Source organism: Nipponia nippon, unplaced genomic scaffold (assembly GCF_047370975.1).
Source record: "Nipponia nippon isolate SJK-2023a ecotype South Korea unplaced genomic scaffold, ASM4737097v1 scaffold_34, whole genome shotgun sequence".
Lineage (NCBI taxonomy): Eukaryota > Metazoa > Chordata > Aves > Pelecaniformes > Threskiornithidae > Nipponia > Nipponia nippon.
Genome location: NW_028262352.1, coordinates 3,975,409 through 4,119,587, shown reverse-complemented (window position 1 = coordinate 4,119,587; position 144,179 = coordinate 3,975,409). Strand labels below are relative to the sequence as shown.

Genomic DNA, 144,179 nt, shown 5'->3' with positions numbered 1-144,179 from the left:
TGCCTGATAGCCCTGCCCAGATCCAGGGCCGCCTACTCGCTGGCTAGTCCAGCTTGAAGTTTGCTAGAAAATTACACATGCACACCCCCACACTCACCAGGTTTGGGGAAGATACAGACACTCCCCAGAAGCCAGCACCAGGCACACGGGCTGTGACCTGCAGTTCTGCTCCAGTGGCTGGCGCTGAGCCCCTCACTTGTCTTACTCATGACAGTCCCTCACAGTAGCTGCTTGTTGGGACACACACTGTTCCCACCCCAGTAGCTGGCAGCTAAGACCCTCACCCATTCCAATAACTAGCACTGAGACTCCCACTCGCTCTAGTAGCTGACACCGCAGGCCACAGTGCATCACTGGGGCTCAGACAATTGTTAGAAGTTTATGTGAGGGATAGGTCCAGACTGTAGTGAACAGATACAGCAGTTTTTTGTAAAGCAGCAGCCAGTAACTTTGCTCATACCAGCATACACATTCTCAGCTATGGTGGTGATGTGCCACAGGGCATGGTCCTCAGCAGCTACTGGAGCACGTCCCTGCAGCACTGTAGGTTTTGACACAGCCAGAGCTTCAGAAGGAGAACACAATTCTGCAAGTCACAGGCTGCAGGGAGTGCCTAGGGTCTCTCACTGAGGCTGGAGCACATGGTCTTCCAGCCTGCAAGAGGTGTGTAGTTGCTGAGGAGCTGTGCTGCTAGGTAAAGGAGCTGTGGGATGAGGTCAGCAGACTATGCAGCATCAAAGAGGATGAAAAAGATCTTCTCTGAGACACTCTAGCTTCAAGAGTCTGAATCTCTAACTGTAGCAGAGGGACAGATAGAGTCTGTGCCTATCGGGTTGGAAAGTGGAAACTCCCATGATGGTTAAGGCTGGAAGCTGGTGACTTCTGGCACCAGAAGGAAGGCTCTTCCACCTGAAGACTTGCAACTACAGAATAGGTTCACCACATTGGTAGTGGATGAGAAGCTGGGAGCACTGTCAAATGGAGCACCTATGCCAGCTGAGTCTGAGCCACACAGGGTAAGTGGCAAGTGACAGTAGCAGAAGACTCCCTGCTGCTGGGGCAGAGGTCCCTATCTGCTGACCCAACCTGTCATCTAGGGAGGTTTGCTGCTTGCTGGGGACTTGCATTTGGGATATTGCGTAGAGGCTGCCAAGGCTTGTCTAGCCATATTACCTCCTGCTGCTCTTCCACATAGGCCCCAATGATACTGCCAGGGATGACCTGGAAAGCATCAAATGTGACTACATGGCTCTAGAGGCAATTATTAAGAACTTGGGCACAGCAGTCTCTGGGTTCTGCTTTGGGAGCTTCTGAACCTTCTGGGGAAAGGGTCCAGGATCATTGGGGAATGCCTGGGAACCCTCTGAGAAACTTGAGGGGCCTACTGCTGCCAGGTAAGGGAAGCCACAGGTGTGTGAGCTTGAGGAAACTCTAACAGCTTCTAATGAGCATGATCAGCTGCACTTGACCCAGGGTGTCTGCTGCCTGCTGGGGCCAGGATCCAGGATGTTGTGGAGAAACTGCCAAAGCTTGTTTGACCTTCTGACTGTTACACCTTGCTGTTCTTCCCTGTGGGCACTGATGATACTGCCAGGAGAAACCTGGAGAGTATTAAAAAATACTACAGAGTTCTGGGGGCAATAGTCAGGAGTACAGGGGCCCAGGTGGTGTTCTCCTCAAACCTCCTGGCAAGGGGAAAGGGTGTGAGGAGGAGGGCACTGATACTGCATGTCAAAAATTAGTTGCACAGCTAACATTGGCAGTGGGGTTTTGGTTTCTATGACCATGGTGTTACCTCAAACTGTTCCAAAAACTTTCTAACACCAATTTGGCATTTAGAAAGTATTCTTTATTGCAGTGCTGGATGCACGGGGGATATCTTCATCTAGCGTGCATGCCATAGGTCACGCCAGCAAGGTATTTATCAAACTTAAACATACATATTCATTAATTTTCCGAGAAAATTTTTCCTGAGGAACCTGAACATACATAAGTCTATGGGACTTGATGAGATGCATCCCAGAGTCCTGAGGGAATTGGCTGATGTAGTTGCCAAGCCACTCTCCATGATATTTGAAAAGTCATGGCAGTCAGGTGAAGTCCCTGGGGACTGGAAAAAGGGAAACATCACACCCATTTTTAGAAAGGGTAAAAAGGAGGACCCTGGGAACTACCGACCAGTCAGCCTCACCTCTGTGCCTGGGAAGATCATGGAACAGATCCTCCTAGAAGCTATGCTAAGGCACATGGAGGACAGGGAGGTGATTCGAGACAACCAGCATGCCTTCACCAAGGGCAAGTCCTGCCTGACCAACCTAGCAGCCTTCTATGATGGAGTAACTACATCAGTGGATGAGGGAAGAGCTATGGATGTCATCTGTCTGGACTTCTGTAAGGCCTTTGACATGGTCCCCCACAGTATCCTCCACTCTAAATAGGAAGGATATGGATTTGATGGGTGGACTGGTCGGTGCATAAGGAATTGGCTGGATGGTCGCATCCAGAGGGTAGTGGTCAATGGCTCGATGTCCAGATGGAGAACAATGACGAGTGGTGTCCCTCAAGGGTCCGTTCTGGGGCCAGTGCTGTTTAATATCTTCATCAATGACAGACAAATCTCCAATGATTGACAAGCCTCACTCCAAAGATAATCTTTTTATCAGGGTTAGACAACATTGTACAGAACACTGTATAGTTACATATATACAGACAAAAGCTAACAAAATGATGACCAATAACAGCAACAATTTTCTTAACCACGAGCTCAAATTGGGGAACCAGGAAGTCAGCCAATTCCATGTCTCCTCGAACCTAAATGAGGTTTTTCTTTTGAATTAGCCACCTTCATAGTTTTCTCAACCATTTCCAAATGGAGATTATAGTTCCACAAATTAAGTGACCCTTCTTGGTTCCCCTGGCTCAACAGAGTCCGTGAGCTTATAATACCACACCACAAATGAAAAAATTATACATCTCAGATACATATTTCAACAAAGGAAAATAAGGAAAAAGAAACAAAGTTAGTCCGCCCTGAGGGCAATCTACTTCTGCAAAGGCTATAACCTCAGTCCAGAAACAATTCATTGAGTTCTTCTGAGTTTTAATTTCAAAGGTCCTGCCTCCTGCACAGTCCAATTTGGAGACGGTGCACTTTTGATCCTTGAATAATGTATCCAAGGCTCCTTTTCTGCAATCTTAACAGCTGTGTAAGTTGTTAACAATACCTGATAAGGTCCTTCCCATCGCTCAGTCAGAGGCTGGGAATCCCAGTTCTTTACATAGATCCAGTCACCTGGTTGAATGGAGTGTACCAGAGCATCCAGTCTGAGAGGTCGTGACATCACAATATATTTCTGCAATGCATTAATAGTTTTTCCTAAAGAAATTACATATTGATTTAAATCAATTTTCCCTCGTATATGTAGGGTTTTTGGAAATTTAGGACTCTGATATGGTCTACCGAACAAAATTTCATATGGACTTAAATGATCCGTTGACCTAGGCTGGACTCGAATGCAAAGTAAAGTTATAGGTAATGCTTGAGGCCATTTCAACGAAGTTTCCTGACAGATTTTGCTAAGTTGTGTTTTCAATGTCTGATTCATCCTTTCTACTTTACCACTAGATTGAGGCCTCCAAGGTATATGGTAATCCCATTTAATGTCTAATACCTTACTTAATTGCTTAACAACTTCCACTGTAAAAGTTTGGGCCTCTATCTGATGACATTCCTAAAGGAACCCCAAACCTTGTAATTATTTCTTTTAACAGAGTTTTTTGTCACTTCTTTAGCTTGGTTGGTGTGACAGGGAAACACTTCGGGCCACCCAGAAAAAGTATCAACCATTACTAATAGATATCGCTAGCCTGCTTGTTTTGGCAACTCTGAGAAATCAATTTGCCAGTAATCTCCTGGTGTATTTCCCTGGGGTAAAGATCCCAGGAGAGGTTTTCTAATAATGCTAGGGTTATTTCTTTGACAAATCGAACACTTTTATCAACAATTGATTTAGCTATTTTTATCATTCCAACACTTACAGCAACTTTCTGTAATCCTTGTACTAGGGACTCTATTCCCCAGTGGGTCTGCTGATGCTCCCTTTTCATTATTTCAGTCATTATGTCTGGAGTTACTACAACCTGATAATTTGGGGTTATCATCCACCCTTTTTCATTAGGAACAGCTTTTAAAAGATCAGCTAACTGCTTGTCTGCTGATCCATATTTAGGTCCTTCATCCGGTAGTGATATTTTCTTTTTGGGCATTACTACAAAGATGCCTTGTTCCACAGCCTCCTTGGCTGCTTTATCTGCTAATCTATTACCATCAATAACAGGGGATCGTCCACTTTGGTGAGCTTTACAATGCATTACTGCTACTTCAGCTGGTTTCTGAACACTCTTTAAAAGTTGTAAGATCTCTTCTGAGTGTTTAATAGGCATACCTTGTGCGGATAATAATTCTCTTTCTTTCCAAATTGCTCCGTGAGCATGGATCACTCCAAAAGCATATTTAGAGTCTGTCCAGATATTTACCTTCTTCCCTTGAGACAAATCCAGGGCTCGTGTCAGGGCTATCAATTCTCCCTTCTGAGCAGATGTACTCACAGGTAAAGCCTTGGCCTCCAATACCTGAGTAGGTGTCACTACTGTGTATCCGGCTTTTCGCTGTCCGTCTATAACGTAACTGCTTCCGTCTGTAAACACTTCTAAATCTGGGTTAATCAAGGGTTCACTTTTAAGGTCAGGTTGGCTAGAGTATACTTACTCTATTGTTTGTATACAATCATGTACCAGTGATTCTTCTGGATTTTCAGCATTCAAAAAGGTAGCCAGATTCACTGCCATGGTAGTCTTCAATTCTATGTCATCTTGTTCTAAAAGAACCACCTGGTACTTAAGCATTCTGCTGGGGGAGAGCCAATGTCCCCCCTTTTGTTCTAATACGGCAATAACCATATGAGGCACATAAACAGTTATTCATTGCCCCAGGGTTAATTTCCTTGCTTCTTGAATCAATAAAACGGTTGCAGCCACAGCTCTCAAGCATCCTGGCCAGCCTTGGCTTACGTTATCCAGTTGCTTAGAAAAATATCCCACTGGCTGTTTCCAGTTCCCTAATTGTTGAGCCAGTACCCCCAAGGCCAGGTGTTGCTTTTCATGTACAAATAACTCAAAAGGTTTCATTAAATCTGGCAGTCCCAAAGCAGGAGTGGACATAAGGGCCTTTTTCAAATTCCTGAAGGCAGTTTGACACTCGGGGGTCCATTCAAGAAATTGTCCTCCAGATAATTTTAAAGCTTCATATAGAGATCCTACCAGTATTCCATAGTTGGCAATCCACAAGTGACACCATCCGGCCATTCCCAGAAATGTTCGTAATTCCCGCACGGTTCGTGGCTCTGGTGTCTGGCATATAGCTTCTTTTTGATGATTTCCCAGTTGTCTCTGTCCCTGTGAAATCTCAAATCCAAGATAAAATACAGTTTTCTTAACGATTTGTACTTTATCCCTCGAAACCCGGTATCCATTAAGGCCTAAGAAGTTCAATATGCTGATTGTTAATTGAATACATTCTTCTTCAGTCTCTGTGGCTAAAAGATCATCCACATATTGGAGTAGGGCTCCTTCCATATTTTCTTTTCTCCATTGTTCCAATTCTTTAGCTAATTGGTTTCCAAAAATAGTAGGACTGTTTTTGAAACCCTGAGGTAATACAGTCCAAGTTAATTGTGTTTTTTGTCTGTAGTTGGATTCTCCTATTCAAATGCAAAAATGGTTTAACTATCAGCCTCCACAGGTATGCAGAAAAAGGCATCTTTCAAATCTGTCACAGTAAACCATTTATATTTTTCTCTAAGTGTTGTCAATAAAGTTTAAGGGTTAGCCACTACAGGATGGATATCTTGCACAATTTGATTAATAGCCTGCAAGTCCTGAACTAATCTATATTCTTTGCCATTAGGTTTCTTTACTGGTAGTATTGGAGTATTATATTCTGATTCACACTCCGCTAGCAATCTGTAATTTAAAAATTTTTGTATTAAAGGTTCTAATCCTTGTCTGGCTTCAAGTTTGAGTGGATACTGTTTTAATCTTACCAGCCTGGCCCCTGGTTTTAAAGTGATTTTTACTGGTTCTGCTGATTTGGATCTTCCTGGAACATCTGCCGCCCACACCATAGGAATTACCGCATTCTCTATCTCCGTTGAAATTTACCCCTCATTGGATGCAGGATCCTGTAACATAAAAATTCTTGCCTCTATGGCTTTAGATTCTGGAACTGAGAATTTAATTTCTCCATACTGGAAAGAGATTTGTGCTTCCAATTTGCTTAACAAGTCTCTTCCCATGAGGGGTCTTGGACATTCTGGCATATATAAAAACTGATGTATCATCAATCTTTTTCCCAATTTAAAAGTCAAAGATGATTGAAAGAAAAGCTGAGTTTCCTGTTTCCCAGTTGCACCAACAACAGTTACAGCATCCGGGCTTAAATTTCCCAGAGGTGTATTTAACACTGAATAAGTTACTCCCGTATCTACCAGAAATTCTATTTCTTCATTCCCCAGCTCAGCTTTAATCAGGGGTTCTGCTGGGAAGGAATCCCCCGGTCTCCTTCATTCCTGATCCAAATTCATCACATTCACTGCTTTGGTCAGCACTTCCCGACCTGATTTCTGCAGACACTCCTTTTTCCAATGCCCAAACTGTTTACATATGGCACATTGGTTTTCTGCTAACCTTGTTCCATGGCAGGCAAGATAGGCTCCTCTTCCTCTGCCCCTGCATCCGATTCGACCTTCTCCCGACTGAGGAAGCCTGGTCAAAGCAGCTAGCAACTTGAGCATACCTCTTTTCCCGTCTGATCTTCTCTTTTTCTCTGTTATTATATACTGTCCAAGCCACATCAAGTAACTTTTCCAAATCTCTAGCCTCCCCTTGTCCTCCCTGCTATCGGACTAAATCCTTCATTTCCCTTACTCCTTTGTACCATACCTACACCCACTCCAGCCCCTTCTCGGTTTTCATTCTCCCTCAACAATTCTTCCCTCTGTTCCACTCTCCTCCGCGGCGCCACTAATAAATCCAAATCTTCCTCCTTTTCCTCTTCATATTTCAAACATCTCTGCCCAATACTACATGATGAACAACACCTTCTCAACCCCTTTCCAACTTTCTTATTCTCCTTCTCCAAAGTCAGTACCATAGGATCCCCCGGAACTATTCCGCAATCCTTCTGCCACTCAGGATGATCATGCAAAGTTAAAAACATATCAGCATATAACACTTCATCCCATTTTCCTTCCCTCCAAAGAAACAACATCAATTGCAACAAGGTGTTATAACTTAAAGTTCCATTTTTCGGCCACTTTTCTCCATCATCCAGCTTACATAGTGGCTACCATTGATTACAATACTTAATTAAATCCCTCTTGGTAGCTGTACCCCCCCCCCCCCCCCCGGCTGCCACCTACATCCTTCCAATGTTTCAATATACATCCCAGGGGAGATTTTTTCAGAATCCCCCCTTCTGCTGAGGGTTTATTACCCATCACAAAACCACAAGGGAGTGACACAAAAGCACAAAACAATAACTTAACACAGAGACACAAGGGCAATGACTTAATCCAAAATTTAGTGAGATTAAACCAAACTTTTCACAAAATATTAATTCATTAATTCAGTCTTACCACAGCCAATTAAAACCCAAATTTAATCCTGGGCATCCCCAGAGTTCTCAATCTGTGTTTGTGCACAAAATATCATCTACCTGAAACTCAGGTGCCCCACAGACTTTTGTCGTCTAGCAGGATTTTCCTCCACCTGCAGGTCCCTCCTTGGCCCGACCCTGTGAGGCTTTCACCCCGTCTGACAGGCAGGCAATCTCCTTTACTCGGTTGCAACCTCCAAAATTAAAGGAAGCCTTTTACCTTCCCAAGGATCCTTCTTAGAGCTCTTTGGTCCAGGGACTGGAGGTTCTCCCCGAGAATCTCTCGGTGCTGGCTAGAGGTCCTGCGATCCCGTGGATCCGTCGAGGTTCAGAAGCACAGTCCCACCTGGGTCACCAAAACTGTTACTGCAAACTGGCCCAAAAACTTTCTAACGCCAATTTGGCGTTTAGAAAGTAGGCATTCTTTATTGCAGCGCTGGATGCACGGGGGATAGCTCCACCTAGCGTGCATGCCATAGGTCACGCCAGCAAGGTATTTATCAAACTTAAACATACATATTCATTAATTTTCTGAGAAAAGTCATTAATATTACAATTATTTCCCAGAAATCATTAACATATTTCCCCTCCCACCAGAGCATGCGCTGTTTAATTCTGGGAATTCTTTTGGGGGGTTCTCGGTGGTAGTTATCCTCAAATTCGAGCTGTCCGCTTGTTGACCTCGTTGATTTTTTCCACCCAATCATGCTGATTTGGCTGTTTTCTTTTGTTAAGAACACAGCTGACACTCCTCAATGTCCAGGGATGTTCTTGCTTTATGTTCAGACTCCCCATTATCTTTGTTCTGAGCTCCCTATTTCATTCAGGCATTCCTTCTTATCTTACAGGCCTCTCCTCTGTCCTTGGTTTCTGCCAGTTGTTGGTGATTAACTTTCTTCCTAGCTCTACTCTGTCCTTGGTAGCTGTCTTCTTGAAGCAGTCCTTGGTGATTAACATTTTTCTGAATCCCACATGTAACAATGGGACCCTGTCTGAGGATCAAGGTATGCTTGGGAGAGATAGGATGCAACCTCACTGAGCGGAGCAAAGGATGCCAGCAGGATGGCTGACTTGGTAAGGAGGGCTTTAAAATATGAATGACAAGGGAGGGAAAGAGTAACCACCAGTCCTGTGAGGGAGTGACAGACAGGATTACTGAGCAAAGGGCTGGGATGATGTGAATGAAAGGAAACACAAAATCAGCAAAACAGAGCTTAAGCTTGCATGTAAGCAAGGAAGTGCCTATAGTAGCACCATTATGGAGAAATCCCCCAAACACTCTCCAGGAACTCAACATGCTGGGGTGCCTCTCTGAAGTGCCTGTACACTAATGCACACAGCATGGGGAATAAACATGAGGAGTTAGAGAACTGTGTGCAGCTGCAGGGCTACAGTCTTGTTGGGATCATGGAGACATGGTGAGATGGCTCCTGTGACTGGAGTGTTGCAATGGAGGGATACAGGCTCTTCAGGAAGGACAGGCTGGGAAGATGAGGAGGGTGAGTTGCCCTTTATGTGAGAGAGCAGCTGGAGTGCTTGGAGCTCTGCCTGGGGATGGATGAGGAGCCAAACGAGAGCTTCTGGGTAAGGATTATAGAGAAGGTGGGTAAGGGTGACACTGTAGTGGGTGTCTGCTATAGGCCACCTGACCAGGAGGAATGAGTGGATGAGGCCCTCTATAGACAGCTAGGGGCAGCCTCACGTTTGCAGGCCCTGGCCCTCATGAGGGACTCGAGCCATGCTGATATCTGCTGGAAGAACAACACAGCAAGGCGGAGGTTCCTGGAGTGTGTTGATGACAATTTCCTGATGCAAGAGATAGGAGAGCCAATGAGGAGAGGTGCTCTGCTGGACCTCATACTCACCAACAAGGAGGGGCTTGTTGGGGATGTGAAGGTGTCATGGTTTAACCCTAGCCGGCAACTAAGCACCACACAGCCACTCGCTCAATCCCCCCTCCCTAGTGGGATGGGGGAGAGAATCAGAAGGGTAAAAGGGAGAAAACTCGTGGGTTGAGATAAGAACAGTTTAATAATTGAAGTCAAATAAAATAGAATAGTAGCAATAATAATAGTAATAATAATAATATAATAATACAATAATAATATACACAGCAAGTGATACACTCTACAATTGCTCACCACCCGCCAACTGATGCCCAGAACGTCTCCCAAGCAGTGATCGCTGCCCCCTGGCCAACTCCCCCAGTTTATATACTGAGCATGACATCATATGGTATGGAATAGCCCTTTGGCCAGTTTGGGTCAGCTGTCCTGGCTGTGCCCCCTCCCAGCTTCTTGTGCACCTGGCAGAACATGGGAAGCTGAAAAGTCCTTGACTACTGTAAGCACTGCTTAGCAACAACTAAAACATCGTTGTGTTATCATCATTATTCTCATCCTAAATCCAAAACACAGCACTATACCAGCTACTAGGAAGAAAATTAACTCTAACCCAGCTGAAACCAGGACAGGTCAAAGGCAGCCTTGGCTGCAGTGAACATGAGATGGAGTTCAGGATCCTGAGGGCAGGGAGCAGGGTAAAAAGCAAGCTCACAACCCTGGACTTTAAGAGAGAGAAGACTCTGGCCTTTTCAAAGATCTGCTTGGAAGAGTCCCATGGGATAAGGCCATAGAAGGAAGAGGGGCCCAAGAAAGCTGGTTAATATTAAAGGACCACCTCCTCCAAGCTCAGGAGAGCTCCATCCCAAAGAACAGGAAGTCAGGAAAAAGTGCCAGAAGGCCTGCATGGATGAACAAGGAGCTGCTGGCCAAAGTCAAGCACAAAAAGGAAGCATACAGAGGGTGGAAGCAAGGACAGTGTTGTGATTTAACCCCAGCCAGCAACTAAGCACCACACAGCCACTCACTCACTCCCCCGTGGTAGGATGGAGGAGAGAATCAGAAGAGTAAAAGTGAGAAAACTCATGGGTTGAGATAAAGACAGTTTAATAGGTAAAGCAAAAGCCCCGCACGCAAGCAAAGCAAAACAAGGAATTCATTCACTCCTTCCCATCGGCAGGCAGGTGTTCAGCCATCTCCAGGAAAGCAGGGTTCCATCACATGTAATGGTTCCTTGGGAAGACAAACGCCATAAATCGGAATGTCCCCCCCTTCATTCTTCTTCCCCCAGCTTTCTATTGCTGAGCATGACGTCATATGGTATGGAATATCCCTTTGGTCAGTTGGGGTCAGCTGTCCCGGCTGTGTCCCCTCCCAACTTATTGTGCACCCCCAGCCTACTCGCTGGTGGGGTGGTGCGAGAAGCAGAAAAGGCCTTGACTCTGTATAAGCACTACTCAGCAATAACTGAAACATCCCTGTATTATCAACACTGTTTCCAGCACAAATCCAAAACATAGCCCCATACTACTATGAAGTAGCTAGTGCTGAGAGAGTGCGAGGCCACTCTCAATCTGTGATCGATCATGGTGTTGCAGGAATTACGCAGCCGCCACCTAGTCCATGTTAGGAATTATGTGGATGCCACCTCAACAGGGCTTGGCCCTAGGTTCCTCCTCAAAGAAGATGAGTCACCAATCTGCTTGTCCCAAAAGCGGGGTCGTTCGCCCGGTGTGCAGACACCAATTAACACACAGAGCAGAGGTATTTTATTTCATGTCTGAGCAGAGATGGGTGCTAGGTGGCAGTTCCACAAAGCTAGCACGCCTTCGTACAAAACTACAGAATATTTATTTTACTACATGATTAGTATAATCCTGCCTAATTTTACACTTATTGGTTAGTGATTAAAATTTCGTACACTATTGGTTTACTATATTAAAATTAGCCTCGCTTGCTATGCAAATTAGCACGCATGCTCCTTTCAGGTGGGGGAGGGCAAGTCTTTTCGGACCTGAATTGAGTCGGTGGTCGCGATCTCCCCTCGCCACATTTATCTTTCACCCAGTTACTGCAGTTTTATCAGACTTCATGTTTTTCTGGCCACCATCCAGTCTTTGGTGCCAAGATGTTCCCTTTTATCAGTCCAGGAGCTCTTCTTCAAGAATATAGCTGTTAGTTTTCCATGGTCTGTTAATTAAACAAATACTCTTATATCCTTTAGCTCCCTCCCAAATTCCTTTCCCAGAGCACAGGTGGTTTGTAGTTTTGCTCAGTGGAAAATTTTCACTTTCTGCAGAATATCACGCTGAGTAAACAAGTGGTTTATTTACCTGACATGCAGAACAGTTCAAGCTGAGTGCCTCCCAGGAGGGACCCCTACTGCAGATCGTGCACCCCAATTATACCTGTACCACCCGATCCCCAAGTCCAATCACTTAATTCTGGTAGGTGGTCTCTTGATTTCTTATTGGTTTTCTTGGTTGCTGGGCTGCTTCTGAAGTTACCTTATTCTCTTGGAATTGTTTCCTTGGTCCTTTTCTTCTTCATTCTGCTTGCATCTGCCAGTTTCAGCTATTTTTGTGTTTGCAACATTAGCTTTATCAAAAAGTTTACTCTCAGTCAACTCTTGCGGCCTAAGGCTTCAACTACCTTAGCTTCTAGTGCTAAGCAAGGCTATTAATCCTAACAATTCTCAACACATGGTGACTGTGAGAAGTGCCCAAAGACTGCAGGAAAACAAATGTCACTGCTATCTTCAAGAAGGGCAAGGAGGAGGACCCAGGGAACTACAGGCCTGTCAGATGCACTTCCATCCCTGGGAAGGTGATGGAGCAGCTGATCCTGGAAACCATTTCCAGACACATGGAGGACAAGGAAGTCATCAGGAGTAGTCAGCATGGCTTTACCAAGGGGAAGTCATACTTGACCAACTTGATAACCTTCTGTGATGACATGACTGGCCTGGTAGAAGAGAGGAGAGCAGTGGATATTGTCTACCTTGAATTCATTAAAGCCTTTGACACTGTCTCCCATAAGATCCTCTTAAAGAAGCTGTATGGGCTGGAAAAAGCAGACACTGAGGTGGATTGAAACCTGGCTGAATGGCTGGGCCCAGAGAGTGGTGATCAGTGGCACAAAGTCTAGTCGGACACCAGTGACTAGCAGTGTACCCCAGGGGTCTGTACTGGGTCCAGTCCTGTTCAGCACCTTCATTAATGACCTGAAAATCAGCAAGCTTGCTGATTACACAAAATGGGAGGAGTGGCCGATACGCCAGAGAGTCATACTGTCATCCAGAGGGACCTGGAGAAATGGGCTGACAGGAACCTCATGAAGTTCAACAAGGGGAAAGGCAAAGTCCTGCCCCTGGGGAGGAACAACCCCAGGCACCAGTACATGCTGAGGGCCACCCAGCTGGAAAGCAGCTTGGCAGAAAAGGACCTGGGGGTCCTGGTGGACACCAGGTTGAACATGAGCCAGCAACGTGCCCTTGCCACAGAGAGGGCAAAAGGTATCCTGGGCTGCATTAGACAAAGTATTGCCAGCAGGTGGAGGGAGGTGATCCTTCCCCTCTACTCAGCCCTGGTGAGGCCACACCTGGAGTCCTGTGTCTAGTTCTGGGCTCCTCAGTACAAGAAGAGAGATGTGGACATACTGGAGAGAGTCCAACAAAGGGCCACGAAGGTGATTAAGGGACTGGAGCATCTTTCCTATGAGGAAAGGATTAGAGAGCTAGGATTGTTTAGCTTGGAGAAGAGAAGGCTCGGGGGGATCTCATCAATGTGTACAACTACCTGAAGGGAGGGTCCATAGAAGAGGGAGCCAGGCTCTTTTCAGTGGTGCCCAGTAACAGGAAAAGAGGCAATGGACACAAGCCCACAGGAGGTTCCATCTGAACATGAGGAAACACTTTTTTCACTATGAGGGTGACTGAGCACTGGAACAGGTTGCCCAGTGGGGTTGTGGAGTCTCCCTCCTTGAAGATATTAAAAAGCCATCTGGATGTGATCCTGAGTAACTGGCTCCAGGTGACTGCTGTGGTTTAAGCCCAGTAGGCAGCTAAACACCACACAGTTGCTCGCTCACTCCCTGCCAGGGGGATGGGGGAGAGAACTGGAAGAATAAAAGTGAGAGAACTCATGGGTTGAGAAAAAGTTTAATAGGAGCAAAAGCTGCACGTATAAGCAAAGCAAAATAAGGAATTCTTTCACTAATTCTCATCAGCAGGCAGATGTTTAGGTATTTCCAGGAAAGCAGGGCTTCATCATGCGTAATGGTTACTTGGGAAGACAAATGATATAACTACGAATGTCCCCCCTTCCTCCTTCTTCCTCACAGTTTTTATTGCTGAACACAATGTTATATGGTATGGAACATCCCTTTGGTCAGTTGGAGTCAACTGTCCTGGCTGTGTCTCCTCCCAACTTCTTGTGCACCCCCAGCCTACTCACTGGCGGGGCAGTGTGAGAGGCAGAAATGCCTTGATGCTGTGTAAGCCCTGTTCAGCAGTAACTAAAGTATGGATGCCTTATCAACATTGTTTTGGTCACAAATCCAAAACATAGCACTATATGAACTACTGTGAAGAAAATTAACTGTATGCCAGCCAAAACCAGTACAACATTTAATACTCGGATACAGCTTTCAAGTATTAACAAATAAATAGTTTGAGTGTTAAAAGAATATGAACATAGTTTTAAGTAAAGTCTTATAAGCAAATAGAAGGAACAGCTTTCTAAGGGGAGTTTAGAAAAACATCCAAAATGCCTAAATAGCTTATGTCTAGAAAGCAGGGCAGATGATTAGGATAAGAGTTATTTCAGCAGTTTAGTTTGGTTTTGTTTCTTAAACTCAAAATCGGATAAATGCTTCTAATCAGGCCATTCTTCTACCATTTTTAGGATGATATTGCATTTCAGTCTGCAAGGAGCAAAACTCAGACCTTTGTATATGAACATCTCATACTAAGATCAAGGATTCTCCAGGTATATCACTCTCCCACAACATGACAGCTTTCAGGGAATAACTGGAATACAAAATTTTGATCAGGTCAGAACAGAAGCAGTTTATTTACTATAACTATAGGAGAGAACATAGAGCAGCAGAGAAACAGACTCAACTAATACGAACTCTGTCGCTCTGAAGCGGATACAAGGTTTATTTACACAGTCACCAGTGGGGTTCCCCAGGGCTGTTTTAGGGCCAGTGCTCTTCAATGTTTTTATAAATATCTGGACACAGGAATAGAATGTACATCAAGTAAGTTTGCCAATGATACTAAATTAGGAGGAGCTGTGGACTCCCTCAAGGGTAAAGAGGCCTTACAGAGAGACCTGGATAGACTGGAGAGCTAGGCAATCACCAACCATATGAAGTTTAACAAGAGCAAGTGCCAGATTCTGCACCTGGGACAGGGCAATCCTGGTTATACATACAAATTGGGGGACGAGAGGCTGGAGAGCAGCCCCCCAGAAAGAGATCTGGGGGCTTGGGTTGATGGCAAGTTGAATATGAGTCAACAGTGTGCCCTGGCAGCCAAAAAGGGCCAACCGTGTCCTGGGGTGCATCAAGCACAGCATAGCTAGCTGGTTGAGAAAGGCGATTGTTCCACTCTATGCTGCACTGGTGTGGCCCCACCTCGAGCACTGTGTGCAGTTTTGGGCGCCTCAATATACGAAGGACATCAAACTATTAGAGTGTGTCCAGAGGAGGGCGACCAAGATGGTGAAAGGTCTGGAGGGCAAGACTTAGGAGGAGCGGCTGAGGTGGTCACTTGGCTTGTTCAGCTTGGAGAAGAGAAGGCTGAGGGGTGACCTCATTGCAGTCTACAACTTCCTCAAGAGGAGCAGCGGAGGAGGGAGGTGCTGATCTCCTCTCTCTGATGACCAGCGATAGGACATGAGGAAATGGAATGAAGCTGCACCAGGGGAAGTTCAGATTGGACATTAGGAAAAGGTTCTTCACTGAGAGGGTGGTCGGTCACTGGAACAGGCTCCCCAGGGAAGTGGTCATGGCACCAAGCCTGTCAGAGTTCAAGGAGCGTCTGGACGATGCTCTTAGTCATATGATTTAGTTTTAGGTAGTCCTGCGAGTAGCAGGGAGTTGGACTTGGTGATCCTTATGGGTCCCTTTCAACTTGAGATAGTCTATGAATCTATGCTATGCAAAAGATAGATAACAGGATGTGAGTTATACATCTCTCTTACACGCACAAGGCCACAGAACTGCTCAAGGCTGGTCTGGAGTCTGCTTTCTTTAGCGCAGGAACTAATTTATCATGAAGATTTGTCCTGGTTTTGGCTGGGGTAGAGTTAATGTTCTTCATAGTAGCTAGTATGGGGCTATGTTTTGGATTTGTGCTGGAAACAGTGTTGATAATACAGGGATGTTTTAGGTACTGCTGAGCAGTGCTTAGACAGAGCCAAGGCCTTTTCTGCTTCTCGCACCACCCCACCAGTGAGTAGGCTGGGGGTGCACAAGAAGTCGGGAGGGGACACAGCCAGGACAGCTGACCCCAGCTGACCAAAGGGATATTCCATACCATATGATGTCATGCTCAGCATATAAAGCTGGGGGAAGAAGAAGGAAGGGGGGGGACGTCCAGAGTTATGGCATTTGTCTTCCCAAGTAACCATTATGCGTGATGGAGCCCTGCTTTCCTGGAGATGGCTGCACACCTGCCTGCCGATGGGAAGTAGTGAATGAATTCCTTGTTTTGCTTTGCTTGCGCGCACAGCTTTTGCTTTACTTATTAAACTGTTCTTTTCTTGTCGCGAATGAGCAGTTAGGTCACTTAAATAATCACTGTCAAAGATATTTGCAAATAGTGATTTTAATAGAAATTTATAAAAGGGTGATTTAACAAAGTTCGATGGCAAGGTTCACTCTATTACTTTTTAAATGAATGGAATATATGTATAAAGAGAGAGAAAGAGAGAGCGAGATGGGAAGATTGAGATAGAAGGAAATACAAGGGGGGAGTAAAGGAGGCCCTCCCGTTGAGTTACGAGGTTCGGAATGGACCCCCTTGCTTTCTAAACTCCTTCTCAGAGAGGAGCCTAGGTGCGGCTGGATCCAGTCCTAGTCTCAGACTTGGTCAACGGTTTATGGCTAAGGATTATAAGTATTTAGCAGCAACTTAATGTTTGTTCACAGTAAGGAGAGAATCACAAGAATTTAGAAGCAACTAATCATTGGTTACTCTAGCATCTACAAAGTCATTAAATAAAGTTTACTACGATATTTGAATCGATTCTCACACACACACACAATCACACAATAGGCCTAATAAAGGTACCTCTTAAAATCCCTTGTGAGTTTGATATGCACAGATAAAGATACCCATCAAAAATTCCCCTCGAGTTCAGTGAAATACTCACTTCAAATGATTGTCTCAACGGGTGAAGGGTTGAACCTCAAGGAGCGAAGGGCGCCGGAGATCAGCCCAGGTCCTGTTGCCAGGCCTCCATATGCAAACTTATGAGATTGCAGCTCTGAGAGGCGTCCCACTCAGAGGGAGATACTGGCGCAGCCCGCTGCAGTCCAGGAGAGCTCAAAGGGTCTTCCGTGGTACCGCTGTTTAGAGGGTTGTGAGATGATTGACTTTAGGCATCAGTAAATTTTCATTCTGGCCACAGCTCCGGTCGGTAATTGCTGAGTTCTCATTAATCTCAGCAAGGCAGGTACGATCCTCCCATACTGATCCACCTGAGTTATGATCCACAATGATGTGTTCCCAAGCTGTCAAGGGGTGACTGATTATGCCAGGTGGGATCAAGGCATTCTTGTTCCCCAGCTCAGCCATGCAAAAGTGCCTGGTACGACCAAGGGACGCCTAATCGCCAGACTCATTGCTCAAAGGTCAAGCATTGACAGGAGTCCCTGTGATCATAAAGTGGTCCAGAGGAGGCAGGGGAATGCACCACCACATATCTCAACCCACAGGTTTTCTCGCTTTTGCCCTTCGATTCTCTCCCCCATCCCACTGGTGGGGAGTGAGCGAGTGGCTGCGTGGTGCTTAGTTGCCAGCTGGGGTTAAACCATGACAAGCCTGTGGAGAAGACCTATGCTGGAGCAGGGGAAAAGTGTGAGGAAGGAGCAGCAGAGAGGAACTGTTATGTACTGACTGTTACCACCCCCCATCCCCCTGTGCTGGGGAGTATGTGGAAGAGCTGGTAATGAAGGAGTGAAGTTGAGCCTGAGAAAAAAGGCAGGTGGGGGGAACGTGTTTTTTTAATCTTTGTTTATCACTATGTAAATCTATGTTAATTGGTAATAAATTAAATTAATTTTCTCAAGTCTAGTCTGTTTTGCCTGTGATGGTAATTGACAAGTGACCTCTCTGTCTTTATCTTGAGCCATGAGCCTTTTCATTCAATTTTATCCCACTATCCTGTTGAGGAAGGGGAGTGCGAAAGCAGCTGGATGTGTGCCTAGCAGCTGGTCAAGTTCAACCCACCACAATCGCACACCCTGCTTCCAGCAGGATTTCAATAACAGCTTGACCTTTTTCAAATACTTCTTCATTTGTTTGTCCCCAGAGAATGATGTCAGTGATGTACTGTAGGTGTTCTGAGGCACTGCCCTTCTCTAGGGTCTCTTGAATCAGTCCATGGCAAATGGTGGGACTATGCTTCCATCCCTGGGGTAATTGAATCCAGGTGTACTGGATTCCCTCCCAGGTGGAAACAAACTGTGGTCTACATTCTTCCACTATGGGAATAGAAAAGAAGACATTGGCTATGTCAATGGTGGCTTACCATTTTGCTTGTTTTGTCTCCAGTTCCAACTGCAGCTGGAACACGTCTGGGACAGCAGCAGCCAAATGTGGGGTCACTTCATTTAGGGCTCTATAATCTATCGTTCACTCCCCATTGGCTTTTTTTGCAGGCCATATCAGTCTATTGTAGAGGGAATGAGTTTGTGTTACAACCCCTTGCTTCTCTCAGTGTTCAAACAGGGGTTCCAACATCCCAATTGGTTTGATGCTGGTTTTAGTTGACAACCTCCATTGCTATTGGTATGCATTGTTCGGGGACGTGCAAAAGGCAGAGTTTAGATAAGACAAGGCCTCCCTCTACAGTAGCAATGCCAAAGGCCAATTGATGTCCCTATGAATCTTTGTGGTATCTGCCCCTCAGGTAATCTATTCCTAAAATTCTTGGGACTTCTGGGCCTGCCACAATGGGCACATGTTCCTACCAGTCACCATTAAGACTAATTTGTTCATGCATCACAACTAGTTTGGTCGCATCCCCAGTCAATCCAGCGATGACAACAGACATCCCTTCTATTTGGTTTGAGGGTAATAGGATGTATTGGGCACCGATGTTCATGAGAGCTTCATGCTTGATGGGATTGCATGTACCAGGCCACTATACCCAATCTGTCCAATAAATACCCTGGGTGGAGGTGGGGTACCCTCATTGCAGGGAGTTGATTTCACACATCTCACTAAGCGCTTGTTTGCAAGATTCCCTTCAAGGAGGGGTTGGCCTGTAGCTTGCTTTGCTATCTGCTTCTGTTTTCCGCTGTTCCTTGATCTGTTCATCTAACTCCTTGGCTTGGGATGCTACCTCGGCAGTCAGGCATTTGTGACACTTTTCCATTTCTTCCCTATGATCTTTGAGTCATCTTCAAAATTTCCTTCTGATGAGGTGACACCCTGGCCCCTTGACCAACATTGTCATTGTAAGGCAGGATGCTGCCCACATTCCATGTAAGGTATGATTCTCTCAGATCACACTGCCATTAGTGGAGCCAAGGGGTGGTGTGACTCTTACCCACATTCAGAAGGCTGTTGCTGCCAGATGACCCGCACAGCAAGTGTCCCTGGCAGTCCACCAGAGCCACGACATTGCTTATGATCCTGTATTTGCTATCATCGGTGATTGGGTGAGTCGCCGTATCGGTGCGTCATTGCTCCTCTTCCTTACTGCCTCAATAAAGCTTTGTTTTATAATGTGTTGTCAGACTCCATTACTGTTCAGACCACATTAAGTCAATTTTTTGTCCATCTTTTGTTTCCTTTCCCATCCTTTGTTGGGTTAATGCTGCATTTTTTTTTGATCCTCCCTTTGCCATCAGTTAAGGCTTTGCTCGTGCAGTGGATCACTTGAACAGCTTCTTCTACCCTCGGCCTGGGGACTTGGGCACTGTAAAGAACAACTCCCAACCATGGGGGTCCCTTTTTCACTAATTTCCTCTACATTTCTTCCATAATTTGTTGGTGGTCTGGATTGGGGTCGGGGTTGAGTCCATATACCACTTGCATTACTGCTCTTTCTCTCAATAAGCATATATACCCTCTTCGGGGTTCTGCCATTGGCTCTGGTCCTGCTGTCCTAGCAAATCTTCCTTTTGTGGGTACTGGGCCCCCACTCACAGTATCAGTGCCTCCCACAAGTTTCCTTCACAATGAATTACCCCATCCATAGTGGCATCCCCTGACAGGGCTCTTAACTGATGCCCTTTGCCCCCTGTTAGTTTCACCCCTCTGTCTCTGCTGTCCCAGCACTACAACAACCATGTGACCACTCCTTCATATTTGCTGCCTGTGGTCGCCTGCCCAGATTGCACAATTCTGGTGGGGTGTAGGGATAAGTGGTGATGCATTGCTAGGGCTGCCTGAGCTCTGCAGCAGCAGCCAGATTGCCTTGTCCCACCCTGCCCAGTTGCACACCTTAGTCAACCACTGGTGTGGACCCATGACTCCTCTTCCTTTTGTTCTTCCTTAATAACTGTGATGTGGGCTGTTCCCCTCATCCTCGGAGGGGGAGGAGGAAGACCAGATGTCCCGATCACAGTGCTCTGGCCTTTTGGTGAGCCAGCTCCACCATTACACTCTTTGCATTTTGCTGCACTATATCCTGATCTTGCTGGGCAGTTCTCAGAACTTCTCTTGACAACCCATTACTATGTTCTAACACACTTGCTTTGTTTTCCAAATCATACTTTCTCCAGTTTCCATACTTTTTCCACTAAAATCCAGTATGCAAATGTACAACCCTACATTCAAGCAGTGTGTTTCTCCCTTCTCACATTATATGTGCTCAACCCTTTCTGTAATTGGTCTCCCAATACCCTAGGATTCATTGCCCTCACCATCCCATAATCCCTGCAATAGGAGCATGCATTCAGGTCAAACATCATGCTAAGGGGACCCAACATCATGCTAAGGGGACCCATTCATCCTCCCATCTGGGGACTTGGGGTTCTTCTTTCTCATTCTCTAATAAGAGCTAATGCAACTATTTGATTTAATAGAACGAATTTAAATTTGACAAATTGAGCTATAGTCATATTGATAACTCCTATCAATAATATATTCTCACCTTAAAAGTGCATATACCAGAGCAGCAATGAAAGTGAAACTCAGCACAACTACCATCAACACTTGGTAATTTATTCCTTCTGTAACTGAATCATTATGTAACTTCAAACTGTTAACTTCTGCTTGGTGACTAGCCATTCCACGCCTAAAATGTAATAATATTGTGGTGGGTTGACCTTGGCTAGCCTCCAGGTGCCCACCAAGCTGCTCTATCAATCACTCTCCCTCCATCAACAGGACAGGGGGAAAAAATGCAATGAAAAGCTCATGGGTTGAGATAAGGACAGGGAAATTACTTACCAATTACCATCATGGACAAAACAGACTCAACTTGGGGAAATTAATTTAATTTATTGCCAATTAATAACAGTAGGATAGTGAGAAATAAGAACAAATCTAAAAACACCTCCCCCCACACTCCTCCCTTCTTCCCAGGCTCAACTTCGCTCCCAACTCTTCCCCCGCGTGGCGCAGGGGGATGGGGAATGGGGGTTGCGGTCAGTTCATAACGCTTTGTCTCCGCTGCTCCTTCCTCCTCACACTCTTCCCATGCTCCAGCATGGGGTCCCTCCCATGGGATACAGTCCTCCACGAACTTCTCCAATGTGGGTCCTTCCCACAGGCTGCAGTTCTTCATGAACTGCTCCAGCGCGGGTCCTTTCCACAGGGTACAGTTCTTCAGGAACAGACTGCTTCAGCGTGGGTCCCCCATGGGGTCACAGGTCCTGCCAGGAGCCTGCTCCAGCGTGGGCTCTCCACAGGCTGCAGCTTCCTTCAGGCACATCCACCTGTTCCAGCGTGGGGTCCTCCATGGGCTGCAGGGTGGATATCTGCTCCATCATGGTCCTCCATGGGCTGCAGGGGGACAACCTGCCTCACCATGGTCTTCACCACAGGCTGCAGGGGAATCTCTGCTCTGCTGCCTGGAGCACCTCCTCCCCCTCCTTCTTCACTCACCTTGGTGTCTGCATGGTTGTTTCACATTTTCTCACTCCTCTTTGCTAGCTGTTGTGCAGTCTTTTTTACCCTTTCTTAAATATGTTATCACAGCTACCAATATTGCTGATTGGCTCAGTTTTGGACAGCGGTGTGTCTGTCTTGGAGCCGGCTGGAACTGGCTCTGTTGGAAATGGGGGCAGCTTCTGGTGTCTTCTCACTGAAGCCACCCCTGCAGCCTACCTTGCTACCAAACCCTTGCCACGTAAACCCAATACAGATATGCACAGAAATATATATGCATATTTCATATTTATACACACTAATATTGAGACTACACATTAATCACCACTTGGGGGAAAAGTGGGGGTCAAAGCAAGTGTAATCATCTGAATTTTATTAAATAGGGAGCTTGCTGCAGAGGACTGCACATTATTTTCACACAACAGTAATTCTTTAGATCATAGTCCAGTCATTTAAGACCTTTTAAATCAGTCAGATACCTTAATCTGTGGATTTTAAACATATATCTTACTTGAGCATAAGGGAGCCTTATCAATTTGATGTGTTTTAAGTGCAGTCTGTTTATATGTTGTGTAATAAATCCATTTTATCAGGAATATTAGCTAGTACAGACCCGCTCATTGCAGTTAGGCTGAGAGCATACTTTTGAGAAACCTAATTTACATCAATTACACAGAAAAAAACCCCCACCAATATTTGCATTTCAGTTACGCTTAGAGCAATGATCAGCCATTTGGATAAATAGGAGTCATGTCATACATTTTATCTGCCTGTTCTATACATTTTATATCCTTCAGCTGGAAAAATGGGCAAAGCTTTGAAGGAAGAACACACACCCATGAACACCAGCTTTGGGGAAGATACAGACACTCCAGCCTCCCCCCAGCAGCTGGCACCAGACACATGGGCTTGTGACAGGTGTTGCACAGGCAAGGGCAGGACTCGGAATGGCCTAGCCCATCAAGAAGGAACTACCTTTGGGGTGCTCTTGAAGGGTAGAATTCCTGGGTATGTCACAGCTCGAGTCACTGCACTGCATAGGTTGACCAAAGTCCCACCATGACAGGCTGCAGCCTGGCAGTTCACACATCCCCCTACCCCAATTCTGTTGAGCAAGCTTACACCACAGACTCACACAAACAGGATAACAACTAACAGAATAGCCAAAAAAGGGAAGGACGTTGAATATTCATTTGTAATTGGAACATGAGCTGAGCAGGAGCTCATCAGGAGTACTAGATTCACGCCTGATTGGTTTGAAAGGGCCGAGCATGGGGTGTAAGAAAGGAATAAAGAAAAAAGCTACATACTCTCTGTGTGGACTTGGACTCACTGTCAGCTGGCCTGTGGACCAACAACCCACCCATCAGCAGGGACGCCCCTGATGCCAACTGCCAGGGAAGATGCGATTCGACCTGGCGCAGTTTCCATTCCAGGGGAAAGTAATACCAGAGGGGTGGCTCAGAATAGAATAGAATCATAGATTCGTTTAGGTTGGAAAAGACCTTTAAGATCATCAAGTCCAACTGTTAACCTAACACTGCCAAGTCCACCACTAAACCATGTCCTCAAGCACTACGTCTACACGTCTTTTAAATACCTCCAGGGATGGAGACTCAACCACTTCCCTGGGCAGCCTGTTCCAGTGCCTGACTACCCTTTCAGTGAAGAAGTTTTTCCTAATATCCAATCTAAACCTCCCCTGGCACAACTTGAGGCAGTTTCCTCTTGTCCTATTGCTTGTTACTTGGGAGAGGAGACCGACCCCCACCTCGCTACAACCTCCTTTCAGGTAGTTGTAGAGAGCAATAAGGTCTCCCCTCAGCCTCCTCTTCTCCAGGCTAAACAACCCCAGCTCCCTCAGCAGCTCCTCATAAGACCCTTCCTCTCTAGACCCTTCACCAGCTTCGTTGCCCTTCTTTGGACACACTCCAGCACCTCAATGTCCTTCTTGTAGTGAGAGGCCCAAAAGTGAACACAGTACTCGAGGTGCAACCTCACCAGTGCCGAGTACAGGGGCACCATCACCTCCCTGGTCCTGCTGGCCACACTATTCCTGATACAAACCAGGATGCCATTGGCCCTCTTGGCCACCTGGGCACACTGCTGGCTCATGTTCAGCCAGCTGTCAACCAACACCCCCAGGTCCTTTTCTGCCAGGCAGCTCTCCAGCCACTCCTCCCCCAGCCTGTAGCGTTGCATGGGGTTGTTTTGACCCAGGTGCAGGACCCGGCACTTAGCCTTGTTGAATCTCATACAGTTGGCCCCGGCCCAACGATCCAGCCTGTCCAGATCCCTCTGTAGGGCCTTCCTACCCTCCAGCAGATCAACACTTCCACCCAACTTGGTGTCATCTGCAAACTTTCTGAGGGTGCACTCAATCCCCTCATCCAGATCATCGATATTGAACAGGACCGGCCCCAACACTGAGCCCTGGGGAACACCACTCGTGACCGGCCACCAACTGGATTTGACTCCATTCACCACCACTCTCTGGGCTCGGCCTTTCAGCTAGTTTTTTACCCAGCAGGACATGGGACATGGGCGAGAACGATAATTCGTGCACCTGTGTTATTTGAAATAAGGCCTTAAAGTATTGATCAATTGTAAATATCTATCTAGCTGCAGTAGAGAAGAACTAAATAAACTTTTTACTTTTTTTTACTTTTTCACTTGGCATACATTTCTTCTGAGTGATTGCTTGGTTAGTCCTGGAATCGGAAAGAAATCCCAGACACTCCTCTGTTGGGGCATCACAGCTTGTGACCCACAGCCCCACTCCAGCTGCTGTTACCAAGACCCTCACTTGCTTCACTCACCCTGCCCCCCCAGGAGCTGCGCCTGGGACACACACTGGTCTCGTTCCAGTGGCTGGAGTCAAGACCCTCACCTGCTCCAGTTGCCAGCACCATCACCCCCAGTCTGAGTTCAATTGCTGGCCCTGAATGCACTTGTGCCAGTCCCCCCCCTCCAGTAGCTGGCATCCCAGACACACTCTAAGACCCAAGGACACACACACCTAAGACCCATGGCCCCTCAAATTACTGATGCTGAGACCCCCATCCGCTCCAGTTGCTTGCCCTAGGACTCCCACTCACTCCAGCTACTGACATCACAGGCCACGGGGCGCCTACACCTCCAGTCTGACTCCAGTTGCTGGCACCAAATCCACTCACGCCCATCTCACCAGTAGCTGGCACTTAGTCCTTGCAGCATACATACACATGGGGTAGACAGAGAGATAGCTAAGAAAGGACTTAAGAAAATAGTACAGACTGTGGTGATCAGGCACAGGGCTCATCAGACGAGTACACTGATCAGCCATGGTTTACATGTGACTGGCCCTTTTATATCCCCTCATCTCTATTTCCCCCCTTTGTTCCTCCCCTACCCCCTTCCCCTAAAAATTCCTTAATAAGTTTTGCATAGTCACACAAGACCCCCTTGAATATCCCATCAATCAGTGACTGAAGACTTTTGGTCTTTGGCATTGTCTCTTTTATCCCTCATCTATCAGGTTTGTGTCTCTGTGTGATCTTTATTGCTTCCCCCTTTACTTATTATCTTCTTTTGCATTGAAAAGGTCCTGGTTTGGATAACCTTAATAAAACATATGCTCTCATGTTCTACATACCCTTATACCCCCCCCCATTTTGAAAAGCAAACATGATCTAATGGTGGATAAGCAGGATCTTACTAAGAGAAAGTTAATGTCCTTTTCCAGAGGAGAAAAAAAAAAAATCTCCTTTTAAAGGCTACTCCTTCCACATGTCAAACTATATTACTTACTAGTAAGTGAATTTTTTTGGGTGCAGTATCCTCACAAAACCACATTATTGAAGTTGGAGATTACTGGAAGTTAGATTATAGCACAGATTCCCTCCTAACCCTATGAGCAACCTGTCAGAGACCCACTAAATTAGTTCCTACTTATGCATTCAGACTGTAGGACTACAGCAAAGGAGAGATATAAGGCAAGTGAAGTCAACCTGTGGAGAACTTCTTCAGAGGACTTCTAGCCCTCTTAAGGAACTTACTTTTTAATAAACAAAAATTGCCATTGCAAACTCTATAAAAGTAACCATAGCATCATCTTTGCTAAGGCATGTGCTCCAATATCAGTTAAATATCACTAGTGACTTCCTAAGGTCTCTTATGCAGAATATATGCATGCAATAAGTGTCTCAGCTGAAATGCGCATACAGACACAAGCAACGCACCTTTCACACTTGTCAACACAAGGGTGCCCAGGCCATCCTGGCACAGTGTGGCAAGTAGAGTGCTCTGTGCGATCCACCTTTAGGGGCCTCCCTGAGGAGCCTAGACCCCTTTCATTTCCCCGCAGAGCTGAAGTCCACCAGCACTCAGAGACTGCCTGGGGACAGGATGTTGGTGCTCCGGGACACCAATCCCACAAGGGCCCCTCAGAGCAATGCGAGTGCCCCCACAGTAGCAGGGCTTGCCCGGAACGGCAGACAAACCTACCCCCGAAACCGGAGAAAAAAGAAACGGCGCATGCCCAAGGAAAGGGTTTCCCAGTAAACGGAGAAAAAGACAGATTCACCCTCAGAACGAACGAGCAGACAATACCACATCCCGAGCCACCAACTCCCCTTTCCCTAAGTACCAAAAGGACAGCGATAAGCAACCCTCTCTCTGTGGAGTACTGCAATAACTGAATTGCTAGTTTTAGCCCCGCCCTCGTTAGCGTGACATAGTAGCAGTGACGGAGGCGGAACCAGCGGGCAGATTTTGGTAGGTCGTAGTGACGTATCTGCACTGCAGCCTGGCTTGAGACGGGGTGAAAAGGCGACGAGTACCACTTTGGCTACTGATCTAGCCTATAACAGTTACCTTGGTGGCTGCAGGATCACTGTGCTCCGCTATGTTCAACGTGGACAGCCTAGAACGGGCCGAGCTTGGGGAGAGCCTCCTTACATGGGTGAGTGCCTGGGCCCAGTAGGCCGCCTCGCCTGGAGCAAGGTAGTCTGGCTGGAGTCATCCGTTGCGGTGCGCGTCTGTCCGCCCTCTCCGGTCTTCCTCTCCGCGGCTCTACGGGTGGCTCCGGGGTCTCTGTCACCGCAGTCCCAGCGTCCCAGGACACACCCTCGCTCTCGGATGGGTTTGAGTTCTGGGGTCGGCGGAGCCCCGGTGGACCTGCCCCGCCTGACCAAAGCCCCGGGGCGGGATGGGGAGTCGTAACCTCAGTACGTAGAGGTCTCCATAGCCTTAACTCTGCTTCTGCTGGGAAAAACAAAGGAGCTTGCTCCTCGCGCGCGCCTGCACAGGAGTAAGCAGGTTTCAGTGTGTTGGAGAGTCTGGTGTGTATTTCCTTCCTGTCGTGTGCCTGGACTTGGTGGGCAAGTTGTTATCCATTGCTTTGATTGTGTATCCCCGGCCTCTCATGTCTTGTGCCTGTCCTGTTCATAGCTGCGAAGTTCTTGTGCTGTATTTCCTAACCGTTGCCTGTTTTCGACCTGGACTGCATGCATCAGTAGCTTCATGGTGTGCTTTTACTCACAGGACAGCCAGAACTTACCAGACATTGAACCTGTGTTTGCAGCTACTTTGTATTTTGAGACATGGAACATACCTGTGTAACTGTAACATAATTGTGAAACTGCCATTTCATTAGCAGTCGACTTGCTGGTTTAGCTCTCTAGAATCATTGGCTTCCCAAACACACATTAAGAAAATTGCCAAGTAAATATCTACTATATGAAATTGTGAAATATTTCTGTTTATTTTCAACAATAACTCATTTGGCTTTTAGAAACTTAGCCTGTAAAAGGTGGGAGCTGGAGTAAGCTGTGAAGTTCATGAAAATTATTGGGAGTATAAAAATGATGATTTATGTTTCTCTGTGAAAATCGAAGTGGATAAGGAAGGGACATCCAATACCTGTTAAAAGGGAGTGGGTAGCTTGGAATGTACACAAGACTGAATTTTATGGGAAGAGATGTTTATATTATGCCCTAGCTGCACCAGGGTCTCTCTTTCCTTTGCATTCCTGATAATTCTTGTGTCTTAACCAAGGTTGTTATTTGTCCTCCTTTTTGCTCTCTATGATTTTTTTTCCCTCCCCTCCCCCCCAGATGTTGGAGAAGACATGAGAGTACTGCTGAGCTTCATGAGGAAGCATACGTGTGTATGAACCCTGGGAAAGAAAAGCCAAGTGAGAGGCTTGTTTTAAGACTGGTACAAGGAAGGAAGGTTTACAAGGGGATGATAGAAAGAGACCTGTTGCTATATGTTGCTAGCATCCATGTGCTCCTCCTTTAGTTCTTTTATGTATGCTTCCCACTTCCCCACCCGCCCAGTCCCAAATTGCTTCTTGGCTCTTTAACTTTTCAAATAACCTACAAATTAACTCTTGCTGTGCTTCCCATCATCTGCATGCAACCAATATCCTTGTGAGCTATTGTAATTATTTATTTTTCTCTTGTATCATAGTGGTCTGTTAAGAGTGATCTGATCTGTTGATCCTACTTCATATCCAATTTTAGGTTTGATTAAAATATCTTTGTATTGTTAGAGCAAAGCTGCTATATGAAAGTCTGTGTCAATAATTCTTAAAGAGATTTTAGGACTAGAAATAGTCTGACAATTAATTAAAATATGCTGTTCAAATTTGGTTTTAAACTAATTTAAATAAAATTTCAGAAATGCTAAAAAATATTTCATAACATTAAAGTATTTGCTAGCTAGCTAGAGGACTAACAAAATGCATAGTTAGAGGCAAAGGCTTCTTTGGGGGAGAGGAAGCTTCTCTGTACAGCTAAATATTATATGAAACAATGCTCTATATGTATTCTAAAGGACTGTTGTCTTGCTCAACTTCTGCGTGTGCTCAGGTCCAGTAGAAGTTGGGATAGTGCTGATAAAAAATGAAGTAAAATAAAATAATGGTTCTTGTTTGTGGAGGGGATGAGGACCAATATATCTAGATGAAATCTGCTTGTGAGCTGTTAGGAAATTTTTTTTTTCTTTTTTTTTAACTTGCATGGCACTGAAAAGTATTGGAACCAACTAGTGATTGTCCCTGCCATGTTTCAAATTTGAAGATGAGGCAATCAGTTTGTTCAGTAGTAAACTTTATTGTTACTTTTGAACTTTTTTTACAAATCTGAACCATTAAAAAAATCACCTTGTGACAAGGAACAGGAAAGAATGGGAAAGTTTGAAATGTTAATTCTGCTCTATGGCATTGTCCATCTGTAGGAATTATGTACTTGGACATGTGATCATTCTTAAGCAATAGTAAGTATTTACACTCCTTGATCATGAAATTGCATCTGTGCAGATGGATCCTTGTCCATCTCTGTAGGAGTGGTCCATAGAGATGGACCAAGCAGTATCCCTGAAGTCTAGCATCCCACAGACCATTTATTTATATATTCCAGCTAATCTATACCCTTCAAATTTTTCTTCCCCATTCTTTGCATGCTGACCTAGCTTCTTCTGGTTTTGGTTAGCAGAAATATTTGTAAATAATTCTTAAATGGCATTGGAATTAGTCAACACAGTTGTGTTTCTTAGGTGAATGTGTGGGATTATTTTGCTATTTTACCCATTTCAATATTTTTGTGTGAATGTGGCTTTGAAAATGGCTCAGTTCATATTTAAAAAAAAAATAAAGGTGATTCAGAATTAGCTTTTGTTCTGGCCCTATCTGGATTTAAAAACTGTTTTGGCTGAGCTGGTTTTTCACTTGATTGGCTGGGATGCATCTCCCCTTAAATTGCAAGACATGAAACTTGCAAAAGAGACCTTGAGGTTTTTTTAGTCTCAAGTGAAATGGGTAATATAAATAAATAAAACTTTTCTTTTTCTGGCTCTTCCCTCAAGTCCCCTAATGATTCTTGGGAAACTGCTCATTTAGATGGCAAAAGAGCTGTTCCAACTTAGAAAAGACTGGTCATCTGAGATCTATTGTGCTGGAAAAATTGTTTGTTCTTAAGAACTGGTTTAACCTCCTGTATTGCTTGTAAAAGCAACTCACATCCATAATGAAGTACTTCAACTGGTGTGTCAATGTTTTGAGGAGATAAAGCTTTGCAAAGAGGTCTGAGAAACTATTCAACCTAAACTGTGTTGCTGGCATTGATGTAGGCAACCTGAAATTGCTCCTCTCTGACAACCTGTGCTTTTGATGGATGAGAATATCCCTCAAGTCTCATATATTGCATGCCTGAGATTACTATATTTGATATCTTTAAACCAGAGCAAGCCACTTTACCTATAAATGTTTTGGTTTTATTTTTTAATACTCCCCTCACCATTTTGGGTTATGTTAAAGTTTATTATTTGAGTTCTGTTATAGTCTCAACCATTCTGTGATTCTATTAACATCTTCATTAATAATCTGGATGATGGGGCAGAGTGTGCCCTCAGCAACTTTGCAGATGACACAAAACTGAGAGGAGTGGCCGATATGCCAGAGAGTCATGCTGCCATCCAGAGGGACCTGGAGAAATGGGCTGACAGGAACCTCATGTAGTTCAACAAGGGGAAGGGCAAAGTTCTGCCCCTGGGGAGGAACAACCCCAGGCACCAGTACATGCTGGGGGCCACCCAGCTGGAAAGCAGCTTGGCAGAAAAGGACCTGGGGGTCCTGGTGAACACCAAGTTGGACATGAGCCAGCAATGTGCTCTTGCCACAGAGAGGGCAAAAGGTATCCTGGGCTGCATTAGGAGCATTGCCAGCAGGTGGAGGGAGGTGATCCTTCCCCTCTACTCAGCCCTGGTGAGGCCACAGCTGGAGTCCTGTGTCCAGTTCTGGGCTCCTCAGTACAAGAGAGACATGGGCATACTGGAGAGGGTCCAACGAAGGGCCACGAAGATGATTAAGGGACTGGAGCATCTGTCCTATGAGGAAAGGATGAGAGAGCTGGGACTGTTTAGCCTAGAGAAGAGAAGGCTCGGGGGGGATCTCATCAATGTATATAAATACCTGAAGGGAGGGTGCAAAAAGGACAGAGCCAGGCTCTTTTCATTGGTGCCCAGTGACAAGATAAGAGGCAATGGGCACAGATGGAAAAACAGGAGGTTCCATCGGAACATCAGGAAACACTTTTTTACTCTGGGGATGACCAAGCACTGGAAGGGGTTGCCCAGAGAGGTTGTGGAGTCTCCCTCCTCAGAGATATTCAAAAGCCATCTGGACGTGGTCCTGGGCAAATGGCCCTAGGTGGCCCTGCTTGAGCAGGGGAGTTGGACAAGATGGCCTCCAGAGGTCCTTTCCAACCTCAACCATTCTCTGATTCTATTATGGCATTGCTCGATTTCATTTATCTTTTGGATTTAGAGCATTGTTGTATATGTTCCTGAATAATATTTTTTCAGGGTTTTAAACACCTGAGAAAGCTTTTGTTTCCTGCTGTTTCAGCAGATTGCCATGATGGTTCTTGAGGCAGCCAGGGTAGCAGCAACTGGAGTGAAACTGAGCAAGGGACTGGAGCCCAACTACTAACATATCAGAACTGGTTGTTCTAAGCCTTAGCAGTGTTTGCAGCCCACTGTCATTGCAGAATTAGTATCCTACCAAACAAAATTTCCCAAAAACCTCTTCTGAGACTACTCTAGGCAATACAGTATAGGTACCGAAACAGCATTGCAACCAAAGCAGTCTAGAACAGTGTGGCTGTGGAGTAAACCTGCTGTGTTTTTAAAATTCTTTCAGCATATCTAATAGAGGTACACAGCATCTTTTCTATTTTAAAACTTATGACTGATCAAGGTACAGACACTGAGGTTCTTTGCTGTGGGTGTTGCATCAGGAGTGTTTTGAACTCAATTATATCTTCTGGCCACGTCTGAAGACCTTGGAGAGTTTTCATACATGCATGTGGCAGTTGCACTGTAATATGCCCATATCTGAAATAAGAATGACTGCAGGCTTTTCAATGTGTTGTTTTTAGAGTGTGTTGTTTTTTAGTATTTTTATCAAACATAGAGCTAAGGTCTAATACTGGGGAAGGTTGCTCGGCACTTGCTATTTAACCAGCAGGTTTCCTCAAAGAGGTCAGTGCTGGCTGGTCTTCTGTAGCAGACTGCAATGGAGATGTCAGCAACTGTCCCTCCCCTGTCATGGTAACTGTTGTATGTTATTCTGTTGTATGTTGCCTCCATTGAATTGTACCTTACCTACTTTCCTTTTCTTCTTGTCTTGAAGGCCAAATAAAAATTCTTTCTGCAGGTAGAGGAATTTAGATGATTATTTCCTTGGCAGAGGTGCTGAAACTCTCTATGAAGTGGTCATTTTGTAAATACTGTTCAAGGCCTCTCTTTTGGCTACTTCCATTTTGAAAGTATTTCTAGCTCTTTATGTGGTATCGATCCTTACTATTCTATTTGACTTTCTCCCTTTTGGCTGAAAAACTTCCTCAGTGTGGTGTTTGTGTCTTCTGTGCAGTACCCATTCCAAACTGGAAGGATCTGCCTGCATTAATATGAGATCTAGAGGCCATCTGAGCAACTCCTGATAGAGACTTTGATCCTTCAAGAAGGGTACTTGTGAATTTTTTTTGTAAGGTTGAAAGGGTTAAAGCCAAGATAGACAAAGCCACTGCATCAAAATGCCTCCTGAAAAGCCTAGGGGCAAGGAGGATATTTAAATATCTTAGTCACTTAACTAAACAAAAGAAAGGCCTTTGTGATTTAGGGGTAGATAGAATGGTTGTAAGATAAGGGGGCTCTGGGATAATCCCATCTCAGACAACTGGGCCTTGGGAGAACAAATGCATGGAAGATAGGAAGTCACAATAGGATGACAACAGCCTTGAAGGACACAGTTTAGGTGATGCTGGGACTGAGTTTGCGCAGAAGTAGAGGTCAATCAGCGAACACAGTGAAGAAGGCTACGAGCCTTCATCTGAAGACCCCCAAAGACCACCTGAAGACCACCACGGGAGACAACTGCGCATGCGGATTGGGCATTTGCATATGTTAATGAGTTCCAGGAAATCTCATGTTTATGTAAATGATTTCTCGGAAATCCTGTGAATATGTAGGATTTTATAGTATATAATCTCTGAAAGTCCCCCAAATCGGTGGAGCACTTATGGTGGAGAATCCCCAGTGCTGCCCAGCGCTGCAATAAAGGATACCTGCTTAATAGTAACTTCGTTGCTATTGAGTTTCATTTCAGGGACTCTCTGAATACTCTGTTTCTCCCTTGGGGGATTCAGACTGTGAGGAGAAGCATCCGTGAATTTTTGTATCAAGGTCCCTTTGTGAAGTAAGTCAAAGTTGCTGGAATCCACTAGTTAAGCTATGTTTTTCCTTTCCTCTTCAGTTACTTCCTTACTTTTTGTGCTATAGTACTTTTGGTCTTTGTGTGTCTCCTGTGTAGCCTATAATTTAAGTGCCTGTTTTGGTTTCTTGTGAATGACAGGATTGCAGGAGACTAGCTAAGCCTCTTTGTTCTAGTCATTGATCACCAACCACAAAGTTGTAGGCTTTCATTTTTTCTTCTGAGGGTGATATCATATCTGCACCGAGGAGCTCATGGATATTATTTGTGCCATCTAACTAAGCTTCTGACTAGTACTGTATATTCTTTGTGGAGGTCTCATTGACTGTTGGGAGCTAAGACTGTCTGGGAACTGAATTTAGATATCTAAGCTGGACAGCAAGTGTGTATTTACACTGTTTATGTTTCTGGTGTATTAGAAGATCTGGGAAATTAAAGTCTGTATTTTGCATATTTCAGAGTTGCAGAGCATTTAATGGGGCATAGCCTTTCCTCTGTTCTAGGGTTACATAAGATAAAGCTTTAAGGGAGATTGTTTGCCACAGGCAAGAAGGTATTCTTAGCTTTATTATGGGGAAAATGTGGGAGGGAAGGAGCGGCAGAGACAAACTGTTATGCACTGTGCTGCTTTGGGGGGGTGAGGAGTCTGGAGTAAAGAAGTGTCGTGGTTTAACCCCAGCCAGCAACTAAGCACCACACAGCTGCTCCCTCATTCCCCCACCGGTGGGATGGGGGAGAGAATCGGAAGGGCAAAAGGGGAAAACTCGTGGGTTGAGATAAGAACAGTGTAATAACTAAAGTAAAATAAAAATAGAACAGTAGTAATAGTAATAATAACAATAATAATAAAAACAAGTAATAATAGTACAACAGTAATACAAAGCAAGCAATACACTCTACAATTGCTCACCACCCGCCAACGATGCCCAGCACATCCCCCAAGCCGCGATCGTTGCCCCTCCCCTCAGCCAACTCCCCCCGCTCATATACTGAGCATGAAGTCATGTGGTATGGAATAGCCCCTTGGCCAGTCTGGGTCAGCTGTCCTGGCTCTGCCCCCTCCCAGCTTCTTTTCACCCGGCAGAGCATGGGAAGCTGAAAAGTCCTTGACCAGTGTGAGCTCCACTTAGCAACTACTTAGCAAGAACCAAAACATCAGTGTATCATCGACATTGTTCTCATCCTAGACCCAAAACACAGCCCCATACTGGCTACCAAGAAGAAAATTAACTCTATCCCAGCTGAAACCAGGACAAGAAGTAAAGCTGGGCATGAGAAAGGGGGGAGGAAAGGTGGTGTTTTAATGTTTGTCTTTGTTTCTCATGACCTTAATCTATTTTAATTGGCAATAAATTAAATTAAATTAAATTAATTTTTCCCAATTTGAGTCTGTTTTGCCTGTGACCATAATTGGTAAGCAATCTCCCTGTCTTTATCTCAACCCAGGAGCTTTCTCATCCTAGTTTCTCCCCCTGTCCTGCTGAGGAGGGGGAGTGAGTGGCTGGGTGGGTATTTGGCCCTTAGCCAAGGTTAACCCACCACAGTACCTTTGGGGGAAGAGTTCTTTATTCCATCTGTCAATAAAGAAAGATGGTGCTTTTCATCTAAGCTATACCTGCAAGAAGGTGGAGTTCTGGGCTTCAAATGACTTCTTTATTCTGCAGGGGCACAACTGTTATCTGTGTTCATCTATGCTTTTTAACATAATGTTTGAAATGTGTTTAAATCTGAACTACTAGTCTTATAAGCTTTCTTCTCCAAACCCTATCCAAGAAGTTAAAGGACTTTGTTTTGCCTTATGCTGTCAAATAAAAACTATACACCTTTGCATGTCAAACATTGTTTAAATAGGGGTTAAATGAGGTGTACTTTTCTGGTGCTATTCAGTTTTCCAGTAATCTGGCAGTCTTCATCTGTGATAACAATGGTTTTCTTAATGGGTTTGAATGCTGTTCTGCCACATAAACCAATGTCTGCTTTTAGAGAATAGTTGCATTATTTTTGATAGATTAAACTTTGTGGATTGTTGCAGGGAAAAACTTTTCAACTGACATGATTTAAATCAAATGAGGATGAAAGTGTTTTATTGATTTATTAACAATACATGATTAAACAGCAATAATTGAACTATACATTCAGAATCCATATCAATAATACAACAGATAAGCCACAATACTAAACACCAACAAAATGTTAATAAACACCTACATATTTCTAAACATGCTTCTGTTGCTACTCCTAAACTAATCACACATGCACACACAGAGTTAACACTCCTCCCCAGGCAGTGTAGGGTAACAAGCACACCTCCCCTTCTGGTAGTGTGGGTTACCCTACTTGCATACCCCTCATGTGGAACATGCGGGTGCTGCAGCTTTAGGTGTGCCCATGCTGCTCCCTACAATCTGCTAATGCACATGCCAGTGAGAAAGCCCCCCAAGAGGTCACCTTTGCACCCCGAGGGGTGGACCCCTACTTGGTGTACCCTGTACTGCCAGCCCAGTAGCTGGATGCAGGCTACTCATGAGGGAGGAGGCTGCTTTGCTAGGCCTAGGTGGAGGTTGTGATGCCAGCAGGGCCACTTCTGGCAGCATCAAACCCAGTTTCACTGTTTCTCTGTTGCCATTTCTTTTTCCACATTTGCAAAATTTTACTGCTTCTTTTCTACTTCGTTTTTTACGCTGACACAACCCCAACCAACACACACCCACACCCACACCCACCCCCCCCACCCCGCTTCCTGCCAAGTCTCTTTTGTAATTCCCTGGTTCCCTGTTTAATCCAGCTGATGGTCATCATCATTGTTATCAGTTTGCAGCAAATGCCCTCTCAGACAGTTGTGGGTGTTCCATTCACACCCACTGTTACACTCACATCCCTATCTTATCAGTGGTTGTTATCCAGGCCTTGTTGCCAGGAAGAGGCCTTACAGACTGCCCCACAGTGGTATTATTCTTTGGTATTATTCTTATGTTGTTATCTAGATTTCCTCAAGAGCCTTGTAGAAGACTAACACTGGTTGTGGGGGTTTTTTTGAGAATGTGTTTATATGATTATATTATTTGACATATATATTATTTTGACACTGGGCAAGTAGAGATATAGGTTTTTAGAATTTGATGCTTCGAAGGGTAAACTAGTGGTTCACCTCTTGTAAACTCTGTTCTCAATATTTTGTTATATATGTTTCTGGTTTTAAAAGACAGTTTTTTTCTGTGGTGTTTCTGAAATTCATCACTGCTTGGTGAGGTGTGTATGTATGTGTCCTAAAAAATGTGAATGTGCATAAAGAAAGTTGTAGTATATTTGCAATTGACTATATTGCCAATGATCTTTTTTTAAAGAGAATAAGAAAAGGAATTTGGACAAATTATTTCAAAGTATGATTAAGTAGATGAAAGCTCAGAAAGAAGTGTTGATTTTGGCTCAGGCTATTCAAAAATATTGTATACAGTATTTTCATTTTATCATCACAATTGCTCTATTGTTTTTTTGTTATATAAATACCCTGAAGCCATGCTGACTACTCTTGATGATTTTTATGTCTGGATGATGATTTTTATGTGCCTGGAAATGGTTTCCAGGATTAGCTGCTCCATCACCTTCCCAGGGATGGAGGTGTGGCTGACCAGCCCATAGTTTCCTGGGTCCTCCTTCCTGCCCTTCTTGAAGACAGGAGTGACATTTGCTTTCCTCCAGTCCTCAGGCACCTCTCTCAGTCACCATGATCGATCAAAGATTTTTGAGAGTGGCCTTGCAATGATATCTGCCAGCTCCCTCAGCGCTCGTGGGTGCATCCTATTAGGCCCCAGGTCATCATATATATATATGATCCTTGACATTCCCTTTCCATACTTCTGAATTAGCAGTGCTTGCATCTTGTATCTTAACCTCCATCTACAGACCAGAAACTCTTCTGTATACAGCCCTTAATGTCTGTTACTGTAATAACTGAGTGCTTCAAAATATTTGGAAAACTAGCAGCGTAAAGACCTGTTAGTAATCAAAGAATTATGCTCTTTTCCATCTCATACTACAGAGGAGTTAGATTTGGAGTACGTCTCTCTGGAACATGTAGGAGTTCTGAGTGATCAGTGGTGTTGGTTTGTTTTTTTTTTTATTTTATTTTGTTTTGTTTTTAACCAGTTCTCTTATGTACATTACATTGAGAAAGTGGGATTTTCAGAATGCTTACATGGGAGAACACAAGTCTCATTGACTTCCAACTTTTTTCAGTGTGTTAAAAAATGCTTTCAGAAATCCCTTTGTTAGAAATATGCTATAGTTGAGTGTAGTTGAGTTTGGAATGTTTTTGGTTGCAAAAATAAAGCTATTAAGCAATGTCTCCAGTTTGTTTTACTGATTGCCATTCAATCTAAAACTTTCTACCTCTCTACTCTTACATTAAATGTGTACTTTTTTATTCTAAGTAACAACAGCAAATAAAATAAGCACCAAAAGGTTTTCAAAAGTAAAAGAAGAAAATAACTTCTTTTTTCCCCTTCCTCTTCAGATCCAGACATTTAACATTGAAACACCATGCCAGACTGTGGAAGACTTAACGAATGGGGTTGTGATGGCTCAGGTGCTCCAAAAGATGTAAGAACAAATTTGTTTCATGATTTTGGGTGCACAAGTTTATCACTTGTACATTTGTCTGAATTTGAGTATATTTTCTTATTTCAAATTTGGCCAGTATTCAGTAAGTATTCAACTAAAGTATGTTTAGCCAGTGCTTTTAATCTGAAATGTGGGTACTACTTTTTTCTCCAACTTTCAGATAGTTATCTTAACAGCAGTTAATATAAGCCTAAAAAATAGTACTTGGACAAGGTGTTTATCTAGTGCTAATCTTATTGAAAAGTAAATTGGGTTAAAACTGAGCTTATATGTTCACAAAACTTAAATTTCATCTTAAACATTTGAAGCCAGTGCAAGGTAAGTTATTAGCTTGGGGCAGTGTTTGAAGTTATAGTACACTATATCACGTTAGAATTGCAGTAGATGATAGAAAAGATGAAGCTGTTAAAATTGTCTGTGTTACTGCTCACATTTTTGCTATCATTTTTATGAGTGTGAGGGGAGTGCAAATACTGAACAGGCATCAAAAATAACTCTGAAACTGGAGATAGTCTTTCCAGGTCATGTCTTAGTTGTATTAGCAGGGCAGCATGGGGAATCTGGATCAAACAATAAAACTTCTGTGAGAAGGGAGCAAGGCAAAAAGCAGGATCACAGCCCTGGGCTTTGGGAGAGCAGAGTTTGACCTCTTCAGGGATCTGCTTCGAAGAATCCCATGGAATAAGACCCTGGAGAGAAGAGGGGTCTAGGAGAGCTCGTTGATTTTTTTTTTTCCAAGAATCGCCAAGCTCAAGAATGGTCCATCCCAATGAGCAGGAAATCAAGGAAAGGTGGCAGGAGGCCTGCATGGATGAACAAGGAGCTCCTGACTAAACTCAAGCATAAAAAGTGGTAGCAGGAAAAGGAGACCCAGGAGGAATAGAGAGTCACTGTTTGAGTGTTCAGGGATGGGGTTAGGAAAGCCAAAGCCCACCCGGAGTTGAATCTGGCAAGGGATGTGAAGGGTAACAAGAAAGTATTCTACAAGTACATGAACAGCAAAAGGGAGTCTAGGGAAAACATGGGCCCACTGCTGAATGGGGCAGGGGACTTGATGACAAATGGCATGGAAAAAGCCAAGGTACTCAATGCCGCCTTCACTTCAGTCTTTCCTGGCAAGACCAGCCTTCAGGAATCATGGCTACTGAAACCAGAAGGAAAGTCTGAAGCAAAGAAAATTTGTCCTTGGTGGAGGAGGACTAGTTTAGAGAACATTTAAACAAGTTGAATGCACACAAGTCCATGGGACCTGATGGGATGCACCCATGAGTGCTAATGGAGCTGGCCAATGTCATTGCGAGGCCACTCTCAATTGGTCTTTGAAAGGTCGTGGTGATTGGGAGAGGTTCCTGAGGACTGGAGGAAAGCAAATGTCACCCCTGCCTTCAAGAAGGGAGACCCAGGGAACTACAGGCCAATCAGCCTCACCTTGATCCCTGGGAAGGTGCTGGAGCAGCTAATCCTGGAAACCATTTCCAGACACAGACAAGAAGGAGTAAAGAGGGAGCCAGACTCTTCTCGGTGATGCTCACTGACAGGAGAGGAAGCAATGGGCACAAATTGAAATACAGGAATTGGAATACAGGAAATTCCATTTAAAGATTAGAAAATACTTTTTTACTGTGAGAGTGATTTGAACATTGGAACTGGTTGCCTAGAGAGCTTCCCTTGCTGTAGCTGCCCCTGCTTTGAGCGTGATTTTGAGGGGCCTCTTCCAACCTTAACTATTCTATGATTCTATAAGCTGAATGGCTTTGTTTTAATAATGTAATTTTAGTGGTATTGCAAGGACATTACATTCTTAGATTAAAGGAAAAGGAAAATCACTATTATGCTGGATAATAATAAATTTTGATTAAAAACTTTGAAGTTAATTAGGATTAAAATAGTGTATACATTAATTAAGCATTCCAGTATATAGTCTAGGATGTTTCTGTATACTGTCTGAATTTGAGAATTAAATGTTTTGAAATGCTTATGTTCAAGTGTATTAGCTGTCTAACCTTGACACCGTGCACAGTGTTTTGGCTTCTGGGGGACTATAGATAAGCATAGTAGTTAATATATTGTAGTTAATATAGTAGTTAATAAGTAGTTAATATATATCTATAACTACCTGTTTTCAGAGAGAGGTTTTTATAACCTTTCATTAGAAGAAGTTTCAGATAAGAGAGAAACATATCTGTTGTGGGAAACCCAAATAAGTCCAATAGTTTAGTAGTGGAAAAAACATGGATTTTTTTAATGGAAGTTCTGAAGAAACAGTTATTTTACTTAAAGAACAAATACAGTCATCTGGAGATTTCTCACATAGCTTCTCCTGTGAAGAAAGTGAAGCATCAATTATTTATAAAAATAATAAATGCTGTCCTCTGTATACTTTGCTTTAAGGGAATCTGCAATTGCAAATAATGTCAGCAGTCCTGGCTGCTTTAGAATAAGTGAAAAAATATTTAATTATTTTGTGTTGACATAAAAGAAGACAAAAGATAGAAATGGTAGTTATAATCCAACATTTAAAATAGCATGTTCTTAAGTTTTCTGAAATGTGACTATCGGTGTTACAAGTCTAATAAGAAATTGGATGCTGTTTCTTTCTTCAAGATTGTAAAATTCTTCCTCTCTTACCTGCTAAAGTAGAAGAGAAGTTTATCACATAGATGGTAAGCAAGCTTAGTAAATTCTGTAAGAAGTCAAGATTTTTATCAAAATTGTCTGTAAATTCTTTGTTGGAGCACTTGGTAGAGAAAAACATGATTGTGGCATATTGAGTTTGGATGTTCATCAGTCATCAACTTGTGCAGTTTTCCTCATAGAGTGCAATTCCCATTTACTTCATGACATGTCAGCAATTGATAAATGTCATTGTTCTTTTGTTAGCTTTTTTAAACTGACTAGTTCAAGGACTGGTCAGAATTGGGATCTAAAAAAAATACTATGCCTTGATTGTATACCAAAATAAAGCTTGAATAACAGACCTCAATAATTTTACTGATAGTATTTTTAACTTTTAACCTATTACTGGTGACTTGGGATGCTGTGCCCCCCCTCCCCAAGTAAGCACAGAAATCTACTCTGAGATACTGTTTTCAACTATAATTTCAAGTGATTTCTTAAAAAGAAAAGTATGTACCATGTGAATATTGTGTTTCTGTAGCAGCAATTGATTTTTTTTTTTTCCCTTAGCAATTGTCACATTGATACTGAATGTTAGCTGGACTTTGTCAGTGTATCCAAAGAAGTTTAAGTAAAGATCAGCTAAGCGATTGCAAGTCTTCTTCTGTCTCATGCAATAATTTGAGCCTAACAAAATTACTCTTTGGCTATCTCTAACTCATGTCAACTCTAATTCAGATTTACCACTTTGCATGCTTGTGTAATGAAGATATTGATTCTCATACATAGATTTAACAATAACCTGGACTGTATTTCTATTGAGAAAAGCTTTGGAGCAAAGGAATTGCAGCAACGAGTTGATCTTAGAATTCTAAAACAATAATAAGGTATGCATGATTTCTAAGGAAAGATATGATTGCTTCTCTTTTTGTAGTAGTAGCGGATACCTCCAGTGGATCCTTGATGTAGCTATCAAGGGTAGCAAACACAATAGACAGCTGTGTCTCTGAATGTGAAAGGTGGGCACATAGACTTGGTCACTATGTTTGGTCTAAATAGTTGGTTTAAAAAACTGATAGGGAGCCAATAGACAAAGCCATTGTAGAGAATACAAAGAGAAAGCATTCATTGTTGTTAACAATTTGAAAAACAAATTTGAAACTAGTCAAGTTCTCCATTTTGCTACTTCAATTCAAAGAGGTACTACAGAAAGGATACTTACTTAAGTAAAGTGGGAGTGTTCAGACAAATAAAAGGAGTTAGAATAGAACAGAGGAGTCAGTCTTGTCTTCTGCATCAGCAGCACTGGTTCCTTCCCTGTCCCAAGAAAGAGCACTAAGTAGAAGTAAGTAGACACATAAGTAGAAATGCATAACAGCAAGGCAGGTGGGTGCTAGAAGTTTTTCAGAACTCATGCATTAAAGTTTAATAGTGAAGAATAAATTAGGCCTAAAAGCAATAGACTACTATAAATAAGGGAATGGAGCCTGGATCATAGGCATGTAGTCTGTGACTTACAAGTGTCATCTTCAATGAAGAACTGAGAGTTTTTTCACCTTGCTCTTCCAACCCTTCAGCAAGTGCATCTTAAAGACAAATTTAGAATGAAAACTGGAGTCAAAATCCACTTAATTGTTTCTCTTATTCCATTGAGAAAGGCAAACTGCTACTTCTGTAAACGATGTTTCCTGAAGTTTGGGGGAAGGGGGGGGTGGGTTGTCACTCAGTACAGCTACCTCCAATTTAAGGTCCTCCTCCAACGTGTGTTCATTGAGGCTGATAACATTAATTGCATTGGGGGGGGGGGGGGGGGAAGATTTCTGATGACTTTTCAGTGCATCAGAAATTTCATAGAATCATGGAATGTCCTGAGTTGGAAGGGACACACAAGGATCATCGAGGCCAACTCCTGTCCCTGCATAGGACAACCCCAAAAATCACCCCATATGTCTGAGGGCATTGTCCAAATGCTTCTTGAATGTTGTCAGGCTTGGCTCCATGACTAGCTCCCTGGGGGAGCTCGTTCCAGTGCTCCACCACCCTCTGGGTGAAGAACCTTTTCCTAATGTCCAACCTAAACCTCCCCTGGCATATCTTCCTGCCGTTCCCTCGGGTCCTATCATTGGTCGCCTGGGAGAAGAGATCACCGCCTGCCCCTCCTCTTCCCCTTGTGAGGAAGCTGTAGACCGTAATGAGGTCTCCCATCAGTCTCCTCTTCTCCAGGCTGAACAGACCAAGTGACTTCAGCCGCTCCTCATACGGCTTCCCCTCTAAACCCTTCACCATCTTCGTGGCTCTCCTCTGGACACTCTCTGGTAGCTTCGTATCCTTTTTGTACTGTGGGGCCCAAAACTGCACACAGTACTCAAGGTGAGGCCGCACCAGTGCAGAGTAGAGCGGGACAATCACCTCCCTCGACCGGCTAGCAATACAGTGCTTGATGCACCCCCAGACACGGTTGGCCCTCCTGGCTGCCAGGGCACACTGTTGGCTCATGTTCAACTTGCCGTCGACCAGAACCCCCAGATCCCCCTCCGCGGGGCTGCTCTCCAGCCTCTCGTTCCCCAGTCTGTATGTACATCCAGGGTTGCCATGTCCCAGGTGCAAAATCTGGCACTTGCCCTTGTTAAACTTCATACGGTTGGTGACTGCCCAGCTCTCTAATTTGTCCAGATCTCTCTGCAGGGCCTCTCTGCCCTCGAGAGTGTCAACGTCTCCTCCCAGTTTTGTGTCATCGGCAAACTTAGACAGCAAACCTTCAAGTCCTGCATCCAAGTCATTTATGAAGACATTAAAGAGCTCTGGCCCCAAGATGGATCCCTGCGGAACCCCGCTAGTGACTGGTCGCCAGCCTGATGTATCCCCATTTACTATAGCTCTTTGAACCCGACCTGTCAGCCATCCAACTGTATGCTGGACATTTTGTCCAGGAGGATGCTGTGAGAGACAGTATCGAAGGCTTTACTGAAATCCAAAAAGATTACATCGACTGGCTTCCCTTGGTCAACTAGGTGGGTAACCTTGTCATAGGAAGAAATTAAGTTTGTTAAGCAGGACTTTCCCCTCGTGAACCCGGACCAATGACTGCACTGTCTTTCAGGTGTTTTTCAATAACTCCCAGAATAATCTTCTCCATGATTTTGCCAGGCACAGAGGTGAGACTGACAGGCCTGCAGTTACCAGGGTCATCCCTGCTGCCCTTCTTGAAGATTGGGACAACGTTTGCCAGCTTCCAGTCAGCTGGGACCTCTCCAGATTCCCAAGAGCATTGGAAAATCATTGAGAGAGGTCTCGCTATGACATCAGCCAGCTCTTTAAGCACCCTCGGATGAATCCCATTGGGCCCCATTGACTTATAGGGATCCAGATGGAGCAGCAAATCCCGCACAAGGTCGGGGTTGGCTGGGAGTTCGTCGTTCTCGCACTCATGGTTCTCTAGCCCAGGGCTCTGGGGGTCCCAGAGCCCATCATCGGTGTTGAAGACCGAGGCGAAGAAAGCATTAAACGTCTCTGCTTTGTCTATGTCCCTGTTTGTGAGGTGACCATGCTCGTCAAGTAACGGGCCAATGTTATTTCTCGCCTGCCTTTTGCTATTAACATATTTAAAAAAGCCCTTTTCATTGTCCTTCACAGTACTGGCCAGCTTCAGCTCTAATTGAGCTTTGGCCGCGCAAATTTCCTCCCTACAGTGGCGAGCAGCATCTCTGTAGTCCTCCCATGTCGCCTGACCTTGCTTCCACTGGCCATACATTTTCTTTTTTCGCCTTAGTTCTAGAAGAAGATCCCTACTTAGCCAAGCCGGCCTTCTACCGCGCCTGCTTGACTTCCGACATTTTGGAATTGCCTGCTCCTGTGCTCTTAGCAGGTGGTACTTAAAAAGTGACCAGCACTGATGGACCCCAGCACCTTCAAAAGCTTTTTCCCAGGGGACCTTACTAAGTAGTTCCCTGAGCAGCCTGAAGTCAGCTCTCCTCATATCCAGAGTTGAGGGCTTGCTGGCAGTTTTCCTCCTGTTACCATAGATTTTAAACTTGACTGCTTCATGGTCGCTGTGGCCAAGGCAGCCGCCAATCGCCACTTCACCCACGAGACCCTCTCCGTTAGTAAGCAGCAAGTCGAGGAAGGCACCTTTCCTGGTCGGTTCCCTTAGTACCTGTACCAAGAAGTTATCATCCAGATGGTTTAGGAATCTTCTGGACCTGCTTGTACCAGCTGTGTGGTATTCCCAGTTGACATCTGGCAAGTTGAAGTCCCCCAGAAGGACAAGGGCAGATGACTTAGAAGCATCCCTTAGTTCCTTAAAGAATAACTCATCCGTGTCGTCATCCTGGCTGGGTGGCCTATAGTAGACTCCCACAACGACTACCCGCTTTATTTGTCTGTCCCTTAATCCTTACCCAGAGGCTCTCAACTGGGCCATCGCCGACTGCTAGCTCCATGCATGCCAGCCCCTCCACTACATACAATGCCACCCCGCCGCCTCGCCTGCCCTGCCTATCCCTCCTGAAGAGCCTGTAACCATCCATCACGGCACACCAGTCACAGGACTCACCCCACCAGGTTTCGCTTACGCCTATGATGTCGTATCTCTGGGACTGGGCCAAGGCATCTAGCTCCTTTTGCTTGTTCCTCAGGCTGCGTGCATTTGTGTAGAAACGCTTCAAGTGCGGTTCATTGTGCCCGTTGCCTCATGGAGCAGCCTGAGGAATCTCACTAGCACGCAGCTCCTCAAACTTTGGCGTGCCATCCCTTTGCTTGTCGCTGACTAGCCAGGTATTGTCCCTTTCCCCCTTTCCAATCTAGTTTAAAGCTCTATCAATCAGCCCTGCTAGCTCCTGGGCAAAAACCCCTTTCCCCTTCTGAGAAAGGTGCATCCCATTGGATGTCGGTAGACCTGGTGATGAATAGACCATCCCATGATCGAAAAACCCAAAGTTCCGCCAATGACACCAGCCTCGGAGCCACGTGTTGATCAGCTGGGTCTGCCTGTTCCATTCCCTGCTACCGGAAGGATCGAAGAGAACACCACCTGAACACCTGATCCTTCAACCAACTGCCCCAAGGCTCTGAAATCCCTTTTGATTGACTTAGGACTTCTCTTTGTTCTCTCTTTGTTATCTCTTCGCTGCTGACATGGAGAACTAATAGTGGGTAATAGTCTGAGGACCTTACCAGACTGGGGAGCTTTCTAGTGACATCTCTTACCCTGGCCCCAGGGAGGCAGCAGACTTCCCTGTGGGTTGGGTCCGGTCGGCACATGGGACCCTCCGTTCCCCTCAGAAGGGAGTCACCTATGACAACTACCCTTCTTTTTTTCTTTCACGTGAATGGTTGTGATGTGGGGGGTAGGCTGCCTAGATGACCCCTCCATCCCAGAAGGACCTACGTCCACATCATCACTTGTCTGCCCATCCGATTCCACGGCCTCGTACCTGTCTCAGGGATGGTAGAGTACAATTCCACCAGTCAATCTCCTTCTCTGACTCCCTGATACTCCTCAGCCTGGACACCTCTCATATCTCCATCACCAGGCTGAGCAGCTCCTTTACTTGGGCACATTTCCCACAGGTGAGCTCACTGCTGCCGTCAGATACTGACCTGAAACTCAGGCACTCCCAGCAACTCGGGACCTGGACGGCTGCATGTTCCCTCGAAGGCTCTGTTTGGGTGGTTGCGTCAGTTCTTGCAGCTGGAGGGGCTGCGAGGGACCCTGAGACTGAGAGCGCGGCTTTTTGCCGGGTGGATACCATGGCTCCTGCTGTTCTTAGCTCCTTATAAGTGGGTTGCTGCCTCCTTTTGAAGTGGCAGGGCCCTGCCTGCTCGCCCTGGTTGCGCGAACTGACGCGCCACGCCCTGGTCGCCGCGCTCCTTAGGGGCCCTTTAAATCTCCCGCAGTTGCTCCTGGCAACGCCTCCGCCGCGTCACCCTCGCTCGCGAGAGCTGCCGGCTCCTGGCTGGACTCTCGGCACGTCTGTGGGTTTCCACGGAACTTACTGTTGCTGCTGCTGTGCTCCTCGCCGACTGTTACAATTTCATCATAATTGTACTGGGTCTGGCTGGGATGGAGTTAACTTTCTTCATAGCAGCCCATATGGTGCTGTGCTTTGGATTTTTGACCAAAACAGTGTTGATAACACATCGATGTTTTGGCTATTGCTGAACAGTGCTTGCACAGTGTCAAGGCTTTCCCTTTTTCCCCACTCTGCCCCAGCCCAGTGAGTAGGCTGGGGCTGGGCAAGAGGTGGGGAGGGGACACAGCTAGGACAGCTGACCTGAATTGACCAAAGAGGTATTCCATGCCATATAACGTTATGCTCAGGAATAAAAAATGGGGGTTTGGTCTTTCCAAAGTAGCTGTTGCTCAGAGACTGGCTGGGCATCAGTCTGTTTGTGGGAGGTGTGGTCCGAACAGTAATGGAGTCTGGAACATGTTCTAAAAAAAAGTTTTATTGAGGCGGTAAGAAAGAGGAGCAACAACGTGCCCATACAGTGACTCACCCAATCACCGATAGCAAACACAGGATCATAAGTGATGCCATGGCTCCGGTGGACTGCCAGGGACACTTGCTGTCCAGGTCATCTGGCAGCAACAGCCAATCTTGCAAATGCCTTTTGAGCGTGGGTAGGAGTCACGCCGCCCCTTGGCTCCACCAATGGCAGTGTGATTTGAGAGAATCATACCTTGGAATGTGGGCAGCATCCTGCCTTACACTGACGATGTTGGTCAAGGGGCAGGGTGTCAGGAGGTGGCAGGTGACTCCTTTTGTATTGTTATGTTTTTTCTTTTTTATTTCTTATCCCCTCTTTCTTTCTCCTGGTAAACTGTCATTATCTTGACCCACGAGTTTTCTCATTTTTGTTCTTCCTTTACTCTCCCCTGTCCTGCTGGGAGAGGGGGGAGTGAGTAAGTGGCTATGTGGGTGCTTGGCTGGCTGGGGTCAGCCTACTATAATAATAAATCAATTTTTATAAAAGTCAGAAAAGCAGATTAATCTCTCCAGTGAGAATTCCAAAAAAGGTATGAGTTTAGTTATTAACGAACATGAATCAGGCAAAGCATTGGACAGAAGTCTGAAAATGTTGGGCTTGTTAATTTTTTGCACTGATCCAGTGATCTGGGCATATATCTGTAGAACATGGCTAGTATTACAAGCAAATTGTCAGTTGAGAAGTCTAAGCTTCCTATTCTTTCCATTTCTTTACTTCACCATCATGGAAAGTGTCTACTAGGTGCTTATCAATCAAGGCAGGTTACTGTAGAAACAAAGACAAAACTGGACAGTAGTTTATAGTGAGGGGAAGTTTCAGAGGGATTCTGAATGAAAGAAGAAGTGGAAGAAAATCACTTGCTCATCAGATGATAGAATAGCCATCCCTTGTGTTAGCTGGCTAGGAAGGATCAGGAGCTCCTTTGATCTTGAAAGTATGTTGGGTTTGCTTTTTTTTTTTTTTTTCTAGGATAACGTTATCCCAAGTGTATGAGGACCATCTGTATGAAACCATGTAGCAGAACTTCTCTGTAATAAAGGTACTGAAAGAGACTGTGGAAAAGGGTACTTAGAGGGAGTTATTGACACCTTCAGAAGCTTTTCACCAATGTAGAACATGATAAAATATGGTATAAACATGATGCAAGCAAGCAAGAGCATTTATACCTACAGATACAGGTGTCACTAAATAAAAATCCTGAAGGATACTTTTTTCTTTCTATCTTAAAACCATCATCTTTGAAATTCAGGTAAATTGGATTCTCCAGTGCTAAGTTTATTTTATCTGACAATATCAGCCTTCATTTTGGAGCTGAAATATTTTTTTTATTCCTAATGATGTAGACTTCACTTGAACCTTCAAATCTGGAGGCTACCATTCCCTCTGATTAAAACAGGGAAGAAATACAGTTAAATTAATATGCATGTATACCATCAAAATTGTTGATTCTTCTAGGGAATGCAATACTTCAAAAGTAAAGAGTAAAGATTAGAGACAAAGCAAAATGCTTATGGATTGGATATGAGTGGGCTGTCTGGCTAAAAATGTGCAGCTTGTGATGTTTCTAGCAGAAGTGCCATAGATTATTACCTGGATAAGTTATCTTTTTCTTCATGGTGTGGTGTTTTTTTTTTCTTTACTGTAATGTTATTCATCAGTGTCAGTATTTCTTACCCATCTATTGGTGTCAGTGGAAAAGAATAATTCTCTGTTATACAGTAGACTACTAACTTTTCTCCTTTTTCCATCTCTGGAGACAGTTTAGTATCTAGATATCTTTGGGTACTTTCTTTCTTTATCAACTCCACTGGACTTGGTAGATATACAAGATGGCATATATTTTCATTTGTGTCATCTACTTATCTTGCCCCACTCAATTAATGACTAAGTGTTATACAGTGTAGCATAGCTTATGTGTGTTAATATGTGCAGAATATAAAAGCAGGACTCTTATATCCCCAGTGGAGGGATATATTTTGGGGGTTTGGGGGGATTGGTTAGGTAACTTCCCTTTTTTTGCCACGTATTACACTCAGTCCCTCCCAATCCCTTCAGCGAGGCATCAGGTAGCACAGGAAGTTAGGGTCAGTGCATACTGGTTTGGTTTTGCTGCTCATTTCTTCTTACTTACTCATTTCCTTTGCTCCAGAGTGAGTATTCGACAGGCCACAGTCCCTTTTGGGGTGGCCCTGCTCTGGTGTGACTTATCTATGGGCTGCAATCCTCTCAGAGGTATCTCCTTCAGCATGGAGCATCTCCTTCCAAGAGTGCATCTCCAGCCATGTCCTCAACAATGTCCCCTTCCATGTGTCTCCTCTGTTTCATTTCGCCAAATGCGTCTCTTCACATTTCTTCACGTGTCCCCTTATGGGTGTCCTTCTATGTCTCCTCTCACGGCTCCTTTTTGTGCCTCCTCACATCTACATCTTTCCTTTTGCGTCTTCTTTAGTGCATCCTCACATGCCATCTCCTGCCTCTAGTAGTTGCTGCTCTTTCTTAAATATGTTTGAGCAGAGGTGCCATGTGCTCCTCTGACTGGTTGAAGTTTTGGCACAAGGTAGGTTGTTCACATCTGTTTCAGAGCTGGCTGGAACTAGCTGTGATTGGCACAGGGCAGTTCATGGCTTCTTCCCACACAGAGCACCCCCGCAGTCCCCTTTTTAATGCTTCTATGCTAAGTTTTTGATTGTTGATTTGGTCCCTTGGTTTGATTATAAAGAAAAAGCATTGTTGTTGATGTTTATCTCATGATCTGAACTTTAGAACTTTTGAGAAGAAAACAGAAATTTTGACAGTTGTATTAGGAACAATACTGAGGTGACTACCCAACACTGAAAGAAAGCATGATTGTTTTAGACTTGCTTGGTGACTACCCTCTTACAGCTCTCTTTCAGAGATTTGCTGGCATTGTACTTTCTCTAGATGTTTCTAGCTATTATTTAATCGGGCATTGAGGTGCTGTAAAGAGAATCATTGTTGGCACTTTTCTGACTATTATTATGTGTGAATTACTTTGAATGGATTGTTTATCAGCTGTTAGTCCTTCTGTACTTCATGAAGACCAGATGGGACACTCACATTTAACTTAATTGCATTCCAAAGAGCCTTCCAAAAATGAATGTCCAGAGAGCTAAATAAAAGTGTAGGCAATCCATGACTTCTTTCAAGAATAAAGTAAAGGTAGACTGATGATCTCTGTATCAGTCATTGCTGCTGTAGCTAAGAAAAGCTTCTTAATGACTGTTGAAATATAGGACTCCAAGGGTGAACTGAATTGGTGCTGAACCCTAAATTTTGCATTTTTCCCTCAACTCATGCCTTACTTGTTGAATATTGCATATGCAGTGTTAGCCATCCAGTTCCTCCAAGTAAATGTCTCCTTGTGGGCATTTCTGTGTTGTTTTCCATCTTGCTTTTCAGACTAGTTTTTTTAAAAACAAAAATGTAAGGCCAAGAATTGACATAATCATGGCATTGCAGCCTTGAAGCAGCTGAAAATGTTTGTGACCTACCTTGGCCTTTAAGGATGATAAGATGAGACCACTAAGAAAGTCCTCTTGGTCGTCTTTGCCAGGGAAGCAGATAATTATGTCCACTTGTATTCTGGAGAATAAAATAGTAAATTTAATAGTATTTGGCAGCAACGTGTGACAGTTTAAGTCCAGAAATTAGGACTACTTTTTGTGAAACTGAAGTCTGGAGACTGACTATTACACTGACTCTCAAGAGCCTTACCCTTTAAAAAAAAAGCCATTCTTTTTTTGGCCTGTAGTGACTATTTTTCATCTGAAATCATAGAATCATAGAATCGTTAAGGTTGGAAAAGACCCTTAAGATCATCGAGTCCAACCGTTAACCTATAACTGCCAAGTCCACCACTAAACCATGTCCTCAAGCACCACATCTATCCGTCTTTTAAATACCTCCAGGGATGGAGACTCAACCACTTCCCTGGGCAGCCTGTTCCAATGCTTGACTGCCCTTTTGGTGAAGAGGTTTTTCCTAATATCCAACCTAAACTTCCCCTGGCGCAGCTTGAGGCCGTTTCCTCTCATCCTATCACTTGTTACTAGGGAGAAGAGACCGACCCCCACCTCGCTACAGCCTCCTTTCAGGTAGTTGTGGAGAGCAATAAGGTCTCCCCTCAGCCTCCTCTTCTCCAGGCTAAACAACCCCAGCTCCCTCAGCCGCTCCTCATAAGACTTGTTCTCTAGACCCTTCACCAACTTTGTTGCCCTTCTTTGGACACACTCCAGCACCTCAATGTCCTTCTTGGAGTGAGGGGCCCAAAAGTGAACACAGTACTCGAGGTGCGACCTCACCAGTGCCGAGTACAGGGGCACTATCACCTCCCTGGTCCTGCTGGCCACACTATTCCTGATACAAACCAGGATGCCATTGGCCCTCTTGGCCACCTGAGCCCACTGCTGGCTCATGTTCAGCCAGCTGTCAACCAACACCCCCAGGTCCTTTTCCGCCAGGCAGCTCTCCAGCCACTCCTCCCCCAGCCTGTAGCGTTGCATGGGGTTGTTGTGACCCAAGTGCAGGACCCGGCACTGAGCCTTGTTGAACCTCATACAGTTGGCCCCGGCCCAACGATCCAGCCTGTCCAGATCCCTCTGTAGGGCCTTCCTACCCTCCAGCAGATCAACACTTCCACCCAACTTGGTGTCATCTGCAAACTTTCTGAGGGTGCACTCGATCCCCTCATCCAGATCATCGATAAAGATATTGAACAGGACCGGCCCCAATACTGAGCCCTGGGGAACACCACTCGTGACTGGTTGCCAACTGGATTTGACTCCATTCACCACCACTCTCTGGGCTCAGCCTTTCAGCTAATTTTTTACCCAGCGCAGAGTGCACTTATCCAAGCCATGAGCAGTCAGTTTCTCCAGGAGAATGCTGTGGGAGAAAGTGTCAAAAGACTTACTAAAGTACAAGTAGACAACATCCACAGCCTTCCCCTCATCCACCAAGCGGGTCACCTTGTCATAGAAGGAGACCAGGTTAGCGAAGCAGGACCTGCCTTTCATAAACCCATGCTGGCTGGGCCTGATCCCCCGGTGGTCCTGCACGTGCCTTGTAATGGCCCTCAAGATGATCTGCTCCATGACTTTTCCTGGCACCGAGGTCAGGCTGACAGGCCTGTAGTTCCCCGGATCCTCCTTCTGACCCTTCTTGTAGATGGGTGTCACATTTGCTAACTTCCAGTCAGCTGGGACCTCCCCGGTTGAGCAGGACTGCTGATAAATGATGGAGAGTGGCTTGGCAAGCTCCTCCGCCAGCTCCCTCAGTACCCTTGGGTGGATCCCATCTGGCCCCATAGACTTGTGAGCATCCAGGTGGAGGAGCAGGTCGGTGACTGTTACCTCTTCAATAATTGGGGCTTCATTCTGCTTCCCATCTCCATCTCCCAGATCAGGGTCCTGAAAACCCTGAGGATAACCACTCTGACTATTAAAGACTGAGGCAAAGAAGGCATTAAGTACCTCAGCCTTCTCCTCATCCTTGGTGGCGATGTTTCCCTCCGCATCCAACAAAGGAGGGAGATTCTCCTTGGCCCTCCTTTTGTTGCTGATATATTTGTAAAAACATTTTTTGTTATCCTTCACTGCAGTGGCCAGTTTAAGTTCTAGCTGGGCCTTCGCCTTTCTGATCTTCTCCCTGCATAACCTCGCAACATTCATGTAGTCCTCCTGAGTCGCCTGCCCCTTCTTCCAAAGGTGGTAAGCTCTCCTTTTTTTCCTGAGTTCCAGCCAAAGCTCTCTGTTCAGCCAGGCTGGTCTTCTCCCCTGCCTGCTTGACTGCCCCTGCGCCTTTAAGACTTCCTCCTTGAATAACATCCAGCCTTCCTGGACTCCTTCGCCCTTCAGGACTGCCTCCCAAGGGACTCTGCTAACCAGACTCCTAAACAATCCAAAGTCTGCCCTTCTAAAGTTCAGGGGAGCGGTTTTGCTGACCCCCCTTCCTTACTTCTCCAAGAGTTGAAAACTCTATCGTTTCATGGTCACTGAGCCCAAGACAGCCTCCAACTGTCACATCACCCACCAGGCCCTCTCTGTTCGTAAACAGCAGATCCAGCGGGGCACCTCCCCTATGAGTCCTTATGTTGGCATATTGCTTTAATACCACTTTTTTTAATGCCTTATCTCTCTTTAGTTCTGATTATAACACTGACCTAAATCTGTGTTGTAGAGTGGAAAATATTACTTCAGTGAGCATTAGGAAATGTTACCCTTTTAGATAATCTTGTCTCTGAATTGGGGGGCAAGAGGGAGGGAGTGTTAGTTGTCATGAATAAGTAGCTCACGGAAGATGTGCAAGAGAGGAAGGAGGTTTATAGAAATAGCAGCATGCTATACAAGCAATAGGTGTTCTCTTTTTCTGTCTATCTGTCTTGATTGCTTCATCAGAGTGCAGAAGATGGGAAATCCTTTAAAGAAATGTAATGGCAAATCTTTTTGTGAAGAAGTGCCATGAAGAAATATTTGGGAAAACTGTGATGTTTGATAGAAAGTATAACAGATAAGTATGCTCTCAGTAGCAAATACTTAATTCCAGTGCTGCTTTTAACATTTTTGAGTGTATGAGGGCAGAATATTTTGTTTACTCTCAAGCTTTCTTGTTTGAGTGTTGCAGCCAGCATCTAGCAATGGTGATTCTTGATGTGTGGAAAAAAACCCCTTAATTTTACTAACATTTTCAAGTGTTGCAAACATGGTAGTTTCCCCTGAGAGTTTAAGCCCCAGCATTAGCCGATAATCTGTAACATTAAGAAAGGAACACTTTCAACTTGGAGACATGGAAGAAATTTGCAAGATGCTTTCACAGTAAGTGTTGTAGTTTCCTCAAAAGTATTAACTACCTGTAGCATGCAGATAAAGCTGGGATATGAACAGGGTGTAAATACATAGATAAATGAATAATAGCAGGATTCTGAACTTTTGTATACTGACCATATCTATATAGATAGTCACTTAAATCTGCCTAAAATAGATGTTGAGTCACTAAGGTATCAGTACTTGAAATTTGTGTTCTTAACAACTGTTCTAACTTTTTATGTATTTTCAGAGATCCAGCTTACTTTGATGAAAACTGGTTAAACAGAATCAAAACAGAAGTAGGAGATAATTGGAGGCTAAAGGTATTTGGTTTGTTTTGCTTGCCTGCAAATCTGTTTATCAGTTCTTAGTATAATATTGTTTGTGCTTAAATAGTGATGCATTTTTAAATTACCACTTTGCTTTATAATAGAGTATATTGAATGTAAGATGATTTTAGTTGTTTGTTACATTATTATTATTATCCTGTACTTTAATGAAGAAAAAACAAACAAAAGTTGAGTTTGTAAATAAGTTTCAATAACTTAAGATGAAAAATAAATCTTAAAAAAAAAGTATGTTTAAATTAATATTTGAGCAACTGAGAAGTGTGAATAAAGGGATTTACTCTTTTTATTGCAAAGTGTGAAAATAATTGCTCTTTCAAAAAAAGTTTGTGCTCTGAGAAATGACTGCATAAAAATAGCAAAGTAATTTATTTGCATAAAAAAGCAAAATTATGTTTCTTTTTATTTTGACAGCTCTGCAAAATTATTGAGCTGTAGAGGAGAAAGTGGTGCTTTTCTGTTTTGTGTGTAATCAGCATGTATGTTAACAACACTGTATTTGCTAGATCATTTCTGCCACCTGGTATGCTAGTACTTTTTCTTGATTCTTTTTTATGCAAACCTTCAAGGCAGTAGAAGTTTCGCTGGTGTAATTAAGGAACATTTGGGCTTAAAACCTGAAAGAACACAGTTAGCCATTTATAAGTCAGTGTAGCTTTAGGTAAAGAGTAAATTCATATGTACACTGACTACATTTGATGGGAAAATCAGAATATATGTGACTTCCTAAAATGCGATTTCCAACCTAGTTTCCTGGGGAAACAATACTGGCATGGTTTGTCTGTCAGTTCATGTGTCCCATAAATTCACCTTGTTCTGGTGTGCAGAAGCCTTTCTGAAACTGTTTCAGCCATGTTTGGCAAAGGGCTTAGAATTCTGAGATGTTTTAGTTCTTACAGGCTTATGAACATCAGTGGCTTAATAGAGAAGATGAACCAATAAGTGCTTTATGACAAAAAGGTAGGGAGGACTGCTGTTGTACATGTTTTGGTTTGGCCAACAGACCTGTCAGTATTGTGTGCACTGCCTGTCCAGTCACATGTAACTCTGAACTTATGTATAGCATGTACTGTCTCTTGACTAATGGGATTGCCAGCAGAAGTGAGGGAAACTGATGAGGCAGTATGGGTGGGCTGGGGGGACAAGGGACATTCCTCCCAAAACCAGCTCTGTTGGTTCTGCTGCTCATAGAGCAATTTCTTTCAAGTAACTGATAGCTTGTTGAGGCATATTCTTGTTGCTAGACAGAGTTGCTCTCTGTATCCAACACCATATGGTGTAATAGTCAACCACTTGTATGAGCTGTCAGTATTACAAACCAAATAAAGGATCCAGCAATCCAGCCTAGAATGGAAAATGGGTGACAAGACAGAATGTGCAGGGGTTGTTGTCCCACTTCTCTGATACCTTCCCTTTGACCAGTAACCTTGGCACCATTGACACAACTATTTAGAAAAATACCTAATTGTAAACTTTGATTGAATGTTCTTGAGTATGGAGAGTTATGGAAGAATACATGGATACATGGCTCACTCCTCCCCCCCTGGAGAAGAGAAGGCTCGGGGTGGGGGGGACACAACTCATAAATGTATATAAATACCTGATGGGAAGGAGTGAAGAAGAGGGAGCCAGACTCTCCTTGTGATGCCCACTGACAGTACAAGAGGCAATGGGCACAAATCAAACCATAGGGATAGAGAGCGAGAGAAAGGAAGTGAAAACTCTCCCCAGCGACCAGCCAGGAAGAGAAGTGACAGAGGTCCACATGTGAACATCCTTTAGAGTGTAGCAGGGGCATCACAGTTGCATTGTGAAGGAGGGGGGATGGGACAACAACCCCCAACCGTTTCCCCCCAGTATAATTATATATTTCATTGATGTCCATTCAAGTTTCCCATTGGTGGTCTTTGTTTGACACTACTGGCATTGATTGGAATATGCCTAATTAGGTGCAGATTTTACACACTAATTGGGTACTAAGCCTTGTACACATCTGTTACTGGGTAATATTTATCAGATATTAAAATGACTGTTATTTGCTTATGTTTGTTCTAATATGGAGTCAACAGTCTAGAAGCTACCAGGTGGATGTGGGGGAGGGAATGGCAAACTAAACAGAGCAGGAAACTAAAACTGCAAAAGAGATAGAGGAGAAACATGGCCCATTGTTTTCTGTGGTGCTTTCTACAGCAGCCTGAGGCAAATTGCAAACCGGAATGTTTTTAATGAATCAAGTTTGAAACTGATATTCCAATCAGTACAGTATTCTTTGCAATGATATGAAAATCAATTGATATAATTCTTAAATTTGCTGTAGACTTTGGTTATGACAGTGCATGATCACTGAGAGAGGTTGTGAGGCCTGGACCATTTGGCAGTCATCTAGGACATTTTTGAAGTTCTTAGATCAAAAATGGTGTGTTTGATGGCAGGAGAGGGGGGTTAAACCTGGAGATAAACTAATTATTTGTGTACATCCAATTAAAAGAGATACAGGAACAGCTATTGTCTGCAGATTGTCATGTAACATCTCTATTTCTTACCTTAGGTTGCCAGAGTGTTTGGTATGTCTTTTTAGATGTTTAGGTGAATGTTTCAGTGTAACTTTAGGTTCAATGATTATGAAGACAATGATGAACATTTCCCAGGGATGTTTTATATATGCTTGTAGTTGGTCAGGTTTTGACTCCTGCTTCTGTAAGGGGTGGGTTTAGTAGGAATGAAATGGTCAGACCATCACCATTTTTAAGTTTAGGGCTCTCCTTTATCTTTTGGGATGAATAGCCAGTTGCATTCTTGAGCTTTTCTTTGGAGACAAACTGAGTTTAGCTTTCAGCAGCTCTCATTTTGGCTATGCTGGAGTTCATAATTTGTCCTTGAATATCAGTACAGTGCTTCCTAATTTATTTTCTGCTGTGTGTTCTCATATCTTTTTGGAAAATAGATAACTTAAAGAGGCTGTCCAATGTCAAAAGTTTATATATTAATATCTCTTGTTTTAAAGAAAGTAAAAGTTTAGGCATTCTGTTTCATTTCCCCTCCCTCCTCCCTCTGTTATAGTTTTGCATTTCATGTCACAACTTGTATGATGTCGTCAGTAGTAAGCATCTTGTGAAGTGTAATCACCTGTGGTGTAAAACTTTGTCATAGGACAGTATGCTATTTAGGTCTGAGATAAGACAAATTGAACTTGGACATGATTACCCAGGAAAATTCAACTTTCTAATCCCTCTTCAGGAAGTCTTTACAGAAGTTATTTATTTAAACTTCCTGTCAAATGAGATAACACATTGCTTCCATTGTTTAAATTCTTTGCTAAGTACTTTATGACACTAATAGGCTGAGAATCTGTAGAAGTTATTTTCAACCAGAAGATTTGTTTATTCTAAATATAACCTATGAGATCCATACAGAATCTTCATAATTTTTCATACATACTCTATTTGATACTTGTTCTAAATGAATTTTCAGCAGAAAGTGAGCTGAAACCCTTCAGTACTAAATACTTCTGGCATAAATACAAGCCTCCTGCTTATATGGAATTTAACTTTGGCATTGGTTGTGCAAGTGTTACAGTAGTTATCTTTGCATGGGATTGAAGATGCTGCCAAGAATTTTGTCTTGATTATTGTAAGGAAGGCATTTAATTGTAAAGAAGTGTCCTGGTTTCAGCTGGGATAGAGTTAATTTTCTTACTAGTAGCTGGTATAGTGCTATGTTTTGGATTTAGGATGAGAATAATGTTGATAACACACTGATGTTTTAGTTGTTGCTGAGCAGTGCTTACACTAAGTCAAGGACTTCTCAGCTTCTCATACTGCCCTGCCAGCAAGGATGCTGGAGGTGCACAAGAATCTGCGAGGGGACACAGACAGGACAGCTGACCCAAGCTGGCCAAAGGGATATTCCATACCATATGACGTCATGCTGAACAAAAAAACTGGGGGGAGTTGGCGGGGGGGGATGTGTGCGGCCACTGCTCAGGAACTGGCTGGACATCGGTCAGCGGGTGGTGAGCAATTGCATTGTGCATCACTTGTTTTGTATATTCTTTTATCATTATTATTATTTTCCTTTCCTTTTCTGTCCTATTAAATTGTCTTTATCTCAACCCACGAGTTTCACCTTTTTTCCAATTTTCTCCCCCATCCCACTGGGTGGGGGGAGCGAGCAAACGGCTGTGTGGTGTTTAGCTGCCTGCCGGGTTAAACCACAACAAGAAGTCATAGATCGGCAATGAAAAAATGTAGGAACCAGGAGAAATAATTAATGAGAACATGAAAAAATAAATTTCTGTAGCTTAGAGAGGAAGGAGTATGATTGAGCAGTGAAATATGAGCTTATTAAGGGTTTCGGCTTGGAGGTATATGTTTTTAGAGAGTAAGAAGATTCACCAGGATATTTCAAGAAAAGCGGAGAGGAAAAGAAAATTTTATTTTTCAAATATAAAAACATCTGAAGATAAACAAGTACTCTAGAGAAGACTTAATTTAGAAAATCATAGTGTCTGATCTAAAACCCATCCAAGGCAATGTGGTGTGTAATTTTCAGGGGAGGTGGTGGTCTTTTCATAGACTTAATTGGGTTCCATTGTTTCATGTGGACTTGTGATAACATCTAGAAATTTGATCACAAGGGACCACTGCATAACTTTATGCTAATTTAAACTGCTCAGACAGAAATTCTCATGGGATCTTAAATAGATGTATATTGCGTGATTCTTGATGGTGGGGTGTGGGAGGGGTTTTTTGTGTGATTGTCTACTCTTTAACCATATAGTATTTGTGTAACTTATCATCTCTTTAGGTGTTCCCTGCATTTTTAACATATTTTCTTCCTCTTCCTGTCATAGGTAAGCAACTTGAAGAAAATTTTAAAAGGGATACTGGATTATAACCATGAGGTAAGAGCAGTCTTAAGTAATCTACATTCACTTTTCTTTTGTTGTTCTCTTCAATGTACAATGTAGTCTGCTGATTTATTAGGTCTGGACTTTTTCAGTGTTGGGCACTCAAGGAGTCTTGTAGGCTGTTCTCATGTGTTAGCCCTCTCAAAATTGATTGCCCACATTACCATGCAATCATGTATGTTGAAAGGTACCTCCAGAGGTCATGTAATCCAATCTTCTGCTCAAAGTAGGGCCAACAAGAGATGGTTGCTCAGGGCCTTGTCCAGTTGAGGTTTGAATACCTTCAAGGATGGAGATCCCACAGCCTCTCTGGGCTGGAGTTCCAGCATTTAACCACCCTCATGGGGAAAAAGTTTTTTCCTTATATCAAATCAGAATTTCCTCTGTTGCAACTTGTGTCTGTTGCCTCTTGTCCTATCACTGTGCATCCTTGAAAAGAGGCTGGCTCCATCTTCTCTACACCCTCCCATTAGGTAGTTTTAGACAGCAATAAAAATCTCACCTGAGCCTTCTCTTCTCAAGGCTGAACAAACTAAGATCTCTCAGCTTTTCCTTATACATCACATGCTCCAACCCCCCTGATCATCTTGGTGGCCCCCACTGGACTCATTACAGTATGTCCATATCTGTCTTTTACTGAGGAGCCCAGAACTAGACACAGGACTCCAGGTGTGGTCTCACAAATGCTGAACAGAGGGGAAGAATCACTTCCCATGATGTGTTAGCTACGCTCTTGCTAATATGTGGTTGGCCTTCTTGGCTGCAAGGACACACTGCTGCTTCCTGTTCAACTTGTTGTCCACTGGGACCCCCAGGTCCTTTTCTGCAACGTTGCTTTCTAGTCAGTTGGCCCCAGCCTGTACTGGTGCAGAGTGTTATTCCTCCCCAGGTGCAGGACTTGGCATTTATCCTTGTATTTCATGAAGTTCCTGCCAGCCCATTTCTCCAGCCTGTCAAGGTCCCTCTGAATAGAAGCCCTGCCTTACAGCATATTGATAATTTCCCCCAATTTGGTATTGTTTGTGAACTTACTGAGGGTGTACTCCATCCCATCGTCCAGGTTGTTAGTAAAGATATTAAACAGTACTGGCCCCGGTATCCATCCCTTAGGGATGCTGCTAGTAACCATCTGTCAGTTGGACTTTGTACCACTGATCACAACCCTCTTAGCCCAACAGTCCAACCAATTTTCCATCCACCCTATTGTCCACTTATCCAGTCCATATCTCACCAGTCTGGCTAAAAGGATACCATGGGAGACTGTGTCAAAGGCCTTGTTACAGTCAAGGTAAATGACATCCACTGCTTTCCCCTCAGCCGTGAGTTCCCTGCTCATCCATAGTGGCCTTCCACGCTTGCTCAACTTCTTGCATGTTGGAATGGACATTTGCTGTGCTTTGAGAAGGTTGTCCTTGAAGACCAACCAGCTGTCCTGGGCCCCTTTGCCTTCCAGGGCAGTCTCCCTGGAAGCAGATACCTGAACAAGCTGAAATCTGTTCTTCTGAAGTCCAGGGCTGTGATTCTTCTATTTCTCTTTTTCATTTCTGTCAGGATTTTTAGCTCCACAATTTTTTGGTCACTGCAGCCAAGTCTTGCCCTTGACTTTCACATCCCTTAACAGTTTTTCCTTGTTTGTAAGTAATAGGTCTAGGAGAACATCATCCCTAGTAGGTTCATCAGTCATCTGCATCAAGAAAATTGTTTTCACTACACTCCAAAAATCTTCTGGATTGCTTGCATCTAGACATGTTGCCCTTCCAGCAGATAGCTGGGTGTTTTAAGTCTCACAGTACCAGGGCCTGTGATTATGAGGCTGCTTTTTGCTTTCTAAAAGAGGCTTCATATACTTCCTCTTCTTAATCAGGCTGTCTGTAGCAGACACCTACCACAATGTCACCTGTGTTGGTCTGTCTGCTCATCTTGACCAACAGGTGCCTGACTGGCTCATCACTCATTCCAAGATAAAGCTCCATGCATTCAAGCTGCTCCTTTGCATAGAGCATCCATGGCAGCACTCCAGTCATATGAGTTAGCCTCCCACTTCTCTGTGCCTTTCCCATCATACTGCCCCCCATGCCATGACTTCAGGTTATGGTAATCCTTCCTTGACATACCTAACTTAAGTCCTCTTCACTGTCTTAGTGAGCCTATTGGCAAAGACTCTTTTGCCCCACTTTGTCAGATGGATCCTGTACCTGCTCAGCAGTCATCATTCCTCAAAGTGGGTCTCATGGTCATAAAAATGAAATCCCTGCCTGCAACACCAGGTTTTGACCTTCTGTGTGCATCCACTCATACCTGAGCCTTCTTCCCTCACTGGGATTGAGGAGAACACCTCTGTTCCCCTCAGAGACCTGAGTCTCTGGCAAGCAATAAACCTGCCAAGACATCAAGTCAGGTCTGCAGACGGACACCTCCATCCCCTGAAGGAGAGAGCCTCCAGTAGCTATCACCCTTCTTATTTTCTTCGTATGGACAGTTGGTTGAGGCTCAGCTGGCTCTGACACCTTCCCTGAAGGGAGGTCATCTTCCTCACTTGTTCCTGGTGCAAATATTCTGTCAGAGTTTCCATGTTAGTCTGATATTTAAATTTTGGAATACAAACTGGAGACGTTTTTGATACTGACTCTGTTTTGGTGATGGCCTTAAACAGTGCCTCTGATTTTTCTCCTCTGTTCCAACCAAAGACTGCTTCTTTCTCCCTACCTTCCCTGGGAAGAGAAGAGGAGGAAAGAGCACTTTTACCACCTCCCCATTGTAATTTTTAATTAAAATGTTTTAATTCTTGAGTGTTAGAGACTGCCCACTCTGTTATATAGGAGGGTGTTATGCAAATTTAAAGATGAATCACTCCAAACGACAAAGTATTTTTCAATGGTGAATCTTCAGCTCTAAAATTTACTTCTAGTTTGAGTGATGTTTTGTAGCAAATTGGTTAGCACAGTGTGATGCATAGTCTGTTCATTCATGTTCATTGCATGGGGATATTGCTTGTCCCAAGAAAGAATATTAACTTCTTATAAATACTATGAGGAAGATGACTGCAAATACAGTGAAGTACTTTAGAACGAACAGATTTTTCTAAAAAACTGAGTACCTGAAGTTAGATTCATAAGTCCATATTTAGTAAATGGTCACTCCTCCAAGTGCTGAATATCCATTCTAAAGTCACCATTTTGAGAATTGATGTTTGAGCAAATGTTTTATGTCCTGACTTATCTGATCATAGCTGACCTTATTAGAAGGCCATAAGTACATTTTAGAATTAGACTTTTGTGGGTTTTGACATAAGTTTTTCAGTATGTGTCCTTATACTTGCACCAGTGCATAAAGTCTGTAACTACTTTGATTTTTCATTTAAAGTTTAAAAGGATCTTTCATTATAGTCTTTTGGCAGATATTTTTTCTTTGAAGAATACTAAAGAACAGTTTCTTTATAGCTTCTGAATTAATGAGTACTGATACATTATAATAAAATCATTCTGTCATAGAATGTTAGTATGGCTATGACAAAATGATGGCAGCTCCTTTTCAGCTAGTTGGTATATATGATTGTTAGGAGTCTGATATGACAACTTTATTACTTTACTAAGTCAGCAAGTGACAGGCAATAATGATTGATTTACTAAATTGTAAAAATATAAATTACATCTATAAGTGTGCTAAGTGTGACACACACACACACACACACACACGCCCCCTGCTGAAGTGATGATTTTAGCAACAGCAGAGATGTACTTGATTCTGCTACTAGCCCTATTTATACTTTTGTTACCAGGGTGTCTTGGTTTCAGCAGGGTCTTTCCCCCCTGCCTCTGGCAAAGCCCTTTTACACAGTATAAGTGAGAAAAATGCTTGGATTTTACCTGGTGCAGCTAAAAACCTTTGAAAAGTTTTTATGACAATTTATTTCATTTTCGAGAAACATCATAATTTGTTGCTTTCAAGAGAACAGTCTCTCAGTAGCTGTCCTACACTGGTTGTCTTGTCTATTATAATATGGAAGAACAACAAGCTAAAGGAGGCCCCTGGAATCTTGCTGCTTTGGAATCCAAACTTTCATTCTTTTTGTAAAATGTTCTACTATTTATTTTTCTCAAATAAATGAAACGTGTCTGCTTTCATCACAAGACATTTATTCTGGAGCCTAACCTTCCTTTTGTTGTATATCTCATTGAGTTTTGTTGCAGTATTAAAATTGTCTGTTACATTTATTTCATAATCCTAAATTTTCTTCTTCGCTTTCCCCACTTCTTTACGGTACAAGCTAATATACCTCTTCAGCTTCTCCTGACAACTTTTACAAAGCAACTGTATTATCATTAATAGAAAAACCAGCATTGCATTAAAAATGCAGGCAATACAAGTTGAAATGTAAATGTGAATCAAATTAGACCATTCAAAAAATGCTATGTTTGATTTCATTGTTTCATTTTATGTAATAGTAACATTTTCTGTTGTACTTGATGCTTCCATAGAATTCTTATTTTCTTATCAGTGACCAAAAAGGAGTCATTTTAATAGAAAAGTGGACCTGAAATCTTTAAAATAGTCAGATTTTTAGTAGTGTCTGTGTTCATTCTTTGAGCAAGTCCTTAAAAACAAACAAATCCAAACAAACAAACAAAAAAACCTCAACCACCTCATGATTCCTCCAAAGCCCAATCCTGGAAACTTTTCAACAACATGATTTCTACATCTGTTCAACAATTTTCGTATGAATACGTTGACCTGCTCTGCATATTAAGCAAAAACAAAATTCAGAAAATGAATGAGTGACTCCTTCTGTAGTCCTTATTTCTCTATTAAACCTCCTTTAGAATTGGCAGTTTCTTTTTGTCTACAATTAAAGTTTCAGAATTGTGTTTAATTGCACATTAAGTATTCATATTTTCAGCTCCCTGAAAGCTTGCAGAATAGTCTAGCGGAAATGTTTAATTACTTCTACAGATAATCATTAATGTAAATTCTTCCTAATTGCAAAGCATTTTCCAATAATTCTCATATGTATTTCTTCTTTTTCTTAGAGACAACTTATATTCTTGTTTGCTTTCTTGTTCATGGGCTTTCTTGCACTTGCTTGCACTAATGTTATCTGGCTCACGCTTTTGCTCATTCTCTCTTGCACTCTCATGTGCTCTCTCTTGCTCATGCACATCCTTCCACCCCCACTTTCACTATCTCTCCCCCTCTTCCCTCCACCTCTCACTTCCCCTCCTCTTCACTCATTTCCCCTCCTCTAGCTTCACCTCCTCTCTCACTTCTCACACCTCATTTCCGCCCCCCTTGCTTCTCCCGTTGCACCCCCTCCCGTGTCCCATCCCCCCCCGCTCACGTCCCCCCTCCTTTTCCCCTCTCCCTTCCCTCCTCTCTCCCTTCCTCTCTCTCCCCCTCTCCCTCTTCCCCCCTTTTTCTTTTCCCCCCTCTCACTATCTTGCTCACTCACCTTCTCGCTTGCTCACCTCCCGTCTCTCGCCTTCTGACTCACTCACCTTCTCGATCGTTCTCATTCTGCCACTTGCACACTTGCTCACCCCCCCGCCTATCCTCCTCCTCTCTCGCTCACCTCTCTCTCACTTCCACACACCCTCTCTCTCACCACATATCTCCCTCTCTCCCTCTCACTCGCTTGCCTGCGCTCTTTCTCTCGCCCACCTTCTCTTCCTAGCTCTCCCTCCCCTTCTCTCTTCTTCACTCCCTTTCTCTCTCGTCTTCTCTCTCTTGCCTTCTCTCTCTCTCTTCCCTCTCTCACTCCTTCTTGCCTTCTCTTAGTCTCCTTCTCACCCCCTCTCTCACCTTTTTGCCCTCTCTCTTGCCTTCTCTCCGTCACCTTCTCTCTCGCTCTGGCTCTCTTGCCCTCACCACCTCTCTCACTCTCACAGTTTCCCCCCCCACACGGGTGCCTTCTCTTTCTTTCTCTTCATTCTTTTTGTATTTACATTTGCTCTCTTTAATTGCATGTTGTACCACTAGGTCAGGTCCTTTTCTCATGGATGAGAAATTAGTTGTTTTGGCTCTGGACATGCTAAGTATCCTTAGATTAGACCTACAAAACTGTTAGACCAAGTGTTTTACAAACTGAGATTTGTTATCCAGTCGTGCTAGATGGTTTTTATTGAAGTAAAACATTTAATTTCTGACTTTACAATGGTATGATTTAGAAATTCAGACTTATTTTATTCCAGATGGAAAGCTTCTAGGCATTAGATATTTTTAATGAAAAAAATTAATAAAAATAATTAATTCATCGAGTGCTGTTGATCAGCTTTTTTAGGCCTACCTACATTACTTTTCCTTACGTGGAAGAACAAATCTTATTCTTGATAAGTTTGAAACTAATACTTTGTTATTAGTTGAGACAGCTTTCCAAAATGTCAGTTGTGTCAAGTGATATGGATGGTTTTATATTTTGAAATATGTATATGAGCTGGTGCAATTTTTTTAGTTTGTTTTAAAGATAGATTTGAAAACTATGCCAAATTAGAGTGTTTCCTATTGCCTCTGAATCATCTTTGTATTTTGTAATGTATGTGTATGTATATATAGTGATGTACATATGTATGCAGATTCTAGGGCAACAGATTAACGACTTCACTCTTCCTGATGTTAACCTGATTGGAGAGCACTCTGATGCTGCAGAGCTTGGGAGAATGCTTCAGCTTATTTTGGGATGTGCTGTGAATTGTGAACAGAAGCAAGGTATTAAATTTTGAAAGTATATTTTGCTTCCAGGGCAGTTAATGAAAATCTAACTTGCTTTTTAAATAACTAAGGGAAAATGATAGGTTGCTATGAGAGACAAATTTACTTTTTCTAAATCATAACACTACTTTATTTTACAGACAATAAGTGCTGTTATATTATGAGCTTTACTAAGTTTTCAGGCTGGAAATATGGAACTGGTTTTGCTTTCAACATGCATATTTTTAGTTTGGGTTCCCTGAGCTGAAAAGGGACTTCACAAATGAAAAGTCTTGTCCCCAACCTTTAACTATTCAGGTAGCTCTGTGAAGAATCAACAAATGTGATTTACGCATCCTTCACTGTGACCCTTGGGTTCAGGAATGTATCTCAATATCTTATGCATGTAGGAGAGCCTTCGTTGTCACCAGGTGCCATCTACTACCAACTGAGACAGTAGGGTTTCTGAGACTTCTGCACAGGGTTAGCACTGGAGTATGGGAGATTGTGCCCTTCTGCACCAGTAGCTTGGAGGCCAGGCAGGATATCCCAAGGACATCTGAAGTGTCACTGGAGGCCTATATTTAAGCTACTGAATCCCACCCCAGCAGTTATTGGAAAACACTTCTATCTCCTCTGGCTTCTGTGGTGCCAGTTCTTTATCTGACCTACACAAGTAAAATGGGGACCCATTCTGTTTCTCTCCATATATGGCAGAGGATTTTCTGGACAGTTAAAGCATTTCTTAAGGTGTTCCAGGGCCCTTGTTGCATCCTTGGGTGTGTGATGTCGTATTGTTAGCTAGTTCCCTTAAATTATGTTTAACTCGAGACAGATTAAGGTAAAAATGCCAGCAGTCATTCATAACACTTAAAATCACAGAATCACATAATGGTTGAGGTTGGAAGGGACCTCTGGAGGTCATCTGGTCCAACCCCTCTGCTCAAGCAGGTCCACCTAGAGCTGGTTGCCCAGGACCATGTCCAGATGGCTTTTGAATATCTCTGAGGAGGGAGACTCCACAACATGCCTGGACAACCCCTTCCAGTGCTCGGTCACCCTCACAGTGAAAAAGTGTTTCCGGATTCTCAGACAGAACCTCCTGTGTTTCAGCTTGTGCCCATTGCCTCTTGTCCTGTCACTGGGCACCAATGAAAAGAGCCTGGCTCCACCTTGTTTTCACCCTCCCTTCAGGTATTTATATACATTGATGAAACCCTCCCCCCCCCCCCCCAAGCCTTCTCTTCTCCAGGCTAAACAGTCCCAGCTCTCTCAGCCTTTCCTCATAGGAGAGGTGGCCATTGTTTGGAGACTGGCTGGGCATCGGTCTGCTTGTGGGAGGTGGTAAGTGATTGTCTTTGCATCACTTGGGTTTTTTTTCCCTCTTTCCTTCACCTATTAAACTGTCTTTATCTTGACCCATGAGTTTTCTTGCTTTTGCTTGTCCCTTTGGGGCAGGGCAGGGGCGAGTGAGCGAGCGACTGTGTGGGTGCTTAGCTGCTGCCCAGGGTCAACCCACAACAGTCACTTAACTTGTTTATTTAGAACAAGTCCAATCAACAGCCCATAGACTGAATTCACCTTGTGAAAGAAACACTTTCACCCAGTCTGCAATTTTTCTCTATGGGATGAGAAAAGATGGTTGAACAGAAAATCTTGTCTGAATGGCCAGATACTCTTTTTGCTACCTTACAGTGGAGAGACCCAAACTGTTGTCATGGAGAAGATAGGAGAGCAGCAGTAGCTGTTCCTATGGGTGGGAGCCAGGAGACAGGTCTCCTGCAACCTTCACACTTCATTGGAAGCAGTGGCAGCAGCCCAGCTCTGTAGATCAGGAAGCAGCAGTCTTCCCAGCTCAACCACTGCTACTATCCATCTTTCTGAAGTAAGCAAGGAGGCCGAGTTTAGCACCTCCAGACAGCCAGCATAGATGTATGATAGTCTAAAACCCAGCTTCTGGAGCTGCTGAAGGTAGAGGCAGTGAACTCTACATGGTCATGCCTGGGTATTTACAGCATTTAGGATCCTGTTCTCTCTTATGCAAATCATTTGAACGTTCATGCAATGACCCCCTACTTTTGTAGTACTGCCTCAAAGCATTACTCTCCTTCTCTGCTGCTAGAGAACAAAACTGAAAGGAACTACTCTTGTAGCAATGCACAGCAATGCAGCTGGAAGAGAAACAACTTGTTTCTGTTATTACTTACCTATCAAGATATCCTTTAACTACTCTAAAAAGTTTCTCGAACCCATATGCAGCTTTCCAAATGTTGAAATAGTAGTATCAACATTTGCAGAGGAAAAAATGAGCTCCTAAAGAGCTTGCAGACTTCTGAGATGTGAGTGGCCCTTAATGACTTCAAGTTACAGTGATACCAGGCACTCTGGCAAGGCTCAACACAGACTGCATTATCTTAAACCACAGTGATTTTCAGTCCTGTCCCTTCTCTTTCTTTCTAATAGTGCATGGCTGTTCTAATGCTATGATGCAAATGCATTTTAAAATCTATTCTTCATTTTGACAATTTTAATGTTTTTTCCCCATACAATAACAATATAACCCATTGTTACAAATATTTTTGTCTGTTAAGCACGTAAGAAGTTGCAATTGTATGAATTCTTTGCAGGAAGAGAAACCCAACTTGAGGATGAAGGGTTTCTTTGTTTCTCCTTTTGAAACAAGACAAACTTGAGAGAGGTCAAGTGAATCTTGTCTATAAGTATAAAGGGTGCTGTTGTATGGAAATCCAAAGGGAAGGAGAAGAACAAACACAAATCTTAGAATTTTTCAAACACTCAAACCCAGATGGGAACAGTCATTTATGTGCACATCCTAAGGCTTAGGCAGAATAAAAATATGAGTTAACTTACTTGATTTCAGGAGTAACAATTTCCACTGCTAGACTGTCTGAAGGTTCATGGCTTCCCAGGGGCATCAGTGCTGTGTCAGGAAAAGAAAGAGATATAAAGTTTACCAGGAAGAACAGTAACTTTCTTTTAAAAGACCAGGAATAAACTTTGTTCTACAAGTTGATAGATTTAGAGGAATGCTCTTGAGTAATTGGGAAATAATACAAATGTCAGGCCTCTAGCAAGAAGGAAAGACAAGCACAACACACTTCGGAGAACAATCACTGTTCCTATTTTCACCCATTCTGGAGAAATGATTTTATGGTGGATGGTTTACTGATTGGTTTATATAAGAATTAAAAACCTGTGTAACGTAACACATGGAAATAAATTGCCGCATGTGAACAATCATGTAAGCATCAGGAAATTGTTACATAATATTCTTTGGAGATGAGAGAGATGTTGAGCATGACTATTCAGAAATCAAATTCCTGGGGTAGGGAGAAACATTTTCTAAAACCGCCATATTTGGGAAGAAACTAAACATGAAAGATTTCAGTCAAACTGAAAGTTTCATGAGTTCATATGCATTTGAAAAAAGTAATACCAAAAGTGGTTTTTGAGTTTAGCTGAATTTTAGGTTTATTATCTGCTAATTAAAGACATATCCAGTATTCTCCGGAAGACCTCTGTGCACTTTAGAAAAGATATATTTAATCTCCTTTTTTGTCTCTTACCTGTAGTGGTGAGTTGACCCTCCTGTGCTTGTACACATCGGAGCTCTTCAATAGTTTCTTTTAAGGAATCTCTTTCTGCTCTTAATCTCTGAATAATAGGAACAACAATAATATTAGTCTTGGCACTACAAATCCATCCTTAACACTAAGTGAAGTGCCACAAGGCATAGCATCAACACTTAAAAAAGAATTTATATGCAACTCAAGAGATGATTTTCATGTCAAGGCATATCAACTTATTCCAGAATAGAATAAAAATCAACTACTTCCTGGAAACAGCAATTCTTTAAAAAGGTTTGCTGCTGCATGTTATACTTGTTGGGCTAAAGATATCAGAATACAAGCTTACAAAATCACAGAATAACAGAATCACAGAATGGTTAAGGTTGGAAGGGACCTCTGGAGGTCATCTGGTCCAATGCCCCTGATCAAGCAGGGCCACTTAGAGCCAGTTACCCAGGACCATGTCCGGATGGCTTTTGAACATCTCCAAGTATGGAGATTACACCACCTCTCTGGGCAACCTGTTCCAGTGCTCAGTCACCCTCACAGTAAAAAAGTGTTTCCTGATGTTCAGATGGAACCTCCTTTGTTTCAGTTTGTGCCCATTGCCTCTTGTCCTGTCACTGGGCACCAATGAAAAGAGCCTGGCTCCACCTTGTTTTCACCCTCCCTTCAGGTATTTATATACATTGATGAGACCGATCCCCCCCGAGCCTTCTCTGCTCTAGGCTAAACAGTCCCAGCTCTCTCAGCCTTTCCTCATAGGAGAGATGCTCCAGTCCCTTAATCATCTTTGTGGCCCTTCGTTGGACTCTCTCCAGTATGTCCATGTCTCTCTTGTACTGAGGAGCCCAGAACTGGACACAGGACTCCAGGCGTGGCCTCACCAGTGCTGAATAAAGAGGAAAGATCACCTCCCTCGACCTGCTGGCAACACTCCTCCTAATGCAGCCCAGGATACCATTTACCCTTTTTGCTGCTGCCAGGTGCCCACCAAGCCACTCTATGACTCCTCTCCTCAGCAAGAAAGGGGGGGGAAAATAAGATTAAGAACTCATGGGTTGAGATAAAGGCAGTTTAATAAGAAAAGCAAAGGCTGTGCACAGAAGCAAAGGAAACAAACAAACAAACAAAAATTATTCTCCTCTTCCCATCAGCAGGCAATGTCCAGCCACTTCCTGAGAAGTAGGACCTCTGTATGCATAGTGGATGCTTCAGAAGACAAACGCCTTAAATAACGAATGCCCCCTCCTCCTCCTCCTTTCCCGTAGCTTTTATTGCTGAACATGACGTCATATGGTATGGAATATAGCTTTGGTCAGTTGGGGTCAGCTGTCCCATCTATGTCCCCTCCCAACCTCTTGCCCACCCCCAGCCTACTGGCCTTTGTGGGGGGGGGGTTGGAGAGAAAGCCTTGATGCTGTGGGAGCACTGCTCAGCAGTAACCAAAACATTGGTGTGTTATCAACACTGTTCTAGCTATAAATATAAATATAAATATAAATATAAATATAAATATAAATATAAATATAAATATAAATATAAATATAAATATAAATATAAATATAAATATAAAGCACAGCACAATGAGGGCTGCTATGGGGAAAGTTAACTCTATCCCAGCCAGACCCAATATAGCCACATTGCTGGCTCATGTTCATTTTGGTGTCCACCAGGACCCCCAGGTCCTTTTCTGCCAAGCTGCTTTCCAGCTGGGTGGCCCCCAGCATGTATTGGTGTCTGGGGTTGTTCCTCCCCAGGGGCAGGACTTTGCACCTCTCCTTGTTGAACTTCATGAGGTTCCTGTCAGCACATTTCTCCAGCCTATCAAAGTCCCTCTGGATGACAGCATGACCCTCTGGCATATCAGCTACTCCTAACACTTTTGTGTCATCAGCAAACTTGCTGAGGGTATACTCTGCCCCATCATCCAGATCATTAAGGAAGATATTGAACAGAACTGGACCCAGTATTGATCCCTGGGGTACACTGCTAGTCGCTGTTGTCCAACTAGACTTCGTGCCACTGATCGCCACTCTCTGGGCCCAGCCATTCAGCCAATTTTCAGTCCACCTCACTATCTGCTCATCCAGCCCATACAGCTTCTTTAAGAGGATCTTATGCGAGACATTGTCAAAGGCCTTCCTGAAGTCAAGGTAGTCAATATCCACTGCTCTCCCCTCAACCACCAGGCCAGTCATTTCATCACAGATGTTTATCATCAAGTTGGTCAAGTATGACTTCCCCTTGGTGAAGCCAAGCTGACTAATCCTGATGATTTTTTTTTTGTCCTTCATGTGTCTGGAAATGGTTTCCAGGATTAGTTGCTCCATCACTTTCAAAGGGATGGAGGTGAGGCTGACCAGCCTGTAGTTCCCTGCGTCCAACATCATGTTGATTCCTACAGCGTCGCTTCACTGTTTAAAGCTTCAGTTCCCATATGTGTACTCTTATGTGTTCGTTCCATTAGTTCCTTCATTATCTGTGGAGTTATGACACATCATCCAATTGGAGTTACCCACCATCCTTCGGCAGTCTTCATGCATTTCAATAGTTCAGCCAACTTGTCTTCTTTTTCTGTATATTTAGGAGTGTCAATTTTTAAGATTCTTTCTGGAACTAAGGTTGCCACTGTTGCTGATAGAGCAATTCTTTTTGCAGCCTCGTCTGCTTTTCGATTTCCTTTAATTACATCAGTTTGTCCAGATTGATGTGCTTTGCAGTGTATTACTGCTATTTCTTTAGGTTTATTAACTGCCTCGAGTAATTTCATAATCTCTTTGCTGTATTTTATAGGGTTTCCTTGTGATTATAACAGTCCTCTTTCTTTCCAAATTGCACAATGAGCATGTATTATTCCAAAAGCATATTTTGAATCAGTATAGATATTAGCCTGCTTTCCTTCTGATAATTCCAGAGCTTGAGTTAAAGCAATTAATTCTACCTTCTGAGCAGATGTATTTGCTGGCAGTGGTCTTGCTTCTATTTCTTCTTCTAAGGTAACAACAGCATACCCAGCCTTCCGTTCCCCTTTCACAACAAAGCTGCTTCCATCAGAGAACATCTCCCAATTGGGATTCTGTAAAGGAGTATTCTTCAAGTCTGAAGAACTAGAGTACACCTGTTCGATGGTTTGTAGACAATCATGTGCCAGTTCCTCCTTTTCATGTAGAGGTAATAGCGATGCCGGATTTAGGGCACTGGACACTTTCATTGCTATATCTTCTTGTTCGAGCAATATTGCTTGGTATTGTACCATCCTGCTTGGGGATAACCAATGATGTCCCTTCTGTTCCAGCACCGCTGCAACAGCATGTGGCACATAAACAGTTATTTTCTGTCCCAAAGTCAATTTTTGTGCCTCTTGTATTAGCAACACAGCAGCCGCCACCGCTCTCAGACATCCTGGCCATCCAGAGCTTACTTTATCCAATTGCTTTGAAAAGTAAGCTGCTGGTCTTTTCCAGTCTCCCAAAGTTTGTACAAACACTCCCAGTGCCTGATGTCCTCTCTCATGTACATAAAGTTCAAAAGGTTTTGTCAAATTCGGGAGACCTAAAGCAGGAGCACTCATAAGAGCGATTTTTATTTCATCAAATCCTTTCCGGCATTCTGGAGTCCATTCCAATAACTCTCCTGGTCCCTTAAAATTAGGTATCCACAGGCGACACCACCCAGCCATTCCTAGAAATCCCGAGTTCTCTTTTCATTCTCTTTTCGATGGGGGGGGGGGGGCGATTTGGCAGATCGCCTCCTTTCTCTCAACTCCCAGTTTCCTTTCTCCTTGGGATATTTCAAATCCAAGATAAATTACATTTTTCTGCATAATTTGTGCTTTCTTTTGTGACACTCTGTATCCTGCCAACCCCAGAAAATTCAATAGACTAATAGTTACCTCTTTACATTCTTCAGCCGTGTCTGCCCCCAACAAGATATCACCTACATATTGTAACAAGGTAGTAGTAGGCTTCTTACCTTGCCATTGCTCTAGTTCTTTTGCCAATACATTACCAAAAATGGTGGGGCTGAAGCACGGTCCAGCATAACTGCATCTTGCGTCCTGTTGTAGGACTTTCCCATTAAAAGGCAAACAACTTCTCACTCTGTTCATCCAATGGAATGCAAAAGAAAGCATCTTTTAGGTCCAACACTGTAAAATAAACATTTGAATCAGCTATCGTTGTTAGCAGAGTGTAGGGATTAGGCACCACCGGGTGTACATCAATTACTATTTGATTAATAGCTCTTAGATCCTGTACTAACCAGTATTCCTGTGAATGTGGCTTTTTAACAGGCAGAATCGGAGTATTATATTCAGATTGACACTCTCGCAACAGTCAATATTTTAGAAAATTATCAATTATAGGCTCCAGTCCAACCCGAGCTTCCAATTTCATAGAACACTGTTTTTGTCTTACCAGCTTCGCTCCTGGTTTCAATTCCACCTTTACCGCTTCTGCCCATTTGGCTCTTCCAGGTTTCTCAGTTACCCAGACAAAGGGTATCACTGCATTCATGATTTCAGAGGGAGCTTCAATTTGTTCTTCCTTATTATTTTCAGTATTCTTTGTTTCTGATAATTCCTGTAACATATATACTTGTGCCTCCCAGGCATTATTTTGCAGAATATGTACTCGAACTTTATTCTGATCAAAAGTTATCTGTGCTCGCAATTTATTTAATAAATCCCTTCCCATCAGAGGTAGGGGACATTCTGGCATATACAAAAATTCATGTGTAAGTGTTTTGTTTCCAATTTCACACTTAATCAGTTGAAAGAAAGGCCTGATCTCTCTTGTTTTCCCGTGGCACCAATTGCTGGCATAGAGAATTTACTCATAGGTCCTTTACAATTATTTAGTACAGAATATGTTGCTCCTGTGTCAACTAAAAATTTAACTGTCTCATTTCCCAGCTTAACTGAAACCAGGGGTTGGGCTGGGGACGCTAATTTTTCAGCCCCCGATCCCTGTCAATCTAAATGCTCTTCTGTACTGATCATAAGCAGATCTGCCTCCGGAACGGGTGCAGACGGGGAATTCCAATTGATTAATTGCTTCTTCGGACATTCATTTTTCCAATGTCCCTGTTCTCTACAAATTGCACGCTGATCTTCTCCCAAAGGGATTCTATTCCCTGGATTTCTTCCTGCTCTTTGTCCTCTGCCATGCCCTCGTCCTCTTGAGAAACCTCTTCCCCGAGAGGTTTGTGCTTGGGCAAATGCGGCTGCCAAAATCGCAGCATTTTGTTTCTTTTCCCTTACTTTCTCTCTCTGTTTTTCCTTCTTTTCCAATTCTTTTCTATTGTTATAAACCTTATAAGCAATCTCTATTAACCGAGATATTTTCCATGGTTCGTTACTTACACAAACACTTCCATATCTTTTAGCTCCCTCCCAAATTCCTTTCCCAAGGCACAGGTGGTTAGTAGTTTTGCTAATTGGAAAATTGCTGTTTCTGCAAGACATCAGTATAGCAGAACACCTCTCCTCGTTGTTTCCTCTATCATTGGAGTCAGGAAGTTGTCATTGATGCACTCCAGGAACTTCCTGGATTGCTTATGCCCTGTTGTGTTGTCCCTCCAGCAGATATTGGGGCAAGTTGCAAGAGTCTTCATAAACGATGTAGGTGGATAAGTGAAAGAAAAAGCTATGCTTACTGTATTTACGCTAAGGTTCTATCAAAGGCTGTGTCTCCCTAATACACTTCGTCTGTTTCCTTTCTGGCAAAATGGCAGCTCACTTCTCAAGACTGTTGTCTTCCTTGTGTATTGTATGTCTTAGCTTTTAAGCTAATATCCCCTTTCCAGTTTTCTCAGGGTTCTAAATTGCTTTAATGTATCATCCTGAAACTACTTTTGTTCTTCCCTTAAGCAAAAGAAAGTCTGGCCATCCTCTTATTTAGAATACAAGTGTTTTCCCTTTCTTAAGTATGTAAATAACTATTAATTTAAGCCACCTCTCTTCCACTTGACTGCTTAGTTAACATCTCTGAATTTGTCAGAGTCAAATACTCTCTGACCAAGTTCTTTTAGATATTCCACATGAGGAAGGTTTAATGCTTAATATAAAATTTACTTATTTGAAGATATTTGATGTTACATGGGATTTTGATTTAGCAGAGTGATACAGCAATATACTGAAATCACAGTACAAGCATAATATAGCAATTGCAACATACAGCTGAATCGCGATACAAATGTGTTTCCCATTACTGATCTCTCTATGGTCACCGTCACAACACTGGGTGTCCCCAGTTGCCTGGAAGGAATACGTGTGTTGAAGTTAGCTCAAGCCTGTTCCTCTCCTCAAAGTGCATTTTATTAGTTATCCAGTTTTTCTACTTTATGTTGGGCTGAGGCACATATACACTCCCCCCACCAGTCTGGCTATCTCAGGAAGCCATTACTCTCTACTAATTATCTCAGGGAAGGCTGTTTATACAACCTGATGACCCACTGGTACAGCCCTATAGCTAAAACAAATGCTACCATCCAGTCCCCCTTGTGTTGAGATAAGTTCAGCTTTCTTTACAATAATTGGCGATCATTCCTTACATTCTTCTCTGAGCTCAGCATTCTTGCACTGTTAGGTTTACGGTTAGACTGGATAATCTTAAAGGTCTTTTCCAATCTAAATGATTCTATGATTCTATGATTCCTCTGATCCTTCTTCCGCTGTGGGCGTGTGTTGGTCAGTCACAGAAGAGTAAATTTCTCATTCTTTATTTTGGTAGCTGCTTGGCATTTATTAGTGAGGAATGTATTGAAAGGGTTGAAGCCAAGATAGGCAAAGCCACTGCATCAAAATGCCTCCTGAAAAGCCTAGGGGCAAGGAGGATATTTAAATATCTTAGTCACTTAACTAAACAAAAGAAAGGCCTTTGTGATTTAGGGGTAGATAGAATGGTTGTAAGATAAGGGGGCTCTGGGATAATCCCATCTCAGACAACTGGGCCTTGGGAGAACAAATACATGGAAGATAGGAAGTCACAAAATAATGACAACAGCCTTGAAGGACACCATTTACGTGATCCTAGGACTGAGTTTGCGCAGAAGCAAAGGTCAATCAGCGAGCACAGTGAAGAAGACTACGAGCCTTCATCTGAAGACTCCTAAGGACCACCTGAAGACCACCATGGGAGATGCCTGTGCATGCGGATTGGACATTTGCATATGTTAATAAGTTCCAGGAAACCTCATGTTTATGTAAATGATTTCTCGGAAATCCTGTGAATATGTAGGACTTTATAGTATATAATCTCTGAAAGTCTACCAAATTGGTGGAGCACTTATGGTGGAGAATCCCCAGTGCTGCCCAGCGCTGCAATAAAGAATACCTGCTTAATAGTAGCTTCGTTGCTATTGAGTTTCATTTCAGGGACTCTCTGAATATTCCGTTTCCCCCTCGGGGAGATTCGGACTGTGAGGAGAAGCATCCATGAATTTTTGTATCAGTTTTGGCACCCCAGATGGGACCCTCTCTGCTCGGCTGCAGGACCCGTTGAGAACGGGACTCCCTAGGGTACCCCCGGAAAATTTCCGGAGGGACTCCTTGCCTCGATCGGATCGAAGCGGGAGCAGACAAGGACCGTCTTCGGAAAAAGGTATTCTTTCTTAAATTTGGTTTGGGACTAGTCATTTGTTGGAAACCCCTGTAAGCCATGAGTGGTTCACGCTTGGTGGAGTATACCGGGCTGCTAGCGCCTTAAAGGTGTACACTTGGGAGCACTTTGGTGCTCATTTGGAACTCTTGCATTTGGGTATATTGGATCTTGGCTTTGGAACTCGGTTATTTGATTTTGGGATTGTGTTTGGCATGTTATAAGGACAAGTAGTTGCTCTGTGTTTGCTTTTAGGATTTTTGTTCATTGTATTGGTATGTGAGCGTTTTTTGTTGTCAAAAGTGTCTATACTGTCCTGCACGTGTGTGAATGAGACGTACTCTTAGTACGAAGTGAGAACGGAGCGGAGTCCTGACCCGCGGTTTCGTTGTTCCGCGAGGGAAACGGCCGGAGACGGACGAAGCGAAAGAAAAAGGTTGTATGGATGTGAAACAGTAATTCTGTAACCCTCTAAGTGGTAAAGTGTGGACCATGGAACTAACTGTTAAGATACTGCGGGAATACAGGAGAGAACTGGGACCAATAAAATGGGAGGGTCACAACAAAGTAAAGAGATACCAAGAAAACTCCATTAGGTTGCATTTTCTATCACTGGGAGAACATAGGGGGTCCTCCTGGAGGAAATCTGAATAAGAAAACTCTAATTAAGTATTGTAATCAGTGATGGCCATTGCATAAATTAGATGATGAAGAAAAGTGGCCTTTGAATGGGACTCTGAAGTATAATGCCTTGTTGCAACTCCTGTTATTTTTAAGGAGGGAGGGAAAATGGGACGAAGCTATGTATGCGGATATGTTTTTCACCCTCCGAAATCACCCTGAGTGGCAGAAAGTCACAAACTCTGACTCTGTCTAAACATCAGAATTTGACATTCTAACCACTCTTACAGCATGCTTCCAATACAGGTCACATCTACATATAGAAAAGGAAGAGAAAATGTGGAGAGGATTTATTGTATTCTTAGTTCTGTGCTTTCTCAAGACCTCATATGGAAATTCTGTGAAATAAGGGTACTGTAGAAAGACAACTTGATGCCAAAATTGACTTTTTTTTTCTATAATGTGTTCTTGAGTTTGCTGGCCTGAAACTTGAAAGGTAATTACAAATTTCAGTCTCATCTGTAGCACCTGCTCAGCTTGTAGGAAAGATACGACTACTGATTTCATGTTCTGTGTGACTTTCTCGAGCTTAAATAGTAACACACCTGAATGCTCTTATTTTCAGAGTACATACAGACCATAATGATGATGGAAGAATCAGTTCAACATGTTGTCATGACAGCCATTCAGGAGGTATGTTAGAGTGTCCATAGTGTGTAGAAATTAAGCCTTTCAATATTGCAAAACCCCATACTTTTTTTCCACTGTGATGAAAAAAGGGCAGAGTTTGCAATTCTAGAAGAAACATTTTCCTCTTTTGAGTTAAAAAAACAAATCAAGCAAGCCTTCTTCATGTCAAATTTAGTTGCATGCCCCACTTCTCTAGATGTTTAAATCTTCTCAACTGTGGTGGGTTGACCTTGGCTAGCCTCCAGGTGCCCACCCAGCCGCTCTATCACTCCCCCTCCTCAACAGGACAGGGGGAGAAAATACAATGGAAAAGATCATGGGTCAAGATAAGGACTGGGAGATCACTTACCAAATACTATTATGGGCAAAACAAATTCGACTTGGGGAAATTAATTTAATTTATTGCCAATTAATTGTAACAGAGTAGGATAATGAGAAAGAAATAAGAACAAATCTAAACACGCCTTCCCCCACCCCTCCCTTCTTCCTAGGCTCAAATTCACTCACGATTTTCTATACCTCCTCCCCCGCCCCGAGCAGCGCAGGGCGATGGGGAATAGGGGGTTGCAGTCAGATCATAACACTTCATCTCTGCCTCTCCTTCCTCCTCACACTCTTCCCTTGCTCTAGCGTGGGGTCCATCCCACGGGATACAGGCCCTCATGAATGTCTCCAACATGGGTCCTTCCCACAGGATGCAGTTCTTCTAGAGCTCCTTCATCATGGGTCCATTCCACAGGGTACGGTCCTTCAGAAATGGACGGCTCCAGCATGGGTCCCCTGTGAGGTCACAGTTCCTGCCAGGAGCCTGCTCCAGCATGGGCTCTCCACAGGCTGCATTTTCCTTCAGGACAAATCTACCTGCTCTGGCATGGGGTCCTCCACCGGCTGCGGTGTGGATATCTGCTCTGATGTGGTGCTCTGTGGGCTGCAGGGGACAACCTGCGTCACCATGGTCTTCACCACAGGCTGTGGGAGAATCCCTGCTCCAGCACCTGGAGCACCTCCTCCCCCTCCTTCTTCACTCACCTTGGTGACTGCATGGCTGTTTCTCTCACATATTCACACTCCTCTCCCTCAGCTGCTGTTGCACATCAAGGGGTTTTGCTCAGGAGCTATCAGGGCTGATTGATAGAGCTTTAAACTAGATTGGAAAGGGGGAAAGGGACAATACCTGGCTAGTCAGCGACGAGCGACGGGATGGCACGCCAAAGTTCGAGGAGCTGCGTGCTAGTGAGATTCCTCAGGCAGTTCCATGAGGCAACGGGCACAATGAACCGCACTTGAAGTGTTTCTACACAAATGCACGCAGCCTGAGGAACAAGCAAAAGGAGCTAGATGCCTTGGCCCAGTCCCAGAGATATGACATCCTAGGCCTAAGTGAAACCTGGTGGGGTGAGTCCTGTGACTGGTGTGCCGTGATGGATGGTTACAGGCTCTTCAGGAGGGATAGGCAGGGCAGGCGAGGCGGCGGGGTGGCATTGTATGTAGTGGAGGGGCTGGCATGCATGGAGCTAGCAGTCGGCGATGGCCCAGTTGAGAGCCTCTGGGTAAGGATTAAGGGACAGACAAATAAAGCGGGTAGTCGTTGTGGGAGTCTACTATAGGCCACCCAGCCAGGATGACGACACGGATGAGTTATTCTTTAAGGAACTAAGGGATGCTTCTAAGTCATCTGCCCTTGTCCTTCTGGGGGACTTCAACTTGCCAGATGTCAACTGGGAATACCACACAGCTGGTACAAGCAGGTCCAGAAGATTCCTAAACCATCTGGATGATAACTTCTTGGTACAGGTACTAAGGGAACCGACCAGGAAAGGTGCCTTCCTCGACTTGCTGCTTACTAACGGAGAGGGTCTCGTGGGTGAAGTGGCGATTGGCGGCTGCCTTGGCCACAGCGACCATGAAGCAGTCAAGTTTAAAATCTATGGTAACAGGAGGAAAACTGCCAGCAAGCCCTCAACTCTGGATATGAGGAGAGCTGACTTCAGGCTGCTCAGGGAACTACTTAGTAAGGTCCCCTGGGAAAAAGCTTTTGAAGGTGCTGGGGTCCATCAGTGCTGGTCACTTTTTAAGTACCACCTGCTAAGAGCACAGGAGCAGGCAATTCCAAAATGTCGGAAGTCAAGCAGGCGCGGTAGAAGGCCGGCTTGGCTAAGTAGGGATCTTCTTCTAGAACTAAGGCGAAAAAAGAAAATGTATGGCCAGTGGAAGCAAGGTCAGGCGACATGGGAGGACTACAGAGATGCTGCTCGCCACTGTAGGGAGGAAATTTGCGCGGCCAAAGCTCAATTAGAGCTGAAGCTGGCCAGTACTGTGAAGGACAATGAAAAGGGCTTTTTTAAATATGTTAATAGCAAAAGGCAGGCGAGAAATAACATTGGCCCGTTACTTGACGAGCATGGTCACCTCACAAACAGGGACATAGACAAAGCAGAGACGTTTAATGCTTTCTTCGCCTCGGTCTTCAACACCGATGATGGGCTCTGGGACCCCCAGAGCCCTGGGCTAGAGAACCATGACTGTGAGAACGACAAACTCCCAGCCAACCCCGAACTTGTGCGGGATTTGCTGCTCCAGCTGGATCCCTATAAGTCAATGGGGCCCGATGGGATTCATCCGAGGGTGCTTAAAGAGCTGGCTGATGTCATAGCGAGACCTCTCTCAATGATTTTCCAATGCTCTTGGGAATCTGGAGAGGTCCCAGCTGACTGGAAGCTGGCAAACGTTGTCCCAATCTTCAAGAAGGGCAGCAGGGATGACCCTGGTAACTGCAGGCCTGTCAGTCTCACCTCTGTGCCTGGCAAAATCATGGAGAAGATTATTCTGGGAGTTATTGAAAAACACCTGAAAGACAGTGCAGTCATTGGTCCGGGTTCACGAGGGGAAAGTCCTGCTTAACAAACTTAATTTCTTCCTATGACAAGGTTACCCACCTAGTTGACCAAGGGAAGCCAGTCGATGTAATCTTTTTGGATTTCAGTAAAGCTTTCAATACTGTCTCTCACAGTATCCTCCTGGACAAAATGTCCAGCATACAGCTGGATAAACACATAATGCAATGGGTGTGCAATTGGCTGACGGGTCGGGCTCAAAGGGCTATAGTAAATGGGGTTACAAGAAGGCCAAGGGCATCCTGGCTTGTATCAGGAATAGTGTGGTGAGCAGGACCAGGGAGGTGATGGTGCCCCTGTACTCGGCACTGGTGAGGCCACCCCTCAAATACTGTGTTCACTTTTGGGCCCCTTACTACAAGAAGGACCTTGAGATGCTGGAGCGTGTCCAAAGAAGGGCAATGAAGCTGGTGAAGGGTCTAGAGAACAAGTCTTATGAGGAGCAGCTGAGGGAGCTGGGGTTGTTTAGCCTGGCGAAGAGGAGGCTGAGGGGAGACCTTATTGCAATCTACAACTACTTGAAAGGAGGTTGTAGTGAGGTGGGGGTCGGTCTCTTCTCCCAAGTAACAAGTGACAGGAGAAGAGGAAACGGTCTCAAGCTGCACCAGGGGAGGTTTAGGTTGGCTATTAGGAAAAACTTCTTCACTGAAAGGATAGTCAGGCACTGGAAAGGCTGCCCAGGGAAGTGGTTGAGTCCCCATCCCTGGAGGTATTTAATAGACGGGTAGATGTGGTGCTTAAGGACATGGTTTAGTGGTGGACTTGGTAGTGTTAGGTTAACGGTTGGACTTGATGATCTTAAAGGTCTTTTCCAACCTTAACGGTTGTATGATTCTATGATTCTGTAAACACTGTGTTGCTAGCCGGTCTAGGGAGGTGATTGTCCCGCTCTACTCTGCACTGGTGCAGCCTCATCTTGAGTGCTGTGTGCAGTTTTGGGCACCACAGTATAAAAAGGATACGAAGCTACTAGAGAATGTCCAGAGGAGAGCTATGAAGATGGTGAAGGGTTTAGAGGGAAAGCTGTATGAGGAGCGGCTGAAGTCACTTGGTCTGTTCAGCCTGGAGAAGAGGAGACTGAGGAGAGACCTCATTGCGGTCTACAGCTTCCTCACAAGGAGAAGAGGAGGGGCAGGCGCTGATCTCTTCTCCCTGGCGACCAATGATAGGACCCAAGGGAATGGCAGGAAGATATGCCAGGGGAGGTTTAGGCTGGACATTAGGAAAAGGTTCTTCACCCAGAGGGTGGTGGAGCACTGGAACAGGCTCCCCTGGGAGGTAGTCACGGCGCCAAGCCTGGTAACATTCAAGAAGCATTTGGACAACGCCCTCAGACATACGGGGTGATTTCTGGGGTTGTCCTATGCAGGGTCAGGAGTTGGACTCGATGATCCTTGTGGGTCCCTTCCAACTCAGGACATTCTATGGTTCTATGATCATTTTTAACCCTTTCCTAAATGTGTTATCACAGCTACCATCATCGCTGATTGGCTCGGCTTTGGCCAGTGGTGGGTCTGTCTTGTAGCCAGCTGGAACTGTCTCTGTCCAACATGGGGGCAGCTTCTGGTGTCTTCTCACAGAAGCCACCCCTACACCCCCCCACCACTACCAAAACCTTGCCATGTAAACTCAGTACATTGACTTAAAGAATGTTTTGATAATGGGCTTCCCTTCCTTTACCTTTCCTACTATGTTGCTCCTGAAGTGTATTATACTGCTTTTATATAAGCAACCAAATACTGTAGAATTTTTTCATAAAACATAGAATAACTCGAGTTCGAAGGGACCCATAAGGATCATTGAGTCCAGCTCCCTGCTACTTGCAGGACTACCTAAAACTAAACCATATGACTAAGAGCATCGCCCAGACGCTCCTTGAACTCTGACAGGCTTGGTGCCATGACCACTTCCCTGGGGAGCCTGTTCCAGTGACTGACCACCCTCTCAGTGAAGAACCTTTTCCTAATGTCCAATCTGAACTTCCCCTGACGCAGCTTCATTCCATTTCCTCATGTCCTATCGCTGGTCACCAGAGAGAGGAGATCAACACCTCCCTCCTCCGCTGCTCCTCTTGAGGAAGTTGTAGACTGCAATGAGGTCACCCCTCAGCCTTCTCTTCTCCAAGCTGAACAAGCCAAGTGACCACCTCAGCCGCTCCTCCTAAGTCTTGCCCTCCAGACCTTTCACCATCTTGGTCGCCCTCCTCTGGACACACTCTAATAGTTTGATGTCCTTCGTATATTGAGGCGCCCAAAACTGCACACAGTGCTCGAGGTGGGGCCACACCAGTGCAGCATAGAGTGGAACAATCGCCTTTCTCAACCAGCTAGCTATGCTGTGCTTGATGCACCCCAGGACACGGTTGGCCCTTTTTGGCTGCCAGGGCACACTGTTGACTCATATTCAACTTGCCATCAACCCAAGCCCCCAGATCTCTTTCTGGGGGGCTGCTCTCCAGCCTCTCGTCCCCCAATTTGTATGTATAACCAGGATTGCCCTGTCCCAGGTGCAGAATCTGGCACTTGCTCTTGCTAAACTTCATATGGTTGGTGGTTGCCCAGCTCTCTGGTCTATCCATATCTCTCTGTAAGGCCTCTCTGCCCTCGAGGGAGTCCACATCTCCTCCTAGTTTAGTATCATTGGCAAACTTACTTGGTGTACATTCTATTCCTGCGTCCAGGTCATTGATAAAAACTTTGAAGAGCACTGGACCTAAAACTGAGCCCTGGGGAACCCCACTGGTGACTGGTTACCAGCCTGATGAACCCCATTTACTATAACGCTTTGAGTCTCACCCATCAGCCAATTGTTCACCCAACGTATCATGGACTTGTCTAGCTGTATGCTGGACATTTTGTCCAGAAGGATACTGAGAGACAGTATCAAAAGCTTTTAATAATTTCTATCTAATAATTGGAAAAAAAAATCTGAACAACTGAATTTTGTAACTGGACAAATGAAAAGAAATAGAGAAACATGCAGCAGAATATTCTTTTGTCAGTTATTAGCAAAATTAATAGACTAGTTAAGGTATTCCTGATAATACTTTGTAGCATGTTAATAAATCCACTGTAATGTATTTTGTAAAAATGTTTTAAGGATAGTAATAGGAAACCTGATTTATTTTTAAGGCTATGGTGATGGGAAAGACCATTCTTCTGCTGTGCTTAGCAGTCATTAGCCTGGTGAGTTTCTGTATGCAGTAAAGGGGTTTTTTTATCTTCTTTAACTGATAAATTACACTAACAATGCAGATGGAAGCATAAAAGAAGAAAACTACAGGTTAGTGTTAGTGACCACTATGTTGTCATGAGTAACTTCTCATGTGCTCAGTTAGACTTCATGATGGAGGTTTACTGCAGGGGAATAGTTAAAAGGAATAGTTTCCTGTACTTTCTGAGAAGAAAGTGTGACAAGTGTTCAGAAGAAAATAACAGTTCTTAAGTCTTTGTCAATATGCCTTTCCTTCCTAGGCCTTCACTGGTAATCAAATTGCTTCTGAATGTGAGCAAGAAATTATTAATTCCATGTTGAACACTAGAGCAATTTCCCTTTTTCTGTTACGTCTCTAAAAGATGTCACTTGAGCCTGAGGGCTCTGCTACTTGTTATCTCTTTAACTCATGCTGCATTCTAACAGTCTTAGATCCTATTGGATGACTATGGAATCATTTCAAGGACTAAAAATGCAGATTGAGAGTTCTTAGAATTAGGATTTTTAAAAAAAAGAATCCCTAAACTTCCTGCTAGATCAGCTTCTTTTTTCTATCTCTTTAAGTCAGTGCTGTCAGGAACAGGCAAGTGCCAGATTTCCTGCCTAAATTTTGGGATATTTTACTATTTTACTTTTGTTTTGTGGTTGATTTTTTTTTTTCTTCAGGGAGCGAAAACATTTCTTTTCGAGTTATTTGCAACATATCTGTAATATAGATATATTTAAAATTTCTTATGGTACTGCTTTCAATCAACTTCACCTTAACTGGTGTCAGGGTTACTTGGCTATCCATTCCAAGGAGATGATGTTTTGTAAGTAAGTATTGTGTCTACAGCTGCCCTTAGTGTGTTATCAGGGGAGCTAATAAAACTGGCTAGCAGTCAGAGCTCAGCCTCTTTGAGCTTACTAGAACCTTCAAATCATATGTCTGTCTTTTTGTCTCTTGTTTTGAGCCTGACATGAGAATTTGTTTGCTGGGGATAGGTAGGGGGTTCTTTGGTCTTAAAACATGTGTAACATTTAAATTTATTTCTAGCCATTTATCTGTTGCAGTTGATCAGTGGGTGAGGTTCCTGAAAGAAAACCTTTTTTCCCCCAATAAGCATGTCAGTCAATCTGGGGCTTTCTAAGAAAGTAATGACTTGACAATAATTTTTTCCTCACTAAAACCATTACAAACCATTCTTCTAGTCAGATAGATTAGTCAGATTACAAAGAACTGTAATGCTTGTTTCAGAAATACTCATTCTAGATTATAAATTTTTAATTGCAAATTCCAGACAAATCGGGAGCAGTAAGCTTGGTCCTCTTTCATTTCTTTATAATTATTTGAGATACAGATGTTTCAAAACCAAAAATAGGAATGTGGGCTCTCAAAATGGGAAAAGATGAAAACAACTGCCAGAGAACAATTTGAGACCTATCTTGTCTGCTACATAATAGCTGCCTCCAGTCTAATGCTGCTTCAATACAGTGCTCTGCAAAGGATAGTGTAGCTTTCATGATAGATAATGAATATGCTTTTTCAGAAGAGAGAATTACTATGTAAGGTAATGGTTTTCATACTTTAGATATTATAAGTCCTGAATATGTCCTTCTGTAATTCTTTTTTAATGTACCTCATATAAAAATGAAGTAAAAAGTGTTACTGTTGTCAGAAAAAAGAGCTTTCCTACAGGTTAAGATGAACCTAATTTTTCATTGAAACTTATCTTTAATATGCAAATAAATCTTATGTTTTTTCTAATCCAATGTAATCTAATTGCAGTTGATGAGTAAAGAGTCTCCAGTGTCTTTTGGAAATGATGCTTACATTGACCTTGAACGTCAGGTATCTAAGATGAGATGTTTCTTTCCTTTAATCACAAGAAATCAGTGCCTAATCATTATGGTTCATTGTTAAGCAGTCTACCTTTTCTTTTGTGGGAGAGTTTTGTGGAAAATTTGAATAATAGATACAAAATAAAACTTGACTGTTTTTACAGTTATCTGTAGAAGTACATAAATTCTGGTAGATGGAATTAATTCTTATGTCAGCTGTCCCTTGTAAACTTAAAAAATGAAAGATTATGATCCTGTCTGTGAAAAGTAGAAGGCCCATCTAAAATTTATTATGCATAATAAAATATATACATATGCATTAACTATGTGCATATTTTATCAGACCAATTTTCTTGTAGGTATTTCTTTATTTCCCTGACTACATTCATACAGAAACTTGGAAGATATAAGTCTCTTAGTTATTATATAGTCACTTAAAGAGATGTAACTGAATGTTTCCACACTGCTTATAAGATTCAGTGTCTTTTTTCAGATGGGTAGGTTTCTCCATCACAATGTTGCTTGTTTCCCCTGTTGTACAGTAAGAGTAGTTCCCAGTGACTAGACAAGTTTTAGCTTAACTGTTTATTCCTTGTATTCTACCTCCCAATCTTTTGTGTATTTGAAAAGTAGATTAAAAACTGAAATCATGTATTCTTTGCATCCATAAAGAAAAGTGGTATTGATGCTTTTTTTTCAGTGTACAGAGGCAATAGATTCTTCAGAGCTAGGCTGTTTGGTTTTGGGGGGGCCTCAGTTTACAGAATAAATGTGATAACTTCAATGTTTTGTTTCAAGACCTAATATTACCTTCAGCTATATTTACCTTTGTTAGACAAATTAAACAATGATTACAGTTGCTACTTTGTTTCATTGTAGAAGCAGAATTGCTTTTCTTTTTTCCCCAAACTTCAATATTACATAAATGTAAAAAAATAGTTTACAATCATATAATTCATAATTTTGCTATATCATTTATAGAGACATATAATTATGAAACTAAAAATCATTGTTGTTTATGATAGCTGAAGAAAACTACAGAAGAATTACATGAAGCCCTAGCAACAAAAGAAGAAATTGCCCAGAGATGTCATGAGTTAGATATGCAGGTAGGTCATCTTCAAATCGAGAAAAAAGTATGTTAATTCTTAGACAGCTGAAGAAAGGGATTATTGTGGAAATCTACCTTTTATATTTAAAAAAAAAAATCCTCAGTTGCTGTATTTCTTTACCCATGTTAGCAGAGTAAAAAGTGCGTGCCTACTTGTATTGATTCAATGATGTCAGCATTAAGGTGATTGGTACTGACAAAGCTTTTTTGCATTCAAGCAAGAAATGAACTGCATTGCTCAGTTCATGAGTTACAGAAATCCTAGGAGGAGTTCTGCTGATATAATGATTTCAGTAAAAAGTTACAACCAAATCAAAGTTACTCTAGACAATCACTTGTGCATAAACTAAGTTTTACTGTAAACTGAGCATATCTGATTTGGAAGGCATCAACAGACTAAACCTGGAACCCAAAAGAGCCATTTCAATCAATTCCTGTTTTGGTGTATAATTTGGCTTTTAGCCAAGCAGTAATAACCGGAATTAATGAAGCCTTATGCCTTATTGATTTGTGTTTGACAAATTGGTTGGCTGATTTTGTTGTGTCGGATGCAAGTTCTGATCAAAACTTTCCTTTCTCTTTGGATATTTACATTCTTTCTTTTCTCCTCCTACCTGCATTTTGATTGTGTAGTGTCTAATAATATGAGCTTATGCTTCAGATGTTCTTCCAGTCACAGAACTTTGGCTTCTCTGCCCCACTGCCTGTTTTCACAAAGCTGGCAGAAATTTAATCATCTTTGGGACCTCTGTTCCTGTTTCAAGTCTGTTTGCAACTGGCCATTGGATTAAAAAATTTCTTGGAGAGGCATGGCTATGAGAGACTTGAATATTCTGTGTGATTGTATAAACATTGTTTCCTTTGGAAAACATGTTAAAAAACCTTACTATGGGGTGCTAGGGTGTGTGCGTGGGGTGGTGGTGCTTGAAAAGTAGGCAGACTTTAATACAGTGACATAATCTTCTTTGATAACTAAGATATTTTTCTTTAGATATTTCTGAGAAATAAAGGTAAGAACACTGTTTTCTTTATGGTAAATCCTGTCCCTAATGCTGTAGTACATTGGTTATATCACATATCAAATGAAAAAGTATTAAAGTTACAATATGTTCCTGTGAAATACAGTTTTGTGAACTTCAATGTTTCCAGTTATGAGTTGTGTTAATGTTTTACTGTGTGCACCAAAAAATTGTTCTTTATATCTGACAGCTCCATTATTCCAGTCTGTTCTTTTATTACAACAGGTTGCAGCACTTCAAGAGGAGAAGAGCATTTTACTTGCTGAGAACCAGATTCTGATGGAACGTTTGAATCAATCTGATTCTATAGAAGATCCCAACAGCCCTGCAGGTCGTAGGCACTTGCAGCTGCAGACCCAATTAGAGCACCTCCAAGAGGAAACATTCAGGTAAAAAAGCCACAAGTGGATAAACTGTAGTTGGCAACCAGTATGACTTGTATGCTTTTGGTTCTACTGTCATTTATGCTAAATTATTATAATGGGTGGCATAATAACCATAGGAGTGAAGTTTGTGTTATGATCTACCTGTTTATAAGCTCAGACTTTGAAAAATGTGGATTTTTTAAAAAATACTGAAATGCTGCACCCACTCCCCTTCCCCTCCCTGGAAATTGTAGCAATTCCTAGCTGAAAGTTTGATATGGAGTATACTACAGACAGTATTTTTAATAGTATTAAAAGTATTTTAATATTATTAAAAGTATTTTTAATACTTTTTAAAGTATTTCCTTCTATAAGTTTGAAAAGAAATTATTTTCTATCTGAAAGATAAAAACAGTCCTTAATGTAAGGGTACATGGAAGGAGAGTGTCTGCTCCTTTAAGGTTATCTGGTCAAGGACCTTTTCACTGCAAAAAAGGGATAATAAGAAAAGGAGGAAACCATAAACGAGAACATACAGGGACACAAACCTAACCGAGAAATTATAAGGGAGGCAGTGACGAGAACCAAACCTGCTCAGTCACACCAAATGATAAGCGTATGTGAGAGTGTGAGAATGCTTATTCCAGCAAAGTTATCTGATCGAGGAACTCCTAAATTGGGATGATAAGGAGAAGACAAAAAACCAAATATACAGCGACACAGACCTGACAAAACAAACATGGAGACAACAACAAGCAGCAAAGCATGCCAGTCATACTTGGGCTTTCTTGACGGGCTATCAAGAAACTACAGGTGCCACTTCCAGGAAGACCAACCAGAACTTTACAATTGATAAGACTGTAAACCAGGGGAGATCCTGGACACTGGACTGGGAAGGGTGAAGGAATCTATAGAACTATACAAATCGATGAAGGAACATGCAGGGGGAAGGAACAAAGAGGGTGTTAGATAGAAAGGGGTATAAAATGGGGCTGGTCAGTATGCCCTGTGCCTGATCACTGCAGTCTGTTCTATCTGTCTTCTTAGTAAATCTTTTCTTAACTGTCTCTGTGTAATCTCACTCTCTATCCCATGTGTATGTGTGCTGCAAGGACTAACCGCCAGCTATTGGTGAGACTGGTGTGAGTGGATTTGGGGCCAGCAACTGGAGTCAGACTGGGGCTGTAGGCACCCCACGGCCTGTGGTGTCAGCTACTGGAACAAGTGAGGGTCCTAGAGTCAGTAGTTGGAGGGGCCATAGCTCTCTGGATCTAGGGAGGGTTCTACAGACTTTGTGCTTGGAGTGTGAGCTACTGGGGGAACCAGCACGTGTGGCTTTGGTGCCAGCTAATCAAGTCAGACTGAGGGTGTAGGCGCCCCCAGTCAATGGTGTCAGCAACTGGAGCGAGTGGGAGTCTCAGTGCCAGCTACTGTAGCAGGTGGGGGGTCTCACCCATCAGCCACTGGGGTGGGAACAATGTGTGTCCCAAAAATCAGTTACTGGAAGGGACCAGCACAATTGAGGGTATGTGTGTGCATGTGTGTGAGGACTGCAAGGACTAGGTGCCAGCTACTGGGGAGACAAGCATGGGTGGATTTGTGGTCAGCTACTGGAATCAGACTGGGGGTGTTGGTGCCCCAGGCCTGTGGTGACAGCAACTGGAGCAAGTGGGAGTCTCAGTGCCAGCTACCGGAGCAGGTGGGGGTCTCGGCCACCAGCCACTGGGGCTGGAACGATGTGTGTCCCAAAAACCAGCTACTGGGAGGGACCAGCGTGAGTGAGGCGAGTGAGGGGTTTGGTGCCGGCGGCTGGAATGGGACTGCGGGTCATAGACCACGTGCCTGGTGCCAGCTGCTGGAGAGGGGCTGAGTGTCTGTATCTTTCCCCAAACCTGGTGTGTGTGTGAGTATGCGTGTGTATTCACTAGCAAATTTCAAGGTGGACTAGCTGGCGAATAGGAGACCCTGGGTCTTGGCAGGGGTATCAGGTGGGTGGAGGGTCCATGAATGTGCATGTGCTTGTGAATCTAGGGAGTGTTGTGTGTGTGCCTTCACTAGTGACCACCTATCTCTACCAGCCAAAGAGGAGGAAGGGGACTTGGCTGCCTATAGTTGTTTTATGAGAGTCCTATATGTAGGTGCTGTTGAAGGCAATGCCTTGTCTGTGTAGCTGTCTGTGGCAGTGTTCTGTGTGTTGGTGCATGTCGGTGTGTGTCTCTGGGATATGTGCTCAGCTTCACTACTGGTTAAACCTGCAAATGGGAAAGTGGCAGCTGCATCCCTCAGCCTGGACAGAGGCCTCAGGTCCCCCATCACACCTGACTGGGCTACAGTGGCCAGGCAGGAGGAAATCCTGGACTGGAGCTGCTGGAGGTGGTGGCCACTCTTTACATCACTTAATACTCAAGTGACCTCTACTCCCCCTCTGTATTTCCTCTAACACATGGAAATATTTTTCCACATTTAACTCTAAGCACTCCCTATTCACCCTCACTTTCAGCCTGCATAAGTCAATGCTGATGCTGAGAGAAGTGGGTCCCTTTCACCCTCACCTTCTCATTCTTGTTCCTCTATTTTCCCTCTCCTTTGATTGAAACTAGAGTGTCTCCTGTGATGGCTCAACCTTGGCCAGCTGCCAGATGCCCACTCAGCTGCTTTCTCATGCCCTCTCTTTAACAGGACAGGTGGAGAACATAAGATGAAAAAGCTAGTGGATCGAGATAAAGACAGGGAGATCACTTATCACTTACTATCATGAGCAAAACAGATTTGATTTGGGGAAAGTTAATTTAATATTGCCAATTACAATAGATTTGGATGGTGAGAAACAGAACTAAAAATTAAAACACCTTCCCCCCACACCCAAATTTTCCCAGACTCAACTTCACTCCTTCATTCCTGACTCCTCTTACTCCCTGAGTGGTGCAAGGGGGTTGGGGACTAGGGGGTCGCGGTCAGTCCATAATGGTTCCTATCTGCTCCTCCTTCCTCCTCACACTCTTCCCCTGCTCCAGCGTGGGTCCTTCTTATGGGCTGCAGTCCTTCATGAACTGCTCCAGCGTGGGTTCTCCACAGGCCGCAGTTCTTGTCAGGAGAAACTACTCCAGTATGGGCTCTCCACAGGCTGCAGTTCCTTCAGAAAATACCCACCTGCTACCAGCATGGGGCCCTCCATGGGCTGCAGTGTGGATATCTGCTCTACCATGGTCTCTTCCACGGGCTACAGGGAAATATCTGCTCCAGTGCCTGAAGCACCTCCTCCCCCTCCTTCTTCTCTTACCTTGGTGGTCACACTGTTGTTTCTCATACTTTCCCCCTCTCTCCTTTCTGCCTCTGTGGCGTTTTGCCCTTTCTTTTGCCCTTTCTTTTGTCTTCACAAAAGCATCACCAGCTTCTCTAATTGGCTCAGCTTTGGCCTGCGGTGGGTCTGTTGATGGAGCCGGCTGGAACCGGCTTTGTCTGGCACAGGGCAGCCCCTTACCTCTTCTCACAGAGGCCACCCCTGATCCCCCCCTATGCTACCAAAACCTTGCCATGTACATCCAATACATCTCCCTACACTTTTGTTTTTTCTTCTTTCTGCTCTCTTTTCCTACACCCTTCTGTAATTCTGATGTCAACTTTCCTGTAACCTTTTATTACCTTTTGTGCATGTGTTTTCCCATCCTTCTACTTTCGCTTGCCAAGCTTCCTTCCTCTCTCTTAGTTCTTCTCACTTTGTGTTCACATATGACTTTTGTTTCTTGAAAAAGTCTGTGCTTCTCCATCTTTCACTCCAGCTAATGCACATTTTCCTTGTCTCTCTATAGCTACACTGTAAAGAAATAGTATATTCATGTTTCTCTAAATTGCCCTTATAACTCGTCTTAGGATATTTTTCTTAATTATCTGGAACAATTCCTACCACAATTGTCACTTCCTGTTTATACTAAACAGATTTTCTCTCTCTCTTCTTCTCTCCCCCACCCCCCGCTTTAATTTCTGCACTGCCTGTAACAGTGGTCGTTCCACCTTCCTCTATGCTCTTTACATCAAGGTTTTGGAGACTTTTTGAAACCTTTCTCATCTGTCCACTGAATCTCTGTCTTTCAGTGCTCCTTTATCTCATTTCTCTGCATTCTCCCTGTGTGATTTCTAATGACAACTTGTCTGTCTTTTTATTCTTCCAGCTCTAGTAGACCAAACAGATCTACTAGGTACAGGTTTGTTGATATGCAGTGTGGTGCAGCAGCTGTTTTCTCAACCTTCTGTGTCCTTTGACTGTTCTAGTCTATCATTGAAACCTTTGTAATTTTTGGCTTAAGGCTCCCATTGACCATCTTATCTCCATTCTCCTTGAATTAACTGCTTGAATTAACTGGACTCCTTGAATTAACTGCTGCTATACCTCTTTCTTGACTGCATCCCTTTTTATGGGTATCTTTATTATTTTTTTTATTTTAAGTTTGGATCAAATTCACAATGGCACTTCGCACTCTGTGCTACCAAGTTGTCTTCTCCACTCATTCACCATGTTTTGTCAAAGTTCCTCTTGATTATTCCCTTCACTCACTTCCAACTTCATGCAACTTTTCCTACATATATTGATGAGAGTTTGTCATACCAGAGACTTTGTTCTGTACTCTTTACATGCTAGTCAAAATACTTGGTTCTTCAGAGGCACTGAACAGGCATAGCATCTAAAAATAAAAGAGAGAGCTACAGCATCTGAAGATCAGGTCTGGCTGCCAACACTGATGACAGTATAAGGGAGCTGGACAGCTGGACAAAATCCTGGGATAAACTCTAGGATAAAGTTTTCATGTTCAAACTTTCTGTGCCCCAAAAGGGGGGGAGTGAAAACTTCTGCAAGAACTTCCAGTGTTATCATAGAGAAATCTCAGATCTTTTTTCTTTCCAGCACAATTGACACACACATTTCCTTGTGATATTTCAAAGTAGAAATATTGTAATTGAATTGGAAACATCAGAAAAGTGATCTGCTTGTATGTTTTTGAATAAGTGAGGTATTTGAGAGCAAAACTCCATTCTGTGTGGTGTTGTGCATTGGACTGTTGTTTCACTGTGCATCAGAAAGCTTTGTTTCTGGTGTTTCTAGAGAGGATGATGATCATGAAGAAAGGTAATAATGTGAGAATCATAGAAGATCCTGAGTGAGAAGGGACCCACAAGGATCATCGAGTCCAACTCCTGACTCCACACAGGGCAACCTAAAAGTTAAACCATATATCTAACAGCGATGTCTTCTTGAAGACCGACAGGCTTGGGGCCATGACCACTTTCCTGGGGAGCAAACTTAGTCTGCACTCAACGGCACAGGGCCACAAAAATGATCAGAGGGATGGAGCACCTCTGCTATGAGGAAAGGCTGAAAGAGCTGGGGTTGTTCAGCCTGGAGAAGAGAAGGCTGCGGGGAGACCTTATTGCAGCCTTTCAATACTTAAAGGGGGCCTACAAGAAAGATGGGGATAGTCTTTTTAGCAGGGCCTGTAGCGATAGGACAAGGGGTAATGGTTTTAAACTAAAAGAGGGTAGATTCAGACTAGAGATAAGGAAGAAATTTTTCATGATGAGGATGGTGAAACACTGGAATGGGTTGCCCAGAGAGGTGGTAGATGCCCCATCCTTGGAAACATTCAAGGCCAGGCTGGATGGGGCTCTGAGCAACCTGATCTAGTTGTAGATGTCCCTGCCCATTGCAGGGGGGATGGACTAGATGACCTTTAAAGGTCCCTTCCATCCCAAAGAATTCTATGATTCTATGAATTCCTGCGTCCAGGTCATTGATAAAAACGTTGAAGAGAACTGCCCCTAAAACTGAGCCTTGGGGAACACCACTAGTGGCTGGTCGCCAGCCAGATGTTACCCCATTTACTACAACTCTTTGAGCCTGACCCTTCAGCCAATAGTTCACCCATCGTACTGCATACATATCTAGCTGTATGCTGGACATTTTGTCCAGAAGGATACTGTGAGAGACAGTATCAAAAACTTTGCTAAAATAAGTAAAAAAAAACCCACATCCACTGCCTTCCCTTCGTCCACTAGATGGGTAACCTTGTCATAAAGGGATATTAAGTTAGTAAGGCATGACTTTCCCTTCATGAACCCATGTTTTCTCTGACTGATGACTGCATTGTCTTTCAAGTGTTTTTCAGTAACTCCCAGAATAATCTTCTCCATAATTTTGCCAGGCACCAAAGTGAAACTGACAGGCCTGTAATTACCAGGGTCTTCTTTCTTGCCCTTCTTGAAAATTGGAATAACATTTGTTAGCTTCCAGTCTACTGGGACCTCTCCAGATTCCCAAGACCGTTGATAAATAACTGAGAGAGGTCTCACAATAACATCGGCCAACTCTTTCAGTACCCTGGGATGAATCCCATCAGGCCCCATAGACTTATGTGGATTCAGTTGCAGCAGCAAATCCCATATAAGTTCAAAGTCAACTGGGAGCTTCACTCCCCGAGTCGCAGTCCTCCAATCCACGGCTCCAGGGGTCCCAGAGCCCATCATTGGTGTCAAAGACAGAGGCAAACAAGGCATTAAACATCTCTGCTTTGTCTACATCCCTATTTGTGAGGTGACCAACCTCATCAAGTAACGGACCAATATTTTCTTCAGTCCTCCTTTTGCTGTAGCATACTTAAAAAAGCCTTTTTTTTGTTATCCACCACAGTACTGGCCAGCTACAACTCCAACTGAACTTTGTCTGTACAAATTTTCTCCCCACAGTGGCAAACAGCATCTCTGTAGTCCTTCTGTGTAGCCTGACCTTCCTTCCAAAGTCCATACACTTTCTTTTTCCTCCTAAGTTCCAGAAGGAGATCCCTGATCATCCAAGCCGGTCTGCCCCACTTGCTTGACTTCTGACACATTGGAATTGCCTGCTCCTGCGCTTTTAAAAGATGGCTCTTAAAAAGTGACCAGCATTTATGGACCCCAACACCCTCAAAAGCAGATTCCTAGGGGACCTTACTAACTAGTTTCTTGAGCAGCCTGAAGTCTGCTCTCCCAAAATCCAGGGTAGTAGCTCTGCTAACAATTTTTCTCATATCACCAAAGATTTTAAACTGAACCATTTCATGATCACTGTGGCCAAGACAGCCATGAATCATCACATCACCCATGAGACCATCTCTATTTACAAACAACAGATCTAAGAGGGCACCTTTCCTAGTCGGCTCTCTTAGTACCTGTATCAAAAAGTTATATCTTCAATGTGTTTCAGGAATTTCCTGGATCTGTTCATTAACATCTGGGAAGTTGAAGTCACCCATAAGAACAAGGGCAACTGATCTAGAGATTTCCCTTAATTCCTTACAGAATAATACATTGGTGTCATCGGCCTGGCTGGGTGATCTATAGTAGACTCCCACAACAACATCCACTTTATTAGCTTTTTCCCCTAATTCTTACCCAGAGGCTCTCAACCATGTCATCCTGTTTTACTTCGATTGTACAGGTTAGAAGCTGCCAAAGATGACTTTCGCATACGTTGTGAAGAACTAGAAAAGGAAATTGCAGAACTGAGACAACAGACTGAAGAGCTTAGTACATTAGCAGAAGAGTCTCAGTCTTTGAAGGATGAAATAGATGTACTCAGGTAAACTATGTTCCATTAGCTTTGGGTTGTTTTTTCTTTTTTAGAATATATAAATAGTTTTAATCCACAGTAAAATTCATATAATTAAATTTAGTCTTCATTAGCTTTTCGTGTAATAGTTTTAAGGATGGATATGTATTAAAACACTTCTTAAGCAAGTAAGTAAAAGCCACTCTGTGACCATCAAAATGATGGTTCTAACTTGCGTGTCAAGCAGTCTGACATCAGATTACTAAGTACCAAAAAGTTCAGTTCAGCTGAATTCATTCTAGTTTCACACTGTTGAGTATGGCTATGGGGATTCATTTGTTATTGTTAGCTTACAGGTTTTGGGTGTTTGAAATTTTTGTGAAAACTTTCAATTTAGAGGATATTTTCCTCATGTTGTTTGTTTTCAATCAAGTTGTGAATTACTTAGGAGTTGGTTAAAATTTAAAGTAATGATCCAATATTGAGAAAATTGAATGTATTATAAACTGAGCTCTGTCTTGCGTTTTTTTTTAAAAAGGATTCAGACTCCAAAACTATTATGGTAATCCTATATGACTGCTTGGGAAATGGAAATAATAGCTGTTAGCATAAATTTGCCATTTCCTTTTTCAGAACACGTTTATCCCTGGTTATCTTAAAAAAAAGAAAAATGAAGGGCAGAAAATATTATTTTTACTCTGGTAAAGCACTGGCTTCTGAGGATGAATTTAGAGTTGGAAGGAAATAGGTTGGAATTGTAGGAGTGTTAACAATTAATTTTTTAATTAATATTGGAAGCAGATAAGGAAATTATAGGAAAAATTATGCGATTCAAAAGCACTTCTGATAACAGCACTTTGTGTCAACTAATGGGGGGGAGGAGCAGACAACTTGAAAACCAAGACATTTAGTAGTGTGTGAGGATGTTTGTGTTCTTCTGCTCCCTTGATATCTGGGAATGTTTTCTACATTGATTTTTAGTGTTCCAAGTACAGATTTGATACAAATGTTCAATCTCTTGTCTTCCCAGGCATTCTTCTGATAAAGTGGCTAAGTTAGAAAGCCAGGTAGAGTCATACAAAAAGAAACTGGAAGACCTGGGTGATTTGCGGCGGCAAGTGAAACTATTAGAAGAGAAAAATATGGTGTACATGCAAAACACTGTGAGCCTGGAGGAAGAACTTCGGAAAGCCAATGCAGCACGTAGCCAGCTGGAGACATACAAGAGACAGGTGAGAACATCATCAGTACAATAATTCTCTGCATTTCTCAACATTTCTTCTTTGCAACATGGCTTATTCCTCAAAGTAAAAAAAAAAAAAAACCAAACAAAAACAGCTCCTTGTGTTTGCTTCTTTTGTAAATACTTCTTTCTTCCTCCCTCCCTACATTGCTTATTGGTCATTATGTCAAGTTTGTGTTACTTTTGTCAATGAATAGTCGTACCTCTCAAAAAGTAACAGGTTTATCAAATTATTCCTAATTCAAGTTCAGTAGTGGGGCTAGAATTAGAGCTTCTTTCTCAGAAAAAGCATCCACTCTTCACTTGAAAATTTCCAGCAGTGGGGGATCCACCATAGCCTTGGTAAGTTATTCTAGTGGTTAAGTAAGATTTTTTTCTTCATGTTTCTGACCTGAATTTGTCCATCTGTGGCTAGAAAGTATACATCCTCCTTCCTCTATATCATCCTTGTTGCATATATGCATCAAGAAAAGTACCTTGTGTATCACCAGAGCCCTCAGGAATGGAGAACATCCGTTTATTTTCCTGTTCCACTGAGAGGGATGTGACTATGTCTATAAAGGTGGAGGACACATGCATATCTCCTTTTTGCATCTACAGTACATTGACTTGCCATCATTCTGAGATCCTTTTTGCAGGGCCAGCTTGAGCTCGATTTATGTGAACAGTGCCTTGTCTTTATTCTGACTTCCCTTAACCTTGAATGGTCACACTACAGGTGTCCCTACATGTCAATCCACAGCAGAATTTAAAAAGATACAAAATCAGGCACCAAGAGCATTGCAAGCCCTGGAGTGATGTGCATCCCTCAAACTTGAAAGCTGTTTCCCTGCATTTGGCCATCTTGATAACTAGGGCAATTAGTTTGCACTGATTTGGGCTGATTGTTATTATAGTCCAATTGATTCCACCAGAAAAATAACAGAACTTGGATAAGAAAAAGGCTGAAGTAACATACAATCAAAGGGAAAAGGAAATATAGGAGACACTCTTTCACATGCCATTAATATCTCATTTGCTCATAAAAGGAATAATTCCTCCAAATAACAGAGCACCCATTACAGTTGTGTTATCCCTGATGTTTGCATCTGATCATGCTTATTTCAATAATGATGCAGATTTTTAAAGGGGAAACTGTTCTTTATGTCTAAGCTGTGCATCTGCAAAGAATATCTCTTCTCCCTCATTCCCAATGTTTTATGGATGAGATTTTACAACTGAGGAGCTGATGTGTTGTACGGAACTTTACTGCTGGCTGAGACTGGAATAAAGCTCAGGTCTCTAATCTGGCAGACCGGAGTTTCTTTCACTTTAACCACACTGTCTCAGAACAAACACACAGTCTGTTTGCCTTCATTGTCTATAAAGTCAGGCTCCTCTTGAATACACCTTTGAGACCAAAACATGAATGAAGAAAGTATAAATGTGAAATGTCACAAATTAGTTTCCAGGAGTCCTAACTCTGTGTCCTGCTATAAGAATTAATTATATATCTTCAGCTGAGCCTTCATTCAGCTTATGTGTTTGCCAGTCAGTCTTTACTCTGTTTACTGCTTTCATACTCTGTGTTATGTTATTAACATTCTGGGATTGAGTCTACACTAGTAAAGGCTGAGAACTTTGCTGAGTTGTCCTGTGCTCACTGATCTTTTCTGCTAAGCTTTTATACTTCTCCTTTTTTAGTTTTAAAAGCTCTTTGCTAATTTACAGCTTGAAAAATATCTACGAGATTTTGTTAGGAACATATTGCCCCTTGAAATAAAGAAAACTGATAATGAGCCTGCAGCTGAATTTTCATGTTTGTGTATTAATAAACAATAACAAATGTCTAAGCACAAGAAAATTCACCTAACTGCATGAACCGGTGCCTGACTTCTGAGTGAGGTTTGTAGAAAAAGAGATGACAAAAGGTTTCTTGAGAGTTTTTTCTTTTCCTTGGCTTCTCTGAAAGTAGGAGGTTTATTCTACTATTCCTGAGCTCTTTGGTTCATAGGATTATACAGTTTTTCCTGTAAATCTCACTTGTATGTAAATTTTTAAAGATACTTTACATCTTTTTGTTTTTTCTTTTATTTGTGCTAATGCCTAGTATTTGAATTCTTTTGGTTATACTGAAACATAACAATTGATGAAAAAGAATTTTAGACTTTCCTGTAGGTAAATATTTCACTTATTTGCCTCATGGTGCACAGTCATTAACTGCTTTCTTTCATATGTTTTCTTTTAATGTTAATAATTGCAGACAAATTACTGCTTCTTGCTCTCACAGGCAGTGGAATTACAAAACAGATTATCTGAAGAATCCAAGAAAGCTGATAAACTAGATTATGAATGCAAACAGTTGAAAGAAAAAGTAGACAGCCTCCAAAAAGAAAAAGATGTAAGTTTCATTATATCATTTTTCTAGTAGTAGTGAAAGCAATCATTTTTCCTTTATTACATAGAGCTATGGTTATCAAAAAAAGCTTTTACGTTGAGCTTTTTGAATTCATGACTTTTATTTTCCACTTAAAATTTTCTAATGTTTGTGTGCAAATACATTTTTAAACTTAATGATTATATTGCATGGGATAAAGTGACTGTATTAAAATATATACAACAGATTTTCAAGAGGAAAAGCCCTCACATATAGTGTCTGCAGTTGTTTCTTGACCATTCACCATGAAAAGGATAATAAATGCCAAAGATAATTGTAATGTATTCTGAAAAACTATTTAAAGTAGGTTTTTTGCGGTATCTCCCTAGAACTAAACTCAGAAGTTGTTTTTTTTTCCAAAGTAATGTTCCTTGAGGTAGCATCTGCGTGTTTCTCTTTGTGAAATTAAGGCCTCTGTAGCAAGAGGTTTAGGAATCTTGTAGAAGGATGTGTCCTCTATTGTGCTTTCCCCTTTCTCTTGTGATCACTGATTTAGTTTCTGGTGTCATCATGGATATGCGGTATAGATACCAGTTTATTATCTTCCTCTCTAAGCCACCAACAGACTGGGGTTGATTCCTCTTGCCTTCTCTTGCCAAGAATAATCCTCCATGCATCTCTGGCATACTCTAGTTTCTTTGCCAGCTGGTTTCTGTTTGTGGATATTTTTGGAGTTTGTATATTGGCGCTTTAAAGTACCACATGAAACATGGCCAACACTTTCAGTTAGCAATTGCTCAGGCTTATTTGAAGCATAAGTCTGTCTTTCCTTCAAGCAGAATCTTTGTAGACACTTTCCTGAAGATATCCTGTCTAATCTTTAATAAATTTCCAGGTCTTGCACTTGGGTAGCACTTGAGCTGAAAATTCTGTTATATTCTGCTCATAGGTCTTAGATTTCTGTACATTGCCAAATTTACTAAATACTATGGATGCCTGTCCTTGTCATTACTTTCTTCTGCTCCTCACTCTCAAATTGGAATAGCTCACAGTAATCTTGTTCATTTCTTGCTTTGCTTTTCTTTCCTGTTTTTTACCAGGCTGTGTTTTCTCCTCTCCCCCCCACCCCCATCCCAGATTTCAGGGGAAGTTTGTATTTTTGGCTTACCTGTTGCTTGGTGGAAACCCTTTCATCTTGTATGAAGGACCTGCATTTCAAGTCATTGCAGATACGGTTTTCTGTTTTGCCACCTGGCAAGAAGTGTTGTTTTGGGGTTGCTTGTTTTTAATGCATTCTTTTGAGTGAATAGGTGTCTGTAAAAACTATATCATAGCTAAAGTAGTCTCTCAGTGTTTTGGTTAGTGATTCTTAACCTATTATTCTTTCTCAATCCCATTATTCTTTCTATTTCTTGATTGTCACATCTTAATGTGGCATCAATGACATAGATATACTGGGATTGAGTGCACCCTCAGAAGGTTTGCAGGTGACACCAAGCTGAGTGGTGCAGTTGATTCACTAGAGGGAAGGGATGCCGTCCAGAGGGACCTTGACGGTCTGGAGAGGTGGGCCTGTGTGAACCTCATGAGGTTCAACAAGGCCAAATGCAAGGTCCTGCACATGGGTCGGGGCAATCCCCGGTATCCATACAGACTAGGGGATGTAGGGATTGAGAGCAGCCCTGCGGAAAAGACTTGGGGATATACTGGTGGATGAAAAATTGGACATGAGCCGGCATTGTGCTCTTGCAGCCCAGAAAGCCAATCGTATCCTGGGCTGCATCAAAAGAAGCGCGGCCAGCAGGGCGAGGGAGGTCATTCTGCCCCTCTACTCTGCTCTCATGAGACCCCACCTGGAGTACTGCGTCCAGCTCTGAGGTCCTCAGTACGGGAAAGACATGGACCTGTTATAGTGGGTCCAGAGGAGGGCCACAAAAATGATCAGAGGGCTGGAACACCTCTCCTATGAAGAAAGGCTGAAAGAGCTGGCGTTGTTCAGCCTGGAGAAGAGAAGGCTCCAGGGAGACCTTATTGCGGCCTTTCAGTACTTAAAGGGGGCTTATAAGAAAGACGGAGAGAGACTTTTTACCAAGACCTGTAGTGACAGGGCAAGGGGCAAGGGTTTTAAACTGAAAGAGGATAGCTTTAGAACGGATATAAGGAAGAAATTTTTTTTACTATGAGGGTGGTGAGACCTTGTAACAGGTTGCCCAGACAAGTTTTGGATGCCCCATCCCTGGAAGTGTTCAAGGTCAGGATGGAGGGGGCTTTGAGAGGCCTGATCTAGTTGTAGATGTCCCTGCCCATGGCAGGGGGGTTGGACTGGATGATCTTTAAAGGTCCCTTCCAACCCAAACCATTCTATGCTTCTATGACTAAAATTGCCCATCACAGATAACAAGTTACGTTGTGATATCTTGTCAATTAGAGTTAGCTGTTGAACTCATTTTTGTCCTTGTGTCTGTTCTGTCAGAGTATGATAGTATGTGATTGCTATCTTTAATAAAAATCTATCTTGGAATTTTCTATATATGTTGTGTTGGCTGATAGATACCCATGCAATTTGACGAGTTAACTTTTTCTTCAGTATCTGCCACTAGCACTTCTACCACTGATTGCAGCCCTAGTGCTTTTTTTGTTCCTCAAAGTACTTCTTTTCTATATCTGTTACTGTTCTCTTTCTACTACCTGACATTTCAAGTTCTCAGCTGCCTGTTTCTCTTGTGATCTTTCAGGTTTAAAATATACTTGCTTTCCAATAATCAACTTCAAGGTATTTTCTGGCTGCCAGTATCAAACTCTGCAGTGTTCCCTGCTGAGTGTCTCTTTTTACTGCAATGGTAAAACCAATCCAAGCTTTAGAATCTAAGGGTTTTGTGAAATGGCTGTTCATACAATCAATCAGCATGCCCACTATATTCAGGTTGAACCAACAGTTAAACCAGAATTAACCAGACAACAGAATTAATTGATTAACGATTAATCAGACAACAGAAGCCCCTGATGCACCTCACCAAAGTGCTGTTTGCCAAAGGGATCACAAGTCCTGAATCCATTTGGGTTGACTTGTGTCTGGTGTGAGCAGCTATCAGCCAACACAACTCTGTACCTACACAGAGCTAAGGGCTGTCCTAGAACTCTTAGCGACATGGGATGCATCCTAGTTCTAGAGCAGACTACTGCTTTGATTTTTACATAAATTGTCACCCTCTTCTCTTATGTTGGAGTCTTGGGATCCTTTTGGGCTACTAACCTGGTGCTACCTGTAGCTTCTTTTCCTTTGCCTTACTGGCAAATGGGAGCATATGGGCCTGACACTACAAAAGAGTCAACGTATCTACACTCGAGGATGGTCTTTGGACTGAGCCTGAAACAACTAGTTTCCTTCCATGTCTGAAATGCTCAGATGATGGCAAAGCCAGTGACACACATCAGGAGGAGGAAGTGGAACTGCTGTCTAACCTCCCACTGTTGGAAAAGCGACAGTGTCAAGTTACTGTAGTTCATCTGTTGTGTTGACTCTGTATATCCCCCAGCTACCTTACATTTCCCTCCTCTTGTCTACTGAATCTTGCTTTCCTTGGTAAAGGAAAAGTAGCCTATGGTATTTTAGCTCACTTGCTTTTCCCTTGGAACCAACTATGTGTGAGGGGAAAAGGAAAACAGGTGAGTGGTCCCAATGGATGCTGTTTGCTATCTGGTACGTGAAGTTTGCATCATTAATAGCTTGATTTGTGACAGGAACGGAACACAAAATCAACAAAATGGGGCTTAAGCGGGGTCACCTCCAGCACTTGTATGTAAGCAAGGAAGTACCTAAAAGGCCCCATTATGGAGAAATCCCTCAAACACTTTCTAGGATGTCAACATGCCTGGATGCCTCTCTGAAGTGCCTGTACACTAACGCATGCAGCATGGGGAATAAACATGAGGAGTCAGAGAACTGTGTGTAGTTGCATGGCTACAATCCTGTTGGGATCATGGAGACATGGTGGGATGGGGCCTTGTAGGTAGGTTGATTAATTGTCTGATTAATTGTTACTCAATTAATTCTGTTGTCTGGTTAATTCTGGTTTAACTGTTGGTTCAACCTGAATATAGTGGGCATGCCCCAGTTTATATACTGAGCATGACATCATATGGTATGGAAAAGCCCTTTGGCCAGTCTGGGTCAGCTGTCCTGGCTGTGCCCCCTCCCAGCTTCTTGTGCACCTGGCAGAGCATGGGAAGCTGAAAAGTCCCTGACAAGTGTAAGCACTACTTAGCAACAACTAAAACATCAGTGTTATCATCAACATTATTCTCATCCTAAATCCAAAACACAGCACTATACCTGCTACTAGGAAGAAATTTAACTCTATCCCAGCTGAAACCAGGACAGTGGGCACGAGGTTGAGAGGGGACATAGATGGGACAGCTGACCCCAACTGACCAAAGCTATATTCCATACCATATGACGCCATGTTCAGCAATAAAAGCTACGGGAAAGGAGGAGGAGGAGGGGGCATTCGTTATTTAAGGCGTTTGTCTTCTGAAGCATCCACTATGCATACAGAGGTCCTACTTCTCAGGAAGTGGCTGGACATTGCCTGCTGATGGGAAGAGGAGAATAATTTTTGTTTGTTTGTTTGTTTCCTTTGCTTCTGTGCACAGCCTTTGCTTTTCTTATTAAACTGCCTTTATCTCAACCCATGAGTTCTTAATCTTATTTCCCCCCCCCTTTCTTGCTGAGGAGAGGAGTCATAGAGTGGCTTGGTGGGCACCTGGCAGCAGCAAAAAGGGTAAATGGTATCCTGGGCTGCATTAGGAGGAGTGTTGCCAGCAGGTCGAGGGAGGTGATCTTTCCTCTTTATTCAGCACTGGTGAGGCCACGCCTGGAGTCCTGTGTCCAGTTCTGGGCTCCTCAGTACAAGAGAGACATGGACATACTGGAGAGAGTCCAACGAAGGGCCACAAAGATGATTAAGGGACTGGAACATCTGTCATATGAGGAAAGGCTGAGAGAGCAGGGACTGTTTAGCCTGGAGAAGGTAAAGCTCAGGGTGGGTCTCATCAATGTATATAAATACCTGAAGGGAGGGTGAAAACAAGGTGGAGCCAGGCTCTTTTCATTGGTGCCCAGTGACAGGACAAGAGGCAATGGGCACAAACTGAAACAAAGGAGGTTCCATCTGAACATCAGGAAACACTTTTTTACTGTGAGGGTGACTGAGCACTGGAACAGGTTGCCCAGAGAGGTGGTGTAATCTCCATACTTGGAGATGTTCAAAAGCCATCCGGACATGGTCCTGGGTAACTGGCTCTAAGTGGCCCTGCTTGATCAGGGGCATTGGACCAGATGACCTCCAGAGGTCCCTTCCAACCTTAACCATTCTGTGATTCTGTTATTCTGTGATTTTGTAAGCTTGTATTCTGATATCTTTAGCCCAACAAGTATAACATGCAGCAGCAAACCTTTTTAAAGAATTGCTGTTTCCAGGAAGTAGTTGATTTTTATTCTATTCTGGAATAAGTTGATATGCCTTGACATGAAAATCATCTCTTGAGTTGCATATAAATTCTTTTTTAAGTGTTGATGCTATGCCTTGTGGCACTTCACTTAGTGTTAAGGATGGATTTGTAGTGCCAAGACTAATATTATTGTTGTTCCTATTATTCAGAGATTAAGAGCAGAAAGAGATTCCTTAAAAGAAACTATTGAAGAGCTCCGATGTGTACAAGCACAGGAGGGTCAACTCACCACTACAGGTAAGAGACAAAAAAGGAGATTAAATATATCTTTTCTAAAGTGCACAGAGGTCTTCCGGAGAATACTGGATATGTCTTTAATTAGCAGATAATAAACCTAAAATTCAGCTAAACTCAAAAACCACTTTTGGTATTACTTTTTTTTCAAATGCATATGAACTCATGAAACTTTCAGTTTGACTGAAATCTTTCATGTTTAGTTTCTTCCCAAATATGGCGGTTTTAGAAAATGTTTCTCCCTACCCCAGGAATTTGATTTCTGAATAGTCATGCTCAACATCTCTCTCATCTCCAAAGAATATTATGTAACAATTTCCTGATGCTTACATGATTGTTCACATGCGGCAATTTATTTCCATGTGTTACGTTACACAGGTTTTTAATTCTTATATAAACCAATCAGTAAACCATCCACCATAAAATCATTTCTCCAGAATGGGTGAAAATAGGAACAGTGATTGTTCTCCGAAGTGTGTTGTGCTTGTCTTTCCTTCTTGCTAGAGGCCTGACATTTGTATTATTTCCCAATTACTCAAGAGCATTCCTCTAAATCTATCAACTTGTAGAACAAAGTTTATTCCTGGTCTTTTAAAAGAAAGTTACTGTTCTTCCTGGTAAACTTTATATCTCTTTCTTTTCCTGACACAGCACTGATGCCCCTGGGAAGCCATGAACCTTCAGACAGTCTAGCAGTGGAAATTGTTACTCCTGAAATCAAGTAAGTTAACTCATATTTTTATTCTGCCTAAGCCTTAGGATGTGCACATAAATGACTGTTCCCATCTGGGTTTGAGTGTTTGAAAAATTCTAAGATTTGTGTTTGTTCTTCTCCTTCCCTTTGGATTTCCATACAACAGCACCCTTTATACTTATAGACAAGATTCACTTGACCTCTCTCAAGTTTGTCTTGTTTCAAAAGGAGAAACAAAGAAACCCTTCATCCTCAAGTTGGGTTTCTCTTCCTGCAAAGAATTCATACAATTGCAACTTCTTACGTGCTTAACAGACAAAAATATTTGTAACAATGGGTTATATTGTTATTGTATGGGGAAAAAACATTAAAATTGTCAAAATGAAGAATAGATTTTAAAATGCATTTGCATCATAGCATTAGAACAGCCATGCACTATTAGAAAGAAAGAGAAGGGACAGGACTGAAAATCACTGTGGTTTAAGATAATGCAGTCTGTGTTGAGCCTTGCCAGAGTGCCTGGTATCACTGTAACTTGAAGTCATTAAGGGCCACTCACATCTCAGAAGTCTGCAAGCTCTTTAGGAGCTCATTTTTTTCCTCTGCAAATGTTGATACTACTATTTCAACATTTGGAAAGCTGCATATGGGTTCGAGAAACTTTTTAGAGTAGTTAAAGGATATCTTGATAGGTAAGTAATAACAGAAACAAGTTGTTTCTCTTCCAGCTGCATTGCTGTGCATTGCTACAAGAGTAGTTCCTTTCAGTTTTGTTCTCTAGCAGCAGAGAAGGAGAGTAATGCTTTGAGGCAGTACTACAAAAGTAGGGGGTCATTGCATGAACGTTCAAATGATTTGCATAAGAGAGAACAGGATCCTAAATGCTGTAAATACCCAGGCATGACCATGTAGAGTTCACTGCCTCTACCTTCAGCAGCTCCAGAAGCTGGGTTTTAGACTATCATACATCTATGCTGGCTGTCTGGAGGTGCTAAACTCGGCCTCCTTGCTTACTTCAGAAAGATGGATAGTAGCAGTGGTTGAGCTGGGAAGACTGCTGCTTCCTGATCTACAGAGCTGGGCTGCTGCCACTGCTTCCAATGAAGTGTGAAGGTTGCAGGAGACCTGTCTCCTGGCTCCCACCCATAGGAACAGCTACTGCTGCTCTCCTATCTTCTCCATGACAACAGTTTGGGTCTCTCCACTGTAAGGTAGCAAAAAGAGTATCTGGCCATTCAGACAAGATTTTCTGTTCAACCATCTTTTCTCATCCCATAGAGAAAAATTGCAGACTGGGTGAAAGTGTTTCTTTCACAAGGTGAATTCAGTCTATGGGCTGTTGATTGGACTTGTTCTAAACAAGTTAAGTGACTGTTGTGGGTTGACCCTGGGCAGCAGCTAAGCACCCACACAGTCGCTCGCTCACTCGCCCCTGCCCTGCCCCAAAGGGACAAGCAAAAGCAAGAAAACTCATGGGTCAAGATAAAGACAGTTTAATAGGTGAAGGAAAGAGGGGAAAAAAACCCCAAGTGATGCAAAGACAATCACTTACCACCTCCCACAAGCAGACCGATGCCCAGCCAGTCTCCAAACAATGGCCACCTTGGAAGCCAAAAAAAGCCCCCCACCCCCTTCTTCCTCTACCCCAGTTTTTATTGCTGATCATGATGTTATATGGTATGGAATATCCCTTTGTCCAATTCAGGTCAACTGTCCCAGCTGTGTCCTCTCCCAGCCTCTTGCCCACCCCCAGCTTACTCGCTGGGCTGGAGCAGAGTGGGGAAAAAAGAAAACCTTGACTCTGTGCAAGCACTGTCCAGCAATAGCCAAAATATTAGTGTTTTATCAACACTGTTTTAGCCACAAATCCAAAACACAGCACCATATGGGCTTGTATGAATACAGTTAACTCCATTGCAGCCAGACTCAATACAGTGACATTCATGGGGGCTGTGGGGGGGAAGACCAAGAGGAGGGAAGTGACTTGCCTGAGTTCATGCAGTAGTTTATTGATAGCTAAGTTTACAACCTGTATCCTTTGATACCCTGATACCCAGCTCTGCTTATTACCCATCATTCTGTCTGACCTTGTTCTCAGATCTAATCTGGGCCCTCAGGCAATGTTCCTCTTCTGTGTTTTGTACAATTGCAACTTCTTTAATCAAGTTTGAATTTGGACATCAAGAGTCAATTGTAGTTTCATCTATTTCTAAAACTGGTAAAGATCTTTATGTTATCTTTACACATCTTGTGGTAAACTTTTTTATTCTTTATAGAGAATGGTAAGCTTCTTCTAGTAGGTTTTATTTGTTTAGGGAGAAACTCATTCGCCTTCAGCATGAGAACAAGATGTTAAAGCTGAACCAAGAAGGTTCTGACAATGAAAAGATCACCTTGTTGCAGAGCTTGCTCGATGGTACAAATTTACGGAAGAATGAATTGGAGACAGAGAACAGGTAAGGAAGTATTGTTCTCTGTTCCAGTGACTTTCCTAACAATTTCGTACATGTCTGTCTTAGCAGACTGTTGTCAGGGCCAAGTTTCTCATGTAAAAAAATGTGGTTAGCCCTATCAAAAAGTATCTCAACCAGCTTGTGAGTCTACTCAGTCATTCAATGCTGTTCCAGTATCTGGAGACTGCAGTGTGGGCTGAAGAATTCTGTAATAGATTGCAATTGGAATGATGCAAAGGCTCACAAAAGGAACCATGTATTACTTCAGCTTCTCCTTCTGTAAAGCAAGTGTAACAAAAAGAATCCCTTATCTTCCCTACTACCCATTCATTCCCTGTATATTTTCCATCTTCCCTTCTGTTTCCTATTTTGTTCTTTAAAAGTATGTTCACAGGTGTTAGAGCTGCTGTCAAAATGATCTAGATTTTGTAAAACTGAGTATTTTATGAAAGTTTAGGGTGATAAAAACTTTTCTATGATTTTATGTACTGAATTTTCTCTTACTGTAGTATGCAGTAGGTTTTAGCTGTCTTGCTTCATCCACAGAATACTGTGATCAGTGAGGACGAAGTCGGCAGAAAGAATTTTAGACCAGTAACAGACAGTTTCAGCTGGCTCTGCAGCAGACCCACCACAGACCAAAGCTGAGCCAATCAGCAAAGTTGGTGGTATCTCTGTAAAAACATATTTAAGAAAGGGCAAAAACGCCAGACATGCAGAGGAAGAGAGAAAAAAAAGTGAGAAACAGCAGTGCGAACACCAAGGTCAGAGAAGGAGAAGGTGCTCCAGGCATCGGAGCAGAGATTCCCCTGCAGCCCATGGAGGACCTCATGCTGGAGCAGTTGGATATTTCCTGAAGGACTGCAGCCTGTGAAAGGACTCATGCTGGAGCAGGGAAAAAGTGTCAGGAGGAAGGAGCAGCAGAGAGCAACTGTTATGGACTGACTGCAACCCTGCATTCCCCATGTCTCCTGTGCCACAGGTCCTTCAGGGAATATTCACCTGCTCCGGCATGGGGTCTTCCATGGGCTGCAGCGTGCATATCTGCTCTGGCATGGTCCTCTCCCCAGGCTGCAAGGAATACCTGGTGCACTGTGGTCCTTTCCACTAGCTGCAGGGGAATATCTTCTCTGACACCTGGAGCACCTCCTCTCCCTCCTTCTTCTCTGACCTTGGTGTCTCCAGGATTGTTTCTCACACTTTTTTCCTCACTCGTCACTCCCAGGCAGTGTTTTGCCCTTTCTTAAATATGTTTTCTCAGAGGTGCCACCAGCTTCTCTGATTGGTTCAGCTTTGACCAGTCGTGGGTCCGTTGCAGAGCCAGCTGGAACCATCTGTGTCCAGCACAGGACAGCCTCTAGCATCTTCTCACAGATGCCACCCCTGCAGCCCCCCTCCCCCCACTACCAAAACCTTGTCACATAAACCCAATGCAATTTTGAATAAAGAAATAGTGTTGTATCTCTTGCATAGATGTCCTGATAATGATGGACACTAAACATCTTGGATTTCATCATGTTGTAATTCATTGTTTCTGAAAAGTAAAGTTTTATCTATTTCTTAGGCTGGTAAATCAGAGACTGCTAGAAGTACAGTCCCAGGTTGAAGAACTACAGAAGTCTTTGCAGGAGCAAGGTTCAAAAGCTGAAGATGTAAGTAGAAATGTATGTAAAACTTGTGTTCAAGTAATTGCTATTATCCTACCTTTCAGCTTTACATAATATCTCCTGCTTGTTACATCATGAAGAAATAATGCAGATGGAGATTTCTAGTAGCTTTTGATATGTGCTGTTATGGCCTTACATTTAAACTGTATTTTTCTCAATGAGAAATGTAAAATGAAATGTTTGTCTAGAATACAAAAAAAAAAAACTTTCTTTGTAGAAAAGGAATTAAATAATTTTTTTTCCTTCAATGTGCCTATTCCAGTAGTAAACTCGACATTATTTAAAAATTTGTAATTAGAATAGAGATATTTATAGAAAATAAAGGATACATTGATTTTCCATTTCTTACTAAAATATCCCAAAGTATTTTTGTTTAACTGTTCTTCATGGTAGTAAATACCTTTCTTGCCAGTGGAAACACAGTAATTGATGATATAAATGTGTATCTCTAATGCAAGATGTCATGCAAGCCAAAACTAAAAACGTCAAATGAGCAGTCCTTTGACACAGTGCAATATTTTCTATTTCTGTATACCTAGATACTGTACATTTTAATATTTAAAATAAAGACATTGTCACAGGATTAGTGTGGGAACACAAATTCTAATCTTCCACTGAAAATTTTATTTGCCACCTCCCTTATTTGAGAGTAGAAGCTATAGAGCTGTCCTGAAAGCAGTGATTTCTTATTTAGAAAAATGCTCTTAAGAAAAAACTTATAATTAATTTTAAAATGGGTCTATACTGTTATGTCATTCCATGATATTCTTTGCTGTCTTGGTTACAGGTCAAAATTAAATTTTTCAGGGTGATTAAAATCTGGATATACTCCTTGCATGTTTTGTGATAAACAGACTCAACAGAATCTTTGATCTTTGGCATCCTTAACAGGAGCACCGTTTAATAGTGTCCAGTTGAGTGGAACTCTTATTTCTAACACTATCACTATCATTTTGATGTAGTAAGTCTCAAAAAGATAAACTCAATTGATATTGATTCTGTGATGCATGTACGAAAGGCTGAGAAATCTTAGGGCTTCCTCAGTGGTGCAACAGCCTAAGTAAGTTTTTCCCCAGGGCTCAGTATTGGGGCCGGTCCTGTTCAATATCTTCACCGATGATCTGGATGAGGGGATTGAGTGCACCCTCAGTAAGTTTGCAGACAACACCAAGTTGGGTGGAAGTGTCAATCTGCTGGAGGGTAGGAAGGCCCTACAGAGGGACCTGGACAGGCTGGATCGATGGGCCAGGGCCAACTGTATGAGGTTCAACAAGGCTAAGTGCTGGGTCCTGCACCTGGGTCACAACAACCCCATGCAACGCTACAGGCTGGGGGAGGAGTGGCTGGAGAGCTGCCTGGCGGAAAAGGACCTGGGGGTGTTGGTTGGCAGCTGGCTGAACATGAGCCAGCAGTGGGCTCAGGTGGCCAAGAGGGCCAATGGCATCCTGGCTTGTATCAGGAATAGTGTGGCCAGCAGGACCAGGGAGGTGATAGTGCCTCTGTACTCGGCACTGGTGAGGCCGCACCTCGAGTACTGTGTTCACTTTTGGGCCCCTCACTACAAGAAGGACATTGAGGTGCTGGAGTGTGTCCAAAGAAGGGCAATGAAGCTGGTGAAGGGTCTAGAGCACAAGTCTTATGAGGAGCGGCTGAGGGAGCTGGGGTTGTTTAGCCTGGAGAAGAGGAGGCTGAGGGGAGACCTTATTGCTCTCTACAACTACCTGAAAGGAGGCTGTAGTGAGGTGGGGGTCAGTCTCTTCTCCCTAGTAACAAGCGACAGGACAAGAGGAAATGGGCTCAAGCTGCACCAGGGGAGGTTTAGGTTGGATATTAGGAAAAACTTCTTCACCGAGAGGGTTGTCAGGCATTGGAACAGGCTGCCCAGGGAAGTGGTTGAGTCCCCATCCCTGGAAGTATTTAAAAGAGGGGTAGACGTGGTGCTTGAGGACATGGTTTAGTGGTGGACTTGGCAGTGTTAGGTTAACGGTTGGACTTGATGATCTTAAGGGTCTTTTCCAACCTTAACAATTCTATGATTCTATGATTCTAATTCAGTCAGCTAAGTCTCCGCCTTTCTCATGCTCTCATAAACATTCCTGCCTTGTTAGCCCAGTGAGATCAGAGCATCGATATTTTGGTATTGGCATGAAGAATAACACAACTTTACTGACATGCTGCTAGTCTCTCAGAAAAGGATCTTTGTTGCTCTCAGCTCCACTCTGGCAAGAAGAGTTGTGGGAGATGAAGGCAAATCATGGTGCCACTGAAAATCAAGAGGAAAACCTCTGTTTATTTCAGTGGAATCAGGATTTCACCCTGTCTTGTCAAGGAATGCATTTAAATATGCTTGAAATTAAGGATTAGTCAATAAAGACAGAGGAGTTTTTAGCAGTTCCATTTGACAAGTTTGATTGTAATATTGCTAAATTTAACATTTTCCTGAAAACTTCTGATGATGTTTCTTAAAATGCACCTAGCCTATTATATTTATGTACCAGAAAATGAAACTTCACTTCTACAGTTTAGGAACCCAGAGAAAGCATTTATTGATAAGACAGGTCATTTTTTTTCTCATGAGTTTTGTTATTTTCAGCAGTTGACATATAAAGCTTTGTTTTGTGATTTACTTTTTGAGCAATGTGTTTATGAAAGCTATTCTCAGATGTGGAGAGTATTGTAAATAATCTCAGTCTAATCAAATATACCTTTATTTATTGTAATTTTAAATCTGGCCCTGTTTGAGGCTTTGGTTTAGACAGTGATTTAAGATATGTCTACAGTGCACTTAAAGGACTGACTACAGATGACGTAGGTATAATCCGAGCTGGTTTTGCTAGTACCAAAAACATGCCAGCACAGGTTTTCACATGGAACTCTACAGCCTGCTGTGGGTACCAGGCAGAGCTGAAGCTCATGATGTACCAGCTGCATTCCTAGCTTCAGTATAAATTTAACCACACCAGCAGTGATATATAGGCACTACCCCCATGGACCTATCTTGTTGGGTTCTGAATATTCTGAAATGTAGAATCACAAAATACTTTAAGTTGGAAGGTACCTTTAGGGGTCTGGATGTCTGGTCCATCTTCCTACTCAAAGCAGGGGCCAACCTTTAAATCTTTTAGGGGAAATCAGGCCAGATGCATTAGCCCAAGAGAGATGAGGCTGCCACAGCTCCATGTCTCCAGGTCCAACCAATAGCGAGGCTGAAGATGTATTCCCTGTAAGCACATGCACACAGAGCACACATATATACCACACATGGCTGGCCACACATATCATGGACAGACACACAGAGCACTCACATGAACACAGACAGCACCAATGGCCTCATCCTGCTCCCCTCTCTGGCTGAGCAGGATAGAGGTCCACTAGTACAAATATATGTATATATGTATAATGTGTGTGCCTTCAGCAGCAGGGCTCAGACACTCAGTCTGACCAGTAGCTGGCCCCTGGATCCCAGTCTCCCCAGTTGCTGGCACCCAGACATAAGAGCCATTGAGGCTGCAGGCCCACTCCAGTTGCTGGTGCAGTGGCCAGGACTCCTCTAGTCCCCTGATAGTCAGTCTCGCCCTTAGAGACGCACACACATTCCTGGTTCCCAGGTCACTTCACCTACACACTGGCTAGTCCAGCTTGATATTTGCTAGCAATCACACACTCACTCACACAACCACCATACTTGCTCCAATTGCTGACACTATGGGCATGCAGGTGCTCTGACCCCTGGTCCCACTCCAGTGGCTGGCACTTGATTTCACTCACTCTGGTCTCTCTAGTTGCTGGCACCCAGGCACACGAGCCCCTGTGACCTGTGGTCTGACTCCAGTCACTGGCACTCAGATCCCCATGCACATACATGCACACAGAATAGAGTTCCTCACCCAGGGAAAGAGTTAGAAATGGAATTTAATAAAATAACACAGACTGTGCTGATCAGGTACATGGCATGGCCAGACAAGTGTACTGACCAGCCACTGTTTACATGCGACTGGCCCATTTTATCTCCATACCCTCTATTTTCCCACACTTGTTCCTCCCCAAATCACCTAAACCCCTTCCTTTTCCTGCCTTTGGTTCCTCCCCTAAACATCCCATAATAAGTCCTGTGCAATCCCAAAATGGTCTTCCCCATAATGTGTCCCATACCCCTAGGCAGCAACCCCCCTCAGTCCAAAAGGTGCTCCAGCATTGACTCATCTTGATGGATTCCATGCCTGGACCATGGGGCTGATGCTCTCCTGGGACAGCCCTGGGAGAGGACAACAGGGTGTCCCTTCCTCTATGTAATTTGTTATTATATTTCTTAGAAAAACTGGAAAAGGGAAAAAGCAAGGGGCCAAAACCCACAGGTCCATAGCTACTGTAAAGTTCTGTAACTCTGAACTCAGTGGAGTCACTGAGTTATGTTACCTCCTTGGTCACTTGGGTTATTTTACCTCCTACCCTCTTTATTCATAGTGTAAAAGATAATCCAACTTTAAACTAATCAAACAGCACTACCCAGGAATGTGATTAAAAACTATATATTTTGAAGTGTTTAAACTCCAGCTAAAAATTTTTCTTGGATTGCATACAAATTGTCTGTATTGGCTTTGTGTTTAAACTTTTCTTGAAGGAACATGGAAAGTGAGAACAATGAAGTAAATTTGATGATTTTATTTTGTATTGTGAGAGTACTCTGGAGTATCAGTCACAGACTAGGACTCCACTATAACGGGTACTGGACAAATGCAAACCAAAAAGGCAGTCTCTGAGTTAAATATCCATATTAAATGTCTTTTATTTAAACCATGTGAAAATAACACCAATTCAGAGTCTCTCCACCAAAATACATGTATCTCTACATGTTGATTGCAGCCCAATAGACTACATATTGTCTGCTGCTTTGCTACTGTTGTGGTTTAATCCCGGGTAGGCAGCTAAGCACCACACAGCTGCTCGCTCGGTCCCCCCGCAGTGGGATGGGGGAGAGAATCAGTAAAAAGTGAGTAAACTCATGGGTTGAGATAAAGACAGTTTAATAGGTAAAGCAAAAGCCCCACACGCAAGCAAAGCAAAACAAGGAATTCATTCACTACTTCCCATCGGCAGGCAGGTGTTCAGCCGTCCTCAGGAAAGCAGGGCTCCATCACATGTAATGGTTACTTGGGAAGACAAACACCGTAACTCTGAACATCCCCCCCCTTAATTCTTCTTCTCCCAGCTTTATATTGCTGAGCATGACGTCATATGGTATGGAATATCCCTTTGGTCAGTTGGGGTCAGCTGTCCTGGCTGTGTCTCCTCCCAACTTTTTGTGCACCCCAGCCTACTCGCTGGTGGGGTGGTGTGAGAAGCAGAAAAGGCCTTTACTCTGTGTAAGCACTGCTCATCAGTAACTAAAACATCCCTGTGTTATCAACATTGTTTTCCACACAAATCCAAAACATAGACCCATACAAGCTATTATGAAGAAAATTAATTCTATCCTAGCAAAACCAGTACAGCTACTAATGGGACTTCAATGTTAAAATTAGTTTTCATAACATCAACTGCTTTCCTTTGAAATTCTGGTTTGAGTATGATGTTTGTATATGTGTGAACGTGGAAAAGCATTCATATACTTGAACACAGTATAGTTAATTTTTACTATCTTTCCTAAACTCTCCAGAAAATGTGACAGGATGAAACTGTTAATGAGAACAGAGAAGTAAAAAAAATGTGCATGTCTGGAAAAAAATGCATAGTTTTAAGCTTTTCTGTTCATGAGTTACTAAATAGTTTCTTCTGTTGGTTGCTGTTTTTGCTTTATGCTAATATGTCATCTCTGTTTCCTGGCATGGTTTTCTGCTCAAGGCTATTGTGAGTATGGCTTTCTGTTTACTTAACACTACTTTTACTTTATAGGCATTTATGGTTTTGAGTTTAAAAGATGCTCACTGTATATAAAGTGAGTTTATAATTAAACTAAAATTTACTTTGAAGCTCTCTACCACCACCACCCCTGCCAAGAGCTTATTCAAATATGACTTGGCCAGAAATCAGAACACCATAAGGTGTATTATATTTTCATATTTGTAGGCAAAGAAAGATGTGAAAACAGAGAAAAGCAGAGCAATTGAGGATAAAATTTCTGCTGTGCTCTGGTCAGTGGCACTCTACTCCATCTAATTTTTGTGGGGACAGAATTTTACCTCGAGTCTTTATGTAAATTTGCTTTGATGCATTGGACAGCTCTTCAAGCAAATTTTCCACTATCTAATTTTAAATAAATTTGTTGAGTCTAATCTACAAAAGTACTGAATCACAAAGCAATGAGAACAACTGAAATACAATTTTTTCATTAATGGATCTCTCCTATATTGATCCAATTCCAAGAAAATATTTGTGAAGTTATAAGGCATTCTGATTTTGGGAAAGTCCACAGATATCAAGGAAAGGACAACTACTACAGAAAACTGCTATACAATTATGACCTAAAAATGGGTGAAATTAAATGGCTGTGTTCTGGTTATAATTGTGAAATTATATTTTTTAATATAACTGAAATGATACTAAGCACCATAATATATTAAAATAACTGACACATTTAACTTCATATTTTAGTCGCTGCTTCTGCAAAAGAAACTTGAAGAGCATCTGTAAGTAATAAAGCTTTCCATATTTTGCTTGCCATATGAAATGATCTGCTTTCCATATGCTTAGCAGGTGCTTAGCCATTAACAGCAGTGGGAAGGCAATAGTGCATTTGGAAGATATATAAAGAAGAGAAATGCAGATAGCTCAGGAATATGTAGAGAATCTGTTATTAAGGCATTACTTTCATTTCTTATGGAAAGCCTTTGCCAAATTAAAAGGAGTTATGAAAGAGCCACCATTTTCTAGTGGTTAGAAAACTTTATTTAAAACTGTGTAAAGCTTAGTTAAGAGGAATAATTAATTTTGTTCTGAGGAAAACATTTTAATATAAACAATAATTAGAAAGCTTACTAGAAAGTATAGTCTCTCTATAACTTTGGGGGGGAAGCCATTCTTCCCAAATCTTATCACAGCTGTTGATATTATACACTTCAAACATGCTTTGTACATTTTATTGTAAATTCTAAAGTAAGTATATAATTCTGGGCTGAGAATGGAGCTCTGTGGTTTTATAACTCTGCATATATGGTAATGCTTTTTAGTATGTTTTATAACTGTTCCCATAGACATTGACCCACTTGTCATGTGTCCTCATGCCTCACAGCCAAGACAGCTGTACTCCCAGAAATATACCATACTTTGATGGTTTGGGTTTTTTTATCACTTAATGTTCGTTCAAGAGGATACCAGTATTGGAAAAATAATATGTGCTTCTATGGTTTGTAACAGTGAGAAGCTCCATGAAGCTAACAATGAGCTACAGAAGAAACGAGCTATTATTGAGGATTTGGAACCAAGATATAATAACAGTTGTGAGTTTTCTGATATGCGCTCCATTTCTTTTAACTGCAAAATGTTTTGCATGCAGGGAATGATCTTTAATTAATATGTCATTTAATATCTATAAAAGCTGTAAGAAAAACGAAACGTATGTTTCAAGTGGTAGCAGTATGTGTGGTGTTAATTACTCTGAAAGCTATAATGACCAAAACCATGCTACTAATTCTTAAGATGTAGCAGATCACATTTGAGAGCCCACCGTGGCAAAGAATGATCATCTGTCATTTAAACTCAGTTGTTCACAACTGTTGTTTTCTGAAAATAGTATTATGTCTTCAAACATCTTATGTTTAAAAGTCCTTGTTGCCGTCTCCATGTTATTTTAACTCCCAATATATGTTACATCAATATGTTTTCAGATTACAGAGTGAAATTCTGCTATAACTTGAGAAAGTTTTTGGACACTGGTCAATGAGAATGTACCTTTTGGGCCATTTTGGTCATATCACAGCAAGACCTCAACACCCAGTTGTAAATGACTGAAGGGTACATCACTGATTACTACCAGCATTTGCCTTTTTTATACTGACTAATCTTGGTAAATAATACATTGTCTCTTACTTTCGTCAAGTAGCAATGTCAGCTTCTCTTGGAAGCACCAAAGCAAGTCTATTCATGAAATCATAGAATCATAGATTCATAGAATCGTTAAGGTTGGAAAAGACCCTTAAGATCATCGAGTCCAACCGTTAACCTAACACTGCCAAGTCCACCACTAAACCATGTCCTCAAGCACCACGTCTACCTGTCTTTAAAATACCTCCAGGGATAGAGACTCAACCACTTCCCTGGGCAGCCTGTTCCAGTGCCTGACTACTCTTTCAGTGAAGTTTATCCTAATATCCAACATAAACCTCCCCTGGTGCAACTTGAGGCCGTTTCCTCTTGTCCTATTGCTTGTTACTTGGGAGAAGAGACTGACCCCTACCTCACTACAACCTCCTTTCAGGTAGTTGTAGAGAGCAATAAGGTCTCCCCTCAGCCTCCTCTTCTCCAGGCTAAACAACCCCAGCTCCCTCAGCCGCTCCTCATAAGACTTGTGCTCCAGAGTCTTCACCAGCTTTGTTGCCCTTCTTTGGACAAACTCCAGCACCTTGATGTCCTTCTTGTAGTGAGGGGCCCAAAAGTGAACACAGTACTCGAGGTGCGGCCTCACCAGTGCCGAGTACAGAGGCACTATCACCTCCCTGGTCCTGCTGGCACACTATTCCTGATACAGGCCAGGATGCCATTGGCCCTCTTGGCCACCTGAGCCCACTGCTGGCTCATGTTCAGCCAGCTGCCAACCAACACCCCCAGGTCCTTTTCCGCCAGGCAGCTCTCCAGCCACTCTTCCCCAAGCCTGTAGCATTGCATGGGGTTGTTTTGACCCAGGTGCAGGACCCGGCACTTAGCCTTGTTGAACCTCATACAGTTGGCCTGGGCCCATCGATCCAGCCTGTCCAGGTCCCTCTGTAGGGCCTTCCTACCCTCCAGCAGATCAACACTTCCACCCAACTTGGTGTCATCTGCAAACTTTCTGAGGGTGCACTCGATCCCCTCATCCAGATCATCGGTGAAGATATTGAACAGGACCGGCCCCAATACTGAGCCCTGGGGAACACCACTCATGACCGGCCGCCAACTGGATTTGACTCCATTCACCACCACTCTCTGGGCTCGGCCATTCAGCCAGTTTTTTATCCAGCGCAGAGTGCACTTATCTAAGCCATGAGCAATCAGTTTCTCCAGGAGAATGCTGTGGGAGACAGTGTGAAAGACCTTACTAAAGTCCAGGTAGACAACATCCACAGCCTTCCCCTCATCCACCAAGCGGGTCGCCTTGTCGCAGAAGGAGATCAGGTTGGTCAAGCAGGACCTGCCCTTTCATGAACCCATGCTGGCTGGGCCTGATCCCCTGATTGTCCCGTACGTGCCGCATAATGGCGCTCAAGATGATCTGCTCCATAACCATCCCCAGCACCGAGGTCAGGCTGACAGGCCTGTAGTTCCCCGGATCCTCCTTCTGACCCTTCTTGTAGATGGGCGTCACATTAGCTAACTTCCAGTCAGCTGGGACCTCCCCGGTTGACCAGGACTGCTGATAAATGATGGAAAGTGGCTTGGCAAGCTCCTCCGCCAGCTCCCTCATTATCCTCAGGTGGATCCCATCAGGCCCCATAGACTTGTGGGCATCTAGGTGGAGAAGCAGGTCGCTAACTGTTACCTCTTGGATTATTGGGGCTTCATTCTGCTTCCCATCTCCCAGCTCAGGGTCCTGAATACCCTGAGGATAACCACTCTGACTATTAAAGACTGAGGCAAAGAAGACATTAAGTACCTCAGCCTTCTCCTCATCCTTGGTGGCGATGTTTCCCTCCGCATTCAGTAAAGGATGGAGATACTCCTTGGCCCTCCTTTTGTTGCTGATATATTTGTAAAAACATTTTTTGTTATCCTTCACTGCAGTGGCCAGTTTAAGTTCTAGCTGGGCCTTTGCCCTTCTAATTTTCTCCCTGCATAACCTCGCAACATTCATGTAGTCCTCCTGAGTCACCTGCCCCTTCTTCCAAAGGTGGTAAACTCCTTTTTTTCCTGAGTTCCAGCCAAAGCTCTTTGTTCAGCCAGGACGGTCATCTTCCCTGCCTGCTCATCTTTCGGCACATGGGGACAGCCTGCTCCTGCGCCTTTAAGACTTCCTCCTTGAATAACATCCAGCCTTCCTGGACTCCTTTGCCCTTCAGGGCTGCCTCCCAAGGGACTCCCTCAACCAGGCTCCTGAACAGGCCAAAGTCTGCCTTTCTAAAGTCCAAGGTAGTGGTTTTGCTGACCCGCCTCCCTACTTCTCCAAGAATCGAAAACTCTGTCATTTCATGGTCGCTGTGCCCAAGACAGCCTCTGACCACCACATCACCCAGCAGGCCCTCTCTGTTCGCAAACAGCAGGTCCAGCGGGGCACCTCCCCTGGTTGGCTCGCTTACCAGCTCTGTCAGGAAGTTATTTTCCACACACTCCAGGAACCTCCTAGACTGTTTCCTCTCTGCTGTGTTGTATTTCCAGCAGATATCTGGTAAGTTGAAGTCTCCTACGAGAACAAGGGCTAGAGATCGTGACACTTCTCCCAGCCACTTGTAGAATGCTTTGTCAGCTTCCTCATCTTGGTGGTCTATAACGGACTCCCACCAGGATATCTGCCTTGTTAGCTTTCTCCCTGATCTTTACCCATAAGCACTCAATCTTATCATTGCCTTATGGTCTGGGAAGACTGAAATATCATTTTGGTATTCATTAGAAGAATCACAGAATCATTTAGGTTGGAAAAGAACATTAAGACCATCGAGTCATAACACTGCCAAGTCCACCACTAAACCATGTCCTCAAGCACCATGTCTACAGGTCTTTTAAATACCTCCAGGGATGGTGACTCAACCACTTCCCTGGGCAGCCTGTTCCAGTGCCTTACTACCCTTTCGGTGAAGAAGTTTTTCCTAATATCCAACCTAAACCTGCCCTGGCACAACTTGAGGCCGTTTCCTCTCGTCCTATGACTTCTAACTTGGGAAAAGAGACCGACCCCCCACCTCACTACAACCTCCTTTCAGGTAGTTGTAGAGAGCAATAAGGTCTCCCCTCAGCCTCCTCTTCTCCAGGCTAAACAACCCCAGCTCCCTCAGCCGCTCCTCATAAGACTTGTGATCTAGACCCTTCACCAGCCTTGTTGCCCTTCTTTGGACGTGCTCCAGCACCTCAATGTCCTTCTTGGAGTGAGGGGCCCAAAAATGAACACAGTATTCGAGGTGCGGCCTCACCAGTGCCTGTGCGTGTGCACCTGTGGCCTGCACTCTGATGCCAAAGGGATTGATAAGAATGCATTAGCAATTTCAGTTGTAGCATACCATTTGGCTGCCTTTGACTCCAGTTCATATTGAAGTTCTAGCATGTCTGGCATGGCAGCACTCAGTGGCGGCATGACTTCGTTTAGGCCCTGATAGTCTACTGTTAGTCTCCACTCTCCATTAGACTTTTGCACTGGCCATATATATAGGGCTGTTAAAAGGTGAGTGAGTCTTGCTGATCAGTCCTTGGCTCTCCAGTCGACGAATCAACTTATGGATGGGAATCAGGGAGTCCCGGTTGGTGCGATAGTGCCTCTGGTGCTGTGTTGTAGTAGCAATTGGCACCTGTTGTCCTTTGACCCTCAGCAACCCCACAACAGAAGGGTCCTTCGAGAGACTGGGAAAGGTGGACAGCTGTTTAATTTCCTCCATCTCCAAGGCAGCTATACCAAAAGCCCACCGGTACCCACCCAGTGCCCACCGGGTCCTTGAAATACCCTCTTCTGAGGTAGTCTATGCCAAAGATGCATGGAGCCTCTGGGCCAGTCACAATGGGGTGCTTCTGCCACTCATTCATGGTTAAGCTCACTTCAGCCTCCAATACAGTCAGCTGTTGGGATCCCCCTCTCACTCCAGAAATACACATGGTTTTCGCCCCCTTATAGCTTGATGGCATGAGGGTACACTGTGCACCGGTGTCCACTAGAGCCTTATACTCCTGTGGGTCTGATGTGCCAGGCCATCGAATCCACACAGTCCAGTACACCCGGTTGTCCCTTTCCTCCACCTGGCTGGAGGCAGGGCCCCTCTAGTCCTGGTCATAGCATTCGTTACTCCTCGTAAATGCAAATCAAAAGTCCCTTTATTAAGACCGGAAGCAAAATCAGCCCTTCTACTCTGTCTGGGGAACTGCTCACTGGAAACCGGAGCAGCAATTTTCCTGGAAGAACCCCCTTGTGTCATTGTTTTTCCTTGCAACTCACATACCCGTGCCTCTAGGGTCAAGGTAAATTTTCCATCCCACTTCCTCATGTCCTCTCCATGGTCACGCAGGCAAAACCACAGGGTGCCAGGTGATGTGTACCCTCAATATCCTCTCTCTTGAGCAGAAGAATACTGACTCCTAATAGCTGAGGTACTGGTCCGTACAAGTGGGGAGTAGGACCTATCCTCTTTGAGTTGCTGGACCTCCCAGGACAGTTTCTTCACAGTCGAGACGAGGGAGGAAAAGACACTTTCTTCATATTCCCGGAGTTGGCTAGACATTTCATCCACCAATGGTCCCTCTTCATCTTTCCAGGTCATTACTGCCAATGAGTTTGCGTGTGATGATGGTGCACTCTGTACAAACTTACACCACATGGGTTGTGTGCACCGGACTTCATCTGGATCTTTGGATAACTGCTCGTTGTCCAGGTCACCATAAATCACCTCCAGCACAGCTAATTCCCTCAGGTACTGGATACCTCTCTCCATGGTGGTCCACTTGTCTGGGTGACATATAACATCTTCCTTGAAGGGATACCTTTCCTTCACGCCTGACAGGAGTCGCCTCCAGAGGCTGAGGACTTGTGCCCCTTTTCCAATCGCTTTGTCAATGCCCCCTTCCCTAGAAAGGGATCCCAGCTGCTCGGCTTCCCTACCCTCTAATTCCAGGCTACTGGCCCCATTATCCCAGCATCCAGGTGACAACGTGCTCGCCTGGACGAAGACTGAAACCTTTTCGCATATTTCGCAGCTCACTCAGGGATAGGGATTGGGTGGTTTCTGTCTTGTTTAAGAGTTCTTCCCCTTCCTCCTCTTCTCCTTGTGACGGCCCTGCTTTTTCATCATCCCTTTCTAAATGACCTGACTTTGTCTCAAACCCTTCATTCCCCACATTAGGCGCCAAAAAGGACTGTCGCGGTTTAGCCCCAGTTGGCAACCAAGCACCACACACCTGCTCGCTCACCGCCCCCCGGTGGGATTGAAATATAATAATAATAATAAATTGTAATGAAAACAACAAGAGAGAGAGAGAGAAACAAAACCCAGGAAAAACAAGTGATGCAATCGCTCACCACCTGCTGATCAATGCCCAGCCATTCCCCGAGCAGCAGTTGCTGCCCCCCGGCCAACTCCTCCCAGTTTATATACTGAGCATGACGACATATGGTATGGAATAGCCCTTTGGCCAGTCTGGGTCAGCTGTCCTGGCTGTGCCCCCTCCCAGCTTCTTGTGCACCTGGCAGAGCATGGGAAGCTGAAAAGTCCTTGACCAGTGTAAGCACTACTCGCCAACAACCAAAACATCAGTGTGTTATCAATATTATTCTCATCCTAAATCCAAAACACAGCACTGTACCAGCTACTAGGAAGAAAATTAACTCTATCCCAGCCAAAACCAGGACAAACCACAGAACAATATTACACGTTACAAAATTCCACATTTTAGAAAACAGTAAGACAACTGGAGATGAAGTTCAGGAGGTGAGTAGTTGATGAGTATGTAATCCTTCCATACTTAACATGCCTCTGTTGTGGGGGGAAGGGCAGAAAGGGGCCTGGTTTTCTGAGTCCCTAACCTCTAAAATTTAGAGCATATTCAGACTTCTCTGATTGGCTTGCTTGAATTGCAAGTTGTTTGTGAAAAACCTTGGGCTGAGCTTCTGTCTTAATATGACAAAAACAGTTAAAGTAGTTATACTTCTTCCTGTCTTTCCATGAATAGGATAAATGGTGTTTGGGTTGTTTCTTTGGATTCTTTTGACTAGACTGAATTATGGCCAAGAAGTTTGTGCCAGAATTATACAAAATTTTGAAAAACAGATTCTATAGTCTTGATGAATACCTGCAATTGGTTCTGTAACAGATCAGCAGAAGAAATCTTACCCATTCATCATCTTAGTGTTTTCCTTATGCTTAAGAGAGAAAATTGTAAATAAGACAAACGTAAATGAAAATTGAAAAATGAGGTTACAAAATAGATAGATTAAGAGTTGTCAAATATTTATCATTATCTGAGAACCAGACACCAATGTTACATACTATTTTATCGATGGTGACAAATTTGTTCTTTCTCTGAGATGCAAGTAGGTTGTATAGCTTGCACAAGTAGTAGTGGTTGGGACATTCTTAAATCAACACAGGAAATGAGATGTACGGTGAAACTCTCCTGTTGGTCTGCATCACTTCTTGAGGATGATGTGAATAAAACATAATTGGAGTGTTTTCATGTCACAGTTTTGAAGAATTTTGTTCATTACTACCTTTGGGCACATATGAGCAAGAATCTTGTTTGTCACTTAGGACTGTTAAACTTCTGTTCATTTGACCTACAATATACCATTTTTCATATGCATTTCTGAGGTTTTGAATTAAACTTATTGTGTCCATTGCATCAATAAGCATTTTTTCATTCCTTATGTAAGCTTTTCTTAACTGAAATAAAGTCCTAGCTGTGGGTTTAATGTCTGTTTAAATGCATGTAAATAAATTTACTGTAATTATTTTATCCTCTAATCCTGACATAAAGCACTCAAAATTGAAGAATTACAAGAAGCTTTGCGGAAAAAAGATGAAGAAATGAAGCAAATGGAAGAACGATACAAAAAGTATTTGGAAAAGGCCAAAAGTGTAAGTGTCTGGGTTCCAAGTTAACAATCCTTCCCTAACAGGCTGTACCACATTTTTACTCTGTAGGAATAAAACTAAATTTAGTATCTATACTTGTGACTACTATCTAACCAAAACCCTTTGTACTACTTCTGTACACATATGTACCCCAGTGATACAGATTTATATTACAGTTACCCAGACAAAGCTCCTGAAGAGTCACAAGTGCCAGTGGATAACACAAAGATGGTGTTAACCCCTTCCTGATGTTATGATAACCTGTTTCTTGGTGGAAGTTCTTCCAGTGCCACATAAGAATGTAGTTAGTTGTTCCCCTCATCTTACTTAGTGGCAGAAACTTTATCACACATGCATTGCCATGGATTCTTCTTGGCTGTAGCAGAACTTTCTAAAATTTGCATTACTGGTACTCCAGATCCCTGAATCACAGCCTCTTTCCAGATAGAAGTAGTCCTTGAGTTCACAGTGAGGAGTGAGTTGAGGGGTAACAGATAGGTAATCCTTAGCTATAAAGAGAAAAAGGCTTCAAGGAAAAGTTTCACATGCTCTGGCCCCATGGAAGTGCAGAATGGGGGTAGGAACTGCTTCCTTGTGTCCAAGATAGTGAACCTCCAAGGTCTTGCTTCCTCCTATCAACACTTTTGTTTGACAATCCTGTTAGAGCACATTTCAGATGATGCGTGACACTTCATGATTGTTGTTTAGAGATAGTCTCCATCATCCTGGTTGACAATTTAGAGCCTCTGTCTTATTAGGGGAGAGATGTGTTTGTATTATATGTCAGCCTTTTAAAATTAAGCATTCTTTCGTTCAACATTTTAAAATGTCATTTTACTTTATTATATTGACATGTTTTAAGTCACTTCTATGTCTCTTAATCTGCCTTATGTGGTTATAAGGCCTTGATGCCTTTTCCAACATTGAATTAAAAACAAACTGTGGTTTTCCTCTCACAGGTTATCCGCACCTTAGATCCTAAACAAAACCAGGGTGCAGCTCCTGAGATTCAGGCACTGAAAAATCAGTTGCAGGAACGTGACAGAATGTTCCATTCATTAGAGGTAATAATCTCCATGTTTCCCAGTAGATCTTTTGTGTTTCCTCATTTTTTGGTATAGACTGTGCTTCTCTAATATTTACTGTTCTCTGCAGTTAAACAATTTTAAGTATATGGGGTTTGTTTTGTTTTAGAAAGAATATGAAAAAACAAAGACTCAAAGAGAAATGGAAGAGAAGTTTATTGTTAGTGCCTGGTATACTATGGTAAGAATCTCCAAACTTAAAAACGATAAAATGGTTAATCTTAGTTGTTTCTGTGGTGTTTATCAAGGTCTTCATTTATTTATAATATTTTTGTGTGTAAAGTATTTTCAAATATATATGCAGATGAAAGCATTCTCTTTTAGTTATCATTATATAACAGTTAACCCCTAGTGGAAAACAATAAACTTGTAAAAGGCTTGACAGAGTTCATACTGAAAAACAGCAAAGTAAACCTCAGTTCAGAATATAGAAACCAAGGTGGTTGTTATTTTCAAGTTTCAAAACCTGAAGCATTACTTTGTGAGGGGGAAAGGAAGCTTCAGTTTTCTTTTTTATAATTTCAGACCTCTAGTTATGCTGTCTTCTAATACTCAAATTCATTTTCTTCTTTGGCCCCTCTCCAATCTTCTGCTTGTTTCTATTTCATTAGACTGACAATGCAGGTAGTTTTGTGATACTCTTCTTGTAGCATTTACCAAGCTATATTTGGTTCTTTCATTCTGTTCACTACATATGAAAATGGGTGAGCACAGGGTCAAGCCTCACTTTTACACTATTCAAAGCATAAGGGAACTGTATATTAATCACAGAGTGTTGGACCTTTTTGCAGGGAATTGTTAATCTTCAGCAAATGTGTTCAAGACTTACTTTTGATAGGGTGTGGCTGTATATTGGGTTTGCATGGCAAGGTTTTGGTGGGGGGGGCTACAGGGGTGGCTTCTGTGAGAAGCTGCTAGAAGCTTCCCCTATGTCCAAGAGAGCCAATGCCAGCCAGCTCCAAGACAGACCCGCTGCTGGCCAAGGCTGAGCCCATCAGTAACGGCAGTAGTGCTTCTGTGATAACATATTTAAGAAGGGGGAAAAAAACCTGCACAACTGCAGCCAGAGAGAGGAGTGAGAATATGTGAGAGGAACAACTATGCAGACACCAAGGTCAGTGAAGAAGGAGGGGGAGGAGGTGCTCCAGGCACCAGAGCAGAGATTCCCCTGCAACCCGTGGAGAAGACCATGGTGAGGCAGGTTTTCCTCCTGCAACCCATGGAGAGACCACAGTGGAGCAAATATCCACCTGCAGCCTGTGAAGGACCCCACACCGGAGCAGGTGGATGTGCCTGAAGGAGGCTGTGACCCCGTGGGAAGCCCACGCTGGAGCAGGCTCCTGGCAGGACATGTGGCCCTGTGGAGAGAGGAGCCCACAGTGGAGCGGGTTTGCTGGCAGGACTTGTGACCCCATGGGGGACCCACGCTGGAGCAGTCTGTTCCTGAAGGACTGCACCCTGTGGAAAGGACCCGCGCTGGAGCAGTTCATGAAGAACTGCAGCCCGTGGGAAAGACTAACGTTGCAGAAGTTTGTGGAGAACTGTCTCCCGTGGGAGGGACCCCATGCTGCAGCAGGGGAAGAGTGTGAGGAGTCCTCCCTCTGAGGAGGAAGGAGTGGCAGAGACAATCTGTGATGAACTGACCACGACCCCCATTTCCCATCCCCTTGTGCTGCTCAAGGGAAGAACGTAGAGACTTCGGGAGTAAAGTTAAGCCCGGGAAGAAGGGAGGGGTGGGGGAAGGTCTTTTAAGATTTAGGTTTTTTTTTTTCATTATCCTACTCTGATTTTGATTGGTAATAAAATTAATCTAATTTCCCGAAGTCGAGTCTGTTTTGCCCGTGATGGTAATTGCTGAGTGATGTCCCTGTCCTTATCTCGACCCACGAGCCTTTCGTTATATTTTGTCTCCCCTGTCCAGCTGAGGAGGAGGAGTGATAGAGTGGCTTTGGTCTGCACCTGGCATCCAGCCAGGGTCAACCCACCACAAGCTGCTTTGAAACTGCTCTCCTGATAGGGGTCCCTGACCCCCCTATAACATGCATCTGTTTCATCATAGAGGTTAAATCATTTCACTCTGTCTTCCCTTGGAAGAGTTTCCTTCTTGCTGTTTTATGTTCCTGCTATGTTCATTAGTAGGAGAGTAAAATGGTGTTTAAACAGAGCATTTGAATCTTTTTGGTATTGAAGGCACTTTCAGGTGACCTGGTGCCCTTTTCCAACTACATAATGTTAGTCCCAATAGTAAGCAGAAGACAAGGCTAAGCTGAGAGATATAGTTCAGTAGCCCGACTCTCATGTGGACAAAGATGATTAGTGATAGCTTCACCTGCTTCTTCCTTTTAGTTAGTCTTTGATTTTATCCACAGCCCACCATAGCTTCTATCATCTCATACTGGTCAGGGTCTTCCAGTCAATATGCAATTTCCTTCTTTTCCCTACCATTCAACAGTGGGAATATTTCATAGCTCCTAGGTTCTGCTAAAGACACAGATTCTCTCAGAAACAGAGAATCACAGAATAGCTAAGGTTAGAAAGGCCTTTGGAGATCATCTGGTCCAACCACCCTGCTCAAACAGGGCCACCTAGAGCCAGTTGCCCAGGACCATGTCCAGATGGCTTTTGAGTAGCTCCAAGTATGGAGGCTCCACAACCTCTCTGGGCAACCTGTTCCAGTCTTCAACCACCCTCACAGTCAAGAAGAGTGTTCTTATGTTCAGAGGGAACCTCCTGTGTTTCTGTTTGTGCCCATTGCCTCTTATCCTGTCACTGGGCACCACTGAAAAGAGCCTGGCTCTGTCCTCTTTGCACCCTCCCTTCAGATACTTGAGCACATTGATGAGATTCCCCCTGAGCCTTCTCTTCTTCAGGCTAAACAATCCCAGCTGCCTCAGCCTCTCCTTGTATGAAAGATGCTCCAGTCCCTTAATCATCTTTGTGGCCCCTTTCTGTACTGTCTCCAGCATGTCCATGTCTCTTTTGTACTGGGGAGCCCAGAACTGGACGCAGGACTCCAGGTGTGGCCTCACCATGGCTGAGTAGACGGGAAGGATCACCTCCCTCGACATGCTCGCAACACTCTTCCTTATGCAACTCAGGATGCTGTTAGCATTCTTTAGCACAAGGATGCATTGCTGACTCATGTTCAGCTTCGTATCCACCAGCACCAAAATATGCTCCCACCACTTCTATTAAGTTAGTATTTTCACAGAGGGTGAATATAATTATCATCTATCTGGACTTCTGTAAGGCCTCTGGCATGGTCCCCACAATATCCTTCTCTCTAAATTGGAAGGATATGGATTTGATGGGCAGACTGCTCGGTGGATAGCAAACTGGCTGCATGGCCGCATCCAGAGGGTAGTGGTCAATGGCTCGATGTCCAGATGGAGAACAGTGACAAGTGGTGTCCCTCAGGGGTCTGTACTGGGACCAGTGATGTTTAATATCTTCATCAATGACATAGACAGCAGGATCAAGTGCACCCTCAGCAAGTTTGCAGATGACACCAAGCTGAGTGGTGCAGTCGACACGCCTGAGGGACGGGATGCCATCCAGAGGGACCTGGACAAGCTCAAGAAGTGGGCCTGTGTGAACCTCATGAGGTTCAACAAGGACAAGTACAAGGTCCTGCACCTGGGTCAGGGCAATCCCCAGTACCAGTACAGGCTGGGGGATGAAGGGATTGAGAGCAGCCCTGAGGAGAAGGACTTGGGAGTACTGATAGACGAAAAGCTGGACATGAGCTGGCAATGTGCTCTTGCAGCCCAGAAAGCCAACCATATCCTGGGCTGCATCAAAAGAAGAATTGCCAGCAGGTCGGGGGAGGTGATTCTGCCCCTCTACTCTGCTCTGGTGAGACCTCACCTGGAGTACTGCATCCAGCTCTGAGATCCTCAGTACAGGAAGGACATGGACCTGTTGGAGCGGGTCCAGAGGAGGGCCACAAAAATGATCAGAGGGATGGAGCACCTCTGCTATGAGGAAAGGCTGAAAGAGCTGGGGTTGTTCAGCCTGGAGAAGAGAAGGCTGCAGGGAGACCTTATTGCAGCCTTTCAATACTTAAAGGGGGCCTACAAGAAAGATGGGGATAGTCTTTTTAGCAAGGCCTGCTGCGACAGGACAAGGGGTAATGGTTTTAAACTAAAGGAGGGTAGATTCAGACTAGAGATAAGGAAAAATTTTTTCACGATGAGGGTGGTGAAACACTGGAACGGGTTGCCCAGAGAGGTGGTAGATGCCCCGTCCTTGGAAACATTCAAGGCCAGGCTAGATGGGGCTCTGAGCAACCTGATCAAGTTGTAGATGTCCCTGCCCATTGCAGGGGGGATGGACTAGATGACCTTTAAAGGTCCCTTCCATCCCAAAGCATTCTATGATTCTGTGATAACTGAGAAGTACTCTTCTAGCTCAACTTCTGGGAGGGGGTGTGTGGCTTTCCAAAAGGTTTGTCATAGCACCATGTGTTCATGTGTAGAAAAAGACCTGGCACATTGGGAGTCCTTTTTCTCAAGAATTTCTGTAAAGTTGCATGATGATAAAAAGTGAACTCATTGAAAAGGCTCAGGAAGAATGTCTTAACCCCATTCTTGAAAATATAATGCTTGAAATTCAAACCAGGTTAGCTCATATTTGTGAAGAAGAAATAATAAATTGTAAATGAGTTGTTCATTGTTATTTATTAATATTCACTGATAAGTTTCTCTTTATAGGGAATGACTCTACATAAAAAAGCAGCAGAAGACAGACTGTCTAGTACAGGCTCAGGACAGTCCTTCCTGGCTAGACAAAGGCAAGCCACAAGCACAAGGAGATCTTACCCTGGTTATGTCCAGCCAGCAACAGCAAGGTAAAGAAGCCTTGCCTTTAGAAAGAAAATTGCCCTGTGATCCAGGCCACTTCTGTTGCACATGACATTTCTGGAAACTCAGCCAGTATCCTATCTTTTTGTCCCTTGTAACCACTGTTATTTCTCAGTTCAAAAAGGGGTTTTATCATGGTTTCTCATTGTTCTAATGTATTTTGTTCATGTTTTTTGGAGTCTCTGTCACTTACTCTCTCTGCCTTTTTGATTGTGCAAAAGTTTTGAAAAAAATCTAGAAAAATGCTGTATGATAATGGAGTCTTTAAAATTTCTATGAAGCCTTATCTCATATGAAAAGCCTGACATAGGCTGTATAGCAAACAAATTTGTCACAGTTGATATATTTGTGCCTACATGTATTATTATCCTATAATGTTTTGTGAAATGTATTTGCAGCCAAAAAACTTAATATTGGCAATGAGAATAGCCTAGCTGCATCCTTTGCTATCTTATTTAGGATGTTAAAAAAAGCAGAAAGCAAGCAACCCCCCCCAAACAAAACCCTAAAACAAAAAAAAAAACAACCTAACCCCCCCACCCATCTTCTACATACAGAGGTTGCTCCTGTTCTTGATGCTTGGCATTTAGTAGGGAAGTGAAATTTTTGCAGGCTTTCTTTTATTCTTCCCTAAAAATGGTTCCTATCTGCTTTTGTTTATCAGCTGCTGTTATGTTTGCTGACAGGTGAAAGTTTTCAAATCGTTTGTTCCACTCATGTTGAAGTTTGTGCGTGTGTGTATGCACATATAAATAAATAAATATAAATATAAAAGAAAGTTTTAAAATATTCAAAATGCTTTAATATGCTACAGCATCATTCATTTAAACAAATGCATTTATTTTAAACTTTTGTATTTATGGACTAACAGTACATAATGGATCAATCCATCAAGGTCCAAATGTGTGGTGTGGAGGTTAATGTAGTCAAATTGTTATCCCCTACTAAAAGATCTATTTTTAACATATTAATTCAGAGGATGATTATATCAGTTGCCTTACTAATGGTACTAGCTTCTTGAGGCAAGTTTCTTTGTTGCTAACTGTTGAAAATTGACTGTTGTTTATTGTACTAACTTTTAAACATGTAACTGTCTAATAATGTCTCACCCTTGCAGCACCTTTTTGTTGGTCAGTGGAATGGATGAGGGTGCCTATTATTAATTTAGGCTCTGGTCCTACAAAGTTCTGAGCATCCCCTGAGTAATTCTTAACTCCCCCTATCATTTATTTCAAGTAATCGATGGTGCTGGACACAAAGCACATCTGATCATTGGTTGTAATACATTCGCTCAGGGGAGAGTTTCATACACATGCATTTTGTGGCAATTTCATCTTAAAGAACTTTTTATTTAATCTGTTTTGCTCCTAATATGCATAGTGTAGTTTATAAATTTATCTTTTTTACATTATTTTAATACTTTCTCCAGTGAAAGCTTTTACTTTTGATATATCCCTTCAGATAAAACGCACAATAGCTTTTACTTTAACCATCCCAAGATATATTTTAATCTACACATACCATGGAAAAGGCAAAGGATCATTTAAAACCAGCATGCTTGAATAGGTATAGATGAGTGGCATTTATAGAAACTGTTTTAAAGCACCAGATGTTCATATCAAATCCAGGCTAAAAACTTTCATTCAATATGTGTTTGAAGAACTTTTACCCTTTTTCATTTGCATTTTTTTTCCAGCAATGCAAACAATGTCTTCTGAAGTCTTATCACTGATGTATATGTTTGTCTACTACAATTGCTCTTTGTGCAAAGGAGCAAATATAATAGTTTTTCTGAATGAATTTAACATTCTTGATGACAACACAGCATTTATAGGAAAAAAACCAAGAATATTTAAAATTATCTTTTTACTTTTGGCTGGCTGGCTCTTCTTATCTGTTACCAAACTGTCAAAATCAATTTGTGAAAGAAAGGGATACCAAGACTTTAATAGAAGTTTTTTTGAGAACTTCCAAATTTGTAGAAATTCTGTATTCCCCAGAATTTGTGTTACATTTAAACCTCTAAAAGTATGCTAGGACTTTGTAGAAAATTCTCTAAATACAGTCTGGTTAGTTCCAGAAGGTCATTTATTCTATGTTTTAATGGTAACCTATAGGATTTTGTTCTTTGTTCTTAAGCATTCACTCTTAATATTTGTTGCACACATCAGTTACTGTGTGTGGATAGTCCTCTTCAATGCAGGTGGTGAGCATCAGTGAACCTTCCCTGTAACATTTCTGTATTGGAAGGATTCAACTTCATTACTTTTCTGTTAAGGAATCTTGCTAGTTATGTAGCTTTGGAAATAATTTTGGTATTAGAAACAGAGTTCAGAGTGTGATTTCAAGGAGTAAGCAGCTGTATGGATGAACTACCAGTGAGTACTCTTTCTTTTTCATATCTTCAGTAATAAAAGGATATAAGCAAAAAAGCTGAAAAAAAGATTTTCCCAATACAATAACTACTTATAAATTTTTGGAAGGGTTTCTTATGGGGCACCAAAGACTAATTACATCAAAATTATAATGATTAGTTATTAAATCAACATTATGTGCTGTCCTGATAAACTTAGAAAAAGAAGAGAGAAAAAGAAAGAAAGAAAGAAAGAAAGAAAGAAAGAAAGAAAGAAAGAAAGAAAGAAAGAAAGAAAGAAAGAAAGAAAGAAAGAAAAAGAAAAAAAAAAACCTTCAGGGAGATATTAGAGATAAATGGTGAATAGTTCATAAGAGCACATACTGCCATTCCTAAGTACTGTTCCTGGGCTCTGGCTGGCTGAATCTTTCCCAGAGATTGGCATTAAATACCAATTAAGGCTAACAGTTAAACACGCAAATGTGTTTACTGTCCATCAGCTGGAGCTTAGTTTCTGATCTTCAAGAATGTATGCAGTCCAGTTTGTATACTTCCATGAGGAGTTGAGGTACTATTGTATATATAATTACGAATCATAAAAAAGAATATTAATGATCCCTGTTTTCCTGATAGCAACACTTAACACTTGTATCATGCCATATATTTTCCAAGTGCTCTATAAACTATAATAATCTAATGTAAAGGTAATATGCAAAGGAAAATATCAGAGCACACAGCTATAAATATTTTAAAATTAAATAAGTACATATCAACTCTCAGGTACTTTTATCTCCTTGGAGTTAAGCAATTGGGAATCCTTTGCAATTCTGTTGTCACCTGGAGATGGTAATAATACTTGTTCTGAAAGTTGTCTGAAGCTTTCTATTCAAGTAAGGAACACTAGCAATTTTATATTCATTAGAGTATGAAAGAATTAATGTTGACTTTTTCTGTTGCTGTTTTATGAACAGCTTAACTTGCACATACCACAGCATTGTCAAGAAAATTCAAGAGGGTTTTGGCAATTTTAATGGTCCTTGTATTTGATGTGTGCCAATAGCTTTTGCATTTTCTCAGTCCTCTTGTATATGATACTGTCCACTTAGCAACTTCCTGGAAGATTTTTGATGGGTTTGATTAACTCGATGTTTTCTCTGTAGATATGGTAATTAGAAAATGCTATCTTATGACTTGGTTTTCCTTTAGTTAGTCATTCTGAAGAAGAATATCCTGAATGTGTCTTTCAAATTTTTTCCTACAAAGCAAACAGTACCTTGTTTTCACTCCTCTTATGGAGATTTTTTTTTCCCAAAACTTTTTCCTTTCCTTTCCTTTCCTTTCCTTTCCTTTCCTTTCCTTTCCTTTCCTTTCCTTTCCTTTCCTTTCCTTTCCTTTCCTTTCCTTTCCTTTCCTTTCCTTTCCTTTCCTTTCCTTTCCTTTCCTTTCCTTTCCTTTCCTTCCCACGGATTGAGGGGGAAGGTTTTTTGCACTCAGTCAGATATTTGACTTCTAGGGTTTGTGCACACATCTTAGGCAGCATACGAACACTGTATTTAGCAATAATTTTGTATTGACAAACTTTGACACCTCCAAACCAGAGAAGAGAAGGCTCAGGGGGGAATCTCATCAATGTGTCAAAATATCTGAAGAGAGGTGCAAAGAAGATGGAGCCAGGCTCTTTTCAGTGGTACCTAGTGACATGACAAGAGGCGATGGGCACAAACAGAAACACAGGAGGTTCCCTCTGAACATAAGAACACTCTTCTTGACTGTGAGAGTGGTTGAAGACCGGAACAGGTTGCGCAGAGAGGTTGTGGAGCCTCCATACTTGGAGCTACTCAAAACCTGTCTGGACATGGTCCTGGGCAACTGGCTCTAGGTGGCCCTGTTTGAGCAGGGTGGTTGGAGAAGATGAACCCCAGAGATCCCTTCCAACCTCAACTGTTCTATGATTCTGTGCAGCCCTAGAAAACTTGGCAAAGCACACAATCCCACGGGACATCAAAGATGCTGAAGACGTTGATCAGCATGGGGCCCAGTATTGCTTCCTGGGGGACCCCACTTGTGACAGGCTGACAGCCTGAGTAAAAACCATTGACCACCACCCTCTGAGTGTGGCCTGTTAGCCAATTTCCCACCAATCTTGCAGACCATCCATCTAGTCTGTATCTTGCCAGTTTGTCCAGAAGGCGTCTATGAGAAAGTGTCGAACACTTTGCTGAAGTCCAGGTAAACAGCATCCACTGCTCTCCCCATGTCGACAGATGTTATTTTGCTGTAGAAGGTGATCAGGCTAGTCAGGAATGACTTGCCCTTGGTAAATCCATGCTAGCTTTTCCCAGTCACCTGCTTCATTTGGCTTCTGATAGTTTCTAGGAGGACTCATTCCATTACTTTCCCAGGGACTGAAGTAAGACGAATATGCCTGTAGTCTCCTGGGTCCTCTTTTGGGCCCTTCTTGACATTTGCCCTCTTCCAGACATCAGGGATATCAACTGATCTCCACGACTTTTCAAAGCTTATAGACAGTGGCCTTGCAACAATGTCAGGCACTTATCTTAACACCCTGGGGTAGATTCCATCCTGGCCCATAGATTTATGCCGGTTGAGCCCTTGCAAGATGCTGCAGACCAGCCCTTCCTCCACTACTGGTGCGTTAACACATGCATTGCCATAGCTACTTGATTTTGTAATCTGGGGTCCAGCTACGCTGGTAAAGACAGAGGCAAAGAAGGTACTGAGAACCTCTGCCTTGTCAGCATTAGCAGAATCATAGAATGCTTTGGGATGGAAGGGACCTTTAAAGGTCATCTAGTCCAACCCCCCTGCAATGGGCAGGGACATCTACAACTTGATCAGGTTACTCAGAGCCCCATCCAGCCTGTCCTTGAATGTTTCCAAGGATGGGGAATCTACCACCTCTCTGGGCAACCTGTTCCAGTGTTTCACTACCCTCATTGTAAAAAATTTCTTCCTTATCTCTAGTCTGAATCTACCCTCCTTTAGGTTAAAACCATTACCCCTTGTCCTATCGCTACAGGCCCTGCTAAAAAGTCTGTCCCCATCTTTCTTATAAGCCCCCTTTAAGTATTGAAAGGCTGCAATAAGGTCTCCCCGCAGCCTTCTCTTCTCCAGGCTGAACAACCCCAGCTCTTTCAGCCTTTCCTCATAGCAGAGGTGCTCCATCCCTCTGATCATTTTCGTAGCCCTCCTCTGGACCCGCTCCAACAGGTCCATGTCCTTCTTGTACTGAGGACCCCAGAGCTGGATGCAGTACTCCATGTGGGGTCTCACCAGAGCAGAGTAGAGGGGCAGAATCACCTCCCTCGACCTGCTGGCCATGCCTCTTCTGATGCAGCCCAGGATACGGTTGGCTTTCTGGGCTGCGAGAGCACATTGCCGGCTCATGTCCAGCTTTTCGTCTATCAGTACCCCTAAGTCCTTCTCCTCAGGGCTGCTCTCAATCCCTTCATTCCCCCAGCCTGTACTGGTACTGGGGATTGCCCTGACCCAGGTACAGGACCTTGCTCTTGGCCTCGTTGAACCTCATGAGGTTCACACAGGCCCACTTCTTGAGCTTGTCCAGGTCCCTCTGGATGGCATCCCGTCCCTCAGGCGTGTCGACTGCACCGCTGAGCTTGGTGTCATCTGCAAACTTGCTGAGGGTGCACTCAATCCCGCTATGTCATTGATGAAGGTATTGAACAGCACTGGCCCCAGTACGGACCCCTGAGGGACACCACTCGTCACTGTTCTCCATCTGGACATCGAGCCATTGACCACTACCCTCTGGATGCGGCCATGCAGCCAGTTTGCTATCCACCGAGCAGTCTGCCCATTGAATCCATATCCTTCCAATTTAGAGAGAAGGATATTGTGGGGGACCGTTTCAAAGGCCTTACAGAAGTCCAGATAGATGACATCCGTAGCTCTTCCCTCGTCCACTGATGTAGTCACTCCATCAGAGAAGGCCACTAGGTTGGTCAGGCAACGTGCAGTATGGTTTTCATCCCTGTGACCACCCAGCTACTCTGGTGGCTGTCCAGGGGTTTTCCCCTGAGGACTCCCTTGAGCGGTTGTGGCATATTCATTTCTTCGAGAGCATGTGGCTGCTTGCAAACATTATACAGATAGATGTCAGCAACCAGCACTGAACTTTGTGGTCGAGGACTATGTTTGACTGTCCAGCGAACATGATTGTTCAGTGTGTCCTTCTAAGTTGGACCACCATTACCCGAGCCTGTATAAAATCTTGGCCCGGTGTTGTGGGTTAATCCCAGTAGGCAGCTAAGCACCACGCAGCCATTCGCTCACTCACTTCCCCCCTGTCACGGATGGAGTGAGAGAGAAGCAAAAATATACTTTATTGATATAAACCAGTGAGTTAACAAGGTTCAATGGTAAATGTGACAGTGGTTTAACAAGATTCGATGGCAAGGTACACTTGATTATTTACTGCATAGAGCACAAGGTCAGACAAAAACTGTCAGGGAGACCCTCTGTCGTGGTTTAACCCCAGCCGGGAACTAAGTACCACACAGCCGCTCATTCACTACCTCACGGTGGGATGGGGGAGAGAATCGGAAGGGTAAAAGTGAGAAAACTCATGGGTTGAGATAAAGACAGTTTAATAGGTAAAGCAAAAGCCCCACACGCAAGCAAAGCAAAGCAAGGAATTCATTCACTACTTCCCATCGGCAGGCAGGTGTTCAGCCATCTCCAGGAAAGCAGGGCTCCATCACATGTAATGGTTACTTGGGAAGACAAACGCCATAACTCTGAACATCCCCCTCCCCCCCTTCATTCTTCTTCCCCCAGCTTTATATTGCTGAGCATGACGTCATATGGTATGGAATATCCCTTTGGTCAGTTGGGGTCAGCTGTCCTGGCTGTGTCCCCTCCTAACTTCTTGTGTACCCCCAGACTACTCGCTGGTGGGGTGGTGTGAGAAGAAGAAAAGGCCTTGACTCTGTGTAAGCACTGCTCAGCAATAATGAAAACATCCCTGTGTTATCAACACTGAGGCGGACCCAACCCACAGGGAAGTCTGCTGCCTCCCTGGGGCAAGGATAAGAGATGTCACTAGAAAACTCCCTAGTCTGGTAAGGTCCTCAGACTACTACCCACTATTAGTTCTTCATGTCAGCAGCGAAGAGATAACAAAGAGAAGTCCTAAGTCAATCAAAAGGGATTTCAAAGCCTTGGGGCAGTTAGTTGAAGGATCAGGTGTTCAGGTGGTGTTCTCTTCGATCCTTCCGGTAGCAGGGAATGGAACAGGCAGACCCAGCTGATCAACACGTGGCTCCGAGGCTGGTGTCATTGGCGGAACTTTGGGTTTTTCGATCATGGGATGGTCTATTCATCACCAGGTGTACCAACATCCGATGGGATGCACCTTTCTCAGAAGGGGAAAAGGGTTTTTGCCCAGGAGCTAGCAGGGCTGATTGATAGAGCTTTAAACTAGATTGGAAAGGGGGAAAGGGACAATACCTGGCTAGTCAGCGACGAGCGACGGGATGGCACACCAAAGTTCGAGGAGCTGCGTGCTAGTGAGATTCCTCAGGCTGCTCCACGAGGCAACGGGCACAATGAACCGCACTTGAAGTGTTTCTACACAAATGCACGCAGCCTGAGGAACAAGCAAAAGGAGCTAGATGCCTTGGCCCAGTCCCAGAGATACGACATCATAGGCGTAAGCGAAACCTGGTGGGGTGAGTCCTGTGACTGGTGTGCCGTGATGGATGGTTACAGGCTCTTCAGGAGGGATAGGCAGGGCAGGCGAGGCGGCGGGGTGGCATTGTATGTAGTGGAGGGGCTGGCATGCATGGAGCTAGCAGTCGGCGATGGCCCAGTTGAGAGCCTCTGGGTAAGGATTAAGGGACAGACAAATAAAGCGGGTAGTCGTTGTGGGAGTCTACTATAGGCCACCCAGCCAGGATGACGACACGGATGAGTTATTCTTTAAGGAACTAAGGGATGCTTCTAAGTCATCTGCCCTTGTCCTTCTGGGGGACTTCAACTTGCCAGATGTCAACTGGGAATACCACGCAGCCGGTACAAGCAGGTCCAGAAGATTCCTAAACCATCTGGATGATAACTTCTTGGTACAGGTACTAAGGGAACCGACCAGGAAAGGTGCCTTCCTCGACTTGCTGCTTACTAACGGAGAGGGTCTCGTGGGTGAAGTGGCGATTGGCGGCTGCCTTGGCCACAGCGACCATGAAGCAGTCAAGTTTAAAATCTATGGTAACAGGAGGAAAACTGCCAGCAAGCCCTCAACTCTGGATATGAGGAGAGCTGACTTCAGGCTGCTCAGGGAACTACTTAGTAAGGTCCCCTGGGAAAAAGCTTTTGAAGGTGCTGGGGTCCATCAGTGCTGGTCACTTTTTAAGTACCACCTGCTAAGAGCACAGGAGCAGGCAATTCCAAAATGTCGGAAGTCAAGCAGGCGCGGTAGAAGGCCGGCTTGGCTAAGTAGGGATCTTCTTCTAGAACTAAGGCGAAAAAAGAAAATGTATGGCCAGTGGAAGCAAGGTCAGGCGACATGGGAGGACTACAGAGATGCTGCTCGCCACTGTAGGGAGGAAATTTGCGCGGCCAAAGCTCAATTAGAGCTGAAGCTGGCCAGTACTGTGAAGGACAATGAAAAGGGCTTTTTTAAATATGTTAATAGCAAAAGGCAGGCGAGAAATAACATTGGCCCGTTACTTGACGAGCATGGTCACCTCACAAACAGGGACATAGACAAAGCAGAGACGTTTAATGCTTTCTTCGCCTCGGTCTTCAACACCAATGATGGGCTCTGGGACCCCCAGAGCCCTGGGCTAGAGAACCATGAGTGCGAGAACGACGAACTCCCAGCCAACCCCGAACTTGTGCGGGATTTGCTGCTCCATCTGGATCCCTATAAGTCAATGGGGCCCGATGGGATTCATCCGAGGGTGCTTAAAGAGCTGGCTGATGTCATAGCGAGACCTCTCTCAATGATTTTCCAATGCTCTTGGGAATCTGGAGAGGTCCCAGCTGACTGGAAGCTGGCAAACGTTGTCCCAATCTTCAAGAAGGGCAGCAGGGATGACCCTGGTAACTGCAGGCCTGTCAGTCTCACCTCTGTGCCTGGCAAAATCATGGAGAAGATTATTCTGGGAGTTATTGAAAAACACCTGAAAGACAGTGTAGTCATTGGTCCCAGCCAGCACGGGTTCACGAGGGGAAAGTCCTGCTTAACAAACTTAATTTCTTCCTATGACAAGGTTACCCACCTAGTTGACCAAGGGAAGCCAGTCGATGTAATCTTCTTGGATTTCAGTAAAGCCTTCGATACTGTCTCTCACAGTGTCCTCCTGGACAAAATGTCCAGCATACAGCTGGATGGCTGACAGGTCGGGCTCAAAGGGCTATAGTAAATGGGGTTACATCAGGCTGGCGACCAGTCACTAGCGGGGTTCCGCAGGGATCCATCTTAGGGCCAGTGCTCTTTAATGTCTTCATAAACGACTTGGATGCAGGACTTGAAGGTTTGCTATCTAAGTTTGCCGATGACACAAAACTGGGAGGAGACGTTGACACTCTTGAGGGCAGAGAGGCCCTGCAGAGAGATCTGGACAAATGAGAGAGCTGGGCAGTCACCAACCGTATGAAGTTTAACAAGGGCAAGTGCCAGATTTTGCACCTGGGACATGGCAGCCCTGGATGTACATACAGACTGGGGAACGAGATTCTGGAGAGCAGCCCCGCGGAGGGGGATCTGGGGGTTCTGGTCGACGGCAAGTTGAACATGAGCCAACAGTGTGCCCTGGCAGCCAGGAGGGCCAACCGTGTCTGGGGGTGCATCAAGCACTGTGTTGCCAGCCGATCAAGGGAGGTGATTGTCCCGCTGTACTCTGCACTGGTGCGGCCTCATCTTGAGTGCTGTGTGCAGTTTTGGGCCCCACAGTACAAAAAGGATACGAAGCTACTAGAGAGTGTCCAGAGGAGAGCCACGAAGATGGTGAAGGGTTTAGAGGGGAAGCCATATGAGGAGTGGCTGAAGTCACTTGGTCTGTTCAGCCTGGAGAAGAGGAGACTGAGGGGAGACCTCATTGCGGTCTACAGCTTCCTCACAAGGGGAAGAGGAGGGGCAGGTGCTGATCTCTTCTCCCTGGCGACCAATGATAGAACCCAAGGGAACGGCAGGAAGATATGCCAGGGGAGGTTTAGGCTGGACATTAGGAAAAGGTTCTTCACCCAGAGGGTGGTGGAGCACTGGAACAGGCTCCCCTGGGAGCTAGTCACGGCGCCAAGCCTGACAACATTCAAGAAGCATTTGGACAATGCCCTCAGACATATGGGGTGAATTTTGGGGTTGTCCTATGCAGGGTCAGGAGTTGGACTCTATGATCCTTGTGGGCCCCTTCTAACTCAGGACATTCTATGATTCTATGATCATATAGAACACTGTTTTCAGCACAAATCCAAAACATAGCCCCATACTAGCTACTATGAAGAAAATTAACTCTATCCCAGCCAAAACCAGCACTGAGGGAATAAAATTAACTCATCACAACAAGCTATTCCCTTTTGTTTTGGTAAACAAAGCACAGCCAGCAGTAAAGCTGAGGTTGCCAGAGAGGAGGAAAGGAAATGATGCAACTAGAAGAGAGTTAGCAAACACCAAATGCATTCACTGTTTAGCACCCTCTGACAGGACTGAGGCTTCTCTGTGTGATAGCAAAGAATCACCTTTTTTCCCTCCCAAAAGCGCAGCCAGCAGAGGCAGCAGCTTGTACAGCAGTCTCTTGGTTCTGCTTTGGGAGCTTCTGGATCTTCTGGGGACAAGATCCAGGATCATCGAGGAACGCCTGGGAACCCTCTGAGAAACGTGAGGGTGCCTGCTGCTGCCAGGTAAGGATGAGGTAGGGGGAGCCACAAGGATGTGGGTCTGAGGAAGCTCTAGCAGCTTCTAACAAGCATGATCAGCTGCCCTTGACCCAAGGGTGTCTGGAGCCTTTGTTACAACTGCCCCCTGATTAGAGAGGGTCAAGCACCCCTTTAGCTGGTGCTAGGAAGAGGCCTATATAAGAGACAGGCCCAGAGTACAGCTGACAGACAGAGCAGTTTGCACAAAAGGGCACAAAGAAGGGGGCCTCAGCTGAATTTGTACCAGCATAACAGCCTCAGGTATGGTGGTGAGATTCCACAGGGCAGTTTCCCCAGCAGGTGTTGGAGCAGCTGCCCCTGCCAGGGCAGAGGCTTCGTTGCAGACAGAGCTTGGGATGGTGGATGCAGCCCTCCAAGTCCCAGGCTGCAGTGAGTGCCTGGGGCCTCTCTCTGATGCCAGGAGAGACAGCCTTCTTTCCTGCAGAAGATGTGCTGTCTTGGAGGAGCTGTATCGCCAAGTGGAGGAGTTACGGGAGGAAATGAGCAGGCTGCGCGGCATCAGAGAAGTTGAAAGGGAGATAGACAATATGTTCTCTTGAGATGCAATAGCTTGAAGAGGCCCAGACCCCAACTGCAGTAGAGATGCAGGCAGTGTCCACCCCTAGTACTAAGGTAAGTGCAAACTCTGGAGAAGGCGAAGGATGGAAGTTGGTGAATTCTGGCACCCAGAGGAAGGCTCCTGACCCACCTAAGGGTTTACAACTACAAACTAGGTTCACCACCCTCAAAGTTGAAGAGGAGCCAGATGTGCCCACAAGCAAAGAACCTGGTCCACCTGACCCTAAACCGTGCAAGACCACCAGGAAGAAGCAGCACGTGATCATGATGGGCGACTCCCTGCTGCAGGGGTCAGAGGCACCCATCTGCCTACCTGACCTGTCATCTAGAGAGGCTTGCTGCCTGCTGGGGGCCAGGATCTGGGATGTTGTGGAGGGACTGCTGAAACTCGTCCAACCCTCCGACTACTAACCCCTGCTGTTCTTCCATGTGGACACCAATGATACTGCTAGGGGAAACCTGGACAGTATCAAAAGTGACTACAGCGCTCTGGGGGCAGTAGTCAAGGGCACGGGGGCCCAGGTGGCGTTCTCCTCCCTCCTGTTGGTGAGGGGAAAGGGTGCGAGGAGGAGGGTGCTGATAATGCAGGTCAATAATTGGCTGCGGAACTGGTGTTGGCGCCAGGGTTTTGGGTTCTACGACCATGGGACCCTGTTTGAAGCTCAGCGTCTGCTTGGGAGAGATGGGACCCACCTCACTAAGCAGGGCAAAGGTATCTTTGCCAGCAGGATGGCTGATCTCATAAGAAGGGCTTTAAACCAAGAATAAGCGAGGAGGGAGAGAGTAACCAGCAGCTCTGTGAGGGAGTGACAGACAGGACTGACATGCAAAGGACATGTTGGAGCAGTTCATGAAGGACTGTATCCCGTGTGAGGGCAGAGATGAAGCATTATGAACTGACCACAACCCCCATTTCCTGTCCCCCTGTGCCGCTCAGGGAGGGAAAAGGAGGTAGAAGAGCTGGGAGTGAAGTTGAGCCTTGGAAGAAGGGGGGGGGAAGGCGTTTTTAGATTTGTTCTTATTTCTCATTATCCTACTCTGTTTATTTGGCAATAAATTAAATTAGCTTCCCTAAGTCGAGTATGTTTTTGCCCGTGACGGTAATTGCTGAGTGATCTCCCTGTTCTTATCTTGACCCATGAGCTTTTTGACATATTTTCTCCCCCTGTCCTGTAGATGGAGGAGGAGTGATAGAGCAGCTTGGTGGGCACCTGGCAGCCAGCCCAGATCGACCCACCACAGATGGGTAACCTGGGAGGAAT

The 144,179-nt window shown here is 43.6% G+C and overlaps 1 protein-coding gene and 1 long non-coding RNA gene across 2 annotated transcripts; one reads left to right on the top strand and one right to left on the bottom strand.

The window, feature by feature from the left end:
- Positions 1-2,635: 2,635 nt before the first annotated feature.
- LOC148054117 (uncharacterized) lies at positions 2,636-8,166 on the bottom strand. The gene is made up of 2 exons (XR_015707696.1): positions 7,935-8,166; positions 2,636-5,463 (listed from the first exon to the last, which is right to left on the bottom strand). It is a non-coding gene; the product is annotated as an uncharacterized LOC148054117 (long non-coding RNA).
- Positions 8,167-26,564: 18,398 nt separating this feature from the next.
- LOC104021535 (protein Hook homolog 3) lies at positions 26,565-131,812 on the top strand. The gene is made up of 22 exons (XM_087770978.1): positions 26,565-26,792; positions 37,618-37,703; positions 53,904-53,976; positions 58,853-58,903; positions 65,476-65,608; positions 78,028-78,095; positions 85,968-86,030; positions 87,046-87,129; positions 88,376-88,539; positions 95,981-96,121; positions 97,122-97,323; positions 99,604-99,714; positions 105,351-105,438; positions 106,087-106,156; positions 108,445-108,585; positions 110,147-110,234; positions 116,841-116,875; positions 117,603-117,685; positions 125,043-125,143; positions 126,100-126,204; positions 126,335-126,406; positions 130,938-131,812. The coding sequence occupies exons 1-22, from the start codon at positions 26,736-26,738 to the stop codon at positions 131,076-131,078; spliced, it is 2,157 nt and encodes a 718-aa protein (XP_087627104.1). The 5' UTR covers positions 26,565-26,735; the 3' UTR covers positions 131,079-131,812.
- The last annotated feature ends 12,367 nt before the right edge of the window (positions 131,813-144,179 follow it).

Bases quoted from the DNA above. Each gene is read 5' to 3' on its own strand.
- LOC104021535 (XM_087770978.1), top strand. From the start codon at position 26,736: ATGTTCAACGTGGACAGCCTAGAACGGGCCGAGCTTGGGGAGAGCCTC. The intron at 116,876-117,602 runs GTAAGTAATAAA...GGTTTGTAACAG, and splicing joins AAGAAACTTGAAGAGCATCT to TGAGAAGCTCCATGAAGCTA. The intron at 125,144-126,099 runs GTAAGTGTCTGG...TTCCTCTCACAG, and splicing joins ATTTGGAAAAGGCCAAAAGT to GTTATCCGCACCTTAGATCC.